At 64.4% G+C, this 134299-nt stretch overlaps 5 protein-coding genes and 3 long non-coding RNA genes across 20 annotated transcripts; 4 read left to right on the top strand and 4 right to left on the bottom strand.

Annotated features, from left to right (window-relative positions):
* Window positions 1-22635: 22635 nt before the first annotated feature.
* Window positions 22636-41591, bottom strand: MICALL2 (MICAL like 2). Of its 5 annotated transcripts, XM_019988174.2 has the most exons (18): window positions 41266-41591; window positions 33766-33814; window positions 31983-32124; window positions 31084-31271; window positions 30334-30446; window positions 29335-30078; window positions 28865-28894; window positions 27706-27965; window positions 26910-27000; window positions 26119-26279; window positions 25617-25769; window positions 25013-25077; window positions 24796-24916; window positions 24562-24652; window positions 24242-24315; window positions 23598-23712; window positions 23196-23242; window positions 22636-22831 (listed from the first exon to the last, which is right to left on the bottom strand). In XM_019988174.2, exons 1-18 carry the CDS (start codon window positions 41406-41408, stop codon window positions 22737-22739), a joined length of 2682 nt encoding a protein of 893 aa, XP_019843733.2. In that variant the 5' UTR covers window positions 41409-41591; the 3' UTR covers window positions 22636-22736. The 5 variants fall into 5 exon arrangements, with proteins under 5 accessions (XP_019843733.2, XP_070636433.1, XP_070636434.1 ...); XM_070780332.1 differs by lacking the exon at window positions 28865-28894; XM_070780333.1 differs by lacking the exons at window positions 33766-33814; window positions 41266-41591 and adding an exon at window positions 33151-33501.
* Window positions 41592-49589: 7998 nt separating this feature from the next.
* On the bottom strand, window positions 49590-73788 carry INTS1 (integrator complex subunit 1). Its single transcript, XM_070780331.1, has 47 exons — window positions 73430-73788; window positions 72506-72796; window positions 70058-70254; window positions 69827-69964; window positions 69411-69570; window positions 69205-69310; window positions 68927-69113; window positions 68686-68831; window positions 68238-68379; window positions 67861-68037; window positions 67320-67428; window positions 66630-66750; window positions 66189-66266; window positions 65522-65679; window positions 64965-65061; window positions 64411-64502; window positions 64174-64234; window positions 63511-63708; window positions 63061-63190; window positions 62660-62839; window positions 62303-62452; window positions 61792-61971; window positions 61568-61672; window positions 60611-60778; window positions 60413-60524; window positions 59502-59663; window positions 58896-59042; window positions 58643-58741; window positions 58278-58402; window positions 57778-58032; window positions 57431-57590; window positions 57095-57235; window positions 56764-56938; window positions 56562-56685; window positions 55844-55974; window positions 55360-55447; window positions 55045-55271; window positions 54835-54958; window positions 53793-53926; window positions 53302-53494; window positions 52706-52833; window positions 52301-52413; window positions 51405-51518; window positions 50536-50606; window positions 50244-50335; window positions 50023-50132; window positions 49590-49901 (listed from the first exon to the last, which is right to left on the bottom strand). The coding sequence occupies exons 1-47, from the start codon at window positions 73485-73487 to the stop codon at window positions 49786-49788; spliced, it is 6570 nt and encodes a 2189-aa protein (XP_070636432.1). The 5' UTR covers window positions 73488-73788; the 3' UTR covers window positions 49590-49785.
* A 13911-nt stretch (window positions 73789-87699) lies between these two features.
* Window positions 87700-88187, top strand: LOC109578244 (uncharacterized). The gene is made up of 3 exons (XR_002183662.2): window positions 87700-87780; window positions 87886-87929; window positions 88021-88187. It is a non-coding gene; the product is annotated as an uncharacterized lncRNA (long non-coding RNA).
* Window positions 88188-88360: 173 nt separating this feature from the next.
* On the top strand, window positions 88361-98846 carry MAFK (MAF bZIP transcription factor K). 4 transcript variants are annotated; one of them, XM_070780329.1, is made up of 3 exons: window positions 88361-88523; window positions 95675-95754; window positions 96497-98846. In XM_070780329.1, the coding sequence occupies exons 2-3, from the start codon at window positions 95719-95721 to the stop codon at window positions 96932-96934; spliced, it is 474 nt and encodes a 157-aa protein (XP_070636430.1). In that variant the 5' UTR covers window positions 88361-88523; window positions 95675-95718; the 3' UTR covers window positions 96935-98846. The 4 variants fall into 4 exon arrangements, with proteins under 4 accessions (XP_070636430.1, XP_019843383.2, XP_019843384.2 ...); XM_019987824.2 differs by lacking the exon at window positions 88361-88523 and adding an exon at window positions 90058-90544; XM_019987825.2 differs by lacking the exon at window positions 88361-88523 and adding an exon at window positions 90236-90609.
* Window positions 98847-100982: 2136 nt separating this feature from the next.
* Window positions 100983-111910, bottom strand: TMEM184A (transmembrane protein 184A). Of its 4 annotated transcripts, none has more exons than XM_019987823.2 (10): window positions 111716-111910; window positions 108228-108323; window positions 107390-107578; window positions 104885-105050; window positions 104401-104491; window positions 104220-104295; window positions 103999-104090; window positions 103078-103247; window positions 102427-102624; window positions 100983-101749 (listed from the first exon to the last, which is right to left on the bottom strand). In XM_019987823.2, the coding sequence occupies exons 3-10, from the start codon at window positions 107576-107578 to the stop codon at window positions 101487-101489; spliced, it is 1245 nt and encodes a 414-aa protein (XP_019843382.2). In that variant the 5' UTR covers window positions 108228-108323; window positions 111716-111910; the 3' UTR covers window positions 100983-101486. The 4 variants fall into 4 exon arrangements, with proteins under 4 accessions (XP_019843382.2, XP_019843380.2, XP_070636429.1 ...); XM_019987821.2 differs by lacking the exon at window positions 111716-111910 and adding an exon at window positions 111392-111580; XM_070780328.1 differs by lacking the exon at window positions 111716-111910 and having other exon boundaries at window positions 108228-108872.
* Window positions 108911-112740, top strand: LOC139179793 (uncharacterized). Its single transcript, XR_011564164.1, has 2 exons — window positions 108911-109568; window positions 112052-112740. It is a non-coding gene; the product is annotated as an uncharacterized lncRNA (long non-coding RNA).
* A 2309-nt stretch (window positions 112741-115049) lies between these two features.
* Window positions 115050-116781, bottom strand: PSMG3 (proteasome assembly chaperone 3). 3 transcript variants are annotated; one of them, XM_019988284.2, is made up of 3 exons: window positions 116764-116781; window positions 115972-116220; window positions 115050-115512 (listed from the first exon to the last, which is right to left on the bottom strand). In XM_019988284.2, the coding sequence occupies exons 2-3, from the start codon at window positions 116185-116187 to the stop codon at window positions 115360-115362; spliced, it is 369 nt and encodes a 122-aa protein (XP_019843843.1). In that variant the 5' UTR covers window positions 116188-116220; window positions 116764-116781; the 3' UTR covers window positions 115050-115359. The 3 variants fall into 3 exon arrangements, with proteins under 3 accessions (XP_019843843.1, XP_019843842.1, XP_019843841.1); XM_019988283.2 differs by having other exon boundaries at window positions 116640-116771; XM_019988282.2 differs by lacking the exon at window positions 116764-116781 and having other exon boundaries at window positions 115972-116600.
* A 119-nt stretch (window positions 116782-116900) lies between these two features.
* Window positions 116901-123628, top strand: LOC139179628 (uncharacterized). Its single transcript, XR_011563951.1, has 4 exons — window positions 116901-117385; window positions 120151-120208; window positions 121234-121307; window positions 123132-123628. It is a non-coding gene; the product is annotated as an uncharacterized lncRNA (long non-coding RNA).
* The last annotated feature ends 10671 nt before the right edge of the window (window positions 123629-134299 follow it).

Below are 134299 nucleotides of genomic sequence, written 5' to 3'. Positions count from 1 at the left end.
GCTGAAGGAGCTGCCCTGTGGGCATCAGGCAGGCGGGTGGCGTGGCCGGGACCCCTACCCATCTCCCACCCTCCTGCCTTTTACAGAGAAGAGTTCTGTCTCCTTAGCCAAGAATGATTTTGTTCATTTCTGATCAATTCAGGGAGGAAGGAGCTGATTGATCAGCCCCTGCCAATTAGGCCCCCCTACCCCAGGCACCCCATCCCCCTAAGAGAACGGCTCTTCTCAGAGGAGGGTGGGGCGGGGTCCCCAGGAGCACCACAGATGGGGTCGGGGGCAGGGGGCTGCCAGGCCCCATCAGTCTACAAGCTACCCTCCCCCCGAGGCAGGATCCCCCAGCCCTGGCCCCCGCCCTCCTCATTTCCTGGGTGTCTTCCCCTTGTGCGTGTGTTCACTTGTCCATCTGTTTGTGTTTCAGTGTATTGATTGCTTTAAAATACATTCATTTCCATCCTTGCTCCAAACGAGAAGAAAGGTGACCCTACCTCATTAACCTGTCAGCCGGGCCGCAAGCTGCAAGCCCGTGGTGGCACCCTGCCCCTGGGGACCCAGGTGACGGCCACTCCCCTGCCCCCGGGAGCTCCTGGGTGCTGAGCCCCGACACGTGCGCTGATGATGGGCCTGGGAACCCCTGTGTACTGGGGGCAGAGGACAAGCCAGGGAAGTGGCTTTGGGGGGCAGGATGTGGGTTAGTGGGGTGGCTCAGTGGGGGTGCCAGATGTTACATGGAAGGAAAGTGGGGATCTGTTGGAGCCCCAAGGGGGTGGCCCCTCACGAGTCCCAGGGGCAGGCCTCACCCCCCTGGCCTCTGCTTTCAAGCCTGCAAAATGGGGGCATCGCAGCTATGCTCTCAAGGAAAAGAGGCTCAGCGACTTCAGGGCCTGCAGAGACTGCCGCCACCCAAGGCCACCCAGGCCACAGGCCCACGGATGAGGCATCACGCAGTGGTCATGAGTACAGGCAGGGCCGTGCCCCCTGGGGCCAGAGTGTGTGGTCCCCAAGCTGGGGCCTCACTCCAGTGTACAGGTGAGGAGAGTGGGGCTGGGAGCCAGGGGTGGATACAGCTCAGGGTCACCCGGGCCCTCTGCGTGTCCCCCTCCAATGCCAGGTGGTCACCTTTGGCCGTGGTTCCAGAACTTTATTCCACAGCAGAAAGAAAAGATTGTTTTGCTCAGCAAGTGTTCCTACGAGCTTTCTCCTCCCTGAGCAGGGGTGAGTCCCAGAGTCCCTGGGGTGGGGACAGTGGGGCGTAGGGGTAGGAGGAGCTGTGGGGCCGGCAGGGGATGGAGAAGGGGTGGGGCCACAGCTGGCCAATCGGAGGGCTAGACGCGGCAGCCACGTGACCACGCCTTGGTCTCCATCCTCCGACGACAGCTTGCGGGCTGGGGGCTTCTGTGGCGGGGGAGTGTCCTGTATCAAGGCCCAGGTGCTCGTGGGCCGTGCCGTTTGCACCCACACAGGTGCACACGCGGGCCGGCCAGCTGGCCCCGGGGAGCCGGGCGCTGGCGGCTCGGTGCACACCTGGAGGCCTCCAGGCTCCCACAGCCCACACCAATCAGGAACTCACTCTGCATTATTTTAATTTGTCTCTGGGGCCCTGCAAGGAAAGTCTTGCGATTATTATTATATTTTGGCTGCAAACTCCAGTCACCATTGTATAAATTACGTGTAATTGAATCCATCAGAGGCAGTTTCTTTTAAGCAATCATGTTTCCCCTTCCCGGACCATGGGCACCATCTCCTCACAACTGACCTCCGTGCTCCTGCTGAGAACTTTCTGGCCCTTCCGAGGAGGAGGGAGGCCTGTGGACCCCCCGACCACCTCACCCACGGGGTACGGGGTGCTTTGACGTCTGACTGCCGTGGGGCCCGCCCTCTGGTGCCACTTCTTGCTGTGCGGCCTGCAGCTAGGAGTCTGCCCTCTCTGAGCCTCGTTTTCTCCTCTGTGACAGCCTCTGCCCCAAAGGGCTGGCATGAGGCCTAAAGGCGATAGATAATGCCTGGAAAGCCCTCCGTGTGGTGCCCACTGGGAGCTTCCTGCTTGGGGATCTCTGCCTCCAGCCTCCCAGCCCAGAGCACACCCACTTAGTACCGGGATCTGCTTTAATCAGGTGTGAGGGGCACGGACTCAGACGTGCCTGTCATGAAGGAAGCTCGTGTTATTGTCACGTTCCCGCAGGGCCGCACAGGGAAGCCCCAAGGTCGGGCAAGAGGTCTAGTGAGGGGCACTGCGGGCCCGGGGCTGCCCTTGGTGGTCTGGGACCTGCCTGGAGACAAAGGCAGGGAGACCACAGCAGGAGGGTGCCAGGTCCTGGAGAAAGGGGTGGGTGGGCTCCGCACTGGCTGGTTTGTGTCTGAAAAGTGCACCCTGGCAGGTGAGTTTTATCTGTCTTTGCTGCTGCTGCTGCTAAGTCACTTCAGTCGTGTCCGACTCTGTGCGACCCCATAGACGGCAGCCCACCAGGCTCCCCCATCCCTGGGATTCTCCAGGCAAGAACACTGGAGTGAATTGCCATTTCCTTCTCTAATGCATGAAAGTGAAAAGTGAAAGTGAAGTCGCTCAGTCGTGTCCGACTCTTAGCGACCCCATGGACTGCAGCCCACCAGGCTCCTCCATCCATGAGATTTTCCAGGCAAGAGTATGGAGTGGGGTGCCATTGCCTTCTCCATTATCTGTCTCTAGGACTTGGCGAACCCCGGCGGGGCGGGGGCGTGCCTCAGCCAGGCCCCCATGCGTGTCAGAGGATCAGACAGACAGAAAATAAGGAAACACAGTTAATATGATGAAATCCAAGTGATGCTGGCAACGGAGCCCTCCGTTCGGGCCAAGATAGGAGGCTGTCCCCGAGTGCAAGTGAGGACGCTGAGGCCCAGTGGGACCGCTTGCCTGAGGTCATGCAGGGGGCCAGGCAGGGTCTGGTGAAGACCAGCCTGGAGATCGCACGTTCCTGGGCTGGGGCTGGGGGCTGTCGGAGGACGGAGGAAGGGCTGGACATGGGAGGCCGTGCTGGTCTGCGTCACGGGCCACCAAGGCCCTGGCCATGCGCACAAGTGCACAGCGGGGGCTCCGTCAGCGCCCGCTCTCTGGGCGACCCCATCTGCCCTGCGGGAGGTGCCATGTTGGGTCAGGGGCCAGGATGGTACACGCCCTTCGCTGGCTGCTATGGGGCCAGCAAGACACAGGACTGCTGCTGTCACTGTGGGGAAGGGGATGGTCGACACTAGTCCTTGTACAATCACACAGCCCTGCCGGATGCACAAGGGCGGCCTGGGCTCTGCACTCAAGGCAAACCCGCCTGTGGCTCCAGCCCAGGCGCCCCCTAAGCGCGCCTCTCACCGCGTCCCTGTGTCAGTTTCCTTCCAAAGGGATTTCAAGCGCTTCCAAGTGTCCAGCAAGGGAGCAGAGAGTCTCTCCAGGCACAAGACTTCCAAGTGTCCAGCAAGAGAGCTGAGAGTCTCTCCAGGCACAAGACTGTACACGGACGTTCACAGAAGCGTGACTCACAATGGCCAAAACGTGGACCCGCCCCAACGCCCATCCCAGGAGGAGGGGATAACAAACAGGGGTGTAGGCTTCAGCTTCCGAGACGGAGCGCTGAGGCCGCCCCAACACGGATGGACCTTGAAGACGTGCGCGTGGAAGAGGAAGAAGTCGACCAAAGGACGCGCGTCCCGTTGATGAGAAGCGTCCAGATGAACAAATCTCTAGGAACAGAGGGTGGCCCAGGCGGCGCTCGTGGCCGGTGCAGGAGACACAAGAGGCGAGGTTCCGTCCCTGGGTTGGGAAGACCCCCTGGAGGAGGGCAGGGCAACCCACTGCAGCAGTCTTGCCTGGAGAATCCCACGGACAGAGGAGCCTGGAGGGCTACGGTCCCTAGGGTCGCAGAGAGAGGACACGACTGAAGCGACTTAGCACGCACACATGCATAGAAATGGAGGGCTGGGGGTGGGGAGGGTGGGCAGTGACTGCTGGTGTGGGCGGGGCTTCTTTTGGGGGTGACGACCCCTTTCTGGGATGAGGTGGTGCTGACCGCCGCCCGCTCTGTGGCTTGCACTTAGAATGCCGAAGTGTACGCTTCAGAAAAGAGAACGGTGCGGCTAGCGTGTGAGTTCCCCGCGGCTGCTGTAACAAAGAACCACAAGCTAGGTGGCCAGAACCACAGGTCCTGGAGGCCAGAAGGCAAGGTGTTGGCAGGGCCAGCCCCCCTCCAAGGACTGTAGGGTGTGCTGCCAGCCACTCCAGGGGCTCCTGGGGCGGGGGGAATCCTTGGCTAGTGGTCACATCGCTCCAATCTCTGTCTCCATCTTCCCGTGACTTCTCTTCTCATAAGGACACCAGTCACCTTAAATCAGAGCCCACCCTAATGCCCTCATCTCACTTGGATTTCCTCTGCAAAGACCTTATTTCCAGGTAAAGCCTCATTCCTGTAGTCATGTATGGATGTGAGTTGGACCATAAAGAAAGCTGAGCACCGAAGAATTGATGCTTTTGAACTGTGGTGTTGGAGAAGACTGTTGAGAGTCCCCTGGACTGCAAGGAGATCCAACCAGTCCATCCTAAAGGAAATCAGTCCTGAATATTCATTGGAAGGGCTGAAGCTGAAACTCCAATACTTTGGCCACCTGATGCGAAGAGCTGACTCTTTGGAAAAGACCCTGATGCTGGGAGGGATTGGGGGCAGGAGGAGAAGGGGACGACAGAGGATGAGATGGCTGGATGGCATCACTAAGTCAATGGACATGAGTTTGAGCAAGCTCCACGACTTGGTGATGGACAGGGAGGCCTGGCGTGCTGCAGTCCATGGGGTTGCAACGAGTTGGCCACGACTGAGCGACTGAACTGAACTGAATAGGTGGGGGAGGTCAGGACATCTTTGGGGGGGGTGGGGGGGTCACGCTCATCCCACTGCACGTGTGAATTGTCTCAGTTATTGTTGTTTAGTCACTAAGTTGTGTCCTACTCTTTGCAACCCTATGGACAGAAGCTGTTATTTTTTCTAGAAAGTTTTAAACATTAAAATATAGAAAGAAAAGAATTATACCCCAGTGTAGGGGGCACAGAGCCTGAATCAGGCTGAGAAGTGACCAGTCTGCGAACAGCAGACGCGACTCTCCACCGGGCTCCATAATAATCTCTCGAATAATGTCGGAGAACAGCAGTGATGACCGGATCCCTGGGCTGCCTGTTGATCCGGGCTGCGGGGATCACCCGGCCTTCCTGGAAGGCCCGCCCCTGAGCTCTGGCCCCGCCCACCCTCCTGGCCCCTCCCACCCAGCCCCCCACGCCCCACCCCAGGCCTGTCAGGCGCCCATGTCCCCAACTTGTAAAGTAACAACCTGTCACACGCACAACCTTTTTGCACCCAAAATGTTCTCTGATCTGTGTAAACTGCAATTGAAGCTGCAGCGCTTGATATTAATATCTTTTGTTTGTGTGTCAGGGTTCTGCAGAATCTAATTAAGGCGTGTTCTCTGCGTATCCGGTGTGTTGGAACAATTCCGCGGAGCAGACAATGCAAGCTGTTGACCTGCAAGATAAACTGTGCTTACGCAGGATTTGGGGGCAGTGGGTGGGCGGCACACGGCTGCTCTTTCCTGCGGGGCACCAGCCACCCACTCGCCTGTCACCCCTGGTGCTAGTGGCGGGGGCGTCTTCACTGGGGAGCATTTATCACTAGAGCGGTTTTCTGCGTGTACTTCTGTGTATACACACGGGCATACGTGTGCACACACACAGATGCACTGGCACACGGGAGGCGGCCTCCCTGGCCAGGCGACTCCTGTCTCAACAGCCCCCGCCCCCAACCCCCCGCTGCCATGTCTTGAGGTGGGCCTAACAGCCCTTATCACAGATGAGGAAGCCGAGGCTTGAAACGCCTGTGTTTAGGCGGAGAACGGCGACTCTGAGAGGCCTCTGGATGCCAGACAAGCCCGCGTCTGGGGGGCAGGGGGCTGGGCCTGGGCTCGGCCCCAGTCAGGTGAGGACACGTGACCCAACCTTCAAGGTAGGCCCAGGTAAAACTCATCTCTCCTGGACAGACGGGGAAACCGAGGCCCAAAGAGGTCAGGGGCTTGTCTGCGACACACAGCAGGCTGGGGGCAGAGCTGGGTCCTTCCTGACCACAGCCCGGAGGCTGAAAATAAGTGTTCTTCAGTTCCAGGGCAGCTTTGAGACACCCTCCGTCTATGGTCCTGGTCCCCTCTGAGGGTGACCTTGGCCAGCGCCAGACCCACTCGGACTTCAGTTACTCCCCTGGGAGGCAGGGTTGATGGGGCATCACGGCAAAGTGACCTGCCCGCCAGCCCTGCCTGACCCAGCGCCCAGTGGGGCTGCTACTGTCCCAGCTCCAGGGTCGGCAGCCCTGCTGCAGCCTCTCCCCACCCGTCAGGACCTGCCTGCCCGCCGGTGCGCCGGATAGAGGGGTCCATTCCAGGTTGGGGGGCTTCCTTTGGGCTCTCCATCTGCAAGTTGGACCCCAGACTCTGAGAGCCCCGAGAAAACCGGAGCCGAGATCTGCCGAAGGCCGGATGGGGAAAGACTCCAGGACCCCGGGCTGCAGGAGGAGGGGGCCGGCCAGGAGGCAGACACGGCGGGGACAAAGGTCTGCCGACAGCCTGAGGCCGGGATTCAGTGGCGCAGGCAACCAGTGTGGCCGTGCGCGGCGCGGGTCTGCGCCCGTGTGTGCATGTGTGTGAGGGAGGCGCAGGCACGCGGCTTATGTGTGCACACAACCGGATGCACACGCACCCATGCACATCGTGTCTGTGCGCACGGAGCACCTGCCCCGCGCACCCAGCGCGGCCTCGCCGCCCGCGCGCCTTAGGAAACGCCGCAGCGCCACCTGCTGGCTCCGCTCCGGCCGCACGGAGGGCGCGCGGCGGGACACGAGGCCCCGTCCAGGTGGCCCCGCCCCAGCCCCTCCTCCCGAGGCCCCGCCCCCAGGTCCAGGCCCCGCCCTTTGAGGCGTGCCCCAGAAGGCGGCCCTGGGACTCTGAGCCACTGGTGCCTGGGAGAGGTGGGCACCCGGGCCTGAGATTCTGGGGGCCCGGCTGAAGTGGGGGCCCCTGCGAGGATTAAACGTGCACCAGGGACACAGGGCACCTCCCTGATATGGCCCCATTTTACAGATGCAGAAAACGTCACCAGCCAAGGTTCCACGGGGGTGGAGGGAGGGGGCGAAGCCAGAGTGCAGTGTGCGTTCAGCCACGACCAGCAAACTGAGATGTTAACTATTAATTAATAGTTATTTACAAGTACCGACCCACTAGCCCTCGCACCACTTTGCAATAGGGGTGCTGACAGCCACTCCAGAAGCTCGTGCAGAGCCCTGCCTGTATCTGGAAGTGACGGGTAGGGGTCACTCTGCCTTCCGGGCTGCTGCCAGTGCCTGACAGGAGCAGGAATTTGGGCTGGGAGCGGAAATGGTCAGGATTTCAGAGCAAAGTCAGTAGGGTTGACCCCCATAGGCCTGGCTTTTCCCAGCGATAGTGTTGCGGGTGGCTAGAAAAGGTATTTTCTCAGGTTCTGTTCCTGCCACCCGCCTTCCCCCGACCCCGCAAGGCAGTGCAGGATGCCAGGAACACGTGAAGGACTGAGCAGGTCCAGGGACTGGTGGTTCAGGAGGTCTAGCATCTGGCCCAGCCCCCTGTGGGGTCCCTCCCAGCATCCATGCCAATCCCTGATGGGAAGTCCGAGCGCCTCTGCCTGCCCAGGCCCCCACGCCCACCATCCTGCTCCAAGGGAGGGGCCTCTTGGAGAAGAAGGGGCTGCCAGGGCAGATGGTGTCGGCCTGGGTGCCAGCCCAGTTAAAGTCACCAGAGGAGCCGGGAAGAGCCTGCTGCTGGGAAAGCCTCTGCCAAGTGCATGGCAGGCCCTGAACCTGGGGGGGGGGGGGGGTCACGCCAGGGAGACCCTGAGGGGGGAGGGGGAGGGGCAGCTGCCAGCCTGGCTCGGCAATGTCCCTGACAAGCTTGACCTTGGGCGAGTCCTTCTGCCCGCCCTCCTTTCCCAGCCCCCCAGGCCCTGCTGTCCGAACTCCTGCCCACCAGCTATGTGGGCATCCAGTCACACACAGCTCCATTTGTACCCACTGGGCCCCTGGCTGGCTGTGTGGCTTTGGGCAGGTCGCTTCACTTCTCTGAGCCTCAATGGCATCATCTGGAAAATGGTCTGACACCTGGGCTGGCTCTGGCTGGGGTGTGGGTCCAGAACCAGCCTCGGAGACCCTACTGCGGGATGTCGCGGCGACAGATGCAGGTCATTGCTGGTTCACTCTGTCCACACAGCCGGCCGGATAGCCAGGCCAGTGGGCCTTCGTTTTACAGGTGGGACAATGGAGGTGTGGGCCTTGAGACTTCCCCATGGAAGCTGTAAACAGGGTTTGAAGTGGATCATCCCACCCATCTTCAGGCCAGGACCCCCCCCTCACCTCTGCCCCACCTGGGGGCTGGACTCGGGACCTCAGGGTGGAGGGGGGGGAGGACGTCTACACAGCTCAAGGGCTGTGGTGCTGCAGAGCCCTTCAACCCGGTTTACAGACAGTCAGCCTGAGGCTGGGGCAGAGCTGGGGGAGCCTGAAGAGTGCATGCCTCCGAAGACCACCGCAGGCTGGACATGCCATAGGCGGGACAGCCACCTGGACCCACAGCCGCGTGGCGTGTGGCACACACAGCCGCAGCACACCATGGCCACACCCCCACGCTGACGACGGGCTCTCCTCCGGGCCCCAGAGAACAGCAGGAGCTGAGGGGGCGGGGCCTGACTTCCTCCATCCTTGCCTTCAATCCCCAGCTCAGAGCGAGGAGGCCTGAGACCAAGGGCCCAGGACAGATGTCCCTCCAGGCTGTAACCATTTGCCTGACCACCCCCCCAGACACACACGCACACACATCTGCACACAGGTGTGCCCAGGCTCACACCTGCCCACCCACCCACCACAGGTGCGCTTGTAGGCTGTAGGCTGAGCTATGTAGGCTTAGCTCTGGCTAAGCAGCTAAACATACCTGCTTTCGTATGTTCAGATGCCGGGCAGACAAATGTCCATTGCAGTTGATGGAAGGATGGAAGGATAGGCAGGGAGGGAGGGACAGACAGCTGGTGGGCAGAGACTGAAACTAAGACACCCCCATTGTCTCCTGGTCACGACAAGTCGCTCTAAGGCCTGCTGTGAACCCATTTTACAGATGAGGAAACAGAGGCAAGAGGTAGGAATTGACTGGCAAGTTCTCAGTGATGCTCAGGACCCAGTCTCTAGGGAGGCGCCTGCCTGGCCTGAGTAATGCAGGTGGTGTTGGCACCACAGCCATGCCGATCTCGGGCACCGGCTCCAGCACCTCCCACAGTGCTGTGCTGGGGGTCCGCCTGCTCCCCTGGGCCTGCAGGTCAGGCCAGTGGCCTGGGAGCCTGCCCCACTTGTCTCTCTAGACCCCCCTCCCCACCTGGGCCGGACCCAAGGGGCTCAGAAGCAGCACACAGTGGGATGAAGCCCGGAACTCTCCCCGCCCACAGCGTTCACAGCACACGGTACTCAGAAGCTTGTAATTAAACACTTGAGTGTCATCAGATACCCCAGCACGGGGCCTGATGAATTCATCACCAGGACACAGACCCCTCGTTTCCTCCTCCCCACCCAGTGTGCAGTGGTGGCCCTAAGCTGCGAAGTGGGGGCAATGTTCTAGAAGAGCAGATCCCACTCACCCCACCTCAACAGGCCCCCTCCCATCCCCAGCTCTATCAGGCACCCACCCAGGCGCCAAGGCCAGAGACAGGCGTCTTCCTGGCCCCGCTCAAGACTCAACTCCTAAGCCAGCCGCCCGCCCCTCCCTTACTGTCCTGGGCTCCCAGCCCTCTCCCACCCCTCCGCCACCACCCCCGAGTCCTGTCCGGCCCACCCTGAGGGGCCCGGATGCAGCCCCTGCACCACCTCCCAGGCAGCCAGACTCATGTTCTCAAAACTCACGTCTGATGACAGGACTCTTCCTCCAGAAACCCAGAACCCCAGCCTAAGCCCAAGAAAAGCTTTGAATAAACCCAAACGAAGGGGTGCCCTGCAAAATGCTGCCCTGGATTCCCTCAGACCCGCCAAGGCCCTCAGAAGCAAGGACAGTCACAAAACAAGGGAGACTCAGGGATGGAATGTCACGTGGGATCCCGGAACAGGAAAGGGGATTAGGGGAGACGAGGAAATCTGAGTCAAGTGTGGGTGAACTACCAGGAGGGCACCATTCTGGGTGTCTCCGCCAGCGCCCGCGGCCCACCAGATGAGCTGAGGTGTTGCAGGGGTGGGGTGGCCTGCGCGTGCCCGAGAGCCCTCTGTGCCGTCTCTGCACCTGCTCTGTAAATCTAAACTATCCTAAAATAAAAATGTTTTAAAATGAGACTGCGTACCAGGGATCCGATTAAAGTATGGTGAAATGTTCACACCTGTTTAATCTTGGTTGGGAGTAGGGGTTTCCCAGTGGTTGGGAGTGGGTGGTAAGGAAACAAAGAACCCACCTGCTAACGCAGGAGAGGTAAGAGACGCGGGTTCGATCCTAGTCGGGAAGATCCCCTGGAGGAGGGCATGGCAACCCACTCCAGTGTTCTTGCCTGGAGAATCCCGTGGACAGAGGAGCCTGGTGGGCTACAGTCCACGGGATTGCACAGAGTCAGACACGACTCAGCGACTGAGCTCGCAATCTTGGTGGTGAGGCAGCTAGTATCTGTTATATTGTTTTCTGTGTGTTTGAAATGTCTCATAATTAAACATTTAAGAAAAAACAAACCCAAATCTAATACATTACCCAGGCCTGACACCCTCCAAAGACCCCCTTGAACTTTAGGATTAAGTGCAAAATTCTTAACCTCCTCCACAAGACTGCCCAGGACTCTCCCACCCACCACCTTACCCTGACATCACGTGAGGCCTGGCCAATCCCCAGCAGTTGGCCTCCATGTCACACAGGGACAAACGCCTTCCATTTTGCCTGGTTCTGGCCCGGGGACCAGGCTGCCCGCCTGCAGCTCTGGCAGATCCAGCCTTTGTAGGGAGGGGTCACAGATCCCCAGCCCATGAGGGGTCACCTTCATGCACCTCAGAGTTGTGGGGCATGACGCTCTCCCTACGCCCAGGCCCAGGTCTGGGGGCCACCTGTGAGGCAGGCGTTGTTCTCCCGTTTCACAGATGGGAAGCCAAGGCCGCCCAGTGATTAGAGGGGTGTGGGCCCGAGGCCAAAGTCTGCCCCGTGGACCAGCGCTTTCCACCTCGCTGCCTTCCTGGCCCCGGTTTCCCACCTGTGAAGTGTTTCCGGGGCCGCAAGGCCAGCCTGGGTGGAAGAAATCTTGGGGCCTTTGTATTCTGGGCCCTGTTACCTCTCAACCCTTGGGTGAGGGACACCATAGGATTTTACTGGGCACCACTATGTGCCAAGCCCTGAGTTTACAATAGCAATGATTCCAGTCCCTGGTGGGGCTTGTGTTCTGGGGGGCGTGGGGGGCGACTGGCAGTGCATAAGCAGGCACATATGTACTGACTGGAGGTCTCTGAAGAGTGCAGGAGGGCAGGGGGCTGGGAAATCACGGGGGTGAAGGGGGATGTCCCAGGAGGCCCCCTGCAAAACCAAGACCTCCTTGAGCAGGAGAGGGAGTCAAGCCACGACTCAGGGAAAAGCATCACCGGCCAGCGAGAGCAGGTGCAAAGGCCCTGAAGCAGGCGCTCCTCTGCTCTGTTTGAGGACAGCAGAGAGGCCAGTGCGTCTGCAGCGGAGCTGGGGGACTCGAGGAGACTAGGGCCTCCTAGGTGACAAGCCCCCCGGTGGGACGCCCATGGTCCCAGGTCACACAGGACCAGGCTGCTGCGGTCTGAGGGCTGGCCAGCTGGTGGGCCCTGGACGTCCCGGTGCCACCTGCACCAGGCTTGTCCGCTGTCTTCAGAAGTCTCCCTCCGGCTTAGTGAATGTCCCTCTGCCACCGGCCATCACAGGATGGGCAGGGAAATGAGGGCTGGTAGGAGGGGTGGCCAACAGTCTTCCAAGTCCGGGCAGGCCAACTCCCATCACACCAAAGGGAAATTGAGGCTCAGAGGAGACTCAGAACAAGCTGCTGGGACTAGCTCTTGGATCCCCTGCTTTCCCGGCCACGTGTGTACGGGTAGGCAGGCAGGTGCATGGCTTAACTGCTGGGCAGGTGTGACGGGGCACAGCCGAGCGTTCTGATGGGAGAACCAGTCAAAGTGCCAGGCAGAGCTAAAGGCCCCACGAGGCCAGCTGGGTCCACCAACTGGGCTTCCAGAAAGGGAAACTGAGGCCCGGAGCGGGCTGGCCGGCTCCCAAGATGCTCCTGGGCCAGACGGTGCCCGTTCTTCCTGCCGTGTCCCCCCGGCCTCGCCACCAAACGACGCCTGGCCAGGGGCTGCGGCCCACCGTGGACTCACCCTGCCCCAGCCCCCAAGGAACAATTTACCTTTCAGAGCCGGTCCAAGATATTAATTAAGATAAATCTACCTCAATTTTGAGATTCTCTTATCATGTAATTTATCAAAATTATGTTAATTATTTCTGTAGGGCAGCAAAATTATTACCTCTTTTGTGTCTGATTTGTATTAATATTCATAATTTAATAATTCAGCATCCTGGCCATCTGGTCCGGGAGCGGCTCCCTTCCCTCCCTGGTCCTCGCAGGAGCGTCCCCACCGCGCCATCCGTGTCCCCGGGGCCCAGGCTCCCTGGTCCCCACACCTTCGCGCGTCCAGCCCTGTGGCCGCCGCCCCCTGCCCGCCCGCCCGGCCTGGGGCCCCGTGGCCTCAGCCCGCCGGTTGAAGCGCAGGTACCACGCACACACCGCCACCCCGCTTGGCAGGTGAGCCGAGCTGAATTGACATTTTCCACACTTTGTGAGTTTTACACTGTAATTTGACATAATTAATGCCTACATTACTGCTGATAATTTAGCTAGTTAATTAAACTCGGAGGAGATAATTAAGGAAAGGCTACTGCTTGGATTGCTAATTGTTTTTGTCATTATTTCAGGGGCCGACAGCTGCCGGCTGAGTCATCCTGTTTTGTCAGCTGACGGGTCACGTGATACGGGGGTCCCCTGGGGGGCCCCCCACTTCCAGGGGAGGGAGGCACGCAGCCGGCTACCTGGCTGCTGCCTGGAGCCCCGCCAAGCGCTGCAGGCTGGTCCCGCCCCTCCTCCCTCCCCCTCCCCCCTCCTCCTGTTGAGGTGACAGCCACCCCCACTCGGAGTACTGGGCCTGGGGTCACTCCAAGGTCAGCCTGAGCAAGCCGGGGGAGGAGGGCAGCCCTCCCAGCCCCGCATCCAAGCCCACGGGCTGAGGTGCCCAGGCAGCACCCCAGCCTTCTGCAACGGGCAGATAAAAGGGGTGACTTCCTGGGCCTGCTGGAAGTCAGCATAGATTATCCCACGTGGCGGAGAAAGACTGGAGACCGTGGGAGCAGGTGGGGGGCGGGACTGTGCGCCCAGCTCTTTGACCTCCATCAGCAGGTGGAGCTGGGCTTGGAGAACTTCTCTGACTCTGCTCCAACCCTCCCAAGAATGGAGGGCTGCCCACCCGCTGTGGCAGGCAGACCTGAGACCAGAGGAAGGAGGGCTGCTGAGACCCCCCCAGCGGGCCGCAGTCCCTGACGAGCCGACAAAGCGCACAAGGCCGCCCACACGCAGCACAGCGCGGGGTGTAACGCCGTCACTGGGGTCTCCACTCTCAGGGGAGCCAGGGCCCTGCTCCAGGTCGTACCGCAGACCCGCCGTGGGCCGCAGGGTGGGCAGGGGGCTCAGGAGGATGGGCTCCGAGCCCCGGGCCATGCTGCCACAGACGGGGGGCAGCCTCTTCGTTCCCTGAGCAGGCCCTGAGGGAGTATGTGACTGCGTGGTCAGGGCCAGGTCATCATGTCCGTGGTGCTCACAGCCTGGTTGGGGCACACACGGGCAAAGGAAAGGACTGCACACGTAGCTTAGGGGGCTCGACTTGGCTATCAGAACATGCAAGGCAGAGGCTCAAACAATCCTGGTTTATTATCCCTTAGAACAAGAAGTCTCCACACAACAGGTTCTAGACCAGCTAATTCAGGGCAAGGCAACAGCCACAGGATGTTAGCAAACACCCAGGAGCCTTCCCTGTTTCTGCCCTTCCAGTCACTGTGGGGTGACCCTATCTTCCCTCATGGTCCCAAACTGGCTGCTGTGGCACCGTGAGTCCCAAGTCCCACCATGGCTCCCCCACACCCCAGGTGGCTTCCAGCAAAGATGGGAGGGCAGTGGCATCTCACGTAATCATATGACTGTCTTAATGGGAGGTTTGCAGGGAGGCCTGGAAACGTGAGCTTTTCTCGCAATGAGCCTTCTACTTCCTCTCTGCTTTTGGCAAGAGCTTTAGCTTGGACCGTGAGAACTGGCTTTCCTCCCACAACAAAGCCCCTTCGTGGAATGCCTCATCAGCTTGGATGAAAGCTCTGTTAGCAAATCCTCAACGTCCTTCCTCTAGCTTTCGGGTTGGCTACCTTCACCCCAAACTCACCTCTCTCTTAAGACTTATCAGAGGCCACAAGAAGCAGTCCGTTAACACTTACATTCTGAGTATTTTCCTAGTATGTCCCCAGCTTTGATGAATCTGTGGTCTGGAAGCTAAGGCAGCACAGGTTAACAGCTGCATCTAGTTTTCCATGAGTTCATCATTACGATCACCAACTTCCCAACCAGAGCGCCAGGCCTCGCTGCCCGCCACCCACTGGCCCTCCCGTAGACAAGGTCCATGTCTGAGGTTCTGCTGGGGGCCACACCTCCACTCCAGGAAATAAATTCCCAGTCGTCTACAAATACCAGAAAATCTGAGTAAAACGAAAAGGGGATGATTTTCCCATACGGAGTAGGTTGAATGATGCCCCCTAAAACTTCATGTCCACCAGGAACCTCATGGTGAGACTTTATTGGAAATGGGGTCATCAGTGGGGGCCCTGATCCTTGTGAAAGGAGGCATCTGGACCCAGACCTGCACACCAGGCAGCGGCTGCAGGAAGACAAGCAATGCAGCCACGCGCCAGGACGCCGGGGATTGCTGGCAACTCCAGAAGCTAGTGAGAGGCCCGGAACAGGCCTTCCTCACAGCCTCAGAGGGAGCCGACCCACAGACACCTTGGTTCCGGAACCGGGTACTTTCTGGCTGCACCACGTGGCTTGTGGGATCTTAGTTCCCTGAGCAGGGATTTCGTCCGGGCCTTCGGCAGTGAAAGCACAGAGTCCTAACCGCTGGACTGCCAGGGAATCCCCAAATTTCTGTTTTTCAAGCCAGCAAGTTGGTGGTGCTTTGTTTTTGCAGCCCTGGGAAATTCATACATGGTAAGAAACCCAAAGATACGGAGGTTCTGCATGTGTGCTAAGACTCTCAGTCCTGTCTGACTCTTTTGTGACCCCGTGGACTGCTGGGCTCCTGTGTCCATGGGGATTCTGCAGGCCAGAGTACTGGAGTGGGTGGCCACGCCCTCCTCCAGGGGATCTTCCCCACCCAGGGATCGAACCCTGGTCTCCGCATTGCAGGCGGGTTCTTTACCGTTTGAGCCTCCCAGAGCCTCCTTTACTGGGGATGAGAATGGCCATGATTGGCTTGTACTAAGTATGACTCATTTCCTAGGGTTGGGGAGGGGGCTATCTACCCTGAGCCAAGGATACCGAGAGCCGTCTACCCTGGAGGGGTACCCCAGACAAAATGGGGAAGCCAGTAGGGTCTGCTCTCAGGACATGCAGGGCCCTGGGAGTGAGCGGCGCAGGGGATGCTGTGGGGCCTCTGGGCGGCAGCCGGTGGGAACAGGCCCCCTGTGGGGACTGGACAGTGGCCACTCAGCCCGGCTCGCAGCAGCCTGGTCAGAGCGCCGCTGGCCCTGTGATAAGAGGAGAGGCGGGGTCTGAAAGGAGGGTGGGGCGGGGGTGGTGGGCGAGGGCGGTGTCCGCACCCCCGGAGGTGGGCAGGAATAGAGGGACACTCAGCCAGCGCAGGCGGATGTCCCCAGCGGGAAGGCGGGGTCATAGCGAGCCACTGGCATGGGCAGCAGCCCTGACCGCTGGAGAGTCAGGCCACGGCTGCGAGGGCCGGGCGTGCGGTGGTGAATTCCCTAGCAGCTGTGCTAAAAAAGTGAGCGAGAGACGAAATCAGTCTCGTAACATCTTATTGAACCCGCTATGTGTGAAATGTCTCCATTTCAACATGTGATCAACATAAAATGCTCTGAACGGGCGGTCCTGTCCTTCCTGCGGGCGCAGTGTGGGAAAGCCCGCCCGCCTCTCACCCTGGGGGCGAGCCTTCTTCAGGACTGGCCAAACAGCAGGTGCGTGACACCCCCTCCCCCAGGCTGTCTGAGCTCTCCTCTCCCCTGGACTGGCGAGTGGGGGGCTCTGCCGGAACTCAAGGCTGCAGCCCAGCTTCTTCTGTCCCAAGGAAGCCCAGGTGCACTCAGGCTCACCCCTGCTGTTCACCTATCTGCCCACTCTCCGACCCCCAGCTCTGAGGGGCTTCCTTCCCCCGCTGCACTCCCCGGGCCGCTCAGCTTGTCCCTCACGGTACCACCAGTTCCTGCCTCTCCCCCGCTGTCCTAGAGACAACATTTTCCCGCTAAGACGCCCCTGTCCCCCTGTGGAGCCTCGGACCCTGACCCCAGCCCCCTACTCACAGAGAGGGGCGGGTCCATCCCGGGGGGCCAGCCCCAGAGCCAGACGCCCCCCTCCCCTCTCTCCAGCAGGTCTTCCCACCTCAGTAAATGAGAGGAGAAATGGCCCATACGGAAGTGTCACGTTCTTAAAACCACTGATCAAGTTTCACACAGCCGTATAAGAGCGAACAGAACGGTTTTAGCTTTTTAATTTAATACAATATAATTTCAATTTGTGATGAGATAAGATGTCCTGGAGATTGCATTCCGATCGGATTCCATCCTCACGGACTTTGGGAAGTGTCAGCGGCTGCAGGTGAGGCGTGTCGGGGGGAAGTTCTTTACTAGCAGGATAATGTGCTGGCGGCCATGCCATCCGCCCTCATCAGGGTCCTGGGAGAGCCCGTCAGCACAGAATCTGGGACTCCGAGACAGGACGGCTGGGAGAGGCACCCGGGTGGCCCTGCAGAGGGTTCCCAGGCCCCCAGGCCCGTGGCGCCGGCCTCTGCTGGAAGGGGTGGGAGGCGGCATGGGCAGGCCCCAGAGTCAGCGCTCTGTTCTTGGGGGTGAGTGGGAGCCCCAGCAGCCTCAGGGGGCGGGAGGCCCCGTTTGCACATGGCCACACATGGAAAGGCAGCGTCCACAGCACACACGGGGGGGAGGGCCGGGACCCCACGTTCCCGCCGCACCCCTCCTGAGGGGCTGGGAGCCTGTGGGCCGAGGGGGTGTCCACCCAGAGCTCACGTGCACTGCCCGCACAGCGCGCTCTGGGTCCCCGGGCTCCAGAGTGCCCTGACCTGACAGCCAAGCTCTGAAGCCCCCTTGGGGTCTTCACGAGCCCCCATGCCCTAGTGTGCACGCTCCTAGGCCCACCCCTGCGTCTACCACGGGCAAGGAGACCCCTCCCAGGGCAGGACAGGCCCCGTGGGGACAGAAGAGCGGGGCCCACGTGCCGGGGTCCTGCCCCGGCTGATCCAGGGTATTCGAAGCGGGGACGGCGTCGGCGACCTATTTATTTAAATATTTTATCAAAGATATAAAGAGTAATAGGATGAGGATAGCTCAGTAGGAAAATTCAGTGGAGAAAAGAGGCTGAGTAGCTTGGTTTACGCAGGAGACCAATAAAACTTCAAGACAAGAAGTTTGCACCACTTACATAGGCCGCAGGCGTCCTTCCGTTCTCCCGAAGGAGAGGAGACACTGAGGCCTCCCCGGTCAGATCTTAGAAGCCCAGGCATAATTAGTAAGCATGGTGGGTTCCGCGCTCCAGATGGAGACTCAACCAGAGTGAGAGAGAGAGCGACATGGGGAGACCAGTATTTCGAGAAACTGATCCCAATTCTTTATTTTCCAAAGTCTGTTTTTATACACTGAGATGTTATGCAAAAGTCATGCGGGGTCAGCAGTCCTGACTTTTATCAAAGTCAGGTGCTTCATACAAATGTATACAGAGGTCTTAGGGGTGTTACATCATCTTCTGGCCAGGGGGCCTGCTGACAATTTACGACCCTCTCCTTGTGACAGCGGTCAGTCCAATCAGGACACTTATTTCTCCAGGGCTGATTATTCTCAAAACAGACACCACCCAAATAAAGTTACATTCCTACAGGGTGAGGGTGTAGTGGGTTTTAATTAAGGAAAGAATTTACTTAGCCTAAGGTCTAACGTGATTAATATCAAAGGTTAATACTTATTTCTTCTATATATTCATTAACGTGTGTAAGGGCAGGGGATGTGGAGACTTAGCAACAAACATTGGCTCAACAAATGAAAAACCCTTCACCAATACAATTTCTAATCAGCCCACTATACTTATAGTTTTCTAACTTCTCTAAAGAACCTGTTTTTAGAGGGTTTAAAGCATCTCGTGTCTCTCACGGTTGGGAGGCTGTGAGCAATCACATGTGGCCGGACGAGCCTGTCAGGCAGGCTAGAGAACCTTCAGAGGAGTTTGTAGGTTAAAACACTCTTGTCACACCCAAGAGTTTTTATTGACTGGAGCTCTAGGTTAACTCCTTCTCCGAAAGAGGTGGTGGGGGACAGCCCCCCGTAAAGTCAGAGGTGTAGGTAAGAGCACAAAGTAGTAAAGTAGGCAGGCTCTGGTTATGGGGGTAGACGCTCGAGGATTTCCAGGGGGACTCCTGAGGCTCCATCTCGCCTTTGCGTATGTCGAGCCTCCTTCCTCATGACCTTTGTCACGGGCGGAGTACCTCACTCTGGCCCCCAACACCCACGGGCTCTGGGGAGGCCCCTCCCCTGAGCAGACCGGGCCTGACCTCTGGCGCCTTCGCACTGACTCCACCAGGAAGGGCCGCGGCCAGCCCTGGGGTCAGTGGTACAGGGGGAACTCGGGCGGGCTGGTGGGAGCTGGGTCACACCCTGCGTGTGTCCTCTAGAGGCCTGGGCAGCCCTTTCTTCCCAGGACGCCCAAGATGCTGAGAGGTGAAAACGTGCCCACAGCAGTGCCCACAGAGACTTGTCTGTGGGCCGACTGTGGCTCCTGCCTGGGCCAAACCAGACAGGGCCCCTCCCCAGTGAGTCCCCAGACAGGAGGGGGCCTGGAGGGGGTCCAGGCTCTGCTCCCCGCACCTCCCAGATGGAGGCTAAGGACACCAGAGTCCAGGCCCCGCCACGCCCGCTGTGCGAGCTGGCCATCCTCCAGGATCCACCACCTTCCTGGCAAAGGCGGTGCTGCTCACCTGACTCCTCGGCCCCGGGACGGGCCTACATCCCGAGGCCACGCCTGCACCCTAGCCCCAGGGTCGGACACCCCCTGCCGCCAGCCCTGCCCAGCCAAGGACGCCTCTGTTGACCCCTCCTCCTCCTGCCTCTGACCAGGGGGGCCCTTCCCCCTTCTAGGGTGGGAGTGGAGATGGCTGGGGGATGGGCGCAGGGAGCCCGGGGCATCTGTGGGAGGGACCAGGCCAGCCTCAGCTCCACGGACATGGCTGAGGGAAGCGGGTCGGGACCAGCCAGTGGGGGTTGCGGGGGGTGAAGGAGGCTGCGGGGCCCTGCTGAGGTCTCCACCGTTTACAGCTACTGGGGCCTCGTGTGTGTGCTCGTCCCCCACACCCTGGGCACTCTGCCCACCTGAGCCCACGCAGCTCTCCAGGCCTGGGCAGCGCCCCCCACAAGGCAGTTCTGCACCAGCCCAGGGCTCAGGCCAGCCCTGTCCGGGGACCGGGGGACCCCCAGCAGCATCGCAAGCCCCTCACTCGGTGAGAAAGCTCAAGCCCAGGAAGGGCGGCGAGTGGGCCAGGGTCACATCCCGAGGCGGGCCTCACTCATTCACTCACCCGTGTGCTCGGCTCATTCGCGTGCCGGGCGTGGTCCTGGGTTTGGGACACGGCCCAGCTCCCTGACTCAAGGACATGGAACGCCCGCCTTAGGAAACACACGCCTAAAGCAGGGTGGCCTCCAAGGGCCCCACGTGGGCCAGGGCGGTGGGCGGCCGGGGGCTCAGGGAGCCTCTTCCAGGAGAGCCCCGTCTTGGACCCAGGCTTGTGGAGGACGGGGCTCCAGGCGAGGGGTGGTCAGGGCCTGCCGCACGTCTGCCCCGGGGAGGCCAGGGAAGTGGAGGCTCCGGCGGCAGCAAAGGGGGGCGGCCAGGTGGGAGGCTCCCGCTGGGCTTGGAGTCCGGCACACAGGAGCCCCTGCTGGGCCACCTCCCCCTTCCTCCTGTAGCCACGCTGGCCCACGCCCCACCCTGAGCTCCCCTCACACCCCGGACCCTCCGCGCAGCCAGGCCTCGGTTCGAGCATCGCCCTGCCCTGAAAGTCCGTCAGTGAGGCCCCAGGCCAGCGTGTGGGCCCCATGAGGGCCCCTGGGGAACAGCCCTCTCCAAACACACAGCCCACCACCGTGTCCAACGATGGGAGCAAGGTTCCTCTGGGCCATGTCTGGGAAGAGAAAGGCCATATTGAGCGCCTCCTGTATGCACAGGTGGATCTCAAAGCCCCAGGAACCTCCCAGCTGGGCATGGGTCCAGCTAAGCCTCCCGCTCAGCGCTGTGCCCACTGCACACTGCCGTGCCCACTCCTTTTGGTCTGTGGGCCTCTTGCAATTGTTGGGGCCCCCTGGGGCTGGAGCACCAGCTGAATTCTCCTCCAAGTTGGGGGGCTGCAATGAAGCCGGGCCCCACCTATATGCCTCGAGGGTTGTCCCTGCGGCCCCTCCTGCTCTGCCCCCGATGGAATGCATGTTGTGTGACCTGGTAACTCCTCGGCCCCCAAGGACACCGCCAGGCTTGACCTGCCATGACCGGGCACTGGTCCCCGGGTGGACAGCAAGCACAGCCTGCCAGCAGCTCACACCCTGGGGTGTGACCGCCAGCAGGGGATCTGCTACCTTGAGCCCCCCAGCACCCCCAGGGGGGCCTCCAGGGCCCCAAAGAGGAGCCATGATGGAGGGCAGCCCCCTCTCCCCGGGGGTGCCTATGAGGTGCGTGTCCCCACCAGGGCTGTCCCCTAACGGGCTGGACAACCTCACACGCGCCGGGAGGAATCCTTCCCACTCCGTCTCAAGATGCCCTGTGCACCTGCCCACCCGGGCTCCCGGGTCACGTGGAGGGCACTGCCACAGGGGTGCTGGAGCTGGGCTGCAGGTTCCAGCCCCAGGCCACACCTAGCTTGCTGTATGACTCCAGGGGGCTGGCCGCACCTCTTTGAGCCCCCGTCTCCTTGTCAGTAAAATGCAGCTATCAGCTCTGCTGAGTGGCCCTCTGCCTCCCCCTGGTGGTGAAGAGGCCGCACTGCCGCAGGGGCCCGCGTGGGAGGATGGTGTAGGGGCTGGCACTCAGGGAGGGTCAGGCTGACAGCCCCGGGGCCCTTCCAGGTCCTCTTCCTAACACGCAAGGGCCCCGGGCCTCTGCTCAGAGCCACCACGGTGCCCAGCGCCTGCGGAAGGACGTCAGGCTGCCCTACCTGGCCAAGTCCCTGCAGGGCCCAGGCCCCACTGACGGCCCAGGGCTGTCCACAGCCCCCCATCACCCCGCCCTCCACCAGGATCTGGCCGCTATCCAGGGGTCGGCAGGAAGTCTCTGAGCCCCTCTACCCACTGCTGGGCCAGGCTCAGCCCCGTGGCCCCATCAACCTCACCAGGAACACGCAGCCCATTACTACCAGAGGCTTAGGGAGGGTAGGGCCCTGGCCCAAGGCCACGCGGCTCAGCAGCACAGCCGGGACCGGGAGTCCACCTCTGCGCCAGGCAATGCCCCGCCCTGTCAGGTCACATCCTGATCACGGTTCCCCAGACCCCAGCGGAGACCCCCACAGCCCGTGAGGACAGAGAGCTGAGAGCCGGTGGGCCCAGCACATTCAGCCAGGGGCTCCCATCCCCACGGGCACCTACGGGGTCCTGACGCCACCTGTTGCCAGGTGGGGGAGTGTCCGTGCTTTGCTGTTGCCAAGGGTCCCCAGGGCGGGACCACCATGGTGGGCTCCGCGGTGGCTGCAGACCCCACAGGAAGACACGGCTGTGACTCGCCGTGCTGGGCTGGGAGGCTGAGCCCTGGGAGGGAGGCTGACTGCGGTCCAGGGGCCCGGGCTGGCGCTGCCGAGGACGCAGGTCTGGGCTGCGAGGAACCTCTGCTCCCTCAGGCCTGCCCTGCGGGACCGTGGCCCCCTTACCCGGGGTCGGGCAGGGCGGTGCCTGGCTCTCCCTTGCTGGACGCCAGGAACACGGCCCACAGGGGCCCAGCTGGCCTTCACCTCAAAGGTCAAAGTCACAGATCTAGACGGGGATCCCCACGAGTGGGGGGCCCGCACCCGGTGCAGTTTGCAGAGACCCGGCCCTGCCCTGGCTCCTGAAGGCTCACGTCTAGCCTGTCCGCGCCACCAGGCCAGGAAGCAGCCAGCAGGCCCATCCCAGAGGGCCCAGGCCGGGTCCAGAGAGGCTGTGAGTGCCCTAGGCCACAGGCCTGTCCACGCAGCAGCAGAGGACGGTGGCTAAGACCTCTGGGCTGCCAGGAGCTCAGGGCCGGACGGGACACGGAGGCCAGGCTACGTGTCAGTTTCTTTATTGAGGCGCCCCGGACCCCGCAGAGCGGGCAGCGTGGGTCCCACCCCACCCGCAGGTGAGGGTCCTGCAGCGCCACCAGGCGGCTACTCGGGGGTCCTGCTCCGGCTCTTGGGGGACCAGATGCTGGACAAGCGGAATCTGGGCTTCTTCCTCTGCTCCTCGCCGCTCCTCTGCAGGTCTAGGGGCGGACACAGGGGCCTCACTCGCCCACCTGGAGGCCGGCTCCCCACAGCCTCCCACCCGCGGGGCCTCCCAGGCCCCAGCAGAGCCCACCCGCCGCCCTCCCCAGGGGAACGCGCCGAGCGCCTGCCTGGAGAGCACCCGCCGGGCTGGGCGCCATCTGGGGGACGAGGCCTCCCCTCGCCCCGACCATGGGACCCCTCAAGCCCGGGAGACTCACTGCCTCATGGTGAGCCTTCCTGACCAAGCGCCTCTGCGGCCCCGCGGGCCGGCAGGCCCCCTCCCTCCCACAGGCCCCGCCCACGCACCACAGGCCCCGCCCCCACGGGCCCCGCCCCCCCTGAGCCGGAGCCCCCAGTCACCGAGCTTCTGGATCATGCTCTGCAGCACCTCGTCCTCCTCCTGCTCCCTGAAACGGAGCGGCCGTGAGGGCACGCAGTGGCGGGGGCGCGGGCACCCTCACACCGCCCGACCTCACCAGCCCTCTCACCACCTGCCGGCGGGCCACACCACTGAACCACCCTCTCCCGCCCCACGCGGGTCCCCGCTGCTCGGCCCGGCAGGACCTGGGACAGTGACTCGGGGTCGGAAGGGCCGGCGTGCACCAGGGGTCTCACTAGGGGAGACCCTGGGAGCCGGGCTGCCTGGCAGGGCCCGCCCTCAGCCTCAGGACCCACCTGCAAAATGCACAGGGTGGGTCTCCTCCGGCTTACCAGAGGAGAGGTCCTGAGCCCCCCTCACCCGGACCCCCCTGGACCCCTCACCTAAGCCGGTCCTCATCCAGGAAGTCGATGATGTCGCTTCGGCTGTTGACCGTGTGCACGTACTGGTCCAGCAGATCCTGCTCCCGCCGCCGGTCCTGGGGGGACTTCAGACCCTCTGCACGGACAGCTGGCGTCAGCGGAACCCTGTTGTCCCCACCCTGCTCAGGGACGTGGTGTCCCCACTCCCCAAAGGTCAGGCTCCTCCCCTGGCGGAGCAGGGGGGTCCCTGGCCCTTGAGGGGCAGCACTGGCTGAGGGAGCAAGTGAACAGCGCCTGAACTGCAGGGGGGCGCTGCGGGCCCCTCCCAGCTGTCACAGCCACGCACACAACAGCGCCCGCCCGTCCCAGACACGGCGGGCTCGCAGCACTATGGCAAGGGGCGGGCAGGCCTGCCAGGACCCGAGCCCCAGCCCTGCACTCAGCTGCGGGAACCACGATGCCAACAGACTCTTGTCAGCTGCTCCCGGCACGCCCCACACAACCCTCACCACCACCGAAGGAGAGGGCGCTGGGATCGCCATTTTCCAGGAATGAAACCCAGGCACAGAGAGGCTGAGGAGCTCAGCCAGGCAGCCAGCCGGGGGCCCAGGGAAGCCCGCACCCCACGCCCTGCAGCCCCGCCCCGCGCCACTGGCTGGACGCACCCGGCTTGGCCATCAGCCGGCGCAGCTCCCCCTCGAGGTCCAGCTGCTGCTCCTCCAGGCGCTGATCCCTGGCCCTGTCAAGGGTGCGTGGCTGTGAGCCTGGCCGCCCGCGAGCACACCAGCGAGCACACCCACGGGCATACCCGTGAGCACACTCCGTCACAAGCACGCCCGTGAGCACACCCACGGGCATACACATGAGCACGCCTGCGAGCACGCCCCTGAGTACGCCCGCGAGCACACCCGTGAGCACACCTGTGTGTGCACCCATGTACGTGCACGGAGAAGGCCCCTCCAGGGGGCCACGGCCAGACACTCACTTGTACATCAGCTCTGACTCCAGCCTCAACAGCAGCTGCTTCTCATGGACGAGCCGGAACCAGTCCACCATGAGGGCATCCTCTGAGTCATCTACAGAGAGGAGCGGGCTGGGCGCAGGCCGGCCGAGGCGCCCAGGGCCACGCTGGCTGAGGCCAGGTCAGGATGCTGGGTGGGGAGGGGAGGCCCGACCGGGGGAGGGAGGGGGCCCCAACCCGGGGTGGGGGGGCGCTCACCCCCCTCAGCCGCTCGCAGACGCTTCTCCAGCCCCACGCCCTGGAGCTCCAGGGCATCCAGCTGCCTCTCAATGTCCTGAACTTGCCGCTGGATCTCGGGCGGCATGTCGTCGGGGTGCAGCTGGGGATGAGCGGGTGGTGAGAGGTGGGGGGCGGCCGTGAGTCGCCCGGGTCCCGGGGCTGAGCTTCTCACCCACCCCCACCCCAGCCCACTCACCCTGACTGGGGAGGCTGCCGACTTGGCAGGCGGAGCAGCTACACCGGCCGGGCCTGGAGGCCTCCCTGGGGAAGGGGCAGGATGAGCCTCTTCAGGCACCAGGCCCAGCATGACCCAGACGTGGTCTGCAGTGGGGCCCACCCAGCCCTGCCCCCCGGGACGCCCTGGCATCCTGGTATGCCTGCCATGCCCAGCAGCCCCTGCTGGTGCCTGAAGAGTGCGAGCTGGCAGACAAATCCCAGGAGACCCTGTGCTCACCCGGGCCCTGCCCTCCTCTAGGTTGGCAGCTAGCACCCCAGCCACCCTTCCCACAAGATGCCGGGAGCAGATGCCCCATCGCTGCCAGGGTGACTCAGGTTCCAGGAGGGAGGCGGGGCCTTGATCCCATCCTGGGGCCCAGCCCAGCCCCTCCAGCCCCTCCAGACCTCCAGCCCCACCTCAGATACACAGAGCCCGGCACGTCCAGGTGCACTCGCCTCTGCTGGCACTGGAGGCTTGTCTTCCTCCATTCTAGGCTTCACGAGCTCCTATGCATCCTCCAAAGCCCCACGGGGCATGTCCTCCAAAGGATCCCAAGCAGGAACGCGGTATGCCCTGGACTCACCTGGTTTGCCTTGCGGAGGACCTTTCTCCTCCTCCTTCTGGCTCCGGGCAGGGCTTTCCTTCCTCGATGGTTCAAGCTGCAGCCAGTCGCCAGAAACATCCAGGCTGGCTGGGACAGCCAGCTTCCTGAGAGGGGATGCAGACGCAGACGCGGCTACCCGTGGTGAGGATGAGCCATGTGTCAGGCCGGTAGGCCCAGGCCCTCCCCCTCCTGCCTTCCTGAGCTGGGGCCCCTTGGAGGGTGCCCACATGGGTGTCAGGCCACAATCCAAGTCTGCCCGGCTGGCCCCGTCCATGGGAGGGGAAGGGGACAGAAGCCTGGCCCTTGGGGGCACAGGGGACCTGCTTGGGGAGGCAGAGCGGGGCTGGGAGCAGACAGGCACAGTCACGCCTCACACAGGCATGCCCGCCCGCCAGGACCAGCGGCTGCTCTGCCCCCGAGGGAAGGGCCTGCTAGACCGGGGCTGCCTGCAGAGGAGGGTGGGGGCCTCTGCTGGCAGTACCTGGGAGGCTGGCCCCGGGGCCGGCCACGCCCGGCGTCCTGTCCACCCGCACAGAGGTCAGCGTGATGCGGATGCCCGCCTTGGAGCTCCCGGACGCCTTCCCGGCTGCATCACCTGCCCGCGGCTCTCTCAGGACCTGAGGTTCCTTTGCCTCCGGGGCCCTGGGCAGAGAGGCAGGAGGTCAGGGGAGGGACACAGGCCTCCCCACACCCTGTGCAGACCAGTCTGAAGCACCCGTGCAGCTCTCGGCCCCGATGGCCTCACCTGGAGAGCAGATGTGTGTGCACAGGTGTGAGCGTGTGCTCAGGCGCACACGGCCGATGCACACACGGCCCCCGCCTGGAGCGTGTATGAGGATGGGTCCCCGCAGCTCACACAGGGAGGCCACCCTGCACCGCGGACCTGCAGCGGCCCTCTCTCCCTCCCTGCCCCTCTCTCTGCCAAGCCTACAGTGAGTGGGGGTCCCAGGTCAGCCCTGGGGGGACGCACCTCGGGTGCTCTCCTTCCCTGGGGCCTCCAGGCTGGCTCAGTGAGGATCCGAGGGTCCTGATGGACCCTCCCTGGAGCCGCCTGACCCCCCGAGGCCAGCAGCCTGAGGGCACATGGCCTGTCCCCCCAGGCTCCCGCTTCCACAGCTGACCCGCACGGGCCGATGGCACACAGCCCTGCCATGGGTGCCAACTGGCCGCCGTGTGGCTGGCCTGTGAGAAGCACCTGCTCTGTGCCTGCCCGGTGCCCGCCCTGGCCACAGGCGGGGGAGGCTCAGCGCCCCGGGGGCCTGCCACACGCACCTGTCCACAGGGCTCTTATCCACGGGCTTCAGGCGGGCCCTCCACCCCGCCGGCTGGTCCTCCGGGCTGCCCTGGGGGCTGGCACCTGGGCCTGGATGGGAATAGTCTGCTGGGAAAGGCTGCCCCTCCCGCTCCTCCCACCACCCCACCTTCGGGCGCCCCCACGGCCAGCCTGGCTCCTGGGAAGGACTCCCCGCTGTGTTGTGTGCCTGGGGGGTCCCTGCCCGCTTCTCCTGCTGCCAAACAGGGTGTGCGCTCCAGGGACTCCGTGCGGGTGTGGGGTGACCGTCTGCAGGCCTCCTCGGCTCCGGGCAGAATGGCCTTCGGGCTGGGGGCTCAGCCACGAAAGAGGAGGAAGAATGCTTTGGATCCTGCGTTCTCTGAGCCGCCCAGTGACCCCACGGGTGCCCTCAGGGGCAGCCCCGGCGCCAAGAAAAAGCCAAGTGCACAGTCCTGCAGCAAAGTGCCCGTAACGCTGGCCTGGAGCACGAGGCCAGGGCAGTCAAGGGCATCAGGGCCTTTGGAGAACAGACCCCGAGGCCAGTTCTGGGCAGTGAGGAGGGACCCACGGGAAGGGGACCCTGCCAGGGCGCCGTCGCCACAGGGCGGCGGGGCTGTGGGGCTGGGCCAGCGGGTGACAGCCCCCTAGAAGGGCCCCCAGGAGCCAGGCTGTGAACAGGACCACGGGCTGGGAACAGAGTGGCCACGACATGGCGGCAGGCTGGGCGCGGGGACGCCGGGGACCCCACCACCCCCACAGCCCGGCCCGCACCCCGCCCACACTGGGGGCTCTTACCCTTGGCCAGTGGGGCCTCCAGCTTCAGCCTGGAGCCAGCACCGGCCCCGACAGCCCCTGAGGAGGCAGCCGAGCCCTTCTTGGCCTCCTGGGATGCCCATGAGGTACTGCCCACACCCGGGGTGGCGGGAGGCCCCATCCTCGCGGGGGAGCTGAGGGTCTGTGGGGATGTGGGCAGTGACGCCCTGGCTGGCGGACTGGCTCCGGGCCCCTCGGATCTGGGATGGGAGCTGGGAGCGGGGGTGGTGGTGCTGGGGGCCCTGTTGGGGGGGCACGGGTGTCAGCAGGGGTGGGAGCTCCCTCGACCCCCAGGCAGTAAGCAGCCCCTCGTCTCCCTGAGACGCTTCCCAAGGCCCACCCTCCTGAAGGCTGCTGCGGGTGTGGGCATTGTGTCTGGCCCTGGCGCGCCCTCCTGTGAGCTCTGGGGTCGGCTGGCACTGAACACCCCCCGAGGCACCACGTGCAGGGCGTGGGCAGCACCCTGACTTCCCTCCCTGACCCCCCGACCCGCCCGGAGCAGCCGGGCTGCATGGCAGAGTCTGCGCTCCGTCCTGAGTGACATGCACGAGGCCCGCCCACAGCCACTGCGTCCCCGGGAGTGCACTTGTGCAGGAAGTGGGGCCCCGGGCCCCTCAGGCAAACCAGTTCTCTCTCCCCATCCCCCCAGACTGGGCTCCCCACAGGGGGCACCCCGGGAGCGCTCACACAGCCTCGGCCCCCGAGAGCTCTGGACACCCCTCAGCGCTGCAGCGGCAGGGGGTCTGCTTGCCCGTGCCCACCCTGGGAGGCCCTGGCACCCGTCAGCGTCAGCAGCTCCAAGCCAGGAGCGGCCCCGATGGGAAGGGCAACTCCGGGCAGTGGCTGCAGCCTTGTCACCAGTCTGGCATGGACCCTCCAGCGTGTACCGGGCACCACGGTGCACCACCCCCCGCCCCCCCAGGGGCTCAGGGCGTGACCTTATTTGGAAACAGGTTCTCTCCAGGTGAGATCAAGCTACGACTCGCTCATCCTGGATGAGGGAGGCCCTGACGTCAAAGACAAGAGGGAAAGGAGAGAAGGAGAGGACAGATGGACAGACAGGAGCCCGTGAAGACAGCAGAGACGAGCCAGGGGCCACGGGCGCCCCCGCGAGCCTGTGCTGGGGTGCGGCCCTGCCCACCTCTGGCGCTCGGACCCGCGGCCTCCAGCTCTGTGAAGGAACAATGCCTGCGGTTGCAGCTGCCTGGGCCCCGCTTGTCCAGCAGCCCCAGGACGCGAGCGTGGAGACCCACCTCTACCCACCACACCGCGGCCCTGAAGGGTCCCGCATGCTGAAGACACTGGGCCGTGCTCAAACCCGCCAACGCTCAGACCACCCGTGGCCCCGGCCCCTCATCTGTGCATGGTGTCCTCACGTGGACTGAGCATGGCCTGGCCCCCCGCACACATGCAGCCGGCTCTACAGGGCCAGCTGTGGCCCCCGCCTACAGCCTCCAGGCCCTCCTCAGTCCCCACACCCCCCGGTCAGGAAACAGGCTGGGGATGGGCAGCCCCGGTGCCACACGCCAGGCAGGGCCGAAGCCCCGAGCACCTCCCCGGCCTCCCCGGCTGCCCCAACCCCGCTGGGCCCCAGGCCCCTCCTGCACCCACCTGCCGGGCGCCCCGAGCTCCGGGAGGGTTTTGCGGAGGAAGCTCAGTGCCTGCTCCTTGCGGCCGTCCCTGGAAGGCATATCTGCAGCAGCCGGGCCAGGGCCGGGGGCAGCTCCGGGGGTCTGGAAGAACCGCTCCCGAGCCTGCTGGGTCTTAGAGGATGATGGGGTCCAGGCTGGGGTGCTTGCTGGCACTGGAGACGCCGGCCTGGAACTGAGCTTGGTCTGGGGGGCTGAGACTCGGGGTGTGGCCCAGCCTTGCGGTGTGGCCGGGCAAGGATCCGGGGCACTCGGGGTCCCGGTGGGCCGGGGTCTGCCTGCTGGCGACGGCCATACCGTCAGGGAGCTGCTGGTTACATGAGTTCCGGCTTCACCCCCTGCAGGGCCCACCATGAGCCTGGGCGCAGCTGGGCTCCCCGTGGGGACTCGGGATGAAGCGGGGGCTGGCGGGTCGGTTGCAGCTGGAGCAGAACCTCTGGCAGACGTACTGCCCGCTACGGCGTCCCAGCCAGGCAGCCTGGCCTTTGGCCCCACGTCTCTCTGTCCGCTTGCCTCCCGCGTCTTCCTCAGGCCTCCAGGGGTCTCCGAGTCCATGGACATGGCTCCATGCCGCCTGGAGGCCAGGCTGGGCAACGTGGGGCTGGCAGAGGTGGTTTCGGGGTGATGGCTGGAGCAGATGAAGACACCGGGCTCTCCTGTGGCCCTGTAGGCCCCCGAGTGCAGAGTGCTGGAGCACTGCTTACACCTGCGGGGGTTGGGGGCGGGGAAGGCTCCATCAGCCACACGCGTGTTCATTCCTTCCTCCCAGGGCACACACGTGTGCGTCCCATGTCCCCTCGTGTGGCTGGTGAGTCACTCAAACACCCCATCTCCCAATCATTTTGAGGTAGTCTCGCCCAAGGCCCTCCTTAGGGATGCGGACGCCCCGGGAAGTGCCCACACCCATCAGCACGCACACAGACGCACACGTGCACACGCGTGTGCACACGCCCATGCCCACCTGAAGCAGCCGCGGTGGTACAGCCTCCCGTCTGCCAGGTGGCGCTGCATGAGATGCACGTGCTGCCCGCAGACGCCGCAGCTGCTGTTGAGGGAGCCCCCCGCGGCCTGGCCCTGGGGGGTGGGCGCCACTGAGCTGCCTGCCCCAGCCCGCCCACCCCCAGCCCGCCCAGCCACCCAGGGGCTGGAAGATCCCAGTTTACAGACCGAGGCCCCAGAGGAGGCTCATGCCTGGACTCAGTTCAGGGTCTCCAGCCTGGTCCAAGGGGAGGGGGGCTGGGGGCTGATGTTGGGGGACCCTGAGGACCAGGACAGGTTCCAACACCTCCAGTTCCCACCCCAAGGTGCAGAAATCCAACCCAGTTCCCAGCGCCCCGGGCGGGGAAGCCTGGAGTGACCACCCTACCCCATCCCGTCTCCACCTCACCTTGCAGGGCTGGCCTGGGAGCAAAGGACACACCGCCAGTTCTCCAGGCCCACCGGGCGGGGGAGGGGCTGAGGTGAAGCAGCGGCTTGCAGCCCGCTGGGCCTGTAGGGCCTCCCTGGCCTCCATTTACCCGTCTGTACAGTGGGCATCACACCCCCACCATCACAGCATTGAAGGAGCTCGTGGGGCCAGTCTAGGGGGCAGCTGGGGCCACGTCTGGGCCCTGAGGGGACTCCACATCCTGGGCACACTCAGGCCCCAGAGCCCTGCTCGGGGGAAGCTGACAGAGAACCCATGAACCAGAGTGAGGGGCTGGGCGCTTACAGCCTTCTGCGGGGGGCCCTCCGTGCCCCCATCTTTCCTCTGGACGGTACGGTTTGTGCTGACTGGAGACAGCGGCTGTCCCCGGGCCGGGCCGGGTGCGGGCTGGATGGGCTGGGTCGGGGCCTTCTTTCCAGACGGCTCCTCACTGGCATTAGACGACGGCCTTTTGACACCGGCCGTGCGCTCAGCTGGCATGAGACACGGGGTCAGGGCCCAGGCCCCTCATGCTGGCTCTGAGAGTCCAGCCACCCTCTTCCCCACCCAGTGTGGGTTCCCTGGAGGTGCCAGTGCCAGTGCGGGAGCTGGGGTGGGGGGGTATGGGTGGGGGCCTGGGTGGGGGGCGGCCCTGACTGCTTCCACTCGCAGCAGGGCCTGGCCTTCCCTGCTCTCCCCCCTCCCCTCCCCCCCCATCCCTTGCCCTCCCCATCCCCTCCCCCATCCCCTCCCCTCCCCCCATCTCCTGCCCTCCCCCATCCCCTCCCCTCCCCAAGAGCCCTGCTCTGCGGGCAGGGAATGGGGACTTTCTCTTCCCCCACCGAGTGGAGCTCTAGGGCAGGCTGGCCCTGAGCCCAGAGCGATCCGGGGATTTCTGAGCCTGGGTGAGGCAAGGCGTGGTGGGAGGTGGGGAGACTGCTGCACAAAGCAGCTGGAGCAACGTCCCCCCCGGCCAGCCCCTCCCCTGTCCGGCCTGCTAGCAGCTGCACCCTGCCAGGGCCAGCTGACCGTCAGCACCCAACGGGGGGTCTCTGCGTCAGGCCTGAGAGCCCAGTGGGGCTGGCCACGCCGCCCGAGCTGTGGGCGCAGACCCCAGGGATGCAGACAGGCAGACCCAGGCCCGGAGGGGCACGGGAGAGCTGGGTGTGTCTGCCCGCGGGGGGCCTGGGCAGGGCAGCGCTCACCGGAGGCACCCCTCTGGAAGTAGTTGTAGTACTGGGACACGTAGGTCAGGATGCTCAGCCGGTCGGGCACCTTCAGGGCCACCATGTCCTCGGCGTCCAGCAGGGCCGGGATGCCCAGCTGCTCCTCCGCCACGCTAAAGGCCTGAGGGAGGGCGGCGGTCAGCGAGGGGCCGGGAGACCCCACCCCTCCTTGGCCAGACCACCAGCTACCCCCGGAGGAGTGGGATGGGCCCGAGGCAGCAGAACCGCCTGGAGTCCAGAAGGGTCAGGTTCTGGTTCGTGGTCTGCTCGACCTGCGTGGCTCCCTGGCCTCAGTTTACCCGTCTGTATAATGGGGATCACACCCCAACAACGGGATTGAAGGAGCCAGGGGCCCGTCTGGGCCCTGGTCCTCAGGGACTCCAGCCCGTCACCGTGGAGACCCCTCAACGGTCCCCCACCCCCGGATCTGTGCACCCCTGGCTGACACGGGCCTCACAGGTCACGGGGCAGCTTTCTCCATGGGAGAAGCCCTCCCCAGGCCAACGGGGACCTGTGTCCTAGGAGCCAAAGCCGGGGGCCGCGGCTGGAAGGGCACTGGCAGGAGGGGCTCCCCACTGGCCCTGGCCTCTGCGTCTCCCCGCCCCGCCTCGGGCTGCCTCCCCTACCTGGCTCTGCGCCGTCGGGGCTCTTCCTGCCCGCCCAGTGGGCTCCCGCCTTCGCACTCCATTCCTCCCCTAAACTACCGTGACTCCCCCAATCTCTGTGCATCCAGGAGGCTCCTGGGCCTGCAGCCCCGCAGCCCCAGCGGTGATGGCCCCTCCACGCCAGATACTGAGGCCTCCCGCCGCCTCTAAGTCCTTCAAACACAGGCGGGATCTGGCTCCTCTGGCTGCCCCCCGCCCTGCACAGACCCTGTGGCACCAGGGGCAGCTCCCAGCACAACAGCCTTCAGAGAAGAAGCCAAGTTGTCCCCACACCCCGGGCTGCCGGCTGCTCCAGGCTCCTCCCTCTGTTCTCGTCTCCTCTTTCTTTTCCGACCTCCCCCCCAGCTCTGCTCCAGCCTCCCCCTCCGTCCCTGCCGGGCCCGCCCGCTGTCTCCCACAAGCAGGGCGCCCTCCAGCCCCGGAGCCTCACCTCCGCAGCCCCCCTCCCGGCCTCACCCAGGGAGGCACCCCGGTCCCCTCACCATGCCTCGAACCCGCACACATTCCCCGTGGTCAGGTGGTCTAACCACCCTGTCACAGTGGGCATATCCCATCCCAAGCCGTCCACGCGTGGCTGGTGAGGGTCTGAAACGTGGTCAGTGCTGCTGAGGAACTGAAAATGCCATTTCATTTCATCTCGATTAAGTTTCCCATTGCCCATGCCGAGCAGCGGCTGCACCCGGGCCGGGCCCACAAGGGAGCGCAGTGAGCACGGGCCAGCGCCCTGGCATCGGCGGGTGGCCAGGAGCTCGCTGAGCAGCAGAGACGCTGAGGCTAGCCGGGAGGGGTCCATGGTAGGAGGGCCAGGCAGCAGTTGAGGCCATTAGCCTGAGAGCAGGTCCATCCCAGGACCCCCAGGGGCCCCGTCCCGCCCACTCCCCCTGCTCTGCCCCGGGTGGGAAGGAGGGTCCAGGAAGAGGGACTGGGAGGGCCTGGCTGCAAGATCAGGGGCTGCTCTGGGAGCTGGGGCTGCCCCGCACGGGCTGGCCCTTCCCCTGACCACCTGCAGGCAGCGGCGACTCTGAAGCGACCCCTGGGGACGTCGCCCCATGAGGGTCCCTGGGACACGGGCTGGGGAGGCACAAGCGGGCACTCACCAGCTTGTTGTTCTCATAAACGTTTTCCTTCCTGAGAGCATCGAAGTTTCTGGAAAATAAGAACACTGGTGTTCAAAGCAGCTCAGGGTCCAAGAAAGGAGGAGCCAGAAGGACCTGGGGGAAGGGGGAAACTGAGGCCGGGGTGGGGGTGGGGAAGGAAGCAGGTCGCACGGTGACCGCAAGGAGGGCAGGGCTCTGGCCCGGGAGGCCATCCAGCACCTCCTCTGACCTGGGCCCCGTGGCCCACACGGGCCCCCAGCTACAACCGTCACCTCTCACCCTGTGGAGGCTGCACACGATCCTGCCCGTTAGGTGTGGCTGGAAGCAGGCCCTGGGCGGCAGAGCGGTCAGCCCTGCCGGGCTCCCGCTCAGGGAGGGCGCCCCCTGGCAGGGAGCTGGGGGGTCCCAAGAGGCCAGCGTCCCAGAGCGAGTGGCTCCATGGACGGAGGTGCGCACGGCCCAGTGGTCAGGGCAGGCCGGGCCCCGCGCCAGCTCCAGGCTCCTCTCGCTCCCTGTATGAACTCAGCGCTGCCTGTGAGCGCTGCTGTCCCCAGCTCCGTACAAACACTGCCCGGCACTTGCAGACGCCGTCAACGCCCCGCTCACAGACAGGGATGAGGCAGAGAGGCTCAGTACATGCCCGAGGCCACACAGCAGGACGACAGGACCAGAGCAGGGTCGAGGCCCCAGAGTCCTGGCGTTTGAGGTTCACACGTGCCCGCCAGGTACCCAGCCGTCCTCCTAAGGGGGCAGACCCTCCAGGCTGAGAATGTCAGAGCCCCCACGCCCACCCCCACCCCGCACTTTGCTGCGAGTGTGCAGGGGCCCCAGGCCCGGCCTGGAGAGGCCAGAGCACAGAGGTCACTCCAGAAGGGGGAGAAGCCTGGTGCCAGCTCCAGGCCAGGCCTAGGACTCCGCGCAGCACCGCACGGCACCCCTGGGAGGACGGTCCAAGCCGAAGACACAGCCGGGCCCCAGCAGGCAGCCAGCCCAGGCCTGGACAGTCAGCTGGGTGGCTCAACGCCTCCGGGAGGCCTGGTCACATATGGGTCTGTCTGGCTGTCCATGTGCTGGGCGGCAGCCTCGCTACTTTGGGGTGATCTTCTGCAGAAGCCTCGGGGTACAGGAGAGAGCTGAGGGCTGCACCCCAGTGCTGCCCGACCCGGGCAGGGCCCTCTTCTCTTGGGGTCCCACCTAAGAGGGCGACCGTAGCTGCTCACGCCCACCTTGAAGCTGGGGAGGTCACAAACAGAAAGGAGACCCTGCAGCCACCTGGCCCGGGAGGCCTTGGCTCCCAGCCCTGACCGTGCACTGACCCCCTGACCCCTGACATACCCAGGAGGCCTAGTACACAGATGAGGAAACTGAGGCTGGCCCTGGGCCACACGTCGGGGGGCCCACAGGCTTCTGGCTGCTGTTCATTGCCCTGCCCGGCTCCTCGGGACCCACCGGTCTCCGCCTGGACCCCCACCTCCCAGGTAACTGGTCCCAGATGTGAGACCACCCAGGAGAACAGAGGTGCTTTGTACCCGGGGCAGGGTGGCCAGCAGGCTGTCTGCGGGGACAAATGATGGCGGGGTAGGGAAGTGGGCGTGGCGGCCAGGCCTCCCCTCCCCCGCAGTCCGTGGCTGGAGGACTGGCTGGGTTCCAACCATCGTCCAGCGACTCCCGGCCAGGCTGGCCCTTCTGACCTCAGCATCCCTTTGAAAGCCCAATCTCTTCTCCAGACCTGCCCTGGGTCACTGACCAAAACGGCCATGTCCTCAGCAAGATGCTCGGTGCTGCAGGGCAGGATAACAAGGTCTGTTTTGTCTCCAAACAAGCAAAAGAAGGAAGCCCTCTGCCCCCTGCGTTGGCCTCGGTCCACCCGGGGGGCTGCAGCGGCTCCGTCCTGCGAGGTGGGGGGCAGCCAGCTGCCCACAGGACCCTGTCCACCTGCAGACTCAGAGTGAACATCTCAGAACCCAGGGCAGGTCGGGGCACCCACGGCTTGGGGTCAGCCCCACTGAGCAGGCTCAAGGTGTGCCAGCCAGAGGGTGCAGAATCGCCCTTCCACTCAAGTTCCAGGCCACCACACTCAGCACCAAAGCCAACCTGCCTCCCAGGCTCCTTGGCTGGGCCAGACCACCCTGACCAGTCCCACAGCGACCATGCCCCACCCAGACCCGGCTCTCTCCAAACTCCCTGTCTCCTGCCACCGGGCCTTGGCTCACGCTGTTGCCTGCATCCAGAGCGCCCCTTCTCCCAGAGCCTGAGCTCACAGCTCCCTCAGCAGGGGGTTCGGCCGGCATCGCCCTGGCTCAGCGGGGTGGTGGAAACAGCCAGAGTCAGAGTGGCCTTGCAAACCCTTTCAGAGAGCATCAAGGAGCGCCCGCCCCAGGTCGCCAGCCTTCTCCCAGCAGGTGAATCCCCGGTGGGACGGGCTGAATTATCCTCCCCAAGGGGCTGTTTGGAGCCCTAACCCCCACGACCTCAGGACGTGACCCTGCTGGGAAGCAGGGAGTTCACAGAGAGAATCAAGCTAAGTCAGCAGGGGCCCTAACCCAAAACGCCTGGCGTCCTTCTAAATGGGAAACGTGGATGAAGAGAGGCCCAGAGTGGAGGCTCGCGGAGCAGACCGCATCCGCACGTCCAGGGCGGAGGCCCACAGGGAACCAGCCCTGCGGATACCCGCCCGGGGCTCCTGGACGGGCCGGTGGGACGGCTTCCTTCTGTGCCTCAGCCGCCGGTTTGCAGACCTTGCCCAACAGGCCCCGCGGGCTGACCCCTCGTCTGACTCAGGCAGGCCTGGCGCCAGCTCGTGTTTCAGTTTAAGGCCTTGAGGGGTCAAACCTGCACACCTGTGGGCGGGGACCCAGAGCACCCCCAGCCCCAGGTAAATCAGGCCTGTTCCCGGACTATCCCAGCGGCGCACTGCTTAGGACTCTGCTTCCCCTCTGGGCGGGGCACGGGTTTGATCCCCTGGGTGTGGCCAAAAATAAAAATAACCATAGTAACGATAAAATCATGGATGTTCTGTTACGACTCCAAGGCACCTGCCTGGGGCCAGCACACAGCCCGTGCTCCATAAACGCTCTGACGAGCTCCTCTGTGCAGTGCTCGCTGAGCGAGGGGCCCCCTGGGCATCTGTTCACTGTCGCAACGCTGGCTGAATGAATGAACTCACTGGGTCTGGGTGCCCTGCCCTGGCCAGCGCCCAGCCTGGCACAGTGCCCGGGCACGCACAGCCCCTGCCCCCCGCGGCCACAGCTGAGCAGGGCTGCTGACCTCCAACGCCCCGGGGGCTCTTGGGCATGCATACCCCCTTCCAAATTCCTGGAGGGCTGACCTCATGCTGTTTACTTCCTGGAACTAAAAGCAGCTGCGTGGGGGTGGGCTCTAGGGCTGGAGTGGGGGTGGGGAATGCCAGAAGCAGAGCCTTTTTTCCAGGTGCCTCCAGCACATCTGGGGTTAATCCCACAGGGAAGGGGAGCAGAGAGGGGGACAGATGGACAGACAGGCCGAGACACAGACGGAGGGACACATAGGCACGAAAGCACCCAGGGAGGAGACAGGAGAGGCCGCGGAGCCGAAGAGAGTGTTGGGGCGGGGGGAGCTGGTTTGGGGCCAGAGACACCAAGGCAGACACCTCGGAAGAGGCTGGGGGACTGGGGCGAGGAGGCGGCCAGGGAGAGGCAGGGAGGGGTCCCCACGCGTGGGGCTGGCCCCAGGACGCCCCCCTGCTTGCCGTCTGGCTGCAGGCCTCCCCCAGGCTGGAGTAGGCCCAGCCAAGAGGGGTCAGCCTGGGGCTCGTGCAGCAGCTGAAAGGGGAGTCAGGCGGGGGTTCGGACCCAAACCTCTTCCCACAGGCACCCTGGAGAGCTGGCCGGAAGGCCACAACAGGGCCGGGCTACAGCTCTCAAGCCAGAGCCAAGGCTTGGTCCCCAGGTGGCTTCCTGCTGACCACAAAGCCAGCGCCGGAGGGTGGGGAGGCCATCGCATGCCCAGGGCCTGGCCCCTCTGCCCTGGCCCAGGAATTAGGTCTTGGGTGGGGGCCTCTGGGACTAGGCCTCCTGACCCCACCATGACTGGTGAGTCTCCCAGAGCGGTCAGGGAGCCCCCCACCACCGCCCCTGCTTCTGGCCCAGCCTGATACAAGCTGCAGGGAAAGGTCAGGTCACTCCCCACGGGACTGCGGGGGCACCCCGCAAGTTTGCACAGAGCCCTACTCCCTGACTCCTGACCCCTCCAGGGCCCCCACAAGGCGGGGGGCTCCAGCAGCGCACCCGCCCGAAAGGCCCTGGAGAAGGAAGCCCTGCCTCTGAGAAGGGCTCCCACGCTGGCATCGTGCCCGCCCGCCTTCCTCCCGGCCTCCTGGAGTCTTGGTTCCTCCAGGTCCAGCCCCACAGGTTTACTGCCCGGAGGCGGAACGGGAGTGTTTACTTTGAGCTGTTCCTGAGCTCACCTGGCTGCTGGGCAGGTGTGGCGTCACTGGGGAACAGAGCCTGTGGGCGGCACCTCCAGGCCCATCTGTGAACCTACAGCTTCAGAGTGGGCTCGGCAGGGGGGCTGGGGGCAGGGACAGACCGCTGGGTGAACCTGTCTCCCTACCTGCAGCAGACACTGCACACCTGCCAGGGTGCCTGCGGGCGACCAGTGCAGGGCACACGGGAACCCCAGGTCCCGCTGGGCAGAGCTGCCGTGAGGACCCAGCAGCAGGCAGCCGGAGCCCCGCACTGGTGTGCTCCTCCGCTGGGCGCCAGGAGGAGACAGGCAGCAGGAAGGCCTGAGAAGAGGTAAAAGGAAGGCCTTCCTGGTGGCAAAGCTAGGAGACGCGGAGACAGGATGTCCACTTTCCTGCTGCCGGGGGTCTTCACAGGATGGGGAGGGAGGGGGTGAGTCTCACCCAGGTCTGACCAGGGAGGACAGCCACCCTGCCAAGTTCCCACATGCTTCCTCCCCTCCTGCACCGCTGGGGGCCGGTGGGGCGGCTCAGAGCTTCTTGGGGAGGCCATCCCCTTGCCCAGAGGCGTGGCCGGAGCCAGAGGCAGCGGAGGGGTGCTTAGGGCACACACAGAGGCCCGCGACGCACGTGGGCCCACGCTCACGGAACCCCACCAGTTAGTATCTGTGGAGTCCCTTCCAGGCCCCGCCATGTACGGGACCCTGACGCGTCGCCCACGGCTAACGTGACAAACATCCGCAAACGGGGTGGCTGAGGGTAACAGACGTTTACTCCCTCCCACGCTGGAGACCGGAAGTCCAACGCCAAGGTGCCGGCAGGGCTGAGCTCCCTGCGGAAGCTCCCGTCCCTCTGGCCTCCGGTGGCCTTCCCCGGCTGCAGCCATGCGCCTCCACCCTGCCTCTGTGGCCACGGGCCGCCTCTGCCCTGTCTGCTGCTCCCAGGCGCCTGCAGAGCCCTCACCTGGCAACGACAGCCGCGCCTGCTGGGCCCCAAGCACCAGCCACGTCTGCCGACCTCTGGCTGCATGCTGTTAGCTACTGAGCGCCTGGCACGCACCAGATATGGTCCCAGGCACTGGGGACGCAGCAGTGCACAAAGCAGACATCCCCCCGCCTGGAGCTGAAAGTCCAGGGGGCAGGTGATGGACACCAAGCCAGCAAGGAGGGGCTACACCATCCCCTGCGCCGGGCAAGGCCTCCTCCTGCCCCAGCGGCCCCTGCCCCGCCCTCACCACCTCTGGAGCTGCCTGGAGCTCCTGTCCGCGTGTCTGTCTGCTGTCTGTCTCTACATCACTCCCTGCCTGCGGCGGGGGAAGGCCACCTGGCACAGTGCGGAGTGCTGAGTATACAGCAGGCACTCAATAACGGTTATCGGAACTGCTGCATGACACCAACTTGCGCCAGGACGCAGACACACCCACATGTGCACGCCTGTGTTCACCTGTGGGCAGTGCATGCTGGGACAGGCTTGCACACACACACACACACACACACACACAGGCCTCCAACCCCAGCTCAGCTGAGAACAGTTGGGCACTCCTGGGGCTCGGAAAGGCCCCAAATTTCCAGTTACACCCATGTGGTGTCCTGAGGCTGTGGGGCTGGCAGAAGGCCACACCCGCTGGTTTTCTCGCCAGTGGCAGACTCCTCCTGCTCACCCTGTCCAGGTTTCCTGGGCTCAGTCACCAGCTAGCCTTCCCCAGGACCCTGCCTGCCCCAGCCTCCACTGCTAGTCCGTGCCCCAGTCTCCAAGACCCCAGCCCACCCCTCAAAGCCCAGCTTCAGGTGTTCAGTGTGGAACACTCGCTGCATCCCCAAGCCGGGGCTGGGGGCAGAGAGCACAGCCCACCGGCCTCACACGTGCATTTCACAACCCCTGGCTGCAGGAGGAAATCCTTGCGGGCCTCTTTCTTAAGACCAGCTTCCCTCTAGAGGGCCTGGGGACAGTCCCCGGGGGTACAGGGGACGTCTGGGTGCGGGCGGTGGGGGGGGCGGGGCACGTGCCAGCTCTGGTTCTGCCTGATTGTGCTCTGTGTCCCAAGAAAGGATGCCTCCTCCCTGGGCCTCGGTCTCTTGGTCTCCCGGTCTGTAGAGCAGACCCGAGGGCAGCACTTACTGTAGGAGGTACAGCCTCGGGCCTCTCCCACCTGCGGGCTCCCTGGAAAACCCGTTCCACCCACCTCTGGCTCCACCCACAACTTCTCGGGAGAACTTTGAAACACCCTGCTTTCCCAGAAGGCATCTTCTGAGGACACCCTTCCCGAGCCTCTGTCTGGCCAGCCCAGGCACCCGCCCGGGCAGCTTTACTCATTGTGAATTCTCACGATGCAGGGGCCCAGGGCCTCACGGCACAGAGCTTTGTCCCAGCCAGCTGGGTCCCAGTCAAAGAGTGTTTGCTGAGTGCGTAACAGATGGAAGGGCCCAGAATGGGGACAAGGCCTGGCAGCAGGGCAGGGTCCACCTCCCAGCCTCGGCTCCGAGACGCTCCTGGGGGGAGACGACCTAGTCCCCAGACTGCCCCACCTCCCAACGCTCCTGTCTCTGGCCCTATCATCCCAGGGTACTGAGGCCTAGCCAGTGGGACCTGGACCCGGGTGGTCTCAAGCTTTTGGCTCTGTTAGCCCCTCACCTACAGTGACCCTGGGTTGCATTCCTAAAGGTGCCTAAACAGGCTCCAGGAGGGGCAGTACCCCACAGTCAGTCCGATCAGTAAGGGCCCCTGATCTGGTGGCTAGGTCTCAGGACAGTGGGGGGTCTCAGAGGGCCCGGAAGGGCAGCTGTGCCGGCCCTTTCCCAGGGAGACCAGCCAGGAAGGCTGGCTGTGGCCAGAGCCCAGGTCGCTGGCCTGAGTCACAGACTGACTAAGCCGGCGGGGGCGGCCGGAGGTCCTGGCTCCCGCCCAGCTCCACTTGGTGGTCGGGCAAACTGAGGCCGCGGGGGCAGCCTGCGGAGCGTCCCGCCGGGCCGGGGGTCCTGGCCGCAGTCCACTGCCCCGCGCCCGGCCCGAGCAGGCCGGCCTCGGTCTCCCCGGCGGCGCGCGGGCGGCGGCGCACTCACATGAGGTCCGGCCGGTGGCGGTGCAGGATGGCGCAGAAGGCCAGGCCGTCGCGGAACGACGTGGTCATGTCGGTGATGCTCACGTCCCGGTAGCCCTCGCACTGCTGCCGGCACCACTGCTGCAGCGCCTTGATGGCCGCCATGCGGGCGGCGGTGTCCGCCCGGCCGGCGCCGGAGCTCGGACAGCGCTTCCCGGTGGCCGCGGCCCGGCCCGAGCCCGGGGGGCGGACGAGAACCCCGTCCCCGAGCGCTGGGAGGACGAGGAGCCGCGGCCGAGGAGCCCCGGGAGCGCTAGGAGCCGGCGGGAGCGCGGCCGGAGCCCGCCCGCCTGGCCCTGCCCCCGGCTAAGCCACGCCCCCTACCACGAGGTCCCGCCCTCCAGGCCCCACTCCTCCAGTCAGGATCCGCCCCCGGAAAGGCCCCGCCCCCGGACCCGGCCGGACCCCGCCCCGGCCTGGCCCTGCAAGGCTTCGGCCCGAGCAAGCCCCGCCCATAGGCCCCGCCCAGGCCCCGCCCGCCGCTCGCCCCTCCCTCCCGGGGTCCTGCGGAGGCGCTTCGACGCTGTTTCTTTTCAATCCTTTCCCGCACCCTTCTGGGACGCGGAGACTGAGGCCTGACCCGGGTGCCACCAGGCGGGCCGGCCGGCGGCCCCCACGCCCTCCCGGCGCTCAGCAGGAACGGCCCTCGCATTTCTGGCCTTTGGAAGGACTTTCCGATCCGGCCTGTCTTGCCGGCGGGCCCGTGAACCTCCCGGATACAAAGAAGAGGCAGCGGAGGCCGGGAAAGGGGCTTGGTGTCGTTGGCGGCCCTGCCGGTGGGGCGACGTCCTCTAGGAGTCTCCCTGCCTGAGACCCCTGGGGGGTCTCGGTGTTCTGGTCTGTGTCCCAGTTTTCCGCTACGCCCCAGGTTATTAAGGAAAAAAAAGGTCCCCATGGGGACCTCAGTTACGGGGCTGCTCCCAGCCGTCCGTGTTCTCTGGGAACCCTGTCCGTATGCAGGAGGACAGGCAGCCAGAAACACACGAGACATGTGCGGTGACCCTGCCCGCCCGGCCAGGCCCAGGGCTTGTCCAGACAAGGCTGCTGCGGGCAGGAAGGAAGGTGTTTTTCCTATAGAGGCCCAGCAAGGGGACAGGGTGGCTTCTGTGCCCACTAGGAGTGGAGACGGTCTTCCCACGCAGAGGCAACTCCTTTCTGCGACTGGGCCCAGTGGTGGTGAGCTTCCCATCCCAAGGACAAGCAGGTACTAGACAGGGAGCCCCTGTGACCTGAGACCGTGGCCGCTGCCCTGACCCCCTGGGGTTTTCCGGAAGGGACAAAGGGCGATGTCCTGCCAGCTCGGCTTGGCTGGTGCTTAGTCCTGGAGCCAAGTGGGTTTTCCTGACCCCAGGGCAGAATTGAGAACTGGAAAAGCCAGTGAGGCAGGGAAAGGCCAAGGCCACGAAGGGGTGGTCACAGGGCTGGACGAGGCTGGGGGCTCCGAAGGAGGAGGGAGGTGGCTGGAGCGCTGACTCTTGCCCGCGTGGCTGCTTCTGGGGACAGTGGTGTGGCAGGCAGCACGTGTGGGGTGTCCCCTTCAGCACCTCACAGAGAGTGCGACCTTCTACCTCGGATACCTCCAGTCTGCCCACACCTCCCCGCCACGGCCCCTCCCATCCAGGCCACGGACACCTGGCCCCTGACCTTGGGCCCCTCCCCCGCAGCCTAGGGATCCTTCCAGAAAGCCAGCAGAACAAGCCCTTCCCTGCTTGGCCCCTGCAGCACTCTGAGTGAAGTCCGGCCTCTTATCACATCTCCTGCTGCTGCCTGGCCCCACCCTCCCACACCTGCCCTGCCCCTCTGGCCTAGAGCCTCTGCCCTGGGGCCCCCTGCACTCAGCCACTCCTGGGCCTCCCAGCCCTCAACCAGCCCCGCCCGCAGCCACCGACGTGGTCCTGCTGTTGGGGCCGCAAGCCCGGGCATGACCCTTGCCTCCTGTCTCCTCCCTGCCCACATCCAGTCCAGCCGGAAGCTGACCGTTGCCACCACCTCCACAGCCACCAGCTGCTGCAAGCCTGGGTTTCTCCAGGAAATCTAGCCATGCCTCTGCTTCTGGCGTGACACCTTCAGTCTCTTCTCAGCACAAAATCTTTGACAACAGTGGGAGCCAGAACTTGCCCCCCAACTTCTCAAACCCCTCCTCCGACCCCCCCGCCCCCACTCAACAGAAAAGCACTGTCTTCAAAACGGGCCTTCCAGCCCTCCCCCAAAGTCACCTCTCCACATCCCCTCCCACCACCACCCCTCGGACGTGCTCCTCTTCCTGCCGTTTCCGCTGCCTGGAGCCTTCTGCAGCCTCCCCTGCAGGTCAGGAGACTGCTGTGGCCTACGGAGGCGGTGGGTGCACTCCGTCTCTGTCTTCTCCGTGGTCTGCGGGCTGGATGGAGAGAATTTACCAGATGATGGGGCGGCAGATGGAGGAGCTTGGACAGTGCAGGTCCGACAGAAGGTCATCACTGGCCAGGTTGGCCTCTGGGTCGTGAGAAACACTGGCGGGCTGGATCCCGTTGCTGGAACTTTGGGACGTGTTTGTTACAGCAGCTAGCATTCCTACCTGACTGATACACGTAGCACAGACAAAGGCAAACGGCCCCCATGACAGTGCCCCGAGGGGATCCAGTCCCTTTAGATGGCGAGCGAGGGGCCCCTGTGCTGAGCCAGAGGCAGGAGATGGCTTCCCTGGGGAGAACTGAGACCTGAGACCTGAGACCTGAGGGTAAGTGGGAATCGGCTTGTCCCCCTGAAAGGACAAGGACAATTGGCTTGTCCTTCCTAAGAGGAAGGGGGGAGTGTCCCAGGCACAGGGCCTGGCGTGCATGGAGCTCGGCAGCAGGGATGAAGCCAGGGGAGCGCCCGAGGGATGGAGGAGCACCGGAGGGATGGAAGGACCCAGCTGCGGGGGCGGCTGGGGTGGCGGCTGGGGGGGCTCGGGGAGGCGGCAGGGCCAGGCCGGCCCCACTCCAGCCTTTTCTAGCATTTCCACACCCATTTTTCTCACCAAAAGTGGGTGGACCCGACCTGTTCTGCAGCTCATGAAAATGAGGCTCTGAGGGGAGAGGGGACCACTGGGTCGGCAGACAGAGCTGAAACCTCGGAGTCCCAGCCCCTGCGTGTGGGAGGGCCCAGGGAGCCTGGGTCAGCCCGGCCGGCCTCCTACCCGGGGGGCCACCCTGGTCCTGGGCAGGACTTCCAGGCCAGATGGTCTCAATCTCCCCGCTCCTGCTTTCCAGACCTCTTAGTGAGGCTGGGGGCCCTCCCTGGGAGGAAGGCTGGCAGGCAGGGTGCTGGGGACCAGGGGCATTCGGACCACAGGCAGCACTGATTTGCATCCCAAAAGCCTGCTGGGCCCCTAGGCAGGTAAGCGGTGGGGGACCGTGGAGTGGCGGGGTGGGGTCTGCAGACCTTTTAACCGGTAGATTGAACTGCAAGTAACAGATCTGGTCAAGGCTGATAGCCTGAGCTGGAACAAAACGAGGGGTGCCTGTCAGACACAGCAGAGCTGGCAGTGCCTGGAGCCTTGAGGCAGAGGGAGGAGACCAGAGCGGGAGCAGGGGCGGGTGGAGAAGGAAGGGAAAGGTACCCACCCACAAGGCCCTTCCTGCAGGACTTCTCAGAGCCTTCGTCCCCTGCCAAGCAGTGTGACGCCCAAGGGAGTGGCCATGCTGCACAGGGGTTCCCAAACTGACCCCCGCGTCAGGGTTGTCTCAGGAAACGGCGCTGGGAGCCCGGGCTTGTGTGGAAGACACGCTCGGACCCCACGGGCAGGCCCGGGCTGGCAGCCGCGCTCTGCACAGCTTTGCCCCATCCGTCACCCCCCTTTTCTGAGCCTCCTGCGCTTCACAGCAAGGTGAGTGGCTTGTCCCCAGCAGCACTGGGGCTGACCCGTGGAAGTGAGGGCAGCTGCAGTTGTGGTCGCCAGACGCTTGTGGGCAACAGCTGAGCAGAGCACCCCGAGGGGAACCAGAGCCACTTGCACGGGTACCAGGGGGTCACACGGACTTCACAGCAGAGCATCCCAGGGGCGTCCCATCCTCCCCAGGTTCCCAAGGCCACCGTCAGTTCAGCTGCTGGCTCACATGGGCGGCTGTGGATGCCAGCACCCCAGGCAGGAGGGAGCTGGAAGCTGTGACACCCCATTTTAAGGGGCCACCCATTAATTAATTAGGCCCCATGAATAATGCACGCTGCCTTGGGTATATTAATAGCATATTTATATGGCATGCTATGGATAGTATACGTTCTCGTCCGAACACCTCACGAATAATTCACGACCCGCTCCTTCCCCAGGCTCCGGGGGAACCCGGCCGGTGCTTTGGCTGAGGCTCGTGGTTTGCTTCCAACAGCCGAATTTTACATTTCATTATAAATGGCTTTGCTGGGCATGTCGGTAACTTTTACATTTCCATCCACTTTATTATTAATGGCTTTCCCGAACTGTAGCAGCCCAATGTTGCACACAATGCATTATAAATATTTGATCCGGCATCTATAGTCTGCCATTTATCATTTATAACGGGTTACAAAAACATTATAAAACATTAACCGCACATTTATAGATCATTTTCGGCTACCACGACGATGTGTTATAAATACATTATTAATTCTCCTCATGCCATTTATAGGAACCCCATGTAATGGGGCCCAGCCCTCCAGCCCTGTTAACAGCACACAGGGGCTGGCGGGGGCACCGGGCGGCGGGCCAGGGCGGAAGCTGGCCCTGCCTGCAGCGCCTGTGTGTCCTTGGCGAGGTCGCAGCACCTCTCTGTTCACAGAGCAGGCCTCGAGGACGGGCCCCCTTCACTGAGCACTCCTGTGCTCACAGCCCCCAGACCCGGGCGTCGGCGCGTCCCATCACGTGGAAGTGGAGGCTGCAGTCAGGGATGCTGAGCTGGCCGTGGAGGCCTGGGGTGCCCCAAGCCACCTGCCCCCGGCTTGGGGCTGAGAGTTCAGACACGGCTGCCCTGGCCTTGAAGGGAGCAGGCCTGGAGGACCCCAGGGGTGGAGCAGAGGTTCAGGGCGAGGACACCCAGGCAGGGGCGGCAGGCTGACGGGGCGGCTGGGGCCCAGCGTCCCCCAGCTCCTGCTGCCACGGCGCTTCCATCCCATGGGCTCTCCCGGCCTGTGGGCGCCAGGGACACCGACGGTGATCTGGGCCAGGGATGACGGGCTTGAGGGCCCTTGAGAGCCCCCCAGAGACTCCCTGGGTGTGCAGAGCAGGCGGCAGTCAGCAGTTGCTTCCTCCGCTGGAGCGGTCAGTGGGGCCCAGGGCTCTGCTGCCTCAAGTCCTGCCCCAAGGCCCCCGCTCCCTGTGTGTGGCATGTGACCACTCGCTGGACGATGCCCATGAAGCCCCGTGTGTCAGGCGTACCCTCTGGGCCGCTTGAGCCCCACAGACCTCCCAGGCCAGGCTTTACACCGGGAGGCACCAACAGGAAACCGGGGCTGCGGGCTCTCCACGCGTGCAGCACAAGAGCCCAGGGCTCCAACTGTAGCTTGGCAAGCTGAGTCCTGCAAAACTCCTCTTCATCCTGCAAAACCCACTGGACATTCCACCTTCTCGGAACAGCCCTTCCCAGCTCCCCGGAGCATGAGCCTGGTGGGGTCTGACCTCTGGGGGCTCGGCCTGGGCCTGGACCGGGGAGAGGGCTCCGGGGTCAGCCTGTCCTCCCCAGAGCCTTCCTAACAGGCCACTTCCCCCGGGAGGGAAGGGCTGGCAACCCTGGGGGAGCCCCCCGCCATAGCCCTCTTGGCCAAGACGCCTGAAATAACCCCACCTCAGCCCAGCCAGGCCAAGCTGCACGTTTTCAGTTGCTCTGAGGGAGGAAAAGCTGGGGAGTGTCCTGGCCCAGGACTCTGGGGCAGCTCGACCTCGTGTGACCTGAACAATGAACGGCCTCAGTGCCTCATCTGCAAAGCAGGGCCACGAGCCGGCCCTCCCTGGGTGAAGGCGCGGCCCTACTGCTGGGGACCTCCATGAGGACACCTGGGTCCTGGGCCCCCGCTGCCCACGTCTCTCTGGCCCTCTGCCCGGCCACCTGGCCCGTCTGCAGGTCAGGGTCCACCTCTTGCCAGGACCAAAAATGAAACCAGGAGGCGTTTGTTAATGAGGCTGTAAGGACACAGATGAACTCGTCACCATGGCAATGGCAATCTGGCCCCACCCCTCTGCACCTGGTGAGGAGAGCCAGGTCCTCTGTGCCCTCTGACAGCCCTCCCCGGACAGCAAGGGGCCTGGGGGCCAGCGGGGCTCCTCAGCTCACTGCCTCCCTCTGCTTGTCAAAGGGGGGCTGAGGCCCAGGAAGGGTGCAGGGGTCACACGTCCAGGACTGGAGCCGGGGGGCTCCACCCCACCTCCACATCTCCCCACATTCCTGACTCTCAGGAGCCCCAGCCCCAGGCTGGCCCGTTTCCCGGGACCTGTGGGTCCAGCCAGGCTCCCGGACCTTGGATGTCCCCTGGGCAGCCCAGCCCACCCTGCTCTGCAGGGAGCGGCCCCGAGTTTCCGCCATGCAGGGAGCGGGACTCGGGCTTCCACCTGCACGGTTGTGCACAGGTGCCTATTAGGTGGCCTTGCTCCCCACAGAGGGGCTCATTCAGCGTCCCCAAATCCCCGCTCACCCCACACACGCACACCCCGCCCCTGCCCCCCTCCACTGGGCCCTGGGCCAGGCGTCCCTGTGTAGAATGGAGCTGGCCAAGGACGCTCATGGGGATGGGGGCCAAGCCAGGAGGCCACCCGCACCCCCGCTCTGCCCTCCCCTGCACATGGCCATGTGCTCCCTGCGCTGGCCCCGCACCCCCCGCAGCCCCCACCCGCCAGGCAACGCTGAACCCTGGCTGGCAAACTCAGGGGCTACGGACGCCGCCGAGCCGCAGCCACCTGCCCACAGCCCTGCCTTTGCCTCTGTGGGTGGGGGCGGGCAGCGCCCCCTCTCCCAGGGCCCGGCTGTGCCTCCCTGCCAGCCTCGGCCCTGACACTGCTGGGACTGGGCAGCAAGGGGCCCCAGGCTCCCCTAGAGCCTGCCTGCCAGCTGGGCCCGTCCTCGGCCCGTGTTGAGGTGAAACGCCCCAGCCCCAGTCCTCCAAAACCCCAGGGCGCCTGTTTCTGGCCACCCTGGCCCGGGTGAGACCTGCAAATGTCCCCACAGCCACCACCCAGGCCCAGATGGGGGCTGTGGCATTGTGGAGGTGCCATGGGGCTCCCCGCAGGGCACCCAGGCTGGGAGGGGACCCTTCAGGTCCATGCCTGTCTCTGCAGGGGCGGCAGGGGGGCTCCAGCCCCCAGGTGGGGTATCCATCCCACATGCCCTGGGCAGGAGCCACCCAGACAGGACAGGAGGGCGTCGGGGGGCTTCACCGGGAAGTGGGCGGGACCTGGACACTGAGGGGTCATCGCATGGGCAGCTGTGTGGCTGACCCGTCAGGGGCAAGGGGAGCAGGGAGGCTGGGTGAGGGCGCAGGGGTGGGAGAGGGCCTGTGAGGCCGTCCTGCAGCCAGACAGGGCCACGGCTGACCCGGGGCCCTGGGCAGGGAGCACAGCCCCATCCCTGGGGGCTAGAGCACTGCCCGCCCCTGCCCCCAAGGGCCTGTCTGCCTCACCCAGGCCGGCCTCCAGGGCCTGGGCCCATCAGAGCCTCAGTGGCCCCTGGTGGCCCGGGCTGAGCAGGAACCGGGTGACCCTGCTGGGGGGTGGGGCGGCGGTGATGAACCTGGGGGGCAGTGGGAGGGAAGGCGGAGGCGCCCTGTGCGTGGGGAACACCCGCTGCTGTGAGCGTCGATGTGGGAGAACGGCGTCACCCCGCAAGATGGACACAGGCCTGGAGAAACCAGTGCCGCCTGGGGGCCCCAGGGCCCTCCCCTGCCCTCGGTGCCCCAGGCCAAGTTCCCGGGCAGACCAGCCCCCAGCACTGCAGCTCCGCGGGGCCGCCAGCCACCCTCAGTGGACAGACGCGACTGGCCGTCCCCCTGCAGCTGGAACAGAGAGGCTTCCGGGAGGGAAGCCTGCAGCCTCAGGCCCAATGGTCCCTTCTGGGGATGGACTGGGGGCTAGTCTGCACCCCCAGCACGCCCCACTCCCCCAGGCGCTGATGAAGCCGGGCCCGTGGGCAGTGGGCGCCCGGGCACCATCGTCTCTCCCCCCAGCGCTGCCAGAAAGGAGAGCTGGCTGGAGGGCCAGGACTGTGCCCAGGCAGGGGGCCTCCTGTCTCCCGGCTGGGCCAGGCTCCCGGCTCCCATTCATTCCCCCTGAGCCCCCTCAGGTCTCTGAAAACCACACAGGCAGCGGGATCAGAGAATTCAACACGTTTCATTTGAACCCAACTCTGAGCCACGACCCACAGGATGTCAGCACCCTCCCCCCCGGCTGCGCCCCCAGCACCCGCAGGCAGGACAGCCTCTGGGAAAGGTGGCCCCCATTGCCGGCAAGGCCCTGGGCGTGGGCTCCGAGTGCTGCGTGGTCCGCCTTGGTGGTCTGAAGCTCGGCTCACATCATGGCCTCCAAGTGCAGGATCCTCAGGGCCTCAGAGATCTGGGCGCTGGTGTCCATCTGGCCATACATGCCCACTAAGAAGGCCCGGTGCAGCAACACGGCCGCATGCTCTGTGGACGGAGGAGGGCCCGTCAGCTCTGCCCCTGCACCCCAGCCATTCTCGGGAGCGGAGCCTCTGCCTGTTCTTGCTCCCAGCCGGAGGACTGAGGCCCCCGGGGGCAGCAAACTGACCTTGGCAGAGGAGGGTGTACTCAGGCAGGTTCCTCAGGGCTGTCTGCACCACCTCGAAGTCCCGGCTGCCCAGACAGTACATGAATGTGGGCAGGAAGTCGGCTGCAATGCTGAAAAAGCCACGAGTTCAGGGGAGCCCCGCCCCCCCACCCCTACCCTGAGCCAGGACAGCCAAGGCCCCAAAGCCCCCCACAGCCCTAGCCCCGGGGACACTAGCTCACCCGGGGTTGTTCTGGATGGAGCGCAAGGCCAGGCTGAAGGCCAGGCTGCGGCAGGACTCCTCGGCCGAGCTCATGAGCCGCTGCAGGCTGGTCTGCAGGAGAATGCCTGTCAGCGGGGCCACCTCCCGCTAGGGCTCCCCGCTTCAGCAAGCGCGGCCGGGGACCCCACTCCCCCAGCCCCACTCCGCCTCAGTTCTGGGCTGGATGGCAAGGCGCGCTGCCCCCGCAGGAAGGAAGTGGGGGTGGCTATGCCTCCCGCCCCAGCCCCCTGGGGCCCGCGGCTGCTCCGCACCGAGAAGAAGCCCAGGATCTCCGGTCTCCGCCGAGACATCTCATCCACGTCGCTCAGGACCTCCAGCAGATCTAAGTCAAGCAGAGGGCGTGTGTGACAGAGATGTGTCCCCCCCACCCCAGCAACCTAGAGGCGGGGGGCAGAGTCCGGGGCTGGCCCGCTGCCCGCTCCACACCGGACGGGCAGGGATCCCAGCCTGGCCGAGGCCCCAGGGTCCCAGGTGCAGCTCGGCTGCTCAGAACAAGGCGCCCAAGCCTCCTGGGACCCTCCACGCCACCTCAGCGCTCGCTCAGGCCAGCCAAGCCTGGGGTTCTGCCGCCTCCCCGACTCCACCGGGACGGCGCCTCTGGTTTGGGCTCGACCCGGAGGTGCACGCTCCCCCAAGACCCTCCGTCAGGTCTGCGGGGCTGGGATCTGTGTGTGCACCACATCCCTGGGTGTCTGTCTGTACCCACCTCAGAGTCATGCTGCAGACATACCGCCCTGCCCTCCCCCAGGGGCCACCCGGGCTCAGCTCCCCCGAAAGGGACCAGGGGCCACTGGCCAGCTCCTCGCCAGGCCTCCCTTCCTTGGTGTCCACGGGGACTCCAGGGGGTTCCCCAAGAACACTGGCCAGCAGAGCAGCCCCCACCCCCGACCCTGGTCTGCAGCTTCCTCCTCCAAGCCCCTCTCCATGGCCCCACCCCCACTATGAGCAAAGACCCGGCCCTCCCAGCCTTCCCAGGGGCCCTGCTGTCTTCTGGATGCCCCCCAGGAGAAGCCGGGACAGCCAGGGCCGCTTTGGGACCCAGGACCACAGGGACAGAATGGGGGCCACCACCCACCATGGGGGCACCCCGGCCTGGAGGGCGCACGCACCCCTAACTCACCCTCAACCGTCTGGCCGCGGGACAGCCTCTTCATGTAGGGGGCCATCTCGGCTGCAGTCAGAGGAGTGAAGATGCAGACACTGACCAGAGGCAGGGAGCCAGCCGAGCTCTCATCTGCGAGATAGGAAGCCAATGCCAGTCAGGGGCAAGGGGACAGGATGGCCCGCCCTCAGCCACCATCCACAGAGGGCCTATGCAGCCAGATACACTCAACGCTGTGGCCACAGGACCCCAGCGTGGAGAGGAGGGGTGTCCCTGCTGAGCAGCGTCTGGAGTCAGGGCAGATACCCGAAGACGTGGCCCTGCCCAGGCTGGGCACAGCACCAACATGCAGCGGGCGCTCAGTGTGTGATGAGACCACGAGCCTGCTGGGGGCCACCTGGGAGACACGCGCTTCTCCCCAGAGCCTTGCACTCCCTGCTGCCACCGTTCACACAGCAGGTGCTCAATAAAGGCACTGTGCCAGGCGTGTCAGCGGATGGCTGAAAGTCACACTCAGCACCAACGACTGGGCAAAACCGGGGCAGGACGACCGTGAGGGGCCAGCGTCAGGGCAGCCCCCGGGGGCAGGACAGCCGTGAAGGACCAGCGTCAGCGCGGCCCCCGGGTCCTCAGCCTGCTCACGAACCCACCACTCGCTGGACACGCTGCTGCAGGCGCCGGGCTGCCGCCAGGGCGGTGGGAGCCGCGAACGGGGGCAGGAATGTGGATGCAGCCAGGCAAGGGGACAGAGGACCCGGCTGGTCCCACAGAGCAGGTGCTGGAGGTCACGTGGGCCACGGCACCACCTGGGGCTGCGCGAGCGTCACAGAGCCAGAGCCAGAGCCAACGACGCCCCGGGGACGCCCAGGGGAGTCCAGCCCGGCCCCGCCCAGCAGAAGCCCAGCCCCACTCACCCTCACCCTCCTCATCCAGTGCCCGGTCAGCCCCGCCGTCCCTGCTAGGAAGGCTGAGCCCCGCCAGGAGCGACTTAAGCATCACCAGGTCGCTGCTGTCAAGGGACAGGTCACTAGGGGGACAAGGGGGGGGAGACAAGGCTCTGCGTGAGGACCACATGCAGGGGGCAAATGGCGACAAGGTCTGCCTGAGGGCCACACGGGGCGGGGAGGGGGAGACCAGGGCTGTGCCTGAGCAGCATGGGGGTAGGGGACTCAGGGGGCCGGGGAGGAGGGAGCCAGCTCAGGATGGCCCTGGCGCAGGCCCAGCGTCTGTGACCCGGGCACCATGGCCCTGGGAACTCCCCGCCCTGAGCCCTGCCACACTGGGCCCCGGCCGAGACGCTGGGACAGGGGTGAGCTCACTGCAGCACGTTCAGATGCTTCTGCAGGAAGGCGACGGCGGCTGCGGGGCTGCAGCTGATGTACTTGTGGGTGAACCGCACGAACTTGCTGGCGAAGGGCACGAGGTGGCGGGAGGACTTCCTGTAGTTCTGCAAAGGGCATCGCGAGGCGGCGCTCAGCCGGGGCTGCCCCAGACGGAGGCTGTGTGCCCCGTCCTGCGCGCACCCCTCCCAGAGCCTCACAGCGCAGGCTGGACACCAGCAGGCGCCGCCCTCTGCTGGGTCCCTGAGGCTCAGGAGTGGCCCTGCCCCCGCCCCGCAGGGGCTCCCCCGGGAGGGCGGCAGCTGGGGGCCTGGCCCTGCCCCCGCCCCCCTGCAGCCCGGGGCTCCGCTCTCCTGAAGGGCTCCCTGGAGCCACATCTGCCCTCACCCAGCGGCTTCTGTGGACAGACCCCCAGTCCTGGTCAGGAGGACGGAGCCCGCTGCAGTTGTGGGAACAGGGGGACAAACCGACTGGGGAGAGAATTCAGAATGGGGGGGCGGGGCATGGTGGCAGGGGTGGGAGTGGGCTTGGAGGTGGGGGCAGAGCGGGGCAGGGCACAGGGACGGGGCACCCACCCGCAGCAGGCGCACGAAGGAGAGCAGGCAGTCCCACAGCGCCCCCTGGTGCTCGCTCTGGAACACCTGCGGCTGCAGCAGCTCCAGGACCCCCAGCACATGCATGAAGAAGGTCAGGTGGTTCTGCTGCCGGAACTCCTGGAAGTTGAGATGCGTGCGGCCGTGCAGGAGGGCGGCGATCATGGGCAGGTGCCTGCGGCCAAGCCAGAGCCGCCTGGTCCTGGGCGTCCCCCAGCCTCTCCCCTCCCCTCAGAGACCTCATCTGCTGGACAGAGACCACCCCGAGCCCACAGATGCCCACTGCGAGGCTCCTGGCTGCTCAACCGACTCACCCGGCCCCGCCCCCCAGGCTTGGCTTGTCAGCAAGCAGCCTCCAGCCCTGACCAGCCCCAGGATGACCGCCACAGAGCCCATTCCTATAGGAACACCAGGTGTGGGGCCCGCCCCTGGCTGGGGGTGGGGAGACACCACGCCACACAGCCAGGCGGTACCTCAGCAGCAAGAGGGGGTGGGCCACCGCCAGCTTCCGACAGGCCATGCTGGCGTCGGCCACTCGGCTCTCGGATGCCCGGGAGTCGCTGGTGTCCGCCAGAAGGGTGATGAAGCGGTGGATGAGGCCGTCCAGCTGAGAGGGGCAGGGGGTCAGGGCCAGGGCCCTCGCGGCTTTCGTGCCCACCTGCCCACCCGGGCTCAGCCCCAAGGCCCTGGCACAGTCCCTGAGGCCCCTCATGGTGTCCCAGAGAAACCTGCCCCCACTGCTTTCTGGGGCTTCAGAGGATCAAGCTGGCTGTAGCCGGAGGTCCTGGCCAACCTCAGCACGCAATGTGACATCAGCCGCTCCCCGGAAACAGAACAGAAGCCCTGAACTATCTCAGGTGAGAAAGACCGACCTCACAGGTAAAGCTTAACTTCAGGTGTGTGAAACACAGAACACACACAAAGGAAAGCAAGCTAGAAAAACGTCGCTCCCTCCTCCTGGGACGCAGGGCTGGAGGCAGATCCGACTCAGGGCCCTGCGCAGGGAAGGCAGGGAGGGGGCAGGGAGACCCGCAGACCACAAGCCCCCCGCACCGCTGAAAGGAGGGGAAGGCAGACTCTGAACATGGAAGACCACACTAGGCACGTGGGGGAGGCAGGCAGCCAGGAAGGGGCACGCTGTCCACACGCGCCGAGCACGGCGGCTCGAAGTCACCACGCCCACAGGGAGCCCAGCTGATGTGCGGGGACAGAGCAGGGGCCGGGCACAGGAGACATCATCACACACATCGCGCAGTCCGTGTTTCTCAACAGTCCCCATCAGGGAACGAGGGGGACACGGGGGGACGCCCACTCTGCTCTGCTCCACACCTGGAGGACTTCCCGGAGGAAGGACCCTTCAAGAGGTCAGACAGGAGAGGGAGGCACGGTAGGCTCCGACTTCAGACACTCATCCACCCTCACCGAGTTCGAGAAAAAGCACTTCCCTACTTCCTGGTCTGGGTTCTACCCCCAAGCAGAGGACCCAGGCGCCCCGAGGAGCCCGTCGGGCCTCACCTTGCAGACACTGCTGCCGGTGGCCCCCTGGCTGTGCAGCAGGACGTCAGGCAGGGGCACCCGCAGGTCCGGCCGCTGCAGGTAGAGCTGCACCAGCAGGTCGCGGCTGCACTTCCCCAGCACGCTGTGGGAGAGCAGATGCGGCGGCTGCGTGGCCAGGGCAGTGCCCCACACCCCGCCCCGCACGGTCTGAGCCGGGTGGCCCCTCACCTGTCGCCCCACTGCTGGACGCAGCTTGTCAAGTGTGCCGTCACCTTCTTGATGCCTTCGTCGCCACCGCGGCAACAGCTCAGCAGCAGGGGCAGCCGTGCCTGGAGCAGCCCGCAGGCGCCCGCATCCCCATCCTGGCTGCGTGCCTCCGCTTCGGCCAGGATCAGCTCCACCAGCCCCACAAGCTCCGCCGGCTGCACCCGCAGCACCAGCTCCTCCCGCCGCTTCTGCAGTCGGATGCGGTCGGTCAGTCCCGCGCGGCATGGCCGTGCCCGGGCCACCCCGCCCTCTGGGCAGGGGACACCCCAAACCTGCCTGTGGGGTGCGCTGGTCCCTGCCCTGCCAGATCCGAGGGACGTGGATGCAGGCCCAGAGGAAGTCAAGGGAGGCCGAGGGGTCAAACCTGGAGGAGGTGGGGAGGCCAGACCCAGCAGGAGGCGTGACTCCAGGCAGAGGGAGGCGGATGGGACTGGCAAGATGCCCCTTGTCGGCTGTGACCCCGGCCGGGCTCAGAGGACGTGGGCCACCCGCCCGACCTCGTCCAGCCCTTCCCCCACCCGCCCCGCACTTGCAGCCACGCGGCACTGACAACAGCCCTTACTGTGACTGGAGAACAGGGCACCGGCCACCCAGAGCAGGGCCACCCGGGCCAGGGAGCCGGCTCCTGCAGGGGCCAGGGTGGTGCTGGGCCAGGCTCCCAGAGGAGCTCTGCACTGGGCGGCTGCACACAGCACTCTGGGGCCTCACAACGCCTGTGGTGCCAAGGAAGGAGCCAGCCTGTGGGGTGGCGGGGGCTCACCTCTGTTCCCGGCCCCTGCCCAGCAGGATGCGGATACACTGGTGCAGGGTGGACCAGCTGGACTGGTGTGTGAGCAGGGCCAGCAGGTAGGGACGGAAAGATGGCACCTGGGGGCCAGGGTGGCCTTTGCCCTGGGACAGAGGAAACCTGGGTTGGTCTCCACCGGGCTGCCCAGCTCTGGCAGATGGGGTCAGTGGATGGCGGGCAGCCTGCAGGAGGTGGCACAGGGCAGGGAGAAGCTGCCACTTCAGGGCAGGGCCTCCCAGGCTGGCGGGTCACTCCGCAGATAAAACATGGGCTGAACTAAACCCACCTCTCAGAGACGGGACACACAAGCAGCACTGTGGGCGCGGAGTGTGACCCGCACCCTCAGAAGCGCAGACCCGCCAGCGTGGGGCAGGAGCAGGGCCAGGGGTCGCACAACCCCTCCCCGGCCTCCCGGTCAGCGTTTCTTCGTCTTCCCACAGCCAGAAGGGCCCTGATGCGGGCTCCGGCCCCCACTCCTCGTCAGGGGAGGTGGGCTCCACTCTCCCTCCAGCGCCCTGCGAGGACCTGGGCCCACAGGGACCAACCTCACCCCTGCCCTCCCGCCTCTGTGACCAGATCTGGCCGGTCATGGCGACTGGCTCGGCACACTGGACTTGTCTGGCCGATGAGACTCCAGCCTGGGGCCTGCCAGAACCGACGGAAGAGCGCGCGCCGGCCCGGTGAGCCCCACCTTGCCCCGGGAAAAGAGCAGCCTCTGCTGAAGGTCGGGGCAGCTGCCAACCACCTCGGGGTCCAGCATCTCCAGCCAGTCGACAAGCAGCCCCGAGCAGGGCCCCAGGAGCATGGCCTCTTGGCTGCAGGGAAGGGGGCTGGGGGTCAGACACAGCCGCCCGGGACTGCCCCCAGGCCCAACCGCAGCTCCGCCGACTCACCTGCAGCTGTCGGCCTCCTGCTTCCCAGGGGCCAGGGGCTCCTCCTTCTCTGGCAGCAGCAGTGAGCTGACCACCACCACGGGCCCCGAGGGCGGGACGGCGGACGCGGTGGAGAAGAGCGCGGCCAGCAGCTCCTCCAAGTGAGGTGACCTCGCCTCGATCAAACTCCGGAGGACTGCAGATCAGAAGGGGTGCCCGTCACACGGGCCCAGGGCATGCCCGACTCCAGGACGGACAGCCCCACCCCCGGGGTTCTGTTCTGCTGGGGGTACCCGGCAGAGGGACTCTGGAGCGGCAAGGGGGTCCTCAGTGGAGCCCGCGGCCCGAGTACCTTTGCTGATGAGCTCGGGCTCCACGTCACACTGCTCCCCAGATCTGAGGGTGGCCACGATGGCACGCACGGTGGAGCTGACCGCTTCTGGGTCCCCGCGGAATGTCAGGGCCTCCACCAGGTGCAGGAACCCGCTCCGCACTGCAGGGGAGAGTGTGACTGGGTGGATTCCCGCCAGGGCCCCAGGAGTGACCCCCTCAGTTCCCCCACACACTCCCCTCCCCGAGGGGCCACCCCTGGGCCCTGGCCCTGAAACCACTGGACCACGCCCCCGATGCCACTGGGTCCCCCCGGGAACAGGCCCCCCGACGCAGCGGCCTGGGAGCCCCGCCTCACCGTTGCTGATCCGGCGCCGCGCCGAGCACTGGGCAGCAAACAGCCTGAGCTGGGCCTGCAGGGGCCCAGCCTCCACGGAGGGGCCGTCCAGCCACTGCAGGGCCTGCACGAGCACTTTGAGGAAGAGTGACGAGAAGCCAGTGTCCTGGGGCGCGCAGCGCTGGGGGCGGGCAAGGCACGGCTCAGACGGGCCAGAGCCCCAGAACCCACCCGCCGCGCAGCGCCCCCCCCTCCACGGTGAGGGCCCACCTAGCTCCCCCAGTGATCCTGAGGACACACGACGGGGCAAGCACATGTGCGGGCGTGGACGGGGCGGGAGAGGCAAGCGCGGCCCACCCGAGGCCCACCTGGTACTGGCAGAGCTGGCGCATCAAGGGGCAGGCAAGGACGTGGCTGCGGTGCATGGCCAGGGCCAGGGCCCCGCCGTGTGGGGAGCTCAGCAGGGTGGCGAGAGCCTGCAGGAGGCGCACGGCGACACCCGGCACCTCGGGGCTCCCCTGGCGGACTCGCGCCAGCTCCCGGCCCAGGGCCTGCTGCAGCGCCAGGGCGGCAGGGCGTGCGTGGGAACTCTTCCACCGTGGGCCCGGGCTCAATGGGAAGATCTGTGCAAAGAGAGGGGGCTGTCAGGGCAGCAGCGGACACCCTAATCCACCACTCTCTCCAGGTGGGCGTGCAGAGGAGACCGTGGACTGGGGACAGGGGGCCAAGGGCAACAGGCCCCGGAGACCACGTGTGACCTGTGCACACACGTGTGTGCAAGCGTGCAGCCAGGAAACGGCACGTGTGCTCTGCAGCACCCGCTCCTGTGCCCGGGGAGCCCAGCCCACGGGCCCGGGCGGGGCCCTACCTGCAGGAGCAGGCCGGCCAGGTCGTCCTCTGGGCCCAGCGCCCGCACCCGTGCCACGGCCCGGGTCCCGCCCTGGCCCGGCGGCTGCTCTGGGCTGCTTTTGGGTTTCGGCGCCTCTGCGCTGTCTGCAGGGAGGGAGGGGCAGTGTCAGTGAGAAGCCCTCCCACCCGCTTCACTGGGACCCTGCCACCCAAGGCCAGGCTCGCCCGGGGCCCACCGCCCACAGGAGCAGCTCACGGGCCCTCCCGAGAGCTCTCGCCCGGGACACCAGCCTCACCGGGGCTCCCGAGGCCCACGAGGTAGAGAACCCACTAGCGGGAGGGGGACACGGGGCAGAGGCTGCCCGAGTGGCCGTGCGCGGGTACCTCGCCGGGCGGGCAGGGAGGCTGTGAGCAGGGAGTGGAAGGTCTGGCCTCCGGACGCGCCGCGCTCATGCTGCACCTCCACCAGGTGGGCCATGTAGTCTGCAGGGACACCGCGGGTGACCGCATGCAGGGCGGGGGCTCCTCCCCACCGCGCCCACAGAGCCCCTTGCCTCCCCGGGACCGCAAGCGGCGTCTGAGGCGGCCGTCCACTTGGAGCCCCTGCCCAGGGCGCTCAGCACGGCCTGGTGCTCACTCTTGTCCATGATGTTCTGCTCCAGGGTCTGGGGGTCGTGGGCCACGGCCTGGTCCAGGTACTGCAGCAGCTTGCTCATGCTGGACACGGGGATGCCGAAGGACTGCACGAACAGCAGCAGCTGCTGCGGCTCCAGGTCCTGCAGGGCTGTGGGCAGCTCCCCTCAGCGGCCGGGCGCAGGGCCGGACAGCCCCAAGGGCAGCCACTGGGTCCCCCAGCCCCCGCCCTGCGTCAGACTTGCCCACGTGTGTCCTGTTTCCCAAACCAACTCACCCCCTACCTGCCTGGCCTCCCCAGCTACTGGGCACCCTTCCTCCTCCCTGCAGGCTGCCCCAGCCCACCCCACAGTCCAGACCAACTGCCTCCCTCCCTCCTCCAGCACCCCATTCTCTCTGGGGCCTTGTAAGGCCGTAACAGCTTGCACATAGAGAAAGCTCCCTGAAAAGTCTAGACATGAGCCGGATAACAGACGTCCCAGAACGTGCCAGAGGCCCCCGAGCTGCCCTCTTTCCTTGGCAACGGCCTACAGTGAGAGGCGAGGCCCGGATCCCCCCAGGCAGTACCAACGCCCCCCTCCCTGGGCTGTCCACCCGCCCTGGGCAGTACCGGCGTCCACCAGCCGAGGGACCTCTGAGCGGATCATACGCAGCTTCAGCCAGTCGGGCAGCAGCAGTGCCTCCTCCGACGTGTCCACCAGGAAGGCTGTGGGTAGCGGCTTCTTCTCCGGGAACCAGATATCCAGCAGCGCCTGGAACTCGCTGTCACCAGCTTCAGGAGAGAGGGTGCAGTCAGCACCACAGCCACTCTGGGACCTCAGGCTGAGGGCTGATGCCAGCGTGTCCCCAGTTTACGGGGGAGCCGGGGCTGCTGAGGAACAGGGCGGGGGGTAGTCTACCAAGAACAAGTGCGACGGGCGCCAGAGCCTGCAAGAGGCGGGCGTACCAACCCTCACAACCACCGTGTTCTCCTCTCTCGGTCAAGGAGATCGAAGTGCAGGGAGCCGGCCAGGCCCCCAGAAGCCGGGTGAGGCCAGGACCAGCACGTGTGCTGGGCCCCGTGGGCTTGGCCGAACCAGCCCCTTCCCGCCCTCGTCTCCACAAAGCCCTGGGCAGCCAGCAGGCCAGACCGGCATAAGGCCGCCTCCCTGGACACAAGACGCAGAGTCACCCACACCATCCGCCTCACAGGAGGGATGGAGAGGCTGCCAGGCCAGGAGGTCTCAGGCAGCCAGAGGATCAGCCAGCTCTGGACACAGCCCCTGGGCAGCGGGTCAAGGGCCACGCCCAGGCCTGTGGCGGGGACCTGCGGCCCCTCGGTGGGCAGCCCTGTGGACATCTCCACCTCAGAAACCCGGCAGGAGGAGCAGGCCCAGGTGTCCGGCAGCACCCATGTGCACCTCAGGACGACGGGACAGCGGCTGGACCTGAGGGGCCCCACCACGGAGAGGTTCACGTGCTCCCCAGGAGGGGCGTCTGCCTCCACCGGAGACCCGGCCCTACCACCCGCAGCCTGCTCACCACGGGGCGGGCCCAGAGTCAGGAGGATGACCATGGCGTGGACCACCAGGATGTGCATGGTGGCCGTCTCCCCGCTGCTCCAGCGCAGGAAGACCTGGTCCTGCGACTCTGACTGGAGAAAAAAGGCGGCGTGAGAGGCCGAGGCGGGGCGCGGGGCCGCGGAGCTGGGCGGGGCCTGGCGGGGCGCCACCTCCTTACCCAGCTGTAGACCTCCTCGCCCTCCTTGCTCTTGCGCATGCGCTGCACGTAGCGGGAAAAGATGGACAGCAGGGCTGCCAGCACCACGTCCGATTCGGCGCTGCAGGAGCGCTTGGAGAAGAGGTGGGACATGATGGTGGAGCGCTCCACGATGAGCCGGGCCACGTCCTAGGGGACCGGGCGGCAGGGGGCGGGGTCAGCGGCTCGGGCTCTCCTCCCGTCACACCCGGCCAACGGCCCATCCCCGGCCAAGGCCACCTGACGCCGCACCCCATTTGGCACAGACACCCCAGCACCGGCCAGCACGCCGACGACAGACGAGGCCCCGTGTGCAGCCCCCTCAGGCACACGGGCTGTGAACTGGAGAGGGCTGGCCCCTCGGAGAGGAGGGAGTGACAGGAACACAGACGGCTCAGGACCCACAGGGAAAAGCCGCCTGCCCACAGCCAGACGCGTCTACTTGCAGCCGGCAGCAGTGACGTGGGGGAGGCTAGCCCCTAGACCAGACTCAGAAGGCAGGGGCCACCGGCCCCTCGGCAAGAAGCCAGGCTTGGGCAGAATCCCACTGCCCACCAACCTCAGTCCTCAGCCAATCCCTCCACTCCCTCTACAGGGACCTGGAGCCTTCAGGACCCCCGCGCTGTCAGCCGACAAGCTCATAGAAGAGCAAGGTCAGGAGAAAGACGGCCACGAAAGAGCAGGCCGCGGGAGAACACAGGCCCGTGCCCGGCTCACGGGGCCCCACAGGAGCAGGATGCGTGGACCTCGCCCCTCCGCCTCCCAGGCTGGCCAAACCACACCTCTCGGGCCCAGAGCCCCAGAGACACGGGGGCTCCTGCCCTCGACTCCTGCTCTGGACAGAAGGTCCCTACCAAGGTCCCAGCACTCGGGACCCAGAGCCAAGGTGTGGCGCTGCCGCCTGCTCGCTCACAAGCTCCCCCAGCCCCGCCCCCTCACCAAGGCTAGGTCGCTGTGCTGGCCCTGCTCCTCCACGGGCGTGTGCTGGGACAGGTAGACCAGGTAGGCGCTGATGGTCTGTGGGTCGGTCTCCATGTGGATGGCCTGCGGAGGGGGGCCGTGTGAGCGGAGGGGATGGCCCCGGCCCCTCCACCCAGCCCCTCCCGACGGGGACGGCCCCGCCCCCTCGGTGCCCCGCCCTTCGCCTCCGCCCCCGCCCGCACCTGCTGCAGCGCCAGCGCGGTGGTACTCCTCACGCTCTCGAACAGCGGCAGCCGGGGCAGGTCGCGCAGCAGCCACTGGTAGCCCTGCAGCGCGTCCGCGTCGCCCGAGTCCTCCTCCAGGGGCGGCTCCTTCTCCTCCCCGTCCCGCAGGCTGCCCTCTGAGAGCACCAGGGACAAGCCCTGCAAGCGGACAATCGGGCTCTGGGGCTGCCGGCTCCCTCCAGCCCAGCAGACACCACGTACTCAGAGCTGCCAGGACAGTGGGCCGGCTGCCCGGGAATCTGGCGCCAGCGCCTCTGGAAGATGGCAGGACAGACACAGGGCCGCCCCCGGGACACTTCCGGTCACCCCAGAGCGGGAAGGGCCCGGGCGGGACAGGACCCAGTGTCTGCACGTTCCTACCGTGCCCTTTTCCCTGATAGTCTCTTCCGGTGAAGCCCCGGTGAGAAAAACGGTCGTTTTAACAGGAAAGACAACCGTGCCAGGGGAGCAGAGGGCCTGGTCCCCGCACCTTCATGGCCAGCACCCTGGCAGCCACTTGCGAGGAGCCCAGCCGCCGCAGGAAGTAGTCCAGCACCTCACACGTGGTCTGCTCGTCTGCCTTGGGGCCCAGCAGCAGGTCCTGCAGGCGGCCCAGCAGCTGCTTCTGCTTCTGCTGCCTCTGTGGGGGCAGGGGTCGGGGGTCAGGGCGGGCGTGTGGGGCCTGGGGTCGGGGGGTGGGGTCAGGAGATGGGATCAAGGTGGGCATGTGGGGCCCCGGGGATCAGGAGTCAGGCTGGGCATGTGAGGGTGGCGGGGTCAGGGCAGGCATGTGGGCCCCAGGTGTCTGGGGTCGGGGCAGGCGTGTGGGCCCCCAGCGGGCACTCACCTGCCGCTTCCTGGCCTTCTGCTCCTTGCTCTCGCCCTCCTCCTCCTCCCCGCCCGAGGCGGGCTCATCAGCGGCGTCATGCAGCAGGAACTCGCACAGGCACTGCACGGGCAGCACGTCCAGGGAGCCCTCGCTGGACTGCACCAGGTCGGCCAGCCAGGGCATGGACTGCGAGGAGGCCTGGGCGGGCAGCAGCACACGGCTCTTTCTAGTCAGTCCCGCTGCCACCCTTCCCCCAGCAACTGCCCGCCACCAGCGGGGACTCCCAAGGCAGCTCTCTGCACCCCGGAGCCGTGGCTGAAGGGCCCGGTCTCCAGGCGTGCCCTCCAGCCCACAGTCTCATCTGATGCCAGGGCCCCCGGCACCTCGGGAAGGCCCCCCGCAGCCTTGGGGGTGCTCACCTGCCTCTGGATGATGTTGAGAAGGAAGTCGGGGTTCCGGCTCCGACACAGAAGGTGCCCAAGGCGCAGGGACTGGTTGAGGCCTTTCACCTGGTCCAGGATGTGAGGCGGAGGCCTCCGGGGTGGCCCTCTGAGAGCGCCAGGCAACACGTGTGTGTCAAAGCGGCAAGTGAAGCGCCCCCAGCTAAGAGTGGATGGGGGGGGCCTGCCTGCCTCCCACCTGCAGCCAGCTGCCCATCCTCCCGCAGGCCCGTGGCTCCTCCCCTCTCAGCCTGGCCTCGGGGGCTCTTGGCTTCACCCACAGTGTGGCCCGGCCTCCCATTAGACCCCACCCCCACCCCCCAGGCCTGGCCGCCCCCCGCCGCCCGCCCGGCCGCCCCCTGCCAGCCAGGCCAGCTGTACCCCCCAACCCCTGCCCGCCACGCCCCACGCCCCGGGCTGCACACGCACTGGGGCTCGAGGCTGGTGAGCTGGGACAGCAGCAGGCTGCTGCTCTCGGTGATGGTCTGCCGGGTGGAGGCTGCGGCCAGGTGCCCCTCGAATGCCAGGATCTCCTGCTTCTCCCGCTGCGAGACCTGCAGCTCCCGGTTGATCATCTCGGTGCGGCTCTCCTCATCCGTCAGGGTGCACGGCGGGTACGAGTAATTGCTGGGACCAGGGGACGAGAACCTGTCACAGTGCCGCCCCCGGGTAGTGCTCAAGAGTAGGGATCAGAGCCCGTGGCGACGTCCCTGGCCCAAGCCCGAATGGAGCCGTTAGACTGTGCAACGTGTCCAGGGGCCATCGGCAACACGCCACAGTCAGACCTCAGTGAGGGAGCGGGTGTCCCTCAGAGCCCACAGCCGGCCACTCTGTCCTTCCACATGACCGCACGCTGGTGCTTCCAAAATTGGCCAATAGGCGTCAGGGCCCCAGACCCAGAACAGAATGTGTGCGGGAGGGCCGTGCGAGACCCCTGCCACTGGGCCAGGTGTTCCGGCACAGGCACCAGGCCGACTCCCACTTCAGAGACACAGGCGCCCTCCGGGGGCCTGAAGGCCGGGACCCCTGACACACATTCTGAGTGTAACCGAGCCCCCGCATCCTGGCCCCGCGTGGTGGCAAGCGACTCACTTGGTCATTGCCATCTCCATGAGCATCTTCAGCGTGGGGTACTCTTCCCAGGCGGCCAGGCCTAGGGGGCAAGGCAACAGGTGGCTGCGGGACCCTGGCCCGCCCCCAGCCCCTCCCCACTCATCACCCCGCCCTTCGCCAGGCTCTGCCCCCCGGCCCGATGAGCGCAACATCCAGGAGAAGCAAGGCCCACACAGGCTCAGGTGGCCGTGGCTGGCTGGGGCAGTGGGCGCTCACCAATGTTCTCCGGGTTGAACGCAGCGACCACCAGCAGGAGGGGCCACGCCTTCCAATAGAGGGTGGAGATGGCGAGGTTTGGAGGCTGATACCTGGAACCAAGATGGCCACAGCTCAGCCTTGGCACCGGGCGGCAACAGCACACACATCCTGTGAGGGGCCACCCAGCCACTGCAGCTCAGACATGAAACGTGCAGAAACGTCCAAGCTACAGGACTCGTGGCGTCTGACGGCCGTGTGTGTTTGAGGGGAAGGGGAGGGGAGCACCAGCGGATGGGCAGAGGCTTCTTGGAGGGACGACGCTGTCAGGTCACGCAGACGACGGCAGCGGAGCCCCGCGGCTGCGCCGAGACCACCCTATCACATCCGCAAACGAGTGACGCACGCGGCAAATGGAAACCGCGCCGCGGTCGGGCGCCGAGGAAACGGCGTGCACGCACTGTCGTCCCGAAGCAGACAGCGCCTGGTTCACACACGAGGGAACCAAGCAGCAGAGTGCTGTGGGCCGAGGAGACAGCGGGGCAGTCGGGGGACCTGGGTGCCGGGGGCCTCACCCTGGCGGGAGCTGGATGTTCTCGGGGTGGTGGTAGGTGCACAGGTTCAGGACGGCGTCGATCAGCTGCACTCGCTCCACCTTCAGCACGTCCACGTCTGAAACGCAGGAGCCACACGCGGGTCCCTCGGTGGGCGCCCCGCCTGGACTCGGGCCGTGGACGCCCAGGAGCAAGGACACGGGGCAGGGGGGCGGGGACGACGCAGGCACGGGCGCGCTGCCGCAGGGGCCCCGGGGCGCCAGGGCACGACCGCACCGCACGGCGCCCGAGGCTGCAGCACGGCCGGGCTCAGGGACGGGCGAGGACACGCTGACACCTGTGGGTGCAGCGGATGCGCCAGGGCGAGCAGGGGAACGGCGAGCCCCCCAACGCTGCAGGCCAGCCCAGGCCCACCAGCAGCGAGACACGCGCTCTAGAAGGGGGCGGCTCCGCCTCAGGCCCCCCGCAGCCCTTCAGAGAGGCGGGGGACAGACACTCCTGCCGGGTTCAACCGTGCAGAGAACACACGGAGGCCCGGGAGGTCGCGGGGAGGGGAGCCAGCAGCGGGAGGCCCTCACCGTCAGCCTGCACAGCTGCAGCCCGCTTCACCAGGTGGTCAGCCAGCTCCATGGCGTCGGCGGGGCCAAGAGGGAGCTCCCGCGAGAGCCCGATGACTAGAATGCGCATCAGCGTGTCCTCCAGGATGGGCACCTCCGAGCAGAGGCGGAGGAAGAAGCTGCGGGCAGAGCGGGCAGAGGAGGGCTCGTGGGAGCCCACCCCCAGGGCAGGGGAAGCCCCAGCTCGTCTCACCTGGGCACAGAGGGGGCACTGCCCACCCTCCCCACGGTCACTTGTGCCTGATGCCCATGTGGACCGGGCCCCACAGCCCTGCGGAGGACGGAGTGGGAGCCCGGCCTCGGGGGTCTCACAGGCCAGCTCGGCCCCGTGCCGTGCCCTCAGACAGGGGCGGGGCTCTGGCAGGGGTGGAGGAGCACGCTGACGCCGCGGTGGGGCCCAAAGAGGCAGAAGAGGGAAGCGACCTGTCAGAAGCTCAGGGAGGGTGACCCGGCTCGGGGACCGGTGAGGGCAGAGAGGACACGTGTGCGCGCGGCCTGGACGCGAGGGGCGGGGCCCACCCAGCCGAGCATGCGCGAGGGCGCAGGGGCCTGCACAGTGCGTCTGGGGAAAGGGCGGCGGGGTGCGGGCGCAGGGACCCGCCCCCAGGCCCGCCCCCGCCCTGCTCACTTGCGGTCGCTCTCGGGGGGCCAGTTGTCCCACTTGTAGTAGGTCTCGGGCTGCTCCGTGAAGAGAACCTTGTGGAGGCTGCAGCGGGGGAGGGCCGTCAGGCTGGGGTCCTGGCCCCACCCCATCAGCCCCCGTGGGCGGGGAAGCCCGTGCGCAGAGCGATGGCCCGGCTCCTGGCTCTGCAGTGAGGCCTGGGAGGCTGGCAGGCCATGGGCCCCTCCCAAAAGGGGGCGCCCCACCCCACCAGACAGGGCCCCGCCTCCCCGAGGCCCTGCCGGAAGCTCGGACACCGCGAGGTTTTGGCTGTTGCCCCCTGGCCCCTCTGGCCTCTGACAGCCTGGCGCCAGCTAGTGGCCTGTCATCCGGGGAGGAGCCCTGTCACTCGTCACCCGTGAGCCCCGGGAGCGCGGCCGGTCGGGGGCGAGGCAGAGCCGGCCGCACCAGTGCACGTAGTCCTTGGGGGCGAGCTTGCTGATGGAGGGCACGACGGTGTGCAGCCACCACACGGCATCCCGCTGGATTGCAGCGATCTGGTTCTGGAAGGAGCGCAGCACCTCGAGGTCTGGGGAGGAGGAGCCGGTTACATCGCGTGCATGGCAGCCAGGCGCACGGAGAAAGCCTGGGCGGCACAAGCACCCTGAGACCTCACAGAGGGGCGGGGCCCCAGATGGGGGGTGTGGGGGGGGCGGCTGAGACGGCTGGGCAAGGCTCGCCAGCACCTGACCGTCCTCCAGGGTTGAGGACACCTCAGGGAACTGAAACCCTGAAATCCCAAGTGTCCTTCCAGCCAATCGCTTAAAGGGCCTTGCAGCCAACCCTTTCCAGGGTCAGTAATGACCCAGAGCAGGCTGACCCAGACACCGCTGCCCTGCCCCCCTACCCTACTCCCAGCCCAAAGGCACCAGGACCTGCACAAGCAAACCAGCAGAGGGCGACCCCGGGCTGGGAGCGGTTGCTCTCCGCCTGGGCAGAGTAGGAACCAGCAGTTTCCTGGGACTCCAGGAGCCGAGCTGCAGCTGCGACCCTCCTGCCCCAGGCCCACACTCAGAGCAGAGCCCCCTTCTCCCACCCAAGGCCGCCTCCCCAGCACGAGAGCCCCCCGCAGAAGGCAGCCCGCCCCCAGCTCCTCACTCTTCTTCTCTCCTTTGTCCCAGGCGACGCCAGCCTCCTTCACCTGGGCAGTGATGCCCAGCATCATGGACACGGCCAGCACGTCCGTGACGTGTACCACGAAGCGCTCCTGCACGACAGAGCAGCCCCGCCCAGCCCAGCTCAGCGCAGCGGTCCACGTCCCCGTCTCCCCTCTACCCACCCCCCTCCACGGCCAGCAGGATGGCAGGATGCTAGGGACCAAGAACCAGCCACAGCAAGGCCAGGTCGGGCCACAAGGGGAGGTATAGCCCACAGAGCTGGACTGAGCTACCCTCGGAGAAGAGGACCCCCAGGGGCTGTCTGCTGACAGCTCACGTGGCTCCCGAGATCCACCACTCTCGGCCCCAAGTCCTATTCTCCAGAGGCCCTTCCCGCCTCCCCAAACTCCCTAAAATCCACCCTGAGCAGACCCGGGCCCTGGGGGCGCCGTCGGTCTGCGCACACCAGACACTGCTGCCCCACCCCGACACCCAGCGCAGAGGCCGCGGGGACGGTGGCCTGGAGGTGCGGCGCCGCGCACCTTGAACTCCATGTCCAGGTACTGGGGCTCCTTGCGCTCCTGCATGAGCCCGAGGCAGAAGGCCTGGAAGTTGATCTCGTGCTTGGTCTGCTTGATGATCTCACGCAGCAGGGCCCGCGAGGCCCGCAGGTAGTCGTCCTTGTTGGTCAGCAGGTCCTGGAACACCATGGCCAGGAACTGCGGAGAGAGAGATCGCGGGAGCTGCCGGCCGCCCGCCCCAGCTCCCGCGGCCCTCACCTCATGGGCCAACAGGAGGCCTGCCCAGAAAGCCCGCGACCCAGACACCCCGGGACAGCAGAGCCTCCTCACAGCGCTCTGCACCCGCCGATCCACACCCTCTCCTCCAGCGGCTCCGGGGCGGGGTCGCGGGGCCCCACCTTGGGCGCCAGCTCGGAGCTGTGCTGCAGCACGGTGTACAGGATCTGCATGTTGTTGGGGTTCCGCGCGTTAGAGAGCTCGTTGAAGATCACGAACTTGATCGTGGTGCCCAGATTGTCCTTGTGCGCGTTCAGCAGCTCCCTGGGCCCCGAAAGCAGAGGGAGCTCCAGCAGCTGCCGCCCGCACCCCCCATGCCCCCGCCGCCCGCCCCGGGCGGCCCCACGCCCACCGCCCGCCCCCAGTGCCCCCGGCAGCCCCGCGGCCCCCACCCCTGCAGCTCGCCCCCGGCGGCCCCGCGCCCCACACCCCCGTTGGCCCCATGCCCCCGCCCCCGGCGGCCCCGCGCCCCCCACCCCTGCAGCTCGCCCCCGGCGGCCCCGCGCCCCACACCCCCGTTGGCCCCATGCCCCCGCCCCCGGCGGCCCCGCGTCCCCGCCCCCCGCGCACCTGATACAGAGCATGTAGTGGTTGAGCAGGACCTTGGGCTTGAGACGGATCTTGATCAGGTGGGAGATGACGTCCATGTCCTCGGCGCCGTGCGTGCTACAGTTCATGCACACGGACATGAGCAGGTCCTGAGCAGGCCGCGTCAGCTGCGGGCGGCGGGAGGGGGGGACGCCGTCAGCCCCGCAGCCTCGGCGCAGGAGGGCCGCGCGCGCGCGCGCGCGCGCGCGAACGCGCGCCTCACCTTGGGGTTCTGCAGCCACATCTCCAGCCTCTGCACCGCCATCAGCCGCGCCTCCTTGTAGCCGCAGGCAGAGGTGAGCAACCGCAGGAGGTTCCGCGAGACGCTGTCGATGGGCTGCCGCCGGTTGAGCTGGTCGCGCAACATGTCCAAGACGTACTCCTCCACGCTCTCCGCCAGCTCCTCGTACCTAGGCCAGAGGGGGGACGGCAGCGGGCAGGAAGACAGGCAGGCGGGGGTCTCCTGGGACCGCGCGGGCCGGGGGCGCGCGGCACACCTACCTGGGCATGAGCTGGCCCTCCTGCTCGGGGCTGAGCTTCTCCTCGGCGATCAGGAGCTCCGTCTGGCTGTCCTCCTCCTCCGTGAGGGACGGGTGCGGGCTGCTCCCTGCAGAAGGAGCGCCTAGTGGACACCGGCTCCCCCCGGTGCCGCGTGCCCAGGCCCCTCCCACTGGGAACCCCAGCCCAGCTGCCGCAGGGGCTCTCACCAGCACTGAGGTCCCCTCCGCCACGCCCCGCCTCCCCCTGCAGGAGCACACTCTTGGGGGGCATCTTGGTGTTGAAGGCTGTCTGGATGTTGTCCACAAAGGTCCTGCAGTGCGGGCTGTCCACCCAGATCCGCTCCCCCAGGGAGTCTTCGATGTACACCTGCCAGGACGGAGCCCAAGCCTCAGCCTGCCCTCTCCTGCGACCCCGTGTGAGGGCAGGAGCAAGCTGGGAGCCTCCCCAGGCCCTGGCTGCCCCTTCACAGCCAGCAGCTCGGGGCAGAAGATGCCCTGGGTTGCCACACGCGGCCCTCGGGGCTCAGACGCCTTTACCCCCCGGTGGTCCAGCAGTCCCCCCACCCCAATCGCCGCCCTCTGCCCCCTTCACCAAGAGTGATCGCCTGGGAGAGGCCGCTCACCTTGACGAAGATCTCGGGCCAGTTCTCATCCTCCTCGTACGCGGCCATGAGGAGGTTGCAGGCCAGCACAGACACCAGGCTGTTGCCCTTGGCCTTGAAGCTGACGGAGGCATCCCGGCGCAGGAGGCTGCACAGCGCCTGCGGGAGATGGCGCGGTGGCGAGGAGGCCCGTCTGGCCCTGCCCGCCCCTTCCCCACTTTCTGGCTTGGAGGAGGGGACGGCAGCCCTCACCTCAATGACGCCCTCCGTGGCGAAGATGTTGGGCTTCATCTTGGCCAGGTACATGAGGCTGAGGTACAGGACGCTGTCCGGCTTGGCCCGTGTCACCTTCAGCTGCTTCACGGCCCCACACAGCACGCCCTCCAGCCGGTCATCATTGCCCTCCAGCTCGGCCGCCTCGATCTCGTCCAGCAGCACCGTGGGTGGGACTGCCGGGGGAACGCCCGGTCAGGTGGGCAGCCCCGAGCTAGACCGTCCCACGCAGCCCCCAGGCCAGGGGCTGCCGAGGCCGACTTCCAGGGACCTGACTGAGGGCCTGGGGTGGAGCCACGACCGCAGGTCCCCAGGGAGTGGGCGGGGCAGCTGGACCGTGCAGTGCAGGGGTCGCCCGACCCCCAGGAGTGACCAGGCCCAGGAGGGCCGTGCGGGAGCCCCCCAGGCACTGCTAGAGCCTCTCACTGCGGGTGCATGGCCTAGGAACACCTCCTTTTCTACAAGCTGGTCCCTCCCTGAGCTTCCGAGCGGGCTGGCCGGGCACCACCTGTGGACCCGGGCCTCCTCCTCCACTGCGGCCTCCCCGCGTCTGCCCCTCAGAGGCTGCTCCCTGCATCGCTGAGAGCCTGCCAGGGCTCCGACTCTCCCCCCGCGCAGCTGCCCTCTGCGCTTTCCCTCCTGCTACCTCCTTGGGCATCCCGGCCCCCACCTTCCTCCTCTGACGGGACCAGAGGCCCCCCTCCCCGTTCCCCACCCGAGGGCCCCCTGGGCCAGGCGCGGCTCCACCCACGTCTGATCTGTGCCGCACTTACGATCGTTTGGGTCCACCTGTTCTGTCACTTCCACTGTGATTTCTTTTCTGACCCAAGAGGTTTTGTTAGGACTGTGTTTTTAGATACCCAAGTGATGGCAATGCGATGGATTTCTGACTCAAATGCATGGAGGACAGAGGTTGACCGGCACTCCCCGAGTGCTCTCCACGTGCCAGGGAGAAAGACAAACAGGCAGGAAGAGGGGTGGAGCTCAGAAAGTCCTGGCCGTGGAGACACTCCAAGTGCCACACGCCATGAAGTAGCTGAACTCAGCCTCTTCTGTTTTGCTAAATGTGTTTCATTTGTAACATGCCTTTCATAACCATACTCCAAGTAACCTTCAAAGCCACCTTATCTGGGACTCGTGTGATGATAAAACCAAAGCATGGCCAGTGAGGAGAGAGCTGTGGCCTGAGTCGGGACTCGGTCCCTCAAGTGCTCAGTGCTGACCTGGCCCAGCCGCCAGGGAGGGACCCCGAGCCAGAGATCCGAGGCGGCTGCCACCCAGCGCAGCCCCGGGCCAGTCTCCGCCCGGGTCTCACCGCTGCCCAGCACAGCCCCGGCCCTGGCCTGAGCACGGGCCCCTCCACCAGCGTGAAGGCCGCCACCCAGCGCAGCCCCAGGCCGGCCTCTGCCCTGGTCTCACTGCTGCCCAGAGCAGCCCCGGCCCTGGCCCGAGCACGGGCCCCTCCACCAGCATGAAGGCCGCCACGCCACGGCTCCTCTCGTAGTCCCGCTGCCAGTCGGATCCCAGCCAGCCTGTCAGGCTCTGTTTCCCACCACAGTCCCTGACGGGCCTCCTCTCTCCCCGGTTCCCGGATGGGCCTTCCCCTCCCCGGCTGCCACGTGAGCCCCTGTACACTTTAACACCCAGGACTGATGTGATGTTAAACAGACCCGACCTCCAGAAAAACGGGAACGTCCAGGGCAGAACAGCTTCTGTGTAAACAGCGGGCTTGTGGGTAAGCTTTATGCCTGTCTCTAATGCTGTCATGATACCTCATCAGCTAAGAGATAAAAAGCAAGCAGGTGAACTCTGCACCGTTAGGAACTGGGAAGAGAGTGAGGCAGCACAAGCTACCGCCTCCTGGGTGGACAGGGTCCTCACGACACGTACAGCCCCCAAGGACAGCACCTGTCTGTCTGCACTGCCCTGGACTCCCTGCACTCAGAGAAGACTGTCACAGAGGCGGCCTCGGAAAATAGCCAGGCCAGCAAGGGAACAACAGAGTGCGCCTGCTCCCCAAGGACCGGAGCTGGCAGCCCTCCAGGAGGGCATCAGGCTCACGCCCGCTCCAGCCCTGGAGCAGGGCCGGCAGGAACCCGTGCAAGGCTTTCCAATGCAGGAGGCCCCTGCACGGCTGTCTGCTCCCCAGAGAGGGCCACAGAGGCGCGCACTCGGCAGCAGCCCCAGATCGATGTGGGCCACCTTGCCCTGAGTGACAAGCACCTCCCATCACTGTCAGTCTGAAGCAGAGGTGCAGTGAAGGCGGCCCTATGAGAGATGCTCTGAAAAACAAACTCACAGCTGACTCCTGTCCTCCATTCTCCAAAGAACCTACACTCCTAAGCTTGGAAGTAGCCTTTCTGAACCCTGGTGCACGGACGAGGCAGGGGCTGTGCTCTCTGGGGGACGTATAGAAGCTGTCTTTACCTTCAATCGGGACCACGGATGGCTCTTTAATGGAGGGAGAGATGGCACGCTTCTCTGCAACCGCAGCCTCAGCCAGGCGTCCCAGGGCACTCAGCGGGGGCGTGGAGGAGAGTTTGGGGCGCTTGGTGAGCCCCGGCAACGCCGAGGCACCCGCCAACGCAGCCGCAGCATCGCGCTTCCGCTCCGAGGGCAGGCCGGAAGGGGCAGGCTTCAGCAGGGTGGAGGCTGTTTTCGACTCAGTAGTCTGACCCTTTGAGCCCAGAGCAATGAAGTCTCCTGGCGGAGGGTGACCTGCAGAGGGACACGCACCTTCACACAGCAGCTAGGTGGAAAAGGAGTCCGAGAACAACTCCAACCTCCCACCATTTCCATGGGGATTCGACTACGGTCGGGGCAGGCGAAAAAACAAGACACCCAGCAAGTGCACAGCAGTGCTGGGACTGGCCAGTGAGCAACAGCGGACAGTCACACGGCGCTGACTACACACCAGGCCGTTTCCAGCCTATCAGCTTCCGGTCCCTTCACCCTCAACAAGTTTCTGAAACAGGCATCATTAACCTCACTTCACAGGTTGAGTACTACCAGGCACAAAGAAGTTAAGTAAAGCGCCCAAGGCCACTCAGCTAGCGCGGGTTGGAGGCCAGTCTGGCTCCAGCCTGCTGTCAGCCCCTGCTTGTGCCGCCCTCTCCTCCCGCCAGGCACTCCTGGGCTGCGGTCCGCGGCCTCGGATGCATAGACCAACGAGCCGGCCTGGGTCGAGGAGGCGGTGGCGGCGGTCCCAGACCCCCGTCCCGGGACTCCCAGGGCCCCCGGGACCAAGGGCTGCTGTCCGAGACCCCATTCCTGGGAACCGCGTTCGGCTCGGGGAAACAAAGCCGCGACCCGAAGGCGCTGCGCCGTGTGCCGCGGGGAGAGGCCGCGCACCCGAAGGCTTGGCCGCAGCGCTGGGCCTGCGGACAGTGGTGGGCTTGGCCCGGTTCATCCTGCCCCCGAGCCCTCGCCGCTCCGCGCTGCCGACGCCGCACTGGGGGGAAGACCCGCGCTAGTCAGCAGCCCGCCGCTCGCCCATTCATTCCAATCTGGGACTGCGGCCCGGGGCGAACACTCCGCCCCACCGCGGGCAGCAACTCCTGAAGCGGCCGCGCGACCCCGCCTTTCCGCCTTGGATCCCGGGAGGCTCCGTCTCTCCGGCAGAGGCGACCCAGTTTCTTCTAGTGAGAGCGATAGATGCCCATCGCAGCGGCGCCCGGGTACCGTCGCGGCCGCCCCAGAACCGGAAGTCGCCCTTTGAGTCCGACTTCCGGAACACCCGGAAACAAAACAGCGAGGGGGGGTGGGGTGCGGGTGGGAAGGCGAGCGGGTCCGCGGTGCCTGCAGCGCCCTCTGGCGGCGGGAGGCCGGTGCAGCCTCCTCGGTGAGGCGGGTTTTGTCACCCGCTCCCGCAGGTGCGGCTGCCCTTAGTGAGTGTCGAGCCCAAGAACACGCAGCTCGGAAGGGTGGCCTCGGCTGCTCCCCGTACGTGCTGGGCCTTCAGAGTGCTCTCCCACCTGTGGGCCGAAGGGCAGGTTGCGGGGTTCCCTGGGGGGGAGGGCGTCTAGGAGGGAACCCAGCAGCCAAGCCGGCACCGGGCAGGGCCCCGGGGTGCGGCCTCGGGACTCCCGCGGCCTCGGGGCGCCGGCCTGCGCAGCGGGGCCCGCTCGGTGCTGAGGACGTGGTCGCCAACCACGCGCCGAGTGCGGCTCCACGCCAGACCCTCACGTCCTCCTCTTCCTGGGGGTCTCCACGCCGTCCCCACCTCCCAACCAGGAACGAGGATCGGGTGGACAGCCAGGCCCCACCCGGCCACTTGCAGCGGGCGGCCCCCTTGAAGGCAGAGCGGAGGGTCCCCGCGCGAAGGACGAGGCGACCGTGGGAAGGACGCGGGCGCCACTCACCGACCGAGCGCGTCGGAAAGGCGGCATCGCTGCCGAAGGAAGCCGGACAGGGCCCGGAGCTGAGAAACGGATTTTATTCAGTAATGCTGCAGTGGGGGCAGCGCTGAGCTTTGAAAGGCGCAGAGAGGGTGGGCTCAGGTGAAAACCTGCGGACGGTGGCCAGTGTAGACGCACCGGACCAGCTGCCGGCGGCTGTCAGAGCCCCGGACCGGCCTTCCTCCCGAGGATGGTGTTCGGAGAAAGGGCTGCGGGCCTGGAGAGACCCCTGCCGGGGAAGGGGTCCGGGGGGCGGGCGCTGGCTGCACAGTCTGTCCTCTCGGCAGCCCCCGCGTTGCCGGACTGAGCGCACACGGAGGCGGCGTCCCGGGACGTTTGTCAGCTAGAAGCCCTGCTGGTCTCGGCCACGTCTCTGTGAGGGTGTTTATGCAGAGGTGGTTTCTTGTTTGTTTTTTAAAATTAAGTTTGTTTGTTTGTCTGTGTCTGTGCTGGATCTTCCTTGCAGTGTGGGCTTCCCTCCAGCTGCGGTGAGTGGGGGCTCCCTACGGTTTTGGGGTGTGAGCGGCTCACTTTAGTGGCTTCTTTTGTCCCAGAGCATGGGCTCCTGAGTGCAGGGACTTCAGAAATTGTGGTGCAGATGCTTAGTTGCTCCACGGGCTGTGGGGTCTTCCTGGGCCAGGGACCGAGCCCATGTCTCCTGCATTGGCACGCGGATTCTTATCCACCGCACCACCAGGGAACCCCCTGAGCAAAGATGCTGTGTGGTTCTCACAGCCCAGCCCCAGCCAGAGAGGTGCCTTCCCTGACCCCACCAGCCCCACCTCCACTCCCCCGGCGGGTCTGCTGCCCACCTGGGGCAAGGTGGGCTGTGGTCACTTTTCTCTCGGCTGTGACAACATCAGTTGCATTTGGGGTGTTGAGGTTCTAAGCCAAGAGTCCAAAGGCTCCCAGGGGCATCTGCAGGAAGGACTGCTCTCCAGGGACCCTCAACACCAGAGAGGCTGACCTTGAGCCCCCCTGGACGGTGCCAGGCAAGCCCCGGAAGGTGCCAGGGAGCCAGCAGCTCCAGGTACAGGGAGCGGGGGCTGGAGGGCCAAAGGCTCAGCAGAGGCTGCAGGGAGGGCTGGACTCTGTTTTGCCTCCATGGAGCTCGTCTGCCCGGAGGAGTAACGGATGGTGAAGAATGAAGGGTGGAGCAAGGGAGGGACGCTCAGTGAGGAGAGAGGTGCCCACCTCCCGAGAAGGAAGACAGGCAGGGAGGGCGGGCTGGAGGGGCGCTGGGGTAGGTAGACAGCCAGGGGTGACTTTGGGCGGACAGGTCAAAATACTCCCCCTCTGATGGGGTCGGATGTTGGGGGGGAGCTCAAGAGGAGGGGACATGCGTACACCTATTGCTGACCGGTGTCAGTGTACGGCAGATACCGATACAGTAGTATAATTATCCTTCTATTAAGAATAAATTTTAAAAATTGAAACAAAAAAAGGAAACCCCTCTGCATCAGACTCCCGGGGGCCCACCCAGCGCTCCCTGTCAAGGCTGCCCCTGGCTGCACCGGAGAGGCCCCCTTCTCAAACCTGGGACTGCTGCAGACAGTGGGGCTCCAGGAAGACAGCCCAGGGAGCCGTCACGCCAAGGCCAGGTTCCGGCAGAGGCTCTGCCAATGCTGGCCTTCCCCTGGGGCCCCCAGCCGGCCCCACACCACGTGAGCGCATGACCATCCTGGGGAGATGTCTAGCGACAGCCTGATTCTGTAAGCTGTGCCCGACCTCTGACCCAGCCAGCACGCCTAGGATCTGACCCCAAATGTGCAGGAATTCCAGCACCAAGTTGAGCCTCTTGGAGGCCTGGGGTCTGGCTGCCTGGACCCAGGCACAGGGCGCCCAGAAGACGCACTTGTCAGAAGCTGCTGCGGAAGGACCAAGTGGACCTCCTGTGATGGAACAGCCCGATCGGTGGCGAAGGGAAAGAAGCCGTCCGGGTGTCAAGCTGTCGGAAGTGACCGCATCTATCTAACGGTGGAAACGGTCTGGGAGAGGCACACCCAGTGCTCCCCATGGTTACAAGCAGGCCTGGGCTGGGTGGGGACAGCCGGACAAGCCGTCCTCTCTGGGCGCTTCATTTTCACTGATGTGAATGGCCCAGCGAAGGTTTCCAGGAATGAAGGGCAGCGCGCCTGCCCCACGGGGCTGTCCCGGCTCCTCCCGCGGGGCCTGCTCAGGCCCCAGCCTCCCTCTGTGTCGCAGGAGGGGCAGGCACGGTCCAGGCTGGCAGTCACCACCCTGGCCTCTCCCTGGGACTTCAGCCTCTGTCTCACTGGACAGCCTCTTCTTCCTTCAAAATCCAGCCTCCCAGCATGGTCCCTTCTTCCATGAAGTCCTGCAGGGCTGCCCCCGCCGGGGCAGGCGGTGGCCGTCGCCCTGCTTGTGCCTCCACCCTGGCAGCTCGCACACCTGGCGTCTGTGCTCACGGGCAGTGCCCCAGGGACAGCGCCCAGCCCTTGTGGAATGGAGCCTGCCTGCCTGCCTGTCTGAACTTTCTGGACAAGCCCCAGATGCTGAGGTCGGGGTCACAGAGGTCAGAGGTCAAGGGGTGATGGACAGATCTTTCCTGTTGGGATACTGGGGCAGCAGCGCTGGAGGCCCGTCCCCCACAGCACCAGCTGGCCACCTGGAGCTCTGCCGCGCCCGGTCCAGGAGGGAGGAAGGGGCTGCAGGGACAGCGAGGGGCCACCCGGGCTGCCCCCAGAACTGGGGGCCCAGGAACCTGCTTTCCACAGGTTACCCGAGAATGCAGGGATCTCCAGGCCTGCCTGAGACCCCACTGCGTTCGTTAGCTTCCCAGGGAAGCCCCTCTGCTGGGCAGCTGGAGCACAGGCGTGCCCTGCAGGCTGGGTGTCGAGGTTGGGCGTCCAAGGAGGGGCCCTCTGCCCCTTCCAGCTCACGGAGCACCGGCTCCTGGGCTCCGGCCGCACTCTCCGTCTCTGCCTGATCCCCAGGCCGCCCCTCTCTGGTCCCCTTTTCTCAATGGATTTAGGGCCCCCCCAACCCAGACGACCCCAGCTTGAGGGCTTTCCCTGAATTAGGCCACAAAGACCCTGTTTCCCGACAAGGTCCACTCTGAGGGTCCGGTGTGGGCATGTGTTCTGGGGCCGCCCTCCCGCCCATGGCAGCTGCATTCCGAGGACCCTCGCCTGGTTTGCTGTGCGCCCCGACCCCGTCCGGCACCCCAGCCTTCTCATCTCTGCGCGCGCCAGGCTCCTGTCTCAGGGCCTCTGCCTGCCCAGGCTCTTCCTGCGTCAGAAACCCCAGGCGCCGCTGTTCTCACCCCAGGACCGTGGCCCAGGCCCCCAACAGCTCCCTTTGGAGCCCCTGCCACCCCGAAATCCTATCGTTTACCTCCTTCTTTAAGGCCTGCGTCCTCCTGCCTCCCCCCCAGCAGCACCTCACCGGCGTGTCCCCTGCCAGATGAACGTGGGTGGGGTGAGTGGACCAGGCGGGCAGAGCGAGGTCGCGACCTGAGAAGCCGTGATGGGCCGGTGCGGGGTTCAGCCTGGACAGACGCGTCGGCTGGACAAGCCCAGGCCTCTGACCCCCACTGCCCCAGGTCATCTGGGCGGTGACCCCGGAGCCACGGTGAGAACCCTCGCCCCCCAGACTCCTCACCTAGTGGGCGCGTGGTGGGCACACACCTCCACCAAGCCCCCACGGCTCTGCAGGAGACAGGAGGGCAGCCCCTCCCTGGCACCTGCAGGTCTCAGGAGCTGAGGGGGCCCGTAGATGGGGGTCAGAGGTGAGAGGCACCTACCCCGGCCCCCCGGGTGGGGGTTGGGGAGGGGGCAGGACTGCAGCTGTGTGTGGTCTAACGGCCTCCATGCAGGAAGCAGCTGCTCCAGTCTGGGGCCCTGGGCACCCCCTGAGCTGGTCTCCAGCCCTGGGGGGCGGGGTGTCCCCGGCTGAGGTCTCCTTGCCTGGGGCAGGGGTCCCCAGCCCAGCCAGGCCTGGCCCGGCCCAGCACTCACAGTGGGGGGGCTGGGAGATGGGTGCCCTCCAGCAACCACCACAGGCTGAGGACCCATCAGCTCCTAAATCCAGAAGCCACCTCGTCTGCGCTGGAGACCGGGTCAGCCGTGAGTCAGCGGCCGTGGGGACTCTCGGGAATTCCCTCCGCCAACGCCGGGCTGTCGGGGGGCGCAGGGGCCTGCCGCGGGGTGTGGCTGTGGTGAGGCCAGCTGGGGAGTGGGTGCCCTGGGCACCTCCGCCCCCCCACCCCGCCTGAAGCCTCTCCGGGGGCCGGGGGGGCCTGGGGAGGTGGAGCGGAAGCCCCAGGGAGGCCGCCTCTGGCCGGAGGTGGGAAGCGTCTTCCGACAATGGTCTGAAAATAGAGCTCCTGAGGAAGCTGACCCGCCAGGGGAGGGGCGGGAGCAGGAAGGCTGCCGGCCCGGAGGGGCCCCAGGCCTCAGTTTCTCCGCCGGCACAGCCCGGGTGTGGGGCCGTGCGGCTGAGGAAGCAGGCCTGGGGGGCAGCCCCCCACAGGAGAGCCTCTCTGAGGGCACGCTTCCCACCAGGCCGCGGGCATGCCCAGCAAACGGATTCCAGGGATAGTCCCGTGTCAGCCGGCGCCCCCTCCCGCCCCGTGAGGGCTGGCACACTCTGGGGCCTGCACCCAGGACCAGGCTCAATGCCTCTAGGGACAAGACTGAGCCCAGGGCCCAGCTCCGGTGGGAACGCCAACCCACTCGCGACACGCTGCTCCCACGCCTTCGAGAGCCTGCGAGGCGGCAGGAAGCAAGTGTCAGCCACAGAGAGCAGGGCGGGGAGGAGCCGGGTGCCCCGGGGTGTGGGGGGCCGGACCCTTCCACCTGCGGAACCCTGGGGCCCCAGGGAACCCCGCTGGAGAACCAGGGCAAGCGGACTAAGCAGCAGGGACCCCAGGTCCAGCCCGACCCCCCGACCAGCGCTTCACCGGGTTCCAGGCTCCCCTAACGGTCGAGGCTGAGCACCTCCACCGTGTCTGGGAAGCCCCAGGCACACCTGAGGGGCCGCTCAGCTACGGTGGGGAGAAGAGGTCAGGGGTCAAGGGCACGGGGCTGGCAGGGCTGGGGTCACTGGTGTCAGGGCCAGCATCACAGGATGGGAGGAGCTCCTCCAGGCCTGCACTCGCCCTGGTCAGTGGACGGAGACCCTCAGGCCAGCCCCTCCTTCTCGCCTGTCCTCCGGCTGGTGGGCCGGACGGGGGTCCTGCGACACCCACGGCAGCCCCAAGCCCATGCTCCCGTCTCGCCGTCCCGACACCGCCTTGGAACCTCCCAGCTCCCCAGCCGGGTTTAGCTTCCTTGTGGGGTTTGCCCAAGTTGCTTGCTCAGAGCGTGCACCAGCTTTGAAATTAGAAAAACACCCTCACGGATTTTGCTTTCTTCTTCCCGCTTAAAAGCAGATGCAGACAAATGTCCCCGAGGCTCCGGCCTCCTCCCAGGCCCGCTTCTCCCGGTTGACACTTTTCTGTGGGAAGTGCCCTCACAGGCTCACACTCCATCACGTGTTCCAATGTTTAGCTCAGGACTGAGTCAGATGTCCCCAGGTTGGCTTGGTCTCCGTGATATTCTCAGGCTGAGCAGAGGCCGGTGGGGGAGGGGGCCCGCCCCCAGGTGGGTGACTTCAGGCCCCACGGGTCACGGGACTCTGTATTCACCGCCTGTGTTACCACCTCTCCTGGCCCAGGGCTCACTGGGCTCAGCTGGGCAGTTCTGGGTGTGTGTGTGTGTGTGCGCACACACACGTGTGGGGCGGGGAGGCAGGGACAGAGGGCCGGACGGGAGCACCGCGGTCAGTCTGGTCAGGGGTCAAGACCTCCTCAGGGGCAGCTGCCCACGGCTCGGGCCTCCTTACTGCGGGACACCAGGTTTCCAGGTCAGGAGGCAGAGAGACAGGGCCCGGCAACCCTGTACAACAAGGGTGTGCACTTCCCCGGTGGCCCAGTGGCTAGGACTCCACACTCCCAGCCAGGAGTTTGATCCCTGGTCAGGGAACTAGACCCCCTGGACCACAACTAAGTCCCGCCGCAGCCAAATGGCTTTTTTTTTTAAAAAGGACATGTTTGGTCTTCGTGCAGACCTCCCGGCGGGGAGCTCCTGAAGCCCTGAAGCTTCCTGAAGGGTAGGGTTGTCTGCGGTTGTTCCTAACAAGCCCCCGTGGACCCCACTAGAGTTCACGCTAAGGAGGTGACTCCCGGGTGGAACCGCCCTTGTGAGGAGGGGGTGGACCTTACAGCTGCACCCCATCCCCAACTCCGAGGAGGTGGGGGTGGGGGGAGTGCCGGAGAAGGTCCGGTGAATTCAATGGTCAATGGCCAAGGGCTGGATCGATCATGTGTACATAGCGAAACCTTGATGGAAATTCTGGAAGGAGCTCTCCTAGGAGCCTCCGAGCCGCTGCAGGCACAGCTGTGCAGGGAGGACGTCTGCGCTCCGTGTGCGCCCTGGCCCGCCCCCTCACAGCCTGGGACCATGCCCCGGGGCCTCCCCACGCCTTCCCTGTGACCATGCCCCGGTGGTTCCCAAGTTGCAGCCTCAGCGACGCTCTGCCCTGAGCATAAGTCCTTCCTGTGCCCTGTGCATGGGTCTCTTTGAATGAATCATTGAACCTGAGGCTGGGGTCATGGGAACCCCCCAAATCTGTAGTCAGACAGGTAGATGAGAGGGGAGCCTGGGGACCTGGGGCTTGAAATGGGCTCCTGAAATCGTGGGGGGACCTTGTGGGACCGAGCCCTCATCCGCGGGGTCTGCACTGACCCTGGGAGCTAGTGCTCGAGTCAAACTGAGTTGTAGGACACCCCGCTGGTGTTGGAGAGTCACAGAGCTGGCTGGTATTTGGAGAAACCGAACAGCTCCTTTGGTGAGCTGGTGTGGACACTCCCCCAGTGTCCTCTGGGGCCCGGCGTGCTTCCGTCTTGAAAACGGGACTCAGGGCCCGGCCGCCACTGAACACGGCACATGGTAACAGCTATGCCTGCTGCTTGGAGGACGCAGCGGGTGCTGCAGTTTGGGGAGATTACAGATCAGGCCAAAATAAACTCCTGTGTGCAGGCCGGCTACTTGGACTGACTTCACCTGCCCACAGTCACCCGGACGTGGTTCTCTGTCCTCCGTAACTGGGAGGTGACGGAGCTGTGGCTCCGGGTCCTTGGCGGGGGCATCTGGTGAAGGCATCTGGTGACCTCACCCTGCGTCTGGGGCCGAGAAGGACACAGAACGCAGCTGCTTCTGTCGTTGTTGTGGGGCGTGGGGGACACGAGACTCGCGTTTCCCCAGAGCAGTTTCTTACCATCCTTTAAAAAAAAATCAATATACTGTTTATTGATAGGGACTGTGTGGATATATTGGAGAAGGAAACGGCAGCCCACTCCAGTACTCTTGCCTGGAAAATTCCGTGGAGGGAGGAGCCTGGTGGGCTGCAGTCCATCAGGTTGCACAAAGTCGAACACGACTGAGCGGCTTCGCCGGCGTGTGTGTAGTTGTCGTTTGGCTGCTAAGCTTTGCCACCAGGTTCCTCCATCCATGGGGTTTCCAGGCAAGAACGCTGGAGTGGGCTGCCACTTCCTCTCGTTCTGCCCTGCAGCCTTCTTTGCTTTCTGGGGCTGCCCCGTGCATTCTGGGATGTTTAGCAGCATTCCTGGCTGCCACATGCTAGATGCCAGTAGCAATTTTTTTTCTCAATAGGACAGGGGAGAACCGCTCAAAATGTTCTCTTGAGCAGACCCACAGCATCGGCAGGGAAGGCTACAGGGCTTCTGTGTAGGTATCACACACAGAAAGCATCACTGGCTTCACTGGCGAGGAAGCCTCTGGCTTGCTCTCTGAAGCAAAGGCCACACGGCTGTGTAAACACGCACCATTATCGTGGTCACTTACGACTCCAGACGGAAAGGCATGACTTGGGAAAAGAATTTTTAGTTTTGGATCCTGAAGTCAAGTGCAGTTACCGAGAGAGGAACTTCTGGCCACAGTCTTTGTTGCTTCTCCAAGCTGTGACAACCCAAAATACAAAACTGTGTCCAGTCTTGACCAAGTGCCCCCAGGCCCGAATCATCCCGGTTGAGAACCCCGCCCTCCAGCATCTCTAAGTCCCACGGGCAGGAAAGGTGTGTCTCTTTGCAGAATCAAAGGATGGAGGGACCGTGGCGTGGCATGCGGTCTCCCTGCCCCACAGTCCTGTGAGAACCAGCGCTCGGAGCTGCGGGCCCTCCTCCTCCTTTATAACCCGCAGGGTCTGGGGGCCCCGAGACAAGGGAGTGAGCATCTTTAGTGAGACGCTGGTGGCCACAAGCCAGCTTGCCATCGCCTGAGTCTCAGGTGCTCCACCTGGGAAAGGAGGCCAAGTAACACCTGGATAGCCCGTGGGTGCCAGTGTGGGATGGGGCTGCAGACCACGAGGGCAGCCAGCATGCCCCCCCTGGCTGGCCGCTGCGGACGGGCTAGAAATGTCGGGGTGGGGCGGTCACGGGACCCTCACCTGGGAGCAGGAGCTTTGCAGGGCACTCGGCTGCCGCCCAACTCCTACAACTCAGTTCCACTCCAGCACTAACTCCCAGGGTCAGTGCATACCCCATGGGTGGGGGTTCAGTCCCGCGAGGACCCCCCACAACTCCAGGAGCCGGTTCCAAGCCCCAGGGCCCCAGGTAAACATAGGAGAGGCGGTGGGCAGGGAGGTTGCGGGGGGTGGAGTGAGGTAACTTTTTTAGGAAACTTGATAGAGTTGTTCTCAAAACGTGACTGGAGACCAGCTTTATTACTCAGTAACACATGAACCTGGGACCATCTCGGCCGCGATAACTGAGGTCTCGTCCTTTCTCGGAGCGCTCTCCCGTGTGAGCCTCGGGCAGCTCTGCGCGATGGACGTGGAGAAGGCCAAGTGCCCTTGGGAGCCTGACTCCGCTTCCTCCCTCTGCGGCCCCCTGCTCCCCTCCCAGGGTGGAGATGGAGGGGCCCCTTCCCCGGAGCTGGAAGGGGAGGAGACCGCTGGGACACAGAGGGTTCCAGACGGACCCTGGTCCTGGCCAGGCCACCACCTCCTTCGCCCCAGAAACCGGAGGCGGGGAACCAGCAGGCAGATGCTCCCAGCCGCCCCCTCACCCCTGCTTCCTGGTGGGGCCCAGGCTGCGGGGAGCAGCGGGGCGGCTCTGCACTCCCAGGAGGGGCCTTGGCCCCGGAAGCTCCCCCGGGGGAGGGACCAGGGCCCGGAGCGGGTGCACACATCTCCCAGCGAGGGTGGCCCCACACGGGCCTGAGGGCCAGCGGCAACCCATGGTTCCTCCAGAGCCCTGCTGGCCTGTCCGGGGCTGGGTGGGGCGTGCAGGAGGAGCCCCTGCAGTCTGCCCCCACCCTGCAGTCCAGCCCCCCACCTTTCAGGGGTCCGGGATCCTGAGGGCAACTGTGGGGACGCTGAGGGGTCGTAACTGCTGGGCCCCCCCACAGAGCTGAAGCGGGCCCCTCGTCCCCTCCCCTGCAGACAGAGTCACTGGTCTTCAGGCCTCAGTGTCCCTCCCTTTACCTGGACCTTGGCCAGGGCCACCTGAGTCTGCCCATGGCCTCCAGCTGTCTGGGAGGAGGGAGGAGCTGGGTGGACCCTGGGTGGAGAGGGGGGCCCAGACTCCTCCCTGGGAACCAGCTCTACCCAGCTGGGCAACGAGCAGGTCTGTCTACCGCAGGCGGGGGCCCTGACGGTCACAAGCCTCTTCCCAGGGCAAAGAGGAGCCGTTTATCTGGTAACCAGCTCTGCCTTCACCATAAAGCCGTCATAAATGGGCTATTTGTCAAGGCCAACCAGGACCCAGAGCTGTGCAAAGGTCTTCACAGCCATTTAGAAAGTGCACTCTCATGACAGTCGTGTGAGGTCAGCCTAGTTCCCTCCATCTTATTTCATTTTTAATTTGACTTTATAGCTTTGAATAGCTAACACGTTGCACCGTCTGCCAGCGGAACTGACGTAAAGAGGCTGACACGGCGCCTCGTTTCTGTCCCACGGCGTCGGCCCCGCCAGCCACAGGCAACCCCTGCCCCCGGTTTCTGTTCTACCCCCAGCCTGCCTTCTGCAGGAACAGACGTGAATGTGGCCGAACGTCCTCCATGGAAACCAAGCTCCAAGGATGCGCAAGTCCCTTCCACAGCACAGGGGACTTCCCTGGTGGCCCAGTGGTTACGACTCTGCGCTTCCACGTCCAGGGGCCAGAGGTTCGGTCCCTGGTCAGGGAACTGAGATCCCATATGCCATGAGGCACAACCAAAAATATATTTTTTTTAAATCGCAGTATTTGCACGAAACCTACACACACATACTCTCAATCATCTCTAGATTACCTGTGACATTTAATGTGATGTAATTTCTATGTAAATAGCTGCCAGTGCATTGCAGACTCGAGTTTTTGCTTTCTGGAACTTTTGAGAAGTTTTACCTCTGAATATTTTCAATCTGAGACTGGGTGCACCTGAGGATATGGAACCGGAAGATACAGAGCGCCGACTGTATACGTTTTTATGTCCTTCCCTTGCTGACACTAAAGGCAGCACATCATCCGCTAGTTCTGCACCTTGATGCTTCGTGTATAACAGACCCTGAGGGCTTTGGTAACGCGCAGGACCTCGCGCGTACTTTTTGCATGGCTGCGTGGTACTCCGTGATGCAGGCGTCCGCAGTTTATTCAGCTGGTCCCTTGATAATGACAATGTGGTGGCTTCCCGTCTTCCTTTATTGCAGGTACTGCCACAATGGTGAGCTCATACACCCAGCTTCACATGTGACCAGGTGCACATGTGGCACAGATTTCGAAGTGAGTGACTGGGTCTAAGGTTGAGTAAGGTCCAAGGCAACATGGAAGAAGCTGCCAGATACTCCCCCAGCCCCCAGCAGTGCGCTCCAGGGCTCCTGCCTCCAGCCTCTCCATCTGAGGAGGTGCTCTGGCCCTGGACCTGGAAGACGGGCCGGGTGTTGCGAGGCCGTGGTGACGTGCGCTCCGTCTGCGGTGGGCGTCTTTGCTGCGTCTGTCGTGTAGATGTCCTTTTCTGTCGCTGACTCTTCCTACCCTGTGCTCCTTCTGTTGGTCCTTTACATTTCCAGGAGTGCTTTGCGGACGAGGAGAGGAGTCCTAGTCTATTCTTTGTGTGGTAACTTTGCTTATGGTGATTTTTGCCTTAATTACTTTTAAATTGTTTAGTGTTTTGTGGTTGTGCTGGTTCTTTGTCGCCCCCCCGAGCTTTCTCTAGTCGTGCTGAGCGGGGTCTCCTCTTCGCTGGGGCGCGCAGGCTGCTCCTTGCGGTGGCTTCTCTCGCTGCAGAGCGCGGGCTCCAGGGCACACGGGGTTTTGTTGCTCCACGGCATGTGGGATCTTCCCAGACCAGGGACCGGACCCATGTCCCCTGCATTGGCAGGCGGACTCTTAGCCACTGAACCACCAGGGAAGTCATTAAGTCATTTTTATGTTTCGACTTTTCATCATAATTAGAAGAAACCTTTTCCCACTGAGAAGTTATAAAGGAAGTCACTCGTGTATTCTTCAATATGTGAATGTTTTCTTAAGGTTGTTTTTCTTGTCGTGGCGACATACAAATAAAGTGTAATTCCCCATTTTAACCATTTTTGGTGTTTCAGCTCGGAGGCGTCAGGCACGTTCTCATTGCTGGGCAACCACTGCCATCCACTTCCAGAACCTTCTCATCATTTCATGGCTTCTTTTAAAATATTATTAATAATTACTTGATCCCTTCGAGATGCATAATACTGCCGTACCCTGTAGGTAAACCATGGGCCCAACTTTATCTTATCCTGAATGGTTATCATGTTGTCTCAACATCACTTTTAAAAAGCCCATCTCAGGACTGGCCTGATGGTCCAGTGGCTAGGACACTGTGCTCCCAGTGCGGGGGGCCTGGGGCTGCCAGCGCAGGTTCGATGCCTGGTCTGGGAACTAGATCCCACATGCCACAGCTAAGACCCAGTGCAGCCCAAGTGATTAATTAATTAAAAATAAAAAGCCCGTCTTCATTTTGGTTTTATCAAGCCCATCTTATTTTTTATTTAAAAAATTTATTTTATGTTGGAGAATTGATTAACAGTGTTGCATTAGCTTCAGGTATATAGCAAGGCGATTCAGTCATACATGTATATGTATCTCCTGTTTTTCAGATTCTTTTCTCATTTAGGTTATTAGAGAGTATTGAGCAGAGTTCCCTGTGCTATACAGGGAACTTGGGATACAGGTCCCTGTTGGTTATCTGTCTTAACTACAGCAGTGTGTACATGTCAAGGCTAAGCTCCCAACCTTTCTGCCCCGCGACACTCCCCACCCCGGTAATCATAAGCTCCTGCTCCAAGTTTCTGACTCAGTTTCGGTTTTGTAAAGAAGTTCGTTCATCAAGCCCATTTTCCAGCTGAGGAAACTGAGATCCAGAAGTGGACCTGCGTGACTGGCCCCAGCACAGGCGCACCCCCAGCTCCCACAGCCACCTGCTGCCGCTTCTGCGTGCCGCCCAGAAGTGGACCTGCGTGACTGGCCCCGGCACAGGCGCACCCCCCAGCTCCCACAGCCACCTGCTGCCGCTTCTGCGTGCTGGGAGGTCACGGCACTGAGGAGGCCATTTAGACAGCGCCCTTGGTAACCAAGTTAATACAAAGAGTCTGCAGGCTGGTGAGGGGAATGAGGACAGGGAGGAGAGAGTCCGTCAGCCTGACCTCTCACCGTGGTGTCCTGCTGAGAGAGCCACAATCTGGGGACGGAGGGCGTGGGCTGGGAGAAGGGGAAACACCTTTCAAATTCCAGCTCTGAAAACATCCTGGAGAGGCGAACGCTCCTGTGTTTGTTGGCAGCTGTTACTGCTGAGGCCATCGGCAAAGTCCAGCATGCCTGGTGGCCCCACAAGGCCAGGGCACCCTGGCAGAGCAGGTTGCTCAGAAAGAAGCCCACCTGTCATGGGGACTGCAAACGGGGGACTCGAAAACCCCTTGGCACTTTCTCCCATTTGTTGCTGGGATACACTCTGAAGGGCCCAAGATGGTTCGAGGCCCCCTCGCCCTCATACCAGCCTTAGCGACTTTCCCTGCTCTCTCAGAACCCAGAAATGTGGCCTCATGGACGTAGCTCATTATTTCCGAGAAAGATCCAGAAACCGTCCAGGGATCTGGCATGCCATCCAAGTGCTGAGGAGGGGGGAATGGGTCAGCTCCCCAGCTTCAGCCTCCACGTGCAGCAGGAGCGGGCTCTCCTCTCCCGGGCTGGCCCTGGCCTGAGTCTGGGCAGCATTCTATTCTGCTTTTTGGGGGTCTGCCACCCCACAGCAACCATCAGCTGGGCCTTAGGTGGGCACTGTTTCCAGGTCATGGGTCTTGGAGCCCCTTAACACTGAGGCTCTGGGTTGAAACCATTTAACACCATTTTATCTTGTTCTCTCTACCCATATCTAGGTCAAACTGGTAAATCAAGAGATCGGGGGTCTCTGAGGGCCCTGGTGAGTCTCAGGGATGCGCGGGCCTGGGGGATGGGGGGCGTTTAAGATTAGGTTCGGGAGGTCAACCGGCGAATATGGATGTGGATTGCAGACAGGAGTTTGCCCTTCCACCGAGCTGAGAGCGGACGAGCTCGAGGGAGAATGGGGTGCTCCCGGCTCTCGACATCTGGGGACTGCTGCCGCCACCGCGCGGCGCGCGCGGCACCTGCGGTCACAGGTACGGCGGGTCGACTCAGCGCAGGTGGGCTCGGGGGCGGAGCCTCCGCTGGGCGGGGCCTGGGCGGGGCGGGGCGCGCGGTGGGTGGTGCCTCGAGTGGGCGGGGCGCTGGCGCGCGCGGCGGGTGGGCGGGGCGGCGCGCGGTGGGCGGGGCGGCGTGACGCGCGCCGACGCCGATCCCGGAAGCGGTGTCAGATGCTGGGGAGCCGGGCGGGCGGGCTGGCGGCGGGCGGCGGGGGGGACTTGTTGTTCTCCGTGAGGTCGGAGCCCGAGCGCTCGGCGGAGGCAGCGGCCGACGGGAAGCGCGAGACTGAGCGCGAAGAGAGCGCGTGCCCGCGAGGAGCCGCCGCGCGCCCGCGCCCCCCGCGCGACGCCAGGTGAGGGGCGGACGGGCGGGGCCGGGCGGGGGGCCGAGGGGCCGCCCGGGGGGCGCCCGCCGCCGAGTGTCTGCCGCCTCGGACCCGCGGCCGCTGGTGTCGGACCTCGGGACCCTGGCCCGGTCGGCGCACCTGCGGTCGGGTGTCCAGCCCCGAGCGCGCCGCACGGGCGGGGGGCCCTTCCTTGAGGGCGCGCCCCCATCCCTGAGCCCCGGCCCGCGTCCGGGGGAGGCGGGCGCCTGGCGGGCCCGGGGAGGGACGGGTGGGCAACGCGGCTTTTCGGCGGGCCCGGCGCCCCTGCCAGGCCCGCCCCACCTGTTCTGCCCTCCGGGCCCCCGGAGATGCGCTTGGGGGAAGCGGGGGCGCGGCGGGGGCCACGTGCCGGGGAGCGCATGGCGACCCGGGCGACCCGGGCCTCGCGCACCTGGGCGCTGCCCGGCTTGGCGGCGCGGTCCCGCCCCAGCGGCGCTCAGGCCGGGCCTGCGCTGCCCGCGCGCGCCCGGGTCCCTGCCGCGCCGGACGTGCGCAGGGCGAGGAGCAGGGGCCTCGCTGACCGGGTCCCTGTCCGAGCAGCCGACCTGCCGGGGTTCACCGAGGGAAGCCTCGGCGTGGGAGCTTGTGGTGGGGAGGGGGGCGACGAGCGCGTCATTTCCCGAAGTCCGTGGCTCGCGTCTCATCTTTCTCTTCTTTGAGTGGGGGTCTCCGCCTCTTCTAACTGGAAACAGAGACCCTTCGCTACTTCTTTTGAGTTCCGGACACCGCGCGCTTCCACACACCTGCCCCGCCACCTGGCCTCGGGTCTGCGTTGGGAAAGCAAGGTCGCTCCGCCCTGGCCCCCGTCCCCTGGCCCCTGAACCAGTGTCCTCACTCGCCACGTGTCCCGGAGCCCTCAACCAAGCGGCACTCGCCCCTTCTGCTCACATTCCGGGAGCTGCCTGCGGCCGCGTTGTTGCTGGAAGTCCCCTGCTCTCCGTCTTGTGTTAATGATTACGCTCTTGTTTACCTTCCCCACGGTAGGGCAGCCTAGAGAAGTGAGGTCCTCCCCCTGACAGTCCATTCAGAGTTGACTGCCACTCAGCCCCCTCTTGCCAGGCGCCTGTTCTCCCGAGGTCCCGGGACTCGGACGTCCACATGCAGCCCATAGTGACAGCTCAGTGGCTTCCCGGTAGTGTGGCTTGGCGGCCCATCGCCCTCCCCTCGCCCCTTTGTTGGCATCTACCAGGTTTTGCCAGCACAGTGGTTGCTGCCCAGGAGTCTTAATGAAGTGTGGCTGGATGCCTTGCCTGCCATCTCTGAAGCCCAGTCCGCAAGCTTGATGTCTTTGCTGGCTGGTGGGGGGTTGACCCTTTTTTAAAAAGCGTTCCTTTAAGCAGGTGGGAGGGCCTGGAACACTGAAGGTAGGCTGTGCAGGTGGGTGGGGCACACCTGCCTTGTGGATGGTTGCCTCCTATGCGAGAACTTCCCTCCCTGGGTCCAGTAGGGATGTTTGAGCTCGGTAGAGGGTGTCTGCTCTTACAACTTAAAGCTGGACCTCTCGGTGTTCCAGAATAAAACATTTATTAATTCAGAACCACAAGCGAGGCTTCTCGCCTGAGCGTGTTTGTGTCTCGTGCTTGAGCAGGGCTGGCCTTTAAGGGACAGCTTCCAAGTTGAGCATCGCTCACTTTCAAGGTAGTTGCTAAAAATGGGAGTTGAATCGCGGCTACCGGGGAAGTCAGCTCCGGGGCTTGCTGTGTTCCAGCCCTTTCTCCAGCCCTGCACTGAGGCTGCCGCCAAGCGAGTTCGTTTTCCGGGCGTTCTTTGTCCACTGAAGTGCGTGTTTTCACGCTCAGGCTCTGCCGTAGCTGGAGAGTTTGTTTACAGTCTCAGGCAGCCCAGAATTCCTGCCCGTGTCCTGGCCGTTCCCGAGTCTAAAGGTTTCTGGATGGACTTTCTGGACGGCGGGTCCAGCCCGCACGGGAAATGGAGCCCCGGCCAGTGGGGACGGTCCTCTGCGTGGCTGCTCCTCGGGGCAGTAAACAGTGAGTCACTCTCCTCTCTGCTCCCCGCCTCCCTGTCCTCGGCTGATGGAAGATGCACTGCTCCGGTATTTACTTTTGCTTTTTATAAGTCACAGACTCGTCATGTTTCCTCTTTCTTACAGTTTCAGGAAATTGAGAGTGTCATCTCACAATTGTAGAATTTTAGAGCAGGTAGAGATGAACCTGCGGGATCTCAGTCTACAGACACACAGTTCTCCCCAAGGAATCTGAGCCCCACAGCGCCTCACCTACCAGAGGGGTGGGCCCCACGCCCAGTGCCTGGTGTGGCTGGCCTGCCTTTCTGCGCTGCCCACCTGGGTGCCCTGGGCAGAGGGGCAGAGAGGACACGGGGTGGGACGCCCCAGCCCCTCCCTCACACAGGCGCTGTCACCTGCTCACGCAGCAGGCCTCCCACCTGCCAGGAGTCATGGGGAATGGGGAGGTGAGAGCGCCCCTGCCCTCCACCCATCGAGGGAGGCAGGCCTTGGACAGAAAGGTCAGCGCTGGTCCTGAGCGCTGCCCTGGATGCGTGCTCAGGAGGGGGTGCCCACCTCCCACACATGAAGCGAGGCAAGGAAGGGGGCAATGGCAGAGGGGCAGGAGCTCGGACGTGGGAAGGCCCCCGGCACAGATGAGTGGGGGCTTCAGGAAGTTTGTGGGGGAGGCCTGGCACGGCAACAGGTGGCCCTGGGAGTGGCGGCTTCAGGAGGGACCCCCCGCCTGCTTGTGGGGGCTGTGCTTGAGGCACTGGGATGGGAATCCAGACCAGACTCGGGGGCCCATGCCCAGGCGGTGCCAAAGGGCTGCAGCATCAACGGGGATGCAGGCCAAGCCAGCAGGTGGGCGCGGAGGGGAGGGGGGCCTGTGGCCGCCACCCACGCTGGAGACCCAGGAGGAGCGCGGTGCGAGAGGGGGTGTCTCTGGGGCCGTGCGGGCTGGGGTGGTCCACCGCTGTCGCGTCCCTGGCTGGACAGAGAGGTGGGGCTGGTCGGAGCCCTGGTCAGCCCCGCTGGGCTGGGGCAGAGCAGAACCCCCTGCCGTGGGGGCTCCAGGGGAGCAGGGGCCCAGCCTGAAGCTGTGGCGGGGGTGGGGCGGCGTTCAGCTTGCTGTCAGCCTGGCGGCTGCCTGAGTCTCCTCTGGACATGGCCAGGATGACACAGCTTCCTCGGGCTGCAAAGGCAAGGTGACCAGACGTCCTCCAGGCCAGGCAGACAGTCACGTCTTGCCGGAGGGCAGCCAGCCAGGGCCAGCCTGCAGGCTGGGTGTGGGCTGGGCCGGTGGGGTGGCCGGCAGGGTGCGGCGGGACACACCCCCGTCTCAGGGAGCTGGCGCAGGCGGCGGGCACCCTCCTGTTTCTGGGACCTGCCTCTGCTGGCTCCTTCCAGGGTCGGATGAGTCGACGGGTGCTTGTTCGACAGACAGGCTCCTGCTGTGGCACCAGCCCCAGGGGCAGTCGGCTGAGGGTCTCTCAAGAGGCTGCCCCAGTCCCCAGAGCAGAGGCAGCACGGCATGGTGGTTCTGGCTTTGGGGTTCACTCTTGGCTGCCACGCCCCCCGGACGGCCCTGAGGCCTGGCAATGGGAGGTCCGCTCCGACCCCCTCTCTCAGGCTGAGCGCTGTGGGCATCGGGAACCTGCCCTGCTCGACGCTGACGTTGGAGACTCGGCTTCTCCCGCCCGGGCTCACGACCTGGGCATGCAGACTGGTCGTGCAATCCAGTGAGAATCTGAGACTCTCGAGGCCCCCTTTGCTCCTGGGTGATCTAAGCCCAGGGCTGCCCAGGTGGGTCGCGCCCCCGTTTGCCAGTGGCTGCCCTGATGAAGAACCGGTTTCCTGGGCCCCGGACCCTGGCCCGGCCTGGTGAAGGCTGGAGCACACAGGGGCCGGCCAGGCTGTGCATCACCCCGGGAGCCAGGTCTCAGCCGCAGCAAGGACTTAGGAGGAGGGCAGGAAGTGATCCCGGCCCCGGCTCACCTGCCTGCTGGAAGGGCAGTCCTGTACTGTCAGACCTGGGCGCCCTGCCCTGCCCTGCTTCTCATGGGCCCAGAAGGGGAGGCACGCTCCCGAGTTCCCTGCAGGCCGTGTGGTCTCCAGGTTGCCTCTGTCTACGCCGCTGGGTCCCCTTCCCTACAGAGGACGTCCTCTTTTGTGTTCAGCTGGAACGGAGTTTCTGGCTTTGGGTTGAAAAGCAGCCTCTGAGCCGACAGTTGGCTGGGAGGTGCTCCTGGGAGAGGTGCTGGCTGCGTGCTGCACCAGCAGCTCCTCGGGGCATGAGAAGGGGCAGAGCAGCCCCGTCCAGTGTCCCAGCCTGGCGCGGGCCTGGCTTTGCGGGTGGCGGCACCAGGAGGAGCCGCTGGCCGGGCTGTCGGGAAGGTGTGTGAGGGTCCAGGCTCTGACGCAGCAGCGCTGGCCCTGGGCATCCTGCCCGCCCCGGCCGCCGTCTTCCCTGGCCGGCTCCCACCTCTGCTGGCCTGCACGGCTGCGGGGGTCACAAACACCTTTTCAGGGCAGCTCTTCCCCAGTCAGTTGTTCTACAAACTCTCGTTCACACCTGCAAAACTCTTCTCTGAACCTCTTTCCAAAAGCAAGCTGTTGTTTTCTGAAGCCTGAAGTGACGTGAGGTCGGTTCTGGGGGTGTTTCGGGTGTTTTGGGGAGAGCCGAGTAGCCTGCCACTCCTGTTCCCTTACTGAGTCCATGGAAGGGCTCTTGGCCCGCTGACCCACAGCCTGACTTCAATGTGAGCCCCCGGGCCCTGAGGGCGTTGGAAGCCGAGCACTAATGCGCCTGGGTCTGTGGGGGTCACGCCTGGGTCTGTGGGGGTTGTGACGATGGACAGGGCCGGCCAGTGTCTGCTTGCCTGGGGCTCGCCTCCCTTCCCCTGGGGTGGGGGTCCTGTGCAGACCCTGGGGTGAGCGCCCAGGGTCAGGGTGTTGTCTCTGGGCGTCACCGGAGTGGCCCAGCTGAGGACGTTTGGCACTGGGCCCTTGGTTCCGATCCCCTCGTTTTTCAGAAGAGGAGACCAAGACCCACAGAGAGGAGAGGTGTTTCAGAGGCTGGAGACCAGCCCCTCGGCTCTGTCTGGTTGGTGGGGGCCTGAGGACTGAGGGCAGGCCCCGGGGGGACCCCAGCCAGGCTGCTCTCCCCCGTCTCTGCCAAGGCTCCTCGCCCAAGTCGTGGGCCCAGAGGCCAGGCGGTGGGCCAGGTAGACTCAGTGCCGGCAGACGTGGGGCCTGGGGTCTGCAGCCAGCTCGACCCGGTGGACGGGGATGCCGAGCCCCAGTCCCGTGTGCGTCCTGGGCCCTGGGTGCCCACCCGGTGACGTCTCGGTGGGCAGGTCCCCAGGGGAGGCGCCCCTGGGAAGGCGCTGGGGTCCCAGCCAGGCTGGCACGTCCCTGAGGGTCTGCTGGGTCCAGCACAGGCCCCCTTCCCTTCCTTTCCCACCGGGGGTGGGCGGGGCCTCCGCCTGTGGGAATGTGAGCCCAGCTCTGTAAACAGCTGGTGACTCACCGCCCAGCTATGCCCTGGCGTGCTGGGAGCGGGCTGGAACGATAGCGGCCCCTCCTCGCTCGACGTGGAGAAGTTTCTCATGGCCTCTCGACCGCCCGGCCCACCGGCCCTCCTGGTGGCTTCTCCAGACCGGGGCTGACTCCCGAGCTGGAGGGAGGGGTGGCCCACGGGGCGCCCTGGGTCCCTAGGGGTCAGGCCGCAGTCAGGCTGCAGTTCTCACCTCTTGTGGGTTCACCTCCTGGGTTCACCCAGGACACGCAGCCGTGTGTCCACCGTGGGCACAGGCGTGAGCTCAAGAGGGCCCAGGGGCCCGGTGCCCCCAGGGCTGGGAGAGCAGACTGGGCACAGACCGGGATGCTGAGACTGTCTGGTACTGAAGGGTGGGCGGGCCGCCAGAGGCGGGACCAGTGCCTGGGGGGAGTCCAGGTGGTGCCACCATGAGGGTCTCAGGTTGCGGGGAGACTGCCCAGCAGGCCTCCCTCACCGTGAGACACAGCCTCTGCTGCAGCTCCACCTCTGGCCCCAGACCCTCCTTGGGTGTCTCTCTCTGCTCAGTTCACCTCAGAACCGGGGGGCGGGCCCCGAACCTGTGAGCCCGAGACCCGTGCATGAGTCGGGGCCGGGTCTTCTGCACCCCTTCCCCAGCTGTGGGCCCGGGGGGCCTACTTGCCGCCCCACAACCTGTCCTGTCGGCGCAGCCTGCCCAAAGCCATTGTTGCTGTGGGCTTCTCCGTTTCCATGACGACCACCAGGGGCTGGCTACTTCCCAAGGTCGCCATGGCAACTATCAGAGGGGAATCATGCTTGGGATGCTTTGGCTGGCTTTTTCATGAATGATTAGAATGTGTGACACAATGCAGACGCGAAAATGAGAAGGGCGGGCGGTGGGGGCTGGCGGGCGGCGGGGACAGCTCCCGCCAGACGGTCGGTGGGCGCTGGAGGCGGTGGGAGCCCCCACTCCGCCTCTGGGCCTCGGGTCATGGCTGTGGGGCGGCCTCAGTGGAGGGGGTGATGTCACCGCTGCAGTGCCCCAGGAGGAGGTAGGTCTTCCGGGGAGGATGGGGCTGCCCCACCGGTCGTGGGGGTGAGCTCAGCAAGGCTGGAGTTCCCCAGAGGGGGCCTTCCTGTCGGGGGCCAGGTGGTTCCAGGGTGACGGGGTCCTGCCAGGGTGGGCGCGTCCCTGGGGCCAGCATGCTTCTCGGCTGAGGCGTGGCCTCCTGGGAGGGACTCTGCTGCTGCGCACGTGGACCCCAGGCGAGGCGTCCCGCGCTGCCCAGCTGCCGCCGTCCAGCTCAGGGCGAAAGCAGGAGGCAGCCGCGGCTCCTGCCTGATGCCGGCCCTCGACGCTAGCGCCTGTGGCCAGGGCCCTGCGGGCGGGGCAGCTGTTGTGACCGCTGCTGGACGAGGTGTGTCCAGGCCACCCCGATGGCGGATGCTGGACTGGAGAAAGTAACCCGGTGTTCCCTCTGCCCTTGGCAGAGGCTCAGGCCCACCAGGATGCCCTCGCTTACGGGATGCTGTGACCCCCTGCAGGGGGCCGTTCCCGCTCAGGTCACTTGTGACGGCGGCCTGTCCACCCAGCCCCCACCATAAACTGACTGCATGCATCTCTCTGATTTCCAGCTACCATTTCCAGGTGGTTCTGTCCGGGTGACTGTGCCCAGGTTATGACGACTAATCCCAAAGCGAACAAGGCGTTGAAGGTAAGGGATGGTGGGTGCAGCCCCGTCTGTGCGCCAGGCACTGGCCTGGGAGAGGCCCCCTCTGGCCCCAGAAGCCCAGGACCGCCCTGGTGTGTATGGAAGGGCGCCTGTCAGCAGGGTCGGGAGGGGGCTGCGGGCTGGAGGAAGTACCTGAAGGAGGCGGGAAGAGTCGGGGCTGTGGCCTCAGGAGACGCTGGGGAGGAGGGGTGGGTGCCTGCTGGCCAGGATGTGCTTGTCAGCCCAGCACCCGGATGTGGGCGCGTGGCCTCTGATCCCGCAGAGCCCCTAGGGCTGGCCGGAGTCCGTTCTCCGTGTGTGTGTGTGTGTGTGTGGGTGTGGGTGTGGGTGTGTGTGTGTGGGTGTGTGGCCTGCAGACCTCCAGGCCCTTGCTGGGTCCCGCTGGGTCAAGGTGGCCTTGGGGACACCCCATGGACCGGAGGGGCGCACAGGGTGGGGCAGCCATCTGCCCAGCAGCCCGGACCAGGCACTGGAGGTCCCCAGAGGGCAGCACAGCTGGGACAGCCTCGCGGGGTTGGAGTAGCCGGCTCACAGCAGGGCATAGCCAGTGGCTCCCTCAGGATGGCCTGCGCCCCACGCCGTGTGTGCCCGATGCCGGGTGAGGCCGCGGTGCCTGTCCCGAGCCCAGTGGAGGGCAGCCTGGGGGCAGAGGGGCCCGGTCCCTCGCGCTACTCACCGCCCGAGTCCTGGCCCCTGGAGCTGACCCCGCACTGTGGCCCCGCAGGTCAAGAAGGAGGCGGGCGAGAACGCCGCGGCGCTCAGCGACGATGAGCTGGTGTCCATGTCGGTGCGGGAGCTGAACCAGCACCTGCGGGGCCTCACGCGGGAGGAGGTCGTGCGCCTGAAGCAGCGGCGCCGCACGCTCAAGAACCGGGGCTACGCGGCCAGCTGCCGCATCAAGCGCGTGACGCAGAAGGAGGAGCTGGAGCGCCAGCGCGTGGAGCTGCAGCAGGAGGTGGAGAAGCTGGCCCGCGAGAACAGCAGCATGCGGCTCGAGCTGGACGCCCTGCGCTCCAAGTACGAGGCCCTGCAGACCTTCGCCCGCACCGTGGCCCGTGGCCCCGTCACGCCCACCAAGGTGGCCACCACCAGCGTCATCACCATCGTCAAGTCCGCCGAGATGGCCGCCTCCGCCTCCGTGCCCTTCTCGGCCGCCTCCTAGTGCCCGCCCGGCCGAGGGGTGTGGTCCCGCGGACTCCTGCGGACCGGCCGGCGGGAACAGACGGGGTTCCGCGCGCCGCCCGCCCTGCACACGCGAACACGCACGCGCACCGCACGCCCCGCCTGCCCTGGGCTCCGCCGCCCTCTCCGGGCCGTCTCCCGCTCCAGGCTGCCTCCCGGGCTCTCTGTCCGGCGCCAGCGGGGGCAGGGCGTGTGGACGGAAGGCCCTCAGGAGGCCCCTGGCCCAGACGTCTTCCACCCCTCCCTCAAGCTGCCCGTCTGCACGAGATAGCGTGTCCACACCCCGCACGGGCCCCCAGCTGGGCCAGCACCCCTTCAACACGCTGACTGCACCTGGGCGCCCGGGAGGAGGCGCCCCCCACGGGGTCCAAACACTGTGATCCTGCTGCAGCCTCGGCCAGAGGCCCAGACCCCCTGAGTGGGTGGAGGAAGGGCTGTGCAAGCGTGTGCGAGGGTCACCTGTGCGTGTGAACATGTGCGCACGTGTGCCTGCCCTCCTGCGGGGTGCTGCCGCTCTGGGGACCTCGGGAGCGGCTTGTCACTGGGCCCGCCCACGCTTTGCGTTTCCCCTCCGTGTCGGGTGGCCCAGGGGCGGTCCCCAGCGAGGAGCAGCAGCCACCTGGCCGGGAGAGGGGAGCCCCGGGGGTCAGGCAGGGGGAGCACGTTCTCTGGGGAGCAGGTGTGAAGTTGGCAGTGGCCGAGGTCCTGCTGGATGAGACGGAAAGCACGGAGGAGGGTAGGTTGGAGGACGAGGAGTGTTGTTGGTGAGGACGGGGGAGGGGTGGGCGCTGGGCTGGGGAGGCGGCAAGGACCAGCCTCCTGGGGACACTTGGACGGTCTGTCGGCAGAGGACGTGGCACTCTGCCACCTTGGTGCTTAATCGTTGCCTGGAACCTTCGTCCGCTCTTCCTCTTGGCACTCAGAGCCACTGATGATCGGGTGGCCTTTGCTGGGTGTCCCTTCCCTGAGTGTGGCCAGGCTTGGGCGCCCCTTCCCGCCCTTCCTGGGAAGGTGCCAGGCCGAGAGGCGGGTGGTGGGTGGGTGGTGAGCCCCAAGCCCCCCGCAGGCCAGAAGCCCTGAGCTCCAGTTCCCGGCTCCTTCTCTGCTTGCTTTCCACCGATAGCCCACCCAGGAGGAGGAGGCAGCGTGTGGGGTGGGCAGAGGGCCCCAAGGGCTGCAGATGAAAATTGTCCCCCTGTCTGGGGGGAGGTGCGGCCTCGGGGATGTCTGGGTCCCTTCAGAGCCAGGCGGGCATGTAGAGAAGCTGTCCGCACCATAGCCATGGTAGGTAATCCACATTGGATATCAATAAGGACCATGGGGATATTTAAAAGAGAAAAGTATATATATATATAAAATTATATACACATTTTATCGTTCAGATTTTCGTACCTTTTCTTCCTATTTGATACTGTAAATCTCTATAGAGCAGAGCTGCCTGGCAGTGTGGGTGGGGGGGACCCCCTCCCATGCCTGGCCTCTCAATTCGGCTGCCCACCGCCCAGTGCTGCCCGCCGGACCTCCCTGCTCCCAGGACCAGGCCTGGGAGACCCGTGTGCCCCCTCCTCCTTTCAGAGCGTTGGAGTTTCATTGTCACAGTTTTAATATATGGGTTTTTTTATTTAAGAAGACAGGCCCGTACCCCTGCTCCCTGGCGACAGGGCCCTGTGCGTCAGCTCCACACCCGTCTTCCACACCTCCGGCCACTCAGCAGTTTCATTTCAATATTTATTTTTGTGCTGCTTTTATCATGATATAAATTATTGAGAACAGACCCTATGTCGTGGCCCCGAGGTGGGAAGTGGCCCGCCCGGCTGGCCACACCTAATTTATTGCTGTACATCTCTGCTGTGACGCTTTTGTACCTTTCAATAAAGAGTTTTCTGGTTTCACGTCGTCTCGCCGCATGGCTGCCGCTCAGGGACAGCTGTCTGTCCGTCCTTCCCCTGCCCGAGGGGGTTGTCGGCGCTGCACGTGCCCAGCCATCGCCGTGACCACGCCCCCCCGGGGCCGGGTCAGCAGCGGAGCTGCTGGGGGTAGGCGGCCCGGCCTGTGTGGGGCGGGGTCAGGCGCCGGTGGGTGGGCTCCCTGGGACCCCACTGCCCCGTCGCGGACGCCCGCACAGCTGTCTTGGCTGGGGCTGCAGTGAGCCCGCAGGAGGCGGCAGAGCTGGGGTCTGCCCGGAGTGTAGGGAAAGCAAGGAGTCATGCTCCCCTGAAAGCCAGTGCTGGGGCCCGGCCAGCCTGGGCCTGCTGGGCTGGGGCGCCCGTCCTCAGATGCTGCCCCCTCTGTGCTCCACGGACCCACCGAGGGTCAGGCGGGTTAGTACTCGGCCTCGGCCTCTGAAGAGAGGCTTGCAGGGGAGCTGCTCATCAGCGTTTCTGACTGCTGTCGGCCCTCCCGCCCACCCCTGCCTGAGCTGACCCGGGCAGCACCTGATAACCCAGGGACTCTGCTTCTGCACCAGCCGCTCCGTGCGAGTCCACGCCTGGCCTCCCCCGGCTCGTCCTGCGTGCACTGAGCGCCCTTCCGTGGAGTCAGGTGAGGGGACAGGTGCGCTCAGCTCCCCCCTGCCTTCTCTCAGCGAGGCTGGACCCCCGCCCCAGCCTGCTGCTTCTCAGGACCCCCAGAACGGGGCCAGAAACCAGGGCAGGCAGCAGCCATGGGTGTGGGCCGGGGAGGCACGGAGCATCTGCATCCTCTCCCTTGGCTTTGTCAGGTCAGGAGGGCCTGGCCACAAGCAGAGGGGCTGCGGGGCCAGGACCGGGGTGAGCCGCCCCCTGCTTCCAGGCTCTGTGACCCAGGCAAGTGGCCCAACCTCCCTGGGCCTCCCTGAGCCTTCGTCGGGGGGGGGTGTGTGTGTGTAGTGTATGGGTGTGTGTGAGAGAGAGCCACACACACACAACGGGTGCTCCCTGAGTGCCAGGCCTGCCCAGGAGCCCCCTGCCCCCAGGACCCCACCACCCTGGGGTCTCCAGGAGGAGGCCTGGCCCCGGGCCCTCCTGGTGCACAGCTTTGGGCAACTCCCACCACACGGAGGTCCCTGCGGACAAAGCCTCCGGGCTGCCGCGCCCCCGTCTCACCACGGAGCCGCAGAGGCCTGTTCTACAGCCTCCAGAAAACCTCCCTCCTGGGCCGGCACGTCTCTGGGGAGCCCCGTGGCTGCTCCCACACCAACTGACAGACGAGGGGCCTCCCCGCGCTGGTCTGACAGCCGCAGAGGGTGATAAGGCAGGTGGGGACTTCCCAGGGGGTGGCAGGGAGGAGGCCAGCCTATCTTATCAGGCAGGCGGGCTGGGCCCTGGGAGAGGCCGCTGGCCTTGAGCCCCGTGTCCCCAGGCCCAGGGGTGATGCTCTGGCCCGGACACCACAGGCCATTTCTGCCTGGCTGAGCCTCCCCGAGCCCTTCGGCCATTCGCTCTTTCCCTGGTGAGGTGGGGGCCAGCGACCGGGAGGCGGGGGGCATCGCACCTGGGTGGTACCCGGGCCTTCCTGCCCACCCAGCTGGGCCACTGCCCCCACCCTGCTCCTTCCCCTAGACACACTGGATCGACTCAGCCTCCCGGGTGGCTGCTGCCCCCTCCCCAGGTGCTGAACCCCGACGCCTGGGGCCCACCCTCACTTCCCCAGCTCCTGTTCCCCTTCCCGGGTCCCAGGCTCCCCCCGCACGCCAGCCTGGCACAGGGAAGGGGAGAGGATGGGGAGGCAGCTCCAGGGAACAGTTCCTTCCTTGGCCTCTGGGCTCTGCACACCCAGCCTTCTCAATCCATCCCAGGCAGGGCAGCACAGGGCCTTGAACCGGGAGAGCAGAGGCTCTGGATCTCAGGGCCTGCAAGGGGCAGGCCGCCCCATCTCAGGTCCAAGCCCCTTGCCCGCCTGCTCGGAGCTGTGACCGTAGCCGGTCGCCCCATAGTGGATGAGACCTTCCCCGCAGCACCCAGACTAGGGAGGGTGGTGTCAGCTGTGCCCCCCACCCTGCAATCCATCCGTCAGAGTGCTGACCCTGCAGGGACACAGCTCGCTGGAGGCACTGGAAAACCTGGCTGTTTATGTATGAACATGTGCAGCTCACCAGGAGACCCTCTGCCCTCCGCAGGGGGCCCTGCCCCCCCAACCCACAGCCAGCACACCCTCTGCCTGGCGGGCCGGCTGACTTGGGGGCTTGCACCTCGGCCCCTCCCTCCAGGGCCCACCCCGCCTCCCGCAGCCCATGTGGAGCCCTCCCGTGTGGCCTGCAGCTCCCGGCTGCCCCGCCCGGGTTCTGTCCATACGGGGAGGCTGCCTGAGCTGCCGGCCGGGGGAGCCCGGCAGGTCCCTGGGGTCACCAGGTGGGCGCAAGTGCCTTCTTCTGGGGCTGCGGGCCCACCGGGTGAGGGAGCGGCCCCTGGGCGCCTGGCAGGGCTACCAGGTGACCCACTCCACCGGCCGCAGGTGGGTGGGCAGGAGGCTCCCAGGAGAGGCCTGACCTTTGGCAAGATGGTCAGCGGGCAGGGCGCCCTGTCCTTTCCAGGTGGCCGCTAACCGCAGGCCCCCTACAGCTCCTCCGCGGGTATTAGCATCCTCTTCTCCACGTTGCGGCCCTTCCTGCCCCCACCGGGGCCGCCATCTGGGCTGTGGGTGGGCGTGCGGGGTGAGGGCACACTGCCCTGGCCGGGCCGGGGGGCCTCCTGTGTGGCCTGCTGCGTGTACTTCTGGTAGGCGGGTGAGAAGTTATGGATGGCGTCCTGCACGATGTCCTGCGGGCTCATGGTCTCCTTGAGGCCACTGGAGATGCTCTGCATGGGTGCTGAGGGGGCTGGTGGCGGGCGGTGGGTGGGCTGGGCGCACCCCGGGCACGCACCACCCCGCCCCTCATGCGCCCAGCCCCCAGGACCTGGCTTCCTCCCTGCCAGCCTGCGCACTGCCCAGGGCTGAGGCCTCTTTTCTGCATGTCCAGGTCCTGGCTCAGCCAGCAGGGGGTGACTCCAGGATCCCTGGATCTCAGCCCAGCCCTGGGGCACTCCCAGCCCAGACCCTCTGCCAGGTCGCCTTGGGTTGGCCCCCACCTTATCTTCACCTTGGGGTGATCCCTTCATCTCCTCACCACTCCAGGCTGACCAGTCCAGGCTGAGGCCCGTCCCTACCCACATGGGCCTTTCTCTAGGGACACCAGCGCCAGCCAGCTCCCCGACTCTCCTGCCAGGCCTGTCTGAGTGCCTGGGGGTGCTGGTGAGGACCCCTCAGGCCCAGGGGGCAAGGAACTGTCTATCAGCGCAGGGACTCACTCAGCTCATCCAGCCCCTGGTCTCCTCCCTGGGACTGTGTGAAGGTGACGCCCCTGCTGGGGCTCGTTCCTTCCTTGGGGCCGTCTCCCTGCCCACCACGGTGAGATGGGGAACAGAGGCGTGGTTTGGGAGCTGCCCAGGCCCCCCCAGCACCCCTGCCCTAGAGACGGTCCAGGAGCTCCTCACCCGGGCTGCGGGCCCTGCATACCTGGTGAGCTCTCTGTCTTCTCCGAGTACACCTGGCAGGTGAAGGCATAGCGCAGGGCGATGGACGCAAAGAGCATCTCAATGCAGATGATGAAGTTCTGGTAGCCGGCGGCCACTGTGCCGGCCCCCACTGTGCTCCCATCGATGACCTGGACCTCGGGGATGACCCCACACCTCTCCAGGATGGCCAGCAGCAGCCCTGGGGAGTGGTGATGGCTGCTCAGTCAGCTGCTCCGGACAGGAGGCTGGACGGGAGCCGACCCCAGCCAAGACCCGCCCCCGCCCCCCCCACCCAGCCGAGGCTGCGTGAGCTTGGTAGGGGTCTGCAGGGTCTGAGCTCAGTTCAGGGGGACTGGGTGCCTCCAGTGCTGGGTCCTTGGCGGCACAGCGGGCATCAAGAATTCCCAAGGGCCTGTCTTGCTCTCCCCCTGGCCCCAGCTGCTCACTGTCCTCTGAGAAGTGGGGGCCGGGAGTGCCCAGGGGGTGGTGGGTGCATGGCTCCAGCACCCCTCTGGGCGTCCTGACTCCCCACATCAGGCCCCATCTGCTGGGGGGTCCTCGCTGTCTCCCCTACTGAGAGGGCCACCGGCTGACCAGGGCTGCAGCTGGGGGTGGGGCTGGGCTTGAGGGCACCAGGAACGTGCCCACCCACCCTGCCAGAAAGAGAGGAAGATGACGGCCTTGATGGTGAGGAACTTGAGGACGGGCTCAAAGGGCTGCAGCAGCTCCCTGGTGGCAGAGTAGAAGAGGAACAGGGCGTACAGCGCCAGGCTGACCGAGGCGTTGTAGACGAGGGTGATGTACAGGTAGCCGCTGCGGACGCTGCGGGCCAGGACGGGAGCCCGTTAGGGCGGCCACAGTGCTGTGCCCAACCCCATCGCACCCACTGTGCCACCGCCCTGAGCCCCCAGCCTGGGCACCGCAGAGACTCAGACCTGGGCCCCCCTCCAGGGCCGCACGGGGCACCTGGCGGGGAGGCCGAGGAGCTGAGGGGCGCTGGTCTCCAGCTCCCGCCCCCTCCAGGCAGGAGCCCCGCTGCCCCTCCCCAACCTCCCTCCATAGGAACAGCCCTGTGCAAGGCAAACCCACGTCGTGTGCGGGCCTTGGTGTGCATGTGACTGTGTGAGCAGGAACATGTGTGCACACGCATGCACACGTGAGCCTTATGTGTGCACGCGCATGTGTGCGCTCCTCTGTGACAGCGTGTGCCTGCACATGTGCATGTGTGAACATGTGTGCACGTGAGCAGGAGTGCGCATGCGTGTGGCTATGTGCAGGAGTGCGCAGGCGTTTGAGATGCGAGCAGGAGTGCACATGCGTGTGGGATGTTCCTGAGGCCCTGGCCCAGGGGCACGTTACGAGGGCGGAGCTTGGCTCCCTGGGTGCCCTTAACTCCACCCCGGCTGTCCGGGGGCCGTGGGGTCGGGGCCGCGAGGCCCTGGGGTTCCTAGGCCTCACGTGGGAACAAGGGTCTGTTTGCCACAGCCTTGCCCCCGGCCCTTCCCCCTGTGCTAAGCCCTGCCTCCCGCTCCGGCCCCCACCCTGCCCTGCCCGCATCCCGGCCGGGCCTCACTTGAAGTCCCCGTCGTGGTATTTGCCGAACGCCTGCAGGACGATGGTGACCAAGGCCATGATGGGCTTCACAATGCAGAACTGCAGCGTGGCCTGGGGGTCGGGGAGGGGCTGAGGATGGTGGCTGGGGGCCACTGGTGAGGAGCCAGCCCAGTAGAGCCAGCCCAGCATGCTGGGTGCGCAGGGGCTGTGGGGGGCTGGCCGGGCGGCCCAGGGACTCACCTGCTTGCAGAAGCGCAGAAAGCCGATGGAGTAGGTCATGCCCTGAAGGCAGCAGGTGCCGTGGAAGCAGCTGGTCCTGGGGTGCAGGAGTCCCTGAGGCGTGTCCGCGGAGGATACCCCCAGAGTGTCCTGGCTGCCCAGCAGGGGGTGGGGGACCCGCGGGCTCTGGGCAGAAGCTTACCGGACGGGCTTTCCCCGGATCTCAGCCATGATGGCGCTCTCACCCCCCAGGTACTGGAAACAGAGGCTCAGGAAGCTGTAAATGACAAAGGCTGCAGAGCAGGGTGTGGGCAGTGAGCCTGGGCCGCCCACGAGGCCCGCTGGCCACGCAGAGCTCCTGGGCACCCCCTGCCCAGGAGACACAGACACACTCCTCACGGGGCTCGCAGCCCAGCCCTGGGACGTTCCCCCGGGCAGGGGGGTGGGGCCAGAGCAGTCCCTGTGGCTCTGACTCCCCCACGACCTGGCCGACGGCCTCTCCCAGGCTCCGGCCGGCCCAGCTGCAGCCCCTCCCCCACCTTGGGAGCCCGGGAATCTCCTTGGCACCCCTGATCTGGCCATCTGGCGGGGCCCTCGCTAAGCCAGACTCAGGCTGGCAGGGGCTGTGCAAGCCCCTGGGAGCCCCTCACTCGCTCCCGGGGCCCTGGAGAGCTGGCAGCACCCACCTTCGTAGCAATCCCTCACGGAGTCGAAGTAGATGTAGGGCTGGTGGCCCCCCAGGAGGAGGAGGCTGAGCCAGGAGTCGAAGGCGTAGACGGGGACGATGAACAGCAGGCGGATGATGTAGCGCTGCTCGTGGGGCACCGTGTAGGAGCGCAGGTGCAGGTAGATCTGGGCAGGCAGAGAAGGCAGGCCTGGGGCTCGCTGCCCGCCCGCCCCCAGCCCCCAGCCAGCGGGAGGGAGCAGAGCCAGCCTCGCTGGGCCCTGCCCTGAGCCGACGCTGCGCACCAGGAGCGTGCATAGTCACGGGCGTGCTCATTCATTCAGGGGTGGGCATGTACGCTGGCCTGCGGAGCACTATGGCACGGCGACATGGGGCATTAGAACAGCTGATGCCTCCGACCCCTCCTCGGGACTTAGCCCACGGAACAGATTTATTCAGAGACAAGGACAGGATTCACGTTCAAGGATGTTCATCGTAGGGACACAGGAGACCGAGCCTGGTGGTGGGCCCTTGACTGCCTTGCAGAGGGCGACCCTCAGCCCCGGGCACCAGCCTGGGGGGCTGCTCCGAGAGAACGCAACAGGACGGCAAAGCAAGTAGGGCCCAGGTGTGTGCCAGAGCCGGGCAGAGACGAAGGGGAGGACATCCCTGGATGAAAGGGACAGATGGGTAGTCCCCATGATCGCCTGTAACCTTCCTACATCATCTTTGTTTTCTACGAGGACATGAAAAAGCAGTGAGGGGAAGAAGCACAGGGAGCCAGGCAAACAGGTAGCTGGCCATGGGCCCCAGCACCCCTGGGGGGCTTCCTGGAGGAAGCGCCATGAGGGAAGGGGGAGGGGCAGGCTGAGCGCAGAAGCCCAGCCTCTGGGGGCACAGCCCGGGGTGGCGGGGGCAGGCTGGCATCATCAGGCTCCTTATCAGCTGCTCCCTCCCCAGCGGGTGCATTGGGAAGGGCACAGCTTGACCAGCTATCAGGAGACAGACTCGGGCCCTTGGGCACGCACTGCCCGCTGCGGGCCTCGGCAAGCCGCTGTCCCCTCAGGCCTCAGTGCCCCGTCTTTAAAGTGAGAGTTGAGTCGCTTTCTGTCCCCCTGGGTGGAGAGTGAGGGACTCCCTGTTGGGGTGGGGGGAGGAGAGGAGGTGGGGGCCTGGGAAATGCCGCCCACAGGCTCTCCGTAAGCCCTGCCCAGGCCGTGGGGCCCCGGGACACTGGGCTCCAGACACACGCTCCCAGAAGGTCAGGGCTGAACAGAGGGCCAAGCCAAGGCCCAGACTGTGGCTGGAACTGGGACAGCCTGGACCCAGGACACTGGGTGCCCACCCCCCCGGGTGCTCGTTGTCCCACAAAGCACAGCCGCCTGGGAACCTAAAGCCATGCTGCCACCAGGAAGAAGGCCTGGCTTCCGTGTGATGCAAACGCACCACCCACCTGTCTTGTCTACCCATCCAGATGCTCCGGGACAGCTTGCTAAAACTCAGGGCAAATACTGCCTCCTCCAGGAAGGCCTCCCGGATGGCCCCAACAGGAAAGGGCCACCTTCTCCTGCCGCTCTCGGCTGCACCTGGCCCACCCTAACATGCTTGCCCTGTCCCCCTTACGACCGGTTATCTGAGGCCACGCCTAGACATGCACCAGCCTGGGGGCGACTCTCACTGGGGGGGCATCGGCCCCCACGGCCCTGCCTCGAGGCCTCTGGCCTCCTGCTGTCCTGCCAGCCAGTCTCCTGACTGCCCCTGCCGCAGGCTCACTCCGCCAGTCCAGCCTCTGCAACGATGCCAGCCAAGCCATCCTACGGGGCCACTCTGCCCTTGGTGCCCAACCGCAGCCTCCTCTGGCTCCCCAGCACCCCTGGCTGAGGGCCAAACTCCCACATGTCCGGGGAGTGCCTCCAGCCCGGGGAAGCCCTCTCCTGCCAACCTGCACTCGTACCTCTTTGGGCTGGTCCTGGGCTCCCGAGCTGCTCTGCTGTCTGTGATGCCTGGTACCCACTGCCCAACGCTGCCCCCAAGCACCGCCTCTCACCGCCCCCCAGCCACTCCCTCACTCTCTCTGCCAGGCCTGGCAGTTCCACCTGGGGCGACCTGGGTCCCCAGCTCTGGGCCCCTCCAGCCACGCTCTGACCCCCGGGAGTAGAGGACTCTTCCCCTCCCAGCAACGTGGGCCTGGGAAAGACCCCCAGTCTTTCACAGCCTCACTCTCCTCGTCCGCGAAAGCGGACCCTGCCGCTGACCTCAGCGAATGGACCCACGGCCTGACAAAGCGCCCCGGGGTTGGGTGGGGGGGCCGGGCATCCAGCGAGAGTTCTTCCCACTGCTGGGCGGAGGCTATCTGTCTTCCCGCCCGGCTCTCTGTGTCCCCTGACCCTCCCTGGCCCCACGTGGCTGTGGTGAGCCCCGGGGCGCTGCTCCTCCAGCCAGCCAGGCCTCAGGGTCTGCCCCAAGGCCGAGCAGGCCCCCTGGGGCTGGGCTGCGGGTCCCCAGGGGGCACCTAGGGGAGGCTCACCTGGTGGCCGGTGAGCACCAGGGCCGCCCACACGAAGACGCCCGAGACGCCGCGGGCCAGCGGTGAGGTGAGGAAGAGGGGCCCGGGGCCCTGGGAGCCGTTCCCGGCACGCTCCATCTGCGGTCCCGCAGGCCTGGCCGGTGGCGTCCACACCAAGGGGGTGCCCAGGAGCCCCGGGGTGTCAGTCATCTGTAGAGGGAGGAAGGGCACATGGGGCGTGGAGAGGGCAAAGGTGCGCTGGGGGCGGGCGGCATGTGGGCGGGCCGCAGCGCCGGGCTGCGCGGCCAAGCTGGGCTTTGGCCAACGGCCCTCCCACAAGGGTGCCAGGCAGATCCTCCTGCCTGCGTGCCTGGGCTCTGGGCAGCCCTCTGTGTGCAGGGACCCAACTCCGAGGCCCGGCCCCGAGGTGCTCTCCTTTCTGGTGTCTGCTGCCTGGGCGCAGACACCAGCCGCCCGCCCGTGACCTGGGGCGATGCCCCCTCTGGTGTCCTGGGCTTGGGGGAGCCTGCGTCCAGGAGCCAAAGACATCAGAGGAAGTCGGGGAGTCCCCGTGGCCCTGCCTGCCGGGGGTGGGGTCTGGGAAGCCAGCCAGACTGGCCCTGCCCTCAGCAGCGGACGGGGTGGGGGGCGCGCCCGGTACCCACCCACCCAGCCTGCCTGCCTGACCATCTGGCGTCCTGCTTGGCCAGGGCTCCTGGCCACCCCAGGACTGCTCGCCCATCCTGGGTGCCCGCTCTGCAGCCTCTTGTAACCTGCTGGGGCGCCAGGCACCTCCCCGCTCTCGCACTCGAGGCCTCCACCCCGCCCTCCGGCCCTGGTCACAGGGCCCAGCACCTACCTCTCAGGCAGGAAGCTCCCCAGCCAGTCCTGGGCGCTGGGCCTCTAGGGAAGCCAGGCTGGTCGTTTGCGTGGCCAGTGAACCCGGCAGGCGGCCCTGGTGGGGGTGGGACCGGGCTACCTTTGGGAGGCCACACCAGGCCCCGGGAGGGGCGGCAACCAGCAGGCACAGCCCCGTGGCCCCCCCAGCCTCAGGCGGAGGGCGGGCCAGCAGAGGGGCGGCGCGAAGGCGGGCCCCTCCCATGACACTCTATCCCTCCCCCGGCTGCTTGCTCCAGGCGGCTGGCTCCCGGACTGCCTGCCGCCAGGTGCCCTCACCTGCCTGGACCAGAAGGCCAGGCCCACGGGGGCCTGAGACAGGGGGTGGGTCTGCGGCGGGCCAGGGTGGGCTGCACTCCTGTGGGTACAGGCTTCCCGTTGGGCTGATGGAGTTCTCCGAGGAGACAGTGGGCATAGCGTGACATCGAGGGTGGATTAAATGCCCCTTAAAATGGTTAAATCTATTATTGGGTCCCAGCCCCCAAAAGTCTACTGGGAATGTTCCTGTGTTTGTCTGCTGGAGGAGGGGAGGAGGGGCCTGGGTGAGTGAGAAAGGCAGCTGGGCCTGCGGGGTCAGCCCTGGCAGGGCCGGGGGCTCGCCCGCCCGGCCTCGGGGTGGCAGGGGGCGCCTTGGCGGGCGTCAGCGCGGGCACCTGCCCACATGGTCTTTCCTTGGTGCTGCCCACCCTCCCTGAGGCCCTGGGTCAAGGCATCAGGCTCCTTACAGAGGCGGGAGTTGTTGGGGAGACGTGACTGGGCTCCCCAGGGGTATGGGGGTGCTCCAGAGAGGCTGCCGGCCCCTGCGCCTGCGCCCGTCCACCCATATGGTTGCCCAGGGAGCCCCCAGATACGCCCTGAGGCCCTGGTCCTGACCCGGAAAGCCTGGGACTGCCCCTCCCCCAGACCCCTGCAGGCTGCCTTGGCCAGAGTCCCCTGGGCCCAGTGTCATCCTGCGTCCCAAATGTCACCTCCTTCAATTCCACAGGCGCGTCAGGATCGCTGTGCCCTGCCCAGCCCACGCCCGGGCCCCGGGGAGCCAGCGCCCTGCGCATGGGCTCCCATGCTGCCTGGCAGGTGGCTGCTGCGGCCTGTGGCTTCTCCCGCCGCCACGAGTTCCTTCGGGCCCCCAGCCCCGTCTGCCCACTGCGCGGTGGCCACACGTTGTAAGCCTGGGCGCCCGCCCGTCCTGCGGCTTCCTGATCAGGTCGCCCCAGCGGCTGCCTCGGCCCCGCCTGCCGCCGGGATCCCAGCCTCCTCGGAGGCCCCTTCACCTCACTGTGCCTCTGTTTTCTCGTCTGCAAAGGTGAGTCTGGGTTCCACCAACCCTTCCGTGGGCTGCTGTGTGCAGACTGCAGGCCCTGCCCCACCTGCTCCTTCCTTGAGCCCCAGACCGCAGATCGCAGACCGCAGAGCAGGGCCACGTACCAGGCGTGGCAGGATCAGGAGCCCTGGGGGGGTGAGGCGTGGCTTCTCCCGCTTAGAGGGAAGGACCAGCTGTGCCAAGCCCGCGCGTGACTGGCGAAGGGTCCCGGGTCTGGGGAGGCAAGGACTTCAGCACCCAGTCCTGGGAAGGGCCAGGGCGAGGCTGACCCTTCAGCCACCATGGGACTCTTCAGCCAAAGGAGGCCTTACGCTGTCACAGCCACACTTCCTGCTCGCCCTCCTGGGGCTGGACACTGACTGAGCCTGTCTCGGGACAAACCTGCCCACCCAGAGGCCGAGGCCCCTGAATGCGGGTCCCATGACAGGTGACGGGGCCCCAGGTGGCTCCCGGCCGGGTTGCGGGAGGCTGGGACGCTGCAGACCCATCACAGACCTCAGCGCCCTCGTCCCAGCGCCTGCCCCTCACCTCAGGGACCTGACACCCGGGGCACTCAGCCTGGGTCGGGCACCGAACCTCCCTCCAGGCATTCCTGCCGAGCCAGCCCCTTTCTAGGCCGGCCTGCTGCCTGGGGACATCTCCGGGGTCATGCGGGGGCAGACTCCCTGCCTGCCCTCCTTGCATCCAGGCCCTTCCCGTGCCGAGAGCAGCCCACCAGGGTCCTTTGATGCCCCCTAGGCCCTCGCTGACAGTGCCCACAGGCAGTGAAAGGACTCACCCCTGGGCTGTGGCTGCTGCCAGCAGAACGGCCGGTGACTCAGCCCACACCCGCACGGCCTGCACAGGGCGGCTGTCATGCCCCAGGACGCCTCTGCAGCCCGCGGGGGATGAGTCCCGGCCTGGCTGCCCACCAGCCTGCAGGCCCCGAGCCCCTCCTCCACTCCCTCTGGGCCTTAGCTTGGCGGCGGGGGAGGCGCTGAGGGGCCTTCCAGCTCTAGTTTGGGGGCAGTTTTGGAAGCATGGCCTCTCTCTGTCCAAGGTGCTGGCTCCTCACCTGGGCGGAGCCCTGGGCCTGAAGCCGGGGGTGCCCGGCCCCAGGCAGAGGCAGGCCTGGGAGCCTGAGGGCCTCTCACTGTGTCTGTGGCCATGGCCGACTGTGGCCTCTCCGGGCCCCGGTTTCTGCGGGCGATGATGGCCGTGTCCGGCAGGGCAGCCCTGGTCAGCATGGGACTCGGGAGGCGCTGCCGGCTCCTCCCAAAGGCGGCCTCGGCTGCCGCCGCCGGGGGCTGGGCGAGGGTCCCGCCAGCGAGCGCACGTGGGTGGCCTTCTGCTGCCCAGTCACCGAGCCAACCAGCCCTGCCCCGCGATGCGCGGGGACCCACACGAGGCTTTCTCCTTGCATCCTGCCCTCTTTCCTGCCCGTGCCCAGCCGAGTCCCTGCCAGGCCTGCTGCCTTGGTCCCCGGGACAGCCTGTGCCTGCCCGGGGCCTGTCCATACCTGCCTGTTGCCCCAGAGCAGACTGGGGTGCTGACCTGGGCCTGGCCTGACCGGGCTGGCCTGAGGGCCTCTTTGGCCGCGGGGTGGCACCCGGGGCACGGGGTGCCTGGCAGGGGGCACAGCCTCTGGGGTGGAGGTGGGCTGGGGATAGAACTGCTGTGAAGCTCAGAATCTCAGGGTGTGGGTGTTTCTCTCCAGGGGTGCACAGGGGTCCAGCCTGGACACATCTCTCTCCTGGGTGTGCGGGCACGCCCACACACACACACACACACACACACGCGCGCACACACACACACACACAGCTCACCTCCCTGGTAACGCCCTCGGCCGTCCGGCCGGGCCCCTGAGGCAGGTCTGACGCAGGCCTCCGGGCCTGTGGGGGTGGCGGGCTGTCCGGAACCACCGCCAGACCTCCAGGCCTCTGCCGCGCCTCCTCCCTGCGGCTGGGGTCAGTCCGATAGGCCTGCTGCTGGGAAAGTGCTGGCCCTGCCCCAGACCCAGCAAATGCCTCCCTGCTGCCCGCCCCAGCTGCCCTGCCAGGCCGGCCCTACCTGCCTGGGTAGCCCAGCCACACCCTCCTCCGTGCCCTGCCCAGGGTTGGGGCCAGCAGTCCTTCCCACCCACCACCCACCTGGCTGTCATGGCTCCGACCTCCAGGCGTGGGTCTTGCTGGACCAGTGACTGCTGTGGCTCTGGGTCCTGCGTCTGCCCGGCCCGTCTGTGTGGCCGGGGGGTCCGAGGCCCGCTTCACATGCGGCGAGGGTTGAGTGGGGTGATGTGGCGTTTGCCACACTCGGAGCACCCCCACCCAGCCCTGCTCTGTTCACGCTGCTCCACCTTCCTGTCTTCCGTCCCTTCTGCCCTCAACTGCCCCACGTCAGGGAGCCGCGCCTCCCGGGGCTCCGGCACCTCCCATGTCTCGCAGTCTGTGTGGAATGTACCCTTCTGATGTCCCTGGTCCCCACAGGAAGCCAGGCCTGCCCCCTGCTCTCCAGCTGTGACTGTGAAAGCCGGCGGCGCGCTCACCTCCACACCACTCAGCCAGCTCTGAGCTCGTTCTCGCGGATCCGGCCATCACCCTCGTCCCCTGCCCAGCGCCCCCTCCTGATCTCCAGTTTCCCTCCAAGGCACGAAACAGAACAGCCGATGCCAGCTTATCCAGCTGGGCCTGCGCCCGCTGCCTCATTCAGTGGGCTGTCTGTCATAATTGGTTCAGGAGGATCCAGGGCTCCATCAAACCCCGGACAAACTGCTTGGATGGATAACCGAGGATGGCCGCCCTCCTGGCCTCTCTTGACCGCCAAGGGACCCACTCGCCCTTGACTCTGAGCTGGGGCTGCAGGCCCGCCCTTGACTCTGAGCTGGGGCTGCAGGCCGTGTCCACTTAGGAAAAGGCAGCAAGTGGGAGAACGTGGGCTTCTCTGCTTGCAGCTCAGCAGCAGGGGTGTCTACACCACCTCACCCCACCCCGCGTCCACCCCATACCGCGCGTCCACCCCACACTGCGTTGGTCCAAGGCCACGGCCTTGAACAAGGGCGCTTCCTGCACCTGTCGGCGTTGCAGGGGCGGGCACACCGACCCCACGTGTGTTATCCACATTTGGCCGTAAATTGCTGGGAGTTGTAATTACAGTTTGATTGCTGGGTAAAGCACCATATGCAGCCTTTCCATCTAAAGGAATAACAATTTCCACGAAGCCGACAGCCCTGCCTGCGGAAACCGCGGCTTTATGGATCTCTTTATTGGAGTGTGTCTCTCCTCCTGAATTACAGCAGCTGCGAGCAGAGCACCGCAGAAAGGGCCAAGCGCCTTCTCACACGAGCCGCCCGTCTTGATTTACAAGGCAGAGCAGAGCAGCGAGGCGCTGGCTTCAGTGACGGAAGTCTTTGCTCTCAATAGCTACGACAGCTTTGGGCAGCTATAAGTACCACTTAGGACAGCGCTGGGGACCCTGGTTTCAATTATACGTCAGCCGTCCCCCCACATTCCCGGCGGGCAGCTGTGGGACAGCACAGATGATGGGCTCAAGTGTGTTTGCATCCTGGGGCCGGTCCCCTGGGGGCCTGAGCAACTCGCCCCGTCCTGCTGAGCCTCAATTGCCTCCACTGCCCACCTGCCTCCTAACACAGTCACTAGGACTCGGTCAGACGGCAGGGGCGCCGCCAGGGCCTGGCGCGCAGGAGGCCACAAGGCTGCGCACGAGCCCTGCACGCAGAGCACGGAGGGACGTCCGCCCGCCGTGTCAACGAGGATGGCCTGTCCCTTAGAAAAGGGACCGGGGAGTGCCAGCATGGGGCTGGGGCCGGGTGAACAGCGTGGGAAAGTGAAAGTTGCTCGGTTACGTCCAACTCTTTGTGACCCCATGGACTGGGGCCCGCCAGGCTCCTCTGTCCGTTGACTTCTGCAGGCAAGAGTACCAGAGCGGGTAGCCTTTCCCTTCTCCAGGGGATCTTCCCAACCCAGGGATCACTCTGGTCTCTTGCATTGCAGGCGGATTCGTTACCAGCTGAGGTACTAGGGAAGCCAGTGTGGCCCATCCAAGGAGTCAGTGTGAACGGCGTCCCTCGGGGCCCTCTGCTTGCTTCAAACCCCAGCCCTGCCGCTTGGTGGCAGCGTGCCTCTGTTTCCTCAACTGCTGTGTAGACCTCATTGGGTGGGCGGGAGGATTAAACGTGTTACCAGGACTGAAGGGTGAGCCCAGAGCTCACCAACAGGCAGGGTGAACCAGACCTCTCGTACATTTAGGGGCCAAGTCAGAAAACCAAAGCTGCAAATCTGGACTTAGCCCCAGGCTGGAGCCTGACCCGAGGTTCAGGTTCCCGGCTGGCCAAGCAGGAGAAGCGTTTCCAGACTCGTCTGATGCCTAGACGACAAGCGTGCTAATTACAGGCTGATACGGATGGAGGCGGCTCCGGCCCAGCGGTGCTCGCGTCGCCCCGTGTGCCCGGCCAGGCGCCGGTCCTCCAGGAGCTGTGACCCCCATCATTCCCAGGTGCTGCTGACCTCCCAACACACCTCTTCTACTCCGGTGTCTGTGTCCCCACACCTGCCGTGACCTGTGTCACCCCTCGGGCCCTCTCGTGTGGGTGGACAGGCCTTTCCCTTCTCCTGTTGGTCAGCTGCTTTCTGGCCTTTAAAGCGTCCGTGCAGGCCCTCCAAGTGCAGACGCCAGGCAGGGTCTTCTCAGGAGAAAGGCCAGGGCTGAGAGCGAGCAGCAGGGAGGTGGACCCAGAGCCCCCAGCCAGATGTGGCCGCCGAAGAGCCCTGAGCTGCCCAGCATGGATCTGCCCGTTTCCCCTGATGGGGGCCTGGCTCCCAGGTCCCTGAAGCTCCCCACACAGGGGCATCTGCTCCGCTCTAGAAGTCTGGTGGACCCTCGTACGACTGCCTGGCCCTCCTGACACAGGTCACCGGGTCACCCCACAGCTGGTGTGTGCCTGTGGGTTTACCCGACGGTCCTGAGGGGCTGTGAACGTGCCTCCCCGGGGGCCCCGGCATCTGCTGAGGGAACGAGCCTTTGAACAAGGCTGTCTTCTGTCCCATGCTCAGCAACCCCACTCGAGTCCTTCTCAGCTTAGACCAGAAGCGTGGTCTCGCCATCACCAGTCCCCGACAGCCCCTAACGTCCCAGTTTGAGCTTCTGCACCCCGGCCGTTCCCACGAGCACCTGCGTCGGTGGGGGGATGCACCTCTACCCTCTGCATTTAAGCACGTGGCTCTGGAAGCTAGGGTGCCAGCCCATCGCGAGGCCGCGAGCGGCGTCTGGGCAACGGAAGGATCAGAAAAGCCACGGGAAGAGGAGCAGGATGAGGGAGGGGGTAGAGTCAGCTCCTGGAGCCGTCTTACCATGTGAACCTCAGATCGAGCTTTTGCCAAATAGATTTTCCTTCCCCCAGCTGTTCACTGCAATGAACGTATGTCGTGTGCCTGACATTTCTCAGCGTTGTTAAGAAGAATGGTAAGGTATTTGGGGATATGCATTTATTTTTAACAATAAAAAAAACTTCCCCCAACAATTGAGGGCCATGGCTCATCCGTCACTTCTCACACACGTGAGGCTCTGGACCTGGGGAGGAGGACTCGCAACCTTCTCAGGACGCGCTTCCTGTCCCTCCACAGGGGCCGTCAGCCTCCAAACCAAGGCCAGCCCGAGGCATCTGTTTCTTCCAGCCAGAGAGCTCCTGCTTCTAACCAAAGGAGCACCTTCAGATCCTTGCGAAGGTGTCTGAGTTGCCGCATGGCCCTCCTGGATGGCAGGGGTGGCCACGCCAGGGTCACCACACCTGGCACGCCTGGATCACCTCCTGCAGGGCCTTCACCGCCTCCATGCTCTTGTCCTTCGTGGCCAGGGCAAGAAGAACGGCTCTGTTCCCAGCTTCTTGAGACACAAATGCCACCAGGTTCTTTGCGAAGACATGGACGAGAGGCTGAAGAGGGAAGGGGGGAAGACCACTGTAACTGAAGGAAACCTTTTTCTTCTTAACGGCTTCACACAGTGCCCCTCAGGAGCCCAGGCCAGCTTCCCGGCCCCTCTCTCTCCTGGTTCTCTCTACTCTGGAAGGGCCATGAGAGTCCACAGAGGGAAAGCCTGTCAGACCTCACAGATGATCTTTCCCGAACGGGGCAGAACGGCTCTCACTACCATGAGGTACTATGATGGGGTCAAACTGTGGCACAGGCTTGCATTACAAAGCCAATGCCTCTGCGGGTGTCTGATAAAGCGCTGATGGGCTGCATGCAGCAGGTGGATGCCCTCCAATTATCTTCGGGGCCCGCGCAGTGCTGCCCTGGGCTGTGGTGGTGGGGGGACAGGGGTGCGCTTGCCTACCAGATGCTCCACATCCTGACAAAGTACGGGCACTGGGAGCCCTTCCCAGCTACATTACCTCATCCTTCCCGAGGAGGACTTTGGTGGTCAGCACAGGCTTGCCGACGTCACTAGTCACACTGCTGGGCTCCAGGGAGACCAGGGTACCCATCTTCCCCAGCTGGGTCACCACCACCAGGATGTGGCTGCTGAAGGCCGTGCAGACCACCTGGGTGGGGACTCCGCACACCACCGCAGTCTTCTGCTTGGACGTCAGCAAGGGTTTACCTTCCATTGCGGAGTCTGCTCGATGGCACCTTACATTTATCTTAAGAAAAAAAAAGTAAATCAATCGATGGCAGATAGCCTGGGAGCTCCAGAATAAACACTATTTGGCATTAAAAGAGAAATGCCCATTCAAAAGCCTGTCTGTTCGCCCACACAAGCTTTATTCGCCCGGAACTTTCTGGATTCACTCAGACACAGAGGTACCCAGGCTAGATGTCAAAGAATGCTGCTCCCGATGGAGGCAGACGAGGACTCTTCTTCCCCGCGCGAGGGCCCCGCCCCACCCCGAGGGCCCTCCCTGAGTCCCGGCGGCCCGCCCTCGCAGGGGGAGTAGGCGCCGCAGGTTCGGAAACCCGGCAGAGCAGCGGGCCGCGCCTCCGCCGCCCCTCCGGTCCGCCCACTAATCGTTTCCTGCGTTTGGGGAAACCGTCGGTCCCACAGAAGCAGCAGCACCCCTACCACAGCGCGGGGACGAGGGCGGCGGGGGCCAGGCGGAGCCCCTGGGGGCGCCCAGCCTCTCCGCCCGGCTCCAGCCCCACCGGACGCCCACTACCCTGCCACCCGCCATGCCGCCCGCGCTCACCGCGCCGCGCCCGGAAGTGACGCACGCAGGCTCCGCGGGCCCGCCCCCGACAGGCCCCGCCCTGCGAGCGCCGAGCCCTCCCCTCCCCCGGAAGTGCAGCCTGCGGGACTTCCGGCTCCCGCTGCGGCCTCGGGGCTCTGTGCTGTGGGGTTCCGCGCGCCCGGGCAGCGAGGGCTGGGCGCCATGTTTGCGAAAAGGGGCTGCAGCACCAACCCCTGGGCCTCTCGGCACCTGGCCCTCAGGCGAGGGGAGTCTGACTTCTCCAGAAGGGCGTCCCCGCGCCCTCCTGAGGGAGACTCTGCAGCTCTGTGGTTGAGGAACCTCAGAAACAGGGTTTCTGGCCCCTTGGCCCTGGGTTCCTGGACCTTGAAGGAAGCACGGGGAGCTGAGAGAAAAGCAGGGCTGGACGTCACTTTAAGCGCCGAAAACATCCCCGTCAGGACCCTTGACGTAGCGCGCAAGAGACCTCAGTGTGGGGCCCTCTGGGTTCACCCAAATGCCTGTTGACTGAAAAAAAACACACGACCTAAAAGTCGGGAGTTAGGTTTTATTCCTTGGACAAAACTGAGGACTTAAGCCCAGGACGCAGCATCTCGGATAGCTGAGGGACTGCCCCGAAGAGGTGAGGGCGGAGCCAGGGTATATAAGGGTGTTTGCAACAAAGACCAGGTAGTCCGAAAGTCAGAAGATTGCTTAATCCAGGAAAACCAGGCATCTCCAGGAATTCAGCGCTTTCTTACGTTCCTTTGATGTGCACCTCAGCTTCCCGGGGCCAGCGTCCCGTGCTTTCTCACCCGAGTCCCCTCAGGGTGCACCGTCGGGCAGCTGTGATGTGACGGCTTGTAGGCTGCAACATGTGCTTACTGATAGAGCAGGTGACATTTTTCACTTAGAGCAGCAGGAACCAGTGGGGATTTACAGCCAAGGTTCAGGATAGGGTCAGTGGGTGGGAAATTACTAAGAGGAAAGGGGGGTGAGGGGTTTCTAGGCAGGAAAACCCAGCAGAATTCCTGCTGGAGGCAGGCCAACGTGGCCTCAGACCACCTGGGGGACGGTGGGGAATGAGGAGCTGGTTAGACATTGGTGGTTACCAGACAAGCAGGATGGGGTCGGGGGGCAGTTCTTGCTAAGACTGGAAAATGCAGAGATACCACAGAAGTCCAAAAGTGAGTGCCTAGTTGGGAAAGAGTTCAGAGGGACTTCCCTGGTGGGCCAGTGGATAAGACTGTGCTCCCAGCACAGGGCTCCATTCCTGGTCAGGGAACGAGATACCACATGCTGCCGCTAAGCCCAAGCTCTGCAGTGAAGACCCAGCGCAGCCAAGATTAAATAAACTGTGGCAGAGAATTTTTTAAAAAACAGTTCAGGGAGTAGTCTGGTCTAGGAGAGAATGTCAGTATGCTCTGCCTGGCAGTAACAAAAGCCTTTAAAAAAAAAAAAAATCTTTTGGGGGCTTCCCTGGGGGCTCAGTGGTAAAGAATCTGCCTGTCAGGGCAGGAGACAGGTCCAATTCGTGGTCCGGAAAGAGTCGACATCCAGAGGGGCAGCTCCACCTGTGCACAGCTTCTTAGCCTGTGCTCCGAAACCCACAGGGAGAGAAGCCACCACCATAAGAAGCCCATGCACTGCGGCTAGAGAGTATCCGCCACTCGCTGCAGCTAGAGAGAAGTCCTGGTGGCGACGAAGGCCCACACAGCAAAATGCATATATTTGAGAGTCACTGAGGTTGTAGAGACCGCTTTTGGTTGCACCACGTGGCATGTGGGACCTTAGTTCCCCGACCAGGGATTGAACCCGCATCTGCTGCATTGGAAGTGCGGAGTCTTAACCACTGGACCTCTCGGGAACTCCCTGACTAGGGCCTTTGAGCCCCTCGTGGTGTGCCAGGCGCCTCTGCCCTCACGAGCCCCTCTGGGCCAGCCGTCCACGGCCGAGGGCATGATGACAGCTGGCATTTATCTGGCACTTAGTGTGCGCCAGGAGTTGTGCTCAGTGCTTTCCTGCAGTAACGTGTTTAATCTCAACCCCACTGAGTAGACACGTTACCATCCCTGTCATATAGATGGTAGGTTCAGGCTCACCGGACTCGCCCAAGGCCACACAGCTGAGAGGGGCGGAATCTGGCCTTCCGAATTTTACCCTTGATTACTGGTCTCATGATGCGCTCGCCCAGGTAAAGGGGAAGAGCAGGGGCAGTGCTGTCCTGAAGCAGGATAACTTCTAGTCCCCCCAGGGGTCTGAGAGCCCCCCACACGCCCTGCACACATCTCTCTCTCTGAGCTGAAGTGATGTTGGCAGAGGAGGGTCTTGTGCTGACCCTGCAGTAATCAGAGTCTTGAGCCTCTCCCTGGAGAGATGAACACCCCTGAGGAACCTGTCCGTCTTCCTGACGGCCTGTCACGGCGGACTGCCCCCGGCCAGGCCTGTCCACATCACTTAACCCCTTAGGAAGCCCTGTTGTCATGTCCAGCTCTGCGACCCCATGGACTGTAGCCCACTAGACTCCTCTGTCCATGGGATTTCCCAGGCAAGAATACCGGGGTGAGTTGTCATTTCCTCCTCCAGGGGGTCTTCCCGACCCAGGGATTGAAATTGTGCCTTCTGCCTTAGCAGGCAGACTACCCCTGAGCCACCTGGGAAGCCCTGGGTGGCACCCTCCTATCCTTACTGCTTTTTCTCAGGGTTTGATAACTCCGTGCACAATCCAAGTTATGTCAAATGAAGCATGCTCCTTGCACAGTGATTTCTGGTGGCATGAAAGAAAAAGGCTTGTCTGCAAAAAATGATCAAGACAGACATAAAAGTCAAGAGAAACCTTGTATTTTGAGCTTTTTTGCAGCCAGTTCACCAAGGGAAAGATTAGGAGAAAGTGAAAGTGAAGCACTCAGTCGTGTCTGACTCTTAGCAACCCCATGGATGGCAGCCTTCCAGGCTCCTCCATCCATGGGATTTTCCAGGCAAGAGTACTGGAGTGGGGTGCTGTTGCCTTCTCCGAATATTCGAAAGAAGAAGCATACAGTTCCTCAGGCAGGTCTAGGTTTTTGTTGGCTCTAAATTTAAACACCCAGCCATCCTCACGTGCCTCAAAAGCCAATTGCCAATGTATTGCCGTGTGAAACCTGTAAAAGGTTCGTTTACTTTTATTTACCAACTCATGCATTCTTTCTCTGAAGGCAAATAGGTACGAGAAATCTGACCCCCCCGAAAAAACCCACCCAAACAAAACAAACCCCCAAGTCTGGAATAAGCTTATCGCTTTTATTAACGAGATGCTGAAGAACAAAGTAGATAGCTTTTTAAAGATTCTTTTTGATGACCATTGTTTAAGTCTCTGTTGAATTTGTTGTAATATTACTTCTGTTTTATGTCTTGGGTTTTTGCTTTGAGGCTTGTGGGATCTTCGCTTCCTGACCAGGGATAGAAGCCACAGCCCCTGTGTTGGAAGGTGAGCTCTTATTTTTGTTGGACTGCCAGGGAAGTCCCTAAACTGGGTAATGTTTTTATGATGGCATTCTTTGGTTTAGATCTTTGGTAAAGCCTGAGTAGGAAGGACATATGAGGTGAGATGCTGTCCCAGACTGAGGTGATGGCCGTCCAGGCAAGGGACTTCTGGTGGCCTGAGTGGGTGTGTGAGCAGAATTTACACAGTTATAATATCGAGCCTGCCCTTGACTACTTGAGTGCAAGATGAGACTTGAACTGGAAAGAAAGATCCCTTAAATGAATTCACTAAAAATGGGAATGACATAGTAATGATGTCAATGGTGGGGCAAAAGAGTTTGAGAATTTCTCTTGAAAAAAAAAAAAAAGGAGGGGGAGTATCTTGAATTTGTCTCGTATTCAAGGAAATTTAGGTTCTTAATGCAATGATGAGTTGTAGAACCAGCGAAGAATTAATCAGGTGGAGTGTTGGCAAGTCATAATTTTCCCAACAAATTGTATGCTTGCTCTCCACGTTCTCCTTCACATCGTGTATGATTTCCCCAGCTCTGTCATAAAAAGGGTCAGTTGTGCTGAGATATATACGCTCAGCATCCATTTCCCCAGGAGCCTCTCCTAGCCCCTTGCTGTTCACGTCACTCACAGTGGGAGCCCCAGCCTGACACCAGCTTTGTCAGTTTCCTGGTCCTCGGTTGCACAGTCAGGCCCTCCCACACTTGCCAATGGCTTTGGGCCAGGTCTGAACATCCCTCAGCATTTCATTTATGGACTTTCTGAAATTTTGCATCTTTTGCAAGATTTACAACCTGACTTGATCTGCACTGCACTTCCACAGCCTCACAACATGATTCCCAGGGCGTTCAGTGTTGGGGGTGTGTGTGAGAGAGAGAGAGAGAGACAGAGAAAGAGGCGGAGAGAAGTAGATTCTGGAGCTACACAGTGAGGGACGCCTGAGCGGAGTCCAACTATGCAAATAGTCAATTCATTCATGAAACTTCTTGTGTTATGACAATGTCTCTTCCTCTGCAGCCTCCTGACTGCAGGCACTCAGGCAGCTGAAACCTGGACCAGCAAGACTTCCAGGTATCGCAGTCTTGGAACAGGTAAGGCATTGCCAGGGTTTGCCTCGGTCTTGTAGAGGCAACATCCCTCTAAATTTTTATGAGACGCAGCAGTTAGTGGAACCCCTTTACTTATTCATTTGACTGCACCTCCTGGCTTTCAGGATCTCACTTCCCTGACGAGCAGTTGAACCTGGGGCCGCAGCAGTGAGAACACTGAGTCCTAACCACTGGACCGCCAGGGAAGTCCCGCTTTGTTTGTATAAAGGGTGCTCGCTCTCACCTCTCTCGGCCAGTCCGGGTCGCAGCCATTGGAGATTACATTTGTAATGCAGGCCTAGACGCAGCCGGGGCGCAGGGCTTTAATGTCAGGAGTTCGCTGGCTGTCTGGTGATTAGGACTCGGAGCTTTCACTGCCGTGGGTTCAGTCCCTGGTCGGGGAACTAAGATCCTGCAAGCTGTGTGGCTCGGTCAAAAAAACAAAAAGTTAACGCAAAAGCATTAACCCGTGTATCTAGGAGTTTAAACAGTGCTCCTAAATACTATATGTCAAACAAGACGTTGTAAGTGGGAATGGCAGAATATTTAGGACTTCCCAGGAGAAGGCAATGGCACCCCACTCCAGTACTCTTGCCTGGAAAATGCCATGGATGGAGGACCCTGGAAGGCTGCAGTCCATGGGGTCGCTAAGAGTTGGACATGACTGAGCGACTTCCCTTTCACTTTTCACTTTCATGCATTGGAGAAGGAAATGGCAACCCACTCCAGTGCTCTTGCCTGGAGAATCCCAGGGACGGGGGAGCCTGGTGGGCTGCCGTCTATGGGGTCGCACAGAGTCGGACATGACTGAAGTGATTTAGCAGCAGCAGCAGCAGTGGAAACCACTCGTTTACTTTCTGCTTCTGTGGTTCAGCCTGTCCTGGGCATTTCCTTCAGATGGGCTGAGTTCTGTGGCCTGTCATGTCTGGCTTCCTCCCTCAGCCTTTGAGACTCATCTGTGCTGTGGCCTGGGTCAGTGCTTTTCCCTCTTGGAGGAACCCATTCTTGCTCGTTCAACACTTGGGAGGATTAAATGACATCCCACTTGCAGAAGGGCCTCCTTTAGGGCCTGGCCCATACGAGGCGCTTACAGTCTCCTTCCGCTCATGGGTCATTGAGTTCCACTGGCAGTGCCCTACGCACAGGCCCTCTCGTGATCCGTGACACCAACCGCTCCGTGCGCCAAGCTTTTGCAAGCAGCAGAAAGACCGGGAGAGGCTCGGTCCCTGATTCCCCTCGATGCCGAGTCTGGTATCAGAGCAGCATCCTGGGGACCGTCGGGGCGGGGAGGTACTGCTGCCATGGCCCTCTCTCTGGAGAAAGGCTGTGATGACGCGGACGCCGCGTCTTGCTGAAGCAGGACGTGCGTTCAGAAGCAGGCGCAAGAGCTGCGGGGCCGAGAGGGCCAGCGTGGCAACCACGGCCAGCCTCAGGGTGTCCGCAGACCTCAGTCCACTCAGCAGCCCTGCGGTCAAGGATGGGGCACCTTCGTGCTTGCGGACCCCGCTTGTCACCCCCAGCCTGCCGCTGCTCTTTGCCCTCGGCAGGGTGCAGCCTAGTCTCAAGGCGTGGCCGCATGCCCGGCAGTCACCTGTGTGGTGTGGGGCGCCCCCGCTCGGCGGTTGCAAAGAGCCTTGAATGAGCAGCAGCATGGTCCCCAGCCAGGAGGCTCTGGGCCCCAGAAGCGGCCTTTCACTGAACCCAGTTATCTGGGAAAAGGTGGTGCACCGTGACTTTTTTACGAACTAGGTTTATCTAAGTTGAGGGAGGGGGAAGGATATAAAGATTAAAGGCAACCCATTGAAAATCACATGTATTTTATTGCAGGAACAAAACCCTGGGACTCCCTGAAATTCTGACTTTTCTTGAGGGAAACAAACACCATCGACACCGAGCCCAGTTTATAAGGGTCTGGGGAGTGTTTCACCGGAAAGGGCATAAATCCTCTTCCCCAGGCCTGGAGTGGAAGCAGCACCTGCTTGTGGAGGCCGGTGCCATCTCTCCGGCCAGGTGCCCGCGCGGTGCCATCTCCGGCCAGGTGCCCGCGCGTGGCCTGGCGGTGCCCCCGGCTGTGGAGCTTTATGTCAGCAGGAGTATTTTCATTTAATGTCATATGGTAAACACAAAGAAAATCCTGTTTTTGCACCTAATTTCAGCAGGGCACAGAATTAAGAGTTTAGCTGGTTGCCTTGTTTTCTGCTGAACTCAGGCTTCAGTATTTTTGTTCCTGGAGCAAAGCTTCCTGCCCTCATTAGAGAGATTGAAAACTTCCTCGTACTCATATCTTACACTATTTGTTTAGTTCTTTAATAAATGAAACCCTAATCCAAGTGCAATTTCCAAAAGCCTTTCTTTCAATATTTTAAGAAGTTATTTCCCCTGATGAGAAGCCGTCTTATCGCCCCGTGTCGAGCTGAACGACAGAGCCTGCCAGGCTGGTTATCGGTCGTCCTGTCCTCTCTTACAGGGAGAGGACAGAAAGCCAGCACACGGCTTTGATAAAGCTTGGCCAGGTTGGATTGTATTCTAGTTGGTGTGAGACAGGGGTCCAGGGTAGTGGGTGGGCGTGGGGAGGGGTAGGATGGAGCCCTGTCCCTGGGCCCTGGCACTAACTTCTGATGACCACGGACCATGCCCTTCTGTGCTCTGGGCCTCCATTTCCTCATCTGTAAAATGGGAAAACAGGCTGGGTGGCCTCCAGGTGCCTCTGATCCATCCTCTGAGCTCCGGGCCTGTGATGGGGACAGGGCCGGGCGGGGTGGGGGGAACCCGGCGTCGGTCTCGTCCGAGCAGGGAGGGCGTGGAGCTGTCTGGGGAGGTCAGAGGCGGGCTCACCTTCCTGAAGGCCGTTCTGCATCTGCGCACTGGGCTGGGGCCTGTACCCCACAGAGGGTCTGGGAAGGCAGACTGGGCACAACACAGGGACCGTCTGGCCACCGGGGACGCCGGGCCTTGCACAGGAGGTGGTGAGCACGCTCCCTCCGGAGGTGCTGAGGCCGGGCGGTCACTGGGGTAACGGTTGTGCTAGGGTGTCTGCGCTGAGGGGACTGGACTCAGAAGAGTTTGAAGGCTTTTCCAAACCCAGCATCTGCGGTTCTGTGAGTCAGTGTGGGCCGATGACTGCAAGAGATGTGGCTACTAGAGCGTCTCCAGCAAGACACACAGCTGAACTCTGCAGGGACCCCCCACACCAAGTGCTGGGGGGAACGTGGAGCAGCTGGGGCACCCCTGCACCACTGCTGGGGATGCTGGGCAGGGTGGGCACCTTGAAAAGCAGCGTGGCTGCTCCTCGCGGAGGTGAACACGCGCCTGCCACACGACTCCCTACGCGTTGCTGTTTGCCTGGGAGACACGGATGTCATGCCCGTACCAACGCCTGCACACAGGCGTTCTCACTGACCAAAAGCTGAATACGACCCAGTTGTCTCCAGCAGGCGCACAGACGACAAGCTGTGTGCATCTGCAGATGGAGCACTGCTCTCTGATAGGAAGGAAGGAGTCATCGGGGCTTCTGATGGTGGGATGGGTCTCAAGAAGAGAGCCAGGAAGGAAGCCAAACAGGGAAGGCAGTGTGCTCTGCGGATCAGCTCAGGCGATGTTCTGGAAAAGGCGGGATTCTGTACGGATCAGTGGTTGCAGGGTGGGGGTGAGGGGCAAGTGTGAATGAAAAGGGGACGCTGGGGGAGGACAGATCTGCCGTGTCCTGAGTGTGATGGTGCCTGAGCACTCGTCTACACTCAGAACTGTGTGTCGTGAGTGAATCCCAAGCTTTGTAAATTAAAGAAGGGCAAGGAAATGATTCAAGCGAAGAGCAGACAGAAACAGTAGGAAGCTCCCACCCCCACCCAAGGCAGTGACTACCTTTAAACAGGGGCCCGTCACACCTGTTGGGATGGCTCGTGTATACACAGATGTGGCGAGAACAAGCGTTGGCCGGGGTGTGGGGGAGCTGGGCGCTGTTTGGGGGGCTGTAAATGGTGCGGTCGCTGGGTAAAGCCATGTGGCGGTTCCTCAAAACACGGAATCATGATGTGATCAAGGTGGGTCTGCCCAGAAGAACTGAAAGCAGGGCCTTGAAGCAAGATGTCAACATGCACACACGTGTTCACCACGGAATTGACCCCTGTAGCCAGGAGGCAGAAGCGACCAAGTGTCCATGGACAGGCAAACGGATAAGCGCCGCGTGCGCCGTCCCTGCGGTGGGAGGCCATTCAGCCCTCGAATCCGCGTGTGCATCTGTACATCCATCCATTCATACGTTTATCCCTACACTCTCTCCACGTGTCCGTCTCCATCCACCCGGCGGTGAAATGTTTGCTTGCTCACGCAGTCAGCGGATATCCTCTGCAGGGAGCTGGTCTGAGGGCCCCCAGATGCCCACCGCCTCACTGCAGACAAGAGACGGACGATGAGCAAGCGGCTGCGGGTCAAGGCAGCGTCAGGAAGAAGCAGGAGAAGCCCCACCCCAGCAAAGGAAGCGGATAAGACTTCCAGAGCAGGCCGGAAGCACAGTGCCGACACTCCTCGAGGAAAACAGCTCTGAGACGTAAGGAGATGGATGCACACGCAGCGAGGTCCTGAGACACAGGGCCCGCTGCCTGCTGAAAAGGCCCGTCACGACGCTGGCCTTCTGGGCTGGTGGGGGTAAAGAGTTAGGTGGGGCTTTCGGTCTCCACGGCCACGCATCTCTGTACCATTTGAATCTGTAGCATATTTCAGAAGGGAAGTACAAAGGGGAAAGAAGGAGATGTAGTCCTGGCTGTCAGGGGGTTCTGTCCCGTGCACACGCACCCAGAGCCCCGGGTGGACCCAGGCTGGGGCCTGAGTAGGGTCTGGGACCAAGGAGCTGGGCGGGGAGTCCCTGCGTTATCAGCGAACACCCCTGGGGGGCAGCAGAGGCCACAGAACTCACTCAGCGTATGGAGCAGGGACCAGCCAACCCCAGTGTGGGCAGAGGAAGGGCCCTGTCCGCCTCCTCCCCTCAGGCCCTTCCACCTCATCAGCCATCCTGCGTCTTCCCAGAGGCCAGAGGCCGATTCTGCTCTCTGGCTCCCTCCCCCTGCTGCCCACCCACCCTTCCTCCCACCCCAGCCCACCCACTCTCCCACTCTGTCTCTCCCTCCCCTCCCCATGCCTCCCTCTCTGTCTCTCTCCGCATCCAAAGAGCCACCTGATGACAAAGCTCTTTGTCCTTCAGAGGTGTCAGCATCTGTAATTTGTCCTGGGGCCTGGACTCTGAGCCAGGGGCTGCAGGGCTAGCAGGAAGCTCAGGTCCAGCCGCCACACCTGGGAGACCGTGGGGCAAGCCCCGTGCGGGCACTGCCCTCAGCCGTAGGAAGTACCACAGGCCGAGACCGTGGGGCGAGCCCCGTGCGGGCATTGCCCTCAGCCGTAGGAAGTACCACAGGCCGAGACCGTGGGGTGAGCCCCGTGCGGGCATTGCCCTCAGCACTAGGAAGTACCACTGGACGAGACCGTGGGGTGAGCCCCGTGTGGGCATTGCCCTCAGCCGTAGGAAGTACCACAGGCCAAGACCGTGGGGTGAGCCCCGTGCGGGCATTGCCCTCAGCCGTAGGAAGTACCACAGGCCGAGACCGTGGGGTGAGCCCCGTGCGGGCATTGCCCTCAGCCGTAGGAAGTACCACAGGCCAAGACCGTGGGGTGAGCCCCGTGCGGGCATTGCCCTCAGCCGTAGGAAGTACCACAGGCCGAGACCGTGGGGTGAGCCCCGTGCGGGCATTGCCCTCAGCCGTAGGAAGTACCACAGGCCGAGACCGTGGGGTGAGCCCCGTGCGGGCATTGCCCTCAGCCGTAGGAAGTACCACAGGCCGAGACCGTGGGGTGAGCCCCGTGTGGGCATTGCCCTCAGCCGTAGGAAGTACCACTGGACGAGACCGTGGGGTGAGCCCCGTGCGGGCATTGCCCTCAGCCCTAGGAAGTACCACTGGACGAGACCGTGGGGTGAGCCCCGTGCGGGCATTGCCCTCAGCCCTAGGAAGTACCACAGGCCGAGACCGTGGGGTGAGCCCTGTGTGGGCATTGCCCTCAGCCCTAGGAAGTACCACAGGCCGAGACCGTTGCGGCCGTGGGTCCCGCCGGCTTCTGGGCCCCACGTTCGCTAAGATTGGCCTCAGGTTTAGCTTTGCGCTTCGGGGTGCCCCTGAGAGAAGGGGAGCAAGGTCAGGCATCCAGGTGCCTCCCTTGCAGTCCATGATCAGAAGCGTGGGCTGTGCAGACTCCGCGGGGAGGACGGGCCTCTCCAGGCTTTCTACAGGGGCCGCTGTGGGGTCCGAGCTGCCCCTTGCTGGGATGTGGCCCCGGAGCATCACTCAGACAGGACTGGACGGCTGGGGGACGGAGAACAAGCCTCCCCTGGGGCTCAGCCTTGGGGCCCTCGGGGCTGTGACTTTCCCTGAATAAACAGTAGGACTCTTAGAGCAGGTTTTTAGTCTTCTTAAAAATTGAGGCTTGACATCCATGCGGGAGATGCCCTTGGCATGCCATCCTGAGTTCTGACAAATACGTGTTGTCACGTAACTGCGACCACATGCCCCGCCCCCAGCTCCCCTGGCTCCCTGCCCGCATGACCCCTGGGCTCTTCTCTGTCCCCGCAGTTTTGTCTTTTCCAAGACATCACCTGGAGAAGGAAACGGAAACCCACTCCACTGTTCTTGCCTGGAGAATCCCATGGACAGGGGAGCCTGGCAGGGTACAGTCCATGGGGTTGCAGAAAGTCGGACACAATTGAGCGACTAAACAATAAAACAACCCCCTGAGCAGAACCGCACGGTGTGTGCTGGCAGGGCTGCTGGGGACGGTGCGCTGTGTGCACACGCGTGGGTAAGCATTTGCCCGTGTGTGCACCTGCGTGCCTGCAGCTGTGTGTCTCTCGTCCCTCCTGGGGCCCCGCCCGCCCTCCGCCCGCCCTCCGCCTGCCGCCCGGCTCACCGCCTCTACAGGGATGAGCTCCCGACCCTCGACCCCATCATCTGACAGTCCTCCTTGTACTCAGGCTCCTCGCCGCCCGCCCCCCACGAAGGGCATGGCCCCTCCTGGCCACGGCAGGCACTTCTGTAGAGACGCACGAGTGGCCCTGGGAAGGGAGGCTGTGGGGGGACCCCCGTGGGCGCGGCCCCCTCAGGGGCCTTGCACTCCTGCGCGCCGTGTCTGTCCTCATCCTCGCCAACGGGGGCAGGCGGGCCGCGCCACACCTCCATCCTGGCCAACCTCCAGTGACTGGTCAGACTCCTGGTGCGTGGGGGAATGCGGTGGGGCTTGACACCCGCCCAGGTTGCGTTCTGCTGGGCCCTCCGGCGGTCAGTCAGCCGCCGCCAGCAAGTCCCCTGCTGCCTGAGCCCTTCCCTCGGCTGTGCCACGCTGGGGACAGCAGGCTTCGCCCAGCGAGGCTGGAGACAGTAACCTTCTCCGCTGACTGCCGTGGTTGTCGACACACGGGCCTTGCATGGCCTCGGGCCTGTTGAGGGGCTTCTTCACCCGCCGTGTGTCTGGGGGAGACCCCAGCACCCCTGCATGGGCCTGGGGGCTGGGGAATCTCTGGGGCATGGCCTGGCACAGTAGAGATGCCCAGGGTCTGGATGCAGCGTGGGCCGTGGCGCTGTGGGGTGCAGGGTGAGGGCGCGGGTGAGAACCTGCCGGCCCCCTGCCCATCTCCCTCACACATCGCACTTGGCTCCACCAGCAGGAGGAGCTTCTCTCCTGTACCCGAAGGCCTCCCAGCTCCCGTCTGTCCCCGCAGCCGTGTGTCCGCTGTCCCTCAGCAGCCCCCCAGGGCTGTGGCCCCCGAGAGCCTGCACTTTGGGAGCAGAGCGTCCTAAAACCAGAGAAATGAACACAGGGGATTTGACTTAAACTCATTACACCCCCGACCCTGCCTGCCAGTGATCCCGGCCTGCACGCCCGGCCTTTTAATCTCGTCCGGCCTGGGGATAATTTGTTTAGCTGTGCTGATCAGTTGAAGGTTGATTCAATTGCACAGGGGTTATTTATTTGTGCCCGGATTTGCTAAGTGTTACTGGAGGTGCATGAGGTCTTCATTAGGGTGGCGAGGTGGCTTCGTCAGGGTGACGGCCCCTCCCTCCCACCTCCCCACCCCCTCCCCTGCTCGGAGCACGGGGTCGGGGGGGCAGGCGGGGCCATGGCCACCTGCAGGTGGTGCCTAGGGAGGGCATGGCCGCCTTGGTTGGGGGCGGGGCTGGTGCCCAGGTGCCCCCTGGCTTTGGGGGCGGATGCTGTGGGGGCTCCAGACCGGGGTTCTGATTCTTGCTCTCATTCTCGACCACCTGCAGTTCCACTTATGAAAACGCCAGCTCTGGATGAGTTCGGGCGACCTGCTCACGTGCACTGCTCCCCGCAGTGTGTGTGTGTGTGTGTGTGTGTGTGTGTGCGCTGGGTCATGTCCAGCTCTTTGCAACCCCATGGGCTGTAGCCCACCAGGCTCCTCTCTCCACGCCATTTCCCAGCAAGAACACTGGAGTGGGCTGCCATGTCCTTCTCCAGGGCATCTTCCCGACCCAGGGATCGAACCCCGGTGTCCCACATCACCTGCGTTGCAGGAGAATGGTTTACCACCGAGCCATCTGAGGAGCCCACTCTCCCCTTTTAGCCCCCTCCTTGCATAAGGGCCCCAGGAGAACCCTAAAGGCACGCCCTCCCCTCACACTGGGAGCACCCACCTTCCCTCTTGCTGCAACCCCCCTTCCAGGGCGGGCTGCATAGTCCCTGAGACCCCGTGGCTGGTGCCTGTGGACAACGAGGTCACAGGGAGGGCAGGTGGGGCCAGCTGGCCGGCACACTGCCCAGAGCTGGGCTCACTCTCCGGGCAGCTGGGAATGATGGATGGCCCTGTGATGCCCGCCCAGCATGAGCGGCCCTGGCAGCTCGCCGCATTCCTGGCCCAGGGTCAGATGCCCGGCCGGCTCCTCCTGCCCGGCCTGTGTCCTCCCAGCCCACCTCACCATGACTCTTGCCGGGGGCAGGCGGGCGGGGGGCCCCACCCCCGTGATGGTGCACGGGGTCACCTCAGGGTTGCTCATCCTGGCCGGCAGGCTGTCCGGCCCAGAGCAGGTGCAGCGAGGACAACAGGCACATTCTGGGTGGGGTGGGGGGCCCGGGGCCGGGGGCTGTAGTGACCACAGCTGGGGAGGTGGGCACGGGGTGGGGGTGCCCCCAGAGACTGCCGGAGGGTTGGAAGGCGGCCGTCATTCCTGTCTCTGATGCAGGAGCAGGGTGGGGCGGGGAGGGGTGTGGGGGCAAAAATCCCGCCCACGTTCCCCACCCAGGGGCACCAGGACCAGCTTGTCCTTCCATCCCTTCTGGGGAGGAAGCAGGGCAGAGCCAAGTGGCCCCCTAGGCAGTGCTTCCTCAGCCAATAAGCTGAGTTCTGAGAGCTCGGCAGGTCTCAGCTGCTCAGGCTGACCCCTCAGCTGAACCTGGAGGAATCTGAGGCCCAGAGAGGGGACGCAGTGCCTGCAGAGTCACACAGCACACCAGGGGCCCCGCAGGGACCCCTGTCAAGGGCCACGCGAGGAAGACGCTGGTGATGACCCAGAAGCCAAGCCCTCCATCCACAGACGTTGATCTGCTAAGGCCCAGAGAGGTTAGGGGACTTGTCCACGGGTGCACAGCTGCCCCACTGAAGAACCGACTACAGACCTGTCTGCTTCTTCCCCAATCCCCGGACCTCCCTGTGCAAGACAGGCTTCAGGGCCATCCTGGGAAAGACTCGGGGATACCCCCACCAGCCAACCCCGAGAGGAGACTCTGAGCAGGTGTGTGCGGGGTGGTGGTGGGGGGTGAGGCAGGGGAGGGGCAGCCACGGAGGGCAGGGCTTCATACAGGTCACCCTGGGGGCGGCTGTGGCTCCCTCTGCTGCGGGGCCCTGGGCAACGCCGTGGGGCATCCCTCGGGGCCGGCCCCCCTCCTGCAGGTGAGGGGGCGTGTCGTCAGGCGCTGGGGAACCTCTGTGTCCTGGACCGTCTCCTCCTGACACTATGGTGTCTGGTGGTCGTCATGTCACAGATGGAGAAAGGGGCTCAGAGAGTCCTGGCCGGCTCAGAGCCCAGAGGCCCTCCTTCCTTCTCCCCGGCTGGGTGCCCTCATTGAGCTCCTGTGCTGCCCCGCGTCACCACTGTCCTTGCCCTGAAGAGCTCGTGTGAGCCCCCAGAGAAGTGCGTTTCTGACCCACCTGAACACCCCCAGATGTCCCCGTGCTCTGGGCACCGCGAGAGGGTCAGTCACAGCCTGGTCAGTGCCTGGACTGTCTGTCCTCCTGCGTGCTCCAGTGACCCGTGCTGTGTAACGAACCACGTAACACTCACTGCCACTCGAGACACTGGCTCAGGGCGGGGCTCAGCTGATGCTCCTGCTCTGCGTGACGCTGACCAGAGGCCACTGGGGCACTCAGCCCGGGATGGGCTGGACTGGTGGGTCCCAGACAGGGTCAGTCACATGCCTGGCACCGTGACAGGGATGGCTGGACGGCTGGGCTCAGCTGGGATTGTCCGCTGGGGTTCCCACCTGTGGCCTCTCCAGAGGAGCTGGACTTCTCATGTGGCAGCCCAGGGCCCCCAGAGCCAGTGTCCTGGAGGCAGAAGCTGCCAGTGTCTTTGGGCTGGACCAGAAGCCAGCAGCGTGGCGCTGGTCCCCTGTTCCCTCTCTGTTAATTGTGGCAAAACACTCAGAACACAGTGGGGCTTCCCAGGCGGCTCTCGTGGTGAAGAACCCACCTGCCAATGCAGGAGACAGAAGAAACTCAGGTTCTATCCCTGATAGAAAGGTCAGGAAGATCCCCTGGAGGAGGGCATGGCAACCCACTCCAGTATTCTTGCCTAGAGAATGCCATGGACAGAGGAGCCTGGTGGGCTCCAGTCCATGAGATCGCAAGAGAGTCAGACACGCCTGACTTAGCACGCACACACGTAGAACACGGTAGTCATTACACCGTCTTAACCATTTGTAAATGTCAATCCAGTGACGTTAAAGTTACTTACGATGTTGTGTAACCATCACCATCCGTACCTGAAATATTTTCATCACTTGGAACAAAATCTCCGTCCCCATTAAATGCTGACTCCCCGCGCCCTCCCCCAGGCCCTGGCTCTCAGCCTCTACTCTCCGTCTTTATGAATTTGACTCTGGGGGAGCCGCCTCTAAACGGAGTCACACAGCATTTGTCCTTTTGTTACTGGCTGACTTCAGCGAGCATATTGTCTTCCAGGTTCATATGTCTTGCAGCAGATGCCAGCATCTCCTTCCTCTTTTAAAGTTGAATCGTATCTGTTGTGGATGGACCACATTTTCTTATCCATTCATCCACCGAGGGTCACTTGGGGCTGTTCCACATTTTGGCTACGATAATGGTGCTGTGACGGTGGGTGAACAAGTATCTGAGTGCCTAGGCTTTTTTTGCAGGGGGCGTGCCATGCCGTGCGACCTGCAAGATTTAGTTCCTCAACTGGGGATTGAAGCTGGGCCCTCAGCCGTGAAAGAACAGTATGGTAACCACAGGGATGCCAGGGACCCCTGCACGCTCTTTTAAAAAAAAAGTTAATGAATTGATTTAATGTTGGCTGCGCAGCGTCGCTAAGAGTCGGACACGACTGACGTGACTTAGCAGCAGCAGCAGCAGCGGAGCTGCGTCTTATTGCCGCAGGGCTTTCTCTAGTCCTGACCAGCGGGGGCTGCTCTCTAGCTGCGGGCACAGTTCCCTTTGCTGTGGCTTCTTTTGCTGCAGAGCACGGGCTCCGGGGCGCACAGGCTTCAGCACCTGTGGCGTTCGGGCTTAGCTGCCCCGAGGCACGTGGAATCTTCCTGGGCCAGGGATGGAACCTGTGTCCTGTGCATGGGCAGGTGGATTCTTGTCCACTGACCAGCAGAGAAGTCCCCCCATGCACTCTTGATAAGCACCCACGGAGCCCACAGAGTCAGGGGAGGGCGTGCGGGCTCCATGTCAGCAGGAGGAGGGCAAGGACCCGAAGGGTCTTGGTGCCCCCCCGCCTGGATGCTTCGGGTCATGTGGTGAGTCAGGAGGCGGCAGCAGGGTTGGTCAGAGTGGAGGAAAGCGGGCTGGGGGCCCGGGGTCTGGGGTCTGGGGTCTGGGAGGGTGGGTGGAGGCAGAAGTGGCCTGAGAGGTGAGGGCTGCGGCTGAGGCCTCTGGGGAGGGGGGGGCCCATGGTCACAGAGGACGCAGGGGGTCTGGGTATAAGGCTGGGCTCCGCCCTCCGGGAGCTTTGTGACCTGAGTCTCAAACGTCCTCCAGAGAAGATGGCGGGGGTGTGGCGGGGATGGCACTGCCGCCCTCAAAGGACGTGGGGCGAGTTCAGTGGGGCCTCTTGCCTGGCTCCCAGCTGCCCAGGTGACAGAGGGCTGTAGACCCACCCACGAGGGTCCAGGGCTATGCCCCCAGGGGTCAGAGTCGGGAGGGCTGGGGCTGGGGGCTTCCCAGAGCTCTGGGCAGAGGGGCTCCTGGCTCCCTGCGGTGGAGCAGCACTCACCCCGCCTGCACTGGTGCCCCCAGGGCCACCCTCTGGGGGCTGCGGCACTGGGCGGCTCCCTTCCTGGGCCCCTACCCTCGGAAGGCTGAGCCAGCTTCCTTCCCAGGACAGGGCCGCTCGGGAGAGCCTTTCAGGGGCTTCTCAGGGCAAACTTGGGAACACGGAACTTCACCCCAGCAGCATTCCAGCGGTCAGATGTGTCCTGGGAGACCCAGGGGAGGGCCAAGGGAGACCCCACAACTACAGGGGGCGGGGGGCCGGCCCGGAGCCCTTGACTGCGGGGCACAGGGCCCTAGGACACAGCACCAGGAGCGTCCAGCAGGCACCGAGTGTGTGCGCGCCACAGGGCTGTGCAGTGACTAGGCGACCCGGCGGGCCCTGCCTGCTGGCAGTGGGCACCGGGGAGGGAGTGAGGCCGAGGGGGGCACCTTGCAAGGGTCGTGCCCGCACATGCCTCCCCTCGCCCGCGCCCGGGCCTCCCAC

The sequence above is a fragment of the Bos indicus genome, chromosome 25 (assembly GCF_029378745.1).
Source record: "Bos indicus isolate NIAB-ARS_2022 breed Sahiwal x Tharparkar chromosome 25, NIAB-ARS_B.indTharparkar_mat_pri_1.0, whole genome shotgun sequence".
In the NCBI taxonomy this organism is placed as follows: domain Eukaryota; kingdom Metazoa; phylum Chordata; class Mammalia; order Artiodactyla; family Bovidae; genus Bos; species Bos indicus.
This window is presented reverse-complemented; position numbering and strand designations above follow the sequence as displayed.

Coding starts and splice junctions, on each gene's coding strand:
- MICALL2 (XM_019988174.2), bottom strand. CDS start 41,408: ATGGCGGCCATCAAGGCGCTGCAGCAGTGGTGCCGGCAGCAGTGCGAG. Junction 33,815..41,265: donor CGCCACCGGCCGGACCTCAT/GTGAGTGCGCCG, acceptor CTTATTTTCCAG/AAACTTCGATGCTCTCAGGA. Junction 27,966..28,864: donor CGCGGGTCCGAGCGCCAGAG/GTGGGCAGGGCC, acceptor CCCCCCCAACAG/GGCCCCCAGCACCACCACCC.
- INTS1 (XM_070780331.1), bottom strand. CDS start 73,487: ATGAACCGGGCCAAGCCCACCACTGTCCGCAGGCCCAGCGCTGCGGCC. Junction 61,673..61,791: donor CCGCGCTGGCGCTGCAGCAG/GTGCGGGCGGGG, acceptor CCCCCTCCGCAG/GCCATCCACATGGAGACCGA. Junction 57,591..57,777: donor GCCAGCTCTGCCAGTACCAG/GTGGGCCTCGGG, acceptor GCCCGCCCCCAG/CGCTGCGCGCCCCAGGACAC.
- MAFK (XM_019987824.2), top strand. CDS start 90,208: ATGGGAGTTGAATCGCGGCTACCGGGGAAGTCAGCTCCGGGGCTTGCT. Junction 90,545..95,674: donor GCTCCTCGGGGCAGTAAACA/GTGAGTCACTCT, acceptor TCTGATTTCCAG/CTACCATTTCCAGGTGGTTC. Junction 95,755..96,496: donor AAGCGAACAAGGCGTTGAAG/GTAAGGGATGGT, acceptor GTGGCCCCGCAG/GTCAAGAAGGAGGCGGGCGA.
- TMEM184A (XM_019987820.2), bottom strand. Junction 104,492..104,884: donor CGTGAGGGATTGCTACGAAG/GTGGGTGCTGCC, acceptor CCTGCTCTGCAG/CCTTTGTCATTTACAGCTTC. Junction 102,625..103,077: donor CTTCCTCTCTTTCTGGCAGG/GTGGGTGGGCAC, acceptor ACCACTCCCCAG/GGCTGCTGCTGGCCATCCTG.
- PSMG3 (XM_019988284.2), bottom strand. CDS start 116,187: ATGGAAGGTAAACCCTTGCTGACGTCCAAGCAGAAGACTGCGGTGGTG. Junction 115,513..115,971: donor TCCTCCTCGGGAAGGATGAG/GTAATGTAGCTG, acceptor TTCCCTCTTCAG/CCTCTCGTCCATGTCTTCGC.